We start from the raw sequence: 144,179 nt of genomic DNA on the forward strand, positions 1-144,179 counted from the left end.
GCTGTCACCCCTGCTGTATGTTTAAACACATGACTGGGCCAGTAGTCCACTCTCAGTCAATGAGGGAACGCTTGGTTACAACATGGTACGCTGTCACCCCTGCTATATGTGCTAAACACATGACTGGGCCAGGAGTGGACTCTCAGACAAAGAGGGCACGCTTGGTTACAACGCGGTACGCTGCCCACCCCGCTGTATGTGCTAAACACATGACTTTGGCTGGGAGTCCAGTCTCAGTCGATGGGGACATGCTTGGTGGGAGCCCTTTACACTGCCACCACCTCTGTATGTGCTAAACACATGACCGGGACAGGACTCCAGCCTCAGTCAATGAGGACACTCTTAGTTACAACACGGTACGCTGCCACCACAGCTGTATGTGCTAAACACATGACCGGGACAGGAGTCCTCTCTCAGTCAAAGAGGGCACGCCTGGTTACTACACAGTACGCTGCCCCCACCCCTGCTCTATGTGCTAAACACATGACCGGGACAGGAGTCCAATCTCAGTCAATGAGGGCACGCTTGGTTACAACATGGTATGCTGCCACCCCGCTGTATGTGCTAAACACATGACTGTGCCAGGAGTCCACTCACAGTCAATCAGAGTATGCTTGGTTAAAACATGGTACGCTGCCACCCCTCTGTATGTGCTAAACAAATGAGTGGGCCAGGAGTCGACTCTTAGTCAATGAGGGCATGCTTGGTTACAACACGGTACGCTGCCATCCCGCTGTATGTGCTAAACACATGACTGGTTCAGGAGTCCACTCTCAGTAAATGAGGACACGCTTAGTTACAACACGGAAAGCTGTCGCCCCTGCTGTATGAAATAAACACATGACCGGGACAGGAGTCCACTCTCAGTCAATGAGAGTATGCTTGATTAAAACATTGTACGCTGCCACCCCTTTGTATGTGCTAAACACATGACTGGGCCAGGAGTCTACTCTCAGTCAGTGAGGGTACGCTTGGTTACAACACGGTACGCTGCCATCCCCTCTGTATGTGCAAAACAAATGACTGGGCCAGGAGTCCACTCTCAGTCTATGAGGGCACACTTAGTTAAAACACGGTACGCTGTCACCCCTGCTGTATGTGCTAAACACCTGACTTGGCCAGGAGTCGACTCTCAGTCAATGAGGCCACGCTTGGTTACAACACAGTACACTGTCACCCCTGCTGTATGTGCTAAACACATGACCGGGACAGGAGTAAACTCTCAGTCAATGAGGGAATGCTTGGTTAAAACATGGTATGCTGCCACCCCTCTGTATGTGCTAAACACATGACTGGGCCAGGAGTCCACTCTATGTCAATGAGGGCACGCTGTGTTACAACACGGTACGCTGCCATCCCCAATGTATGTGCTAAACACATGACTGGGACAGGAGTCCACTCTTAGTCAATGAGGGCACGCTTGGTGAGAACCCTTTACACTACCACCACCACTGAATGTGCTAAACACACGACTGTGACAAGAGTCCACTCTCAGTCAATGAGGGCACGCTTGGTGAGAACCCTTTACGCTGCCACTACAACTGTATGTGCTAAACACATGAGCGGGACAGGAGTCCACTCTCAGTCAATGAGGGCACGCTTGGCTACAACACAGTACACTGTCATCCCTGCTGTATGTGCTAAACACATGACCGGGACAGGAGTCCACTATCAGTCAATGAGGGCACGCTTGGTTACAACACGGTACGCTGCCACCACAGCTGTATGTGCTAAACACATGAACGGGACAGGAATCCACTCTCAGTCAAAGAGGGCACGCTTGGTTTCAACACGGTACGCTGCCACCACAGCTGTATGTGCTAAACACATGACTGGGCCAGGAGTCCACTCTCAGTCAATGAGGACAGCCTTGGTTACAACACGGTACGCTGCCACCCTGCTGTATGTGCTGAACACATGACCAGGACAGGAGTCCACTCTCAGTCAATGAGGGCGCGCTTGGTTACACACAGTACGCTGCCACCCCGCTGTATGTGCTAAACACATGACCAGGACAGGAGTCCACTCTCAGTGAATGAGGGCATGCTTGGTTACAACACGGTACGCTGTCACCCCTGCTGTATGTTTAAACACATGACAGGGCCAGGAGTCCTCTCTCAGTCAATGAGGGCACGCTTGGTTACAACACGGTAAGCTACCAACCTGCTGTATGTGCTAAACACATGACCGGGACAGGAATCCACTCTCAGTCAATGAGGTCATGCTTGGTGACAACACGGTACGCTGCCACAACCACTGCATGTGCTAAACACATGACCGGGACAGGAATCCACTCTCAGTCAATGAGGGCACACTTGGTTACAACACGGTACGCTGCCACCACAGATGTATGTGCTAAACACATGACTGGGACAGGAATCCACTTTCAGTCAATGAGGGCACGCTTGAATACAACACGGTACACTGTCACCCCGATGTATGTGCTAATCACATGACCGGGACAGGAATCCACTCTCAGTGAATGAGGGTACGCATGAATACAACACGGTGCGCTGGCACCCCGCTGTATGTGCTAAACACATGACTTGTACAAGAGTCCACTCTCAGTTAATGAGGGCCCGCTTGGTTACAACACGGTACGCTGCCACCAGCTGTATGTGCTAAACACATGAGTGGGACAGCAGTTCACTCTCAGTCAATGAGGTCACGCTTGGTTACAACACGGTACGCTGTCACCCCTGATGTATGTGCTAAACACATGACTAGAGCAGGAGTAAACTCTCAGTCAATGAGGGAATGCTTGGTTCAAACATGGTACGCTGTCACCCCACTGTATGTGCTAAACACATGACTGGGCCAGGAGTCCACTCTCAGTCAATGAAGGCACGCTTGGTGAGAACCCTTTACGCTACCACCACCACTGAATGTGCTAAACAAACAACTGACAGGAGTCCACTCTCAGTCAATGAGGGCACGCTTGGTGAGAACCCTTTACGCTGCCACCACAACTGTATGTGCTAAACACATGAGCGGGACAGGAGTCCACTCTCAGTCAATGAGGGCATGCTTGGTTACAACACGGTACGCTGCCACCCCTGCTCTATGTGCTAAACACATGACTGGGACAGGAGACCACTCTTAGTCAATGAGGGCACGCTTGGTTACAACACGGTATGCTGCCTCCCGCTGTATGTGCTAAACACATGACTGGGACAGGAGACCACTCTTAGTCAATGAGGGCACGCTTGGTTACAACACGGTATGCTGCCTCCCGCTGTATGTGCTAAACACATGACTGGGATAGGAGTCCACTCTCAGTCAATGAGGGTACGCTTAAATACAACACGGTACGCTGCCACCTCGCTGTATGTGCTAAACACATGACTGGGACAGGAGTCCACTCTCAGTCAATGATGGCATGCTTGGTAATAACACGGTATGCTGCTACCTGCTGTATGTGCTAAACACATGACTGGGACAGGAATTCACTCTCAGTCAATGAGGTCACGCTTGGTTAGAACACGGTACGCTGTCACCCCTGCTGTATGTTTAAACACATGACTGGGCCAGGAGTCCACTCTCAGTCAATGAGGGCACGCTTGGTTACAACACGGTAAGCTGCCAACCTGCTGTATGTGCTAAACACATGACCGGGACAGGAATCCACTCTCAGTCAATGAGGGCATGCTTTGTGACAACACGGTACGCTGCCACCACAGCTGTATGTGCTAAACACATGACTGGGCCAGGAGTCTACTCTCAGTCAATGAGGGCACGCTTGGTTACAACACAGTACGCTGCCACTACAGAAGTATGTGCTAAACACATGACTGGGACAGGAATCCACTTTCAGTCAATAAGGGCACGCTTGAATACAACACGGTACACTGTCACCCGATGTATGTGCTAAACACATGACTGGGACAGGAGTCCACTCTCAGTCAATGAGGGCACGCTTGGTTACAACACAGTACGCTGCCACCCCGCTGTCTGTGCTAAACACATGACTGGGACAGCAGTCCACTCTCAGTCAATGAGAGCACGGTGGGTTACAACACGGTAAACTGCCAACTTGCTATATGTGCTAATCACATGACCGGGACAGGAATCCACTCTCAGTCAATGAGGGCACGCTTGGTGACAACACGGTATGCTGCCACAACCACTGCATGTGCTAAACACATGACCGGGACAGGAATCCACTCTCAGTCAATGAGGGCACGCTTGGTACCAACACGGTACGCTGCCACCTGCTGTATGTGCTAAACACATGACTGGGACAGGAGTTCACTCTCAGTCAATGAGGTCACGCTTGGTTACAACACGGTACGCTGTCACCCCTGCTGTATGTGCTAAACACATGACTAGGACAGGAGTTCACTCTCAGTCAATGAGGTCACGCTTGGTTACAACACGGTACGCTGTCACCCCTGCTGTATGTGCTAAACACATGACCGGCACAGGAATAAACTCTCAGTCAATGAGGGAATGCTTGGTTCAAACATGGTACGCTGCCACCCCTCTGTATGTGCTAAACACATGACTGGGCCAGGAGTCCACTCTTAGTCAATGAGTGTACGCTTGGTTACAACACGGTACGCTGCCATCCCCGATGTATGTGCTAAACACATGACTGGGACATGAGTCCACTCTCAGTCAATGAGGGCACGCTTGGTGAGAACCCTTTACGCTGCCACCACAACTGTATGTGCTAAACACATGACTGGGACAGGAGTACACTCTTAGTCAATGAGGGCACGGTTGGTGAGAACCCTTTACACTACCACCACCACTGAATGTGCTAAACACACGACTGTGACAGGAGTCCACTCTCAGTCAATGAGGGCACGCTTGGTGAGAACCCTTTACGCTGCCACCACAACTGTATGTACTAAACACATGAGCGGGACAGGAGTCCACTCTCAGTCAATGAGGGCACGCTTGGCTACAACACAGTACACTGCCATCCCCGCTGTATGTGCTAAACACATGACCGGGACAGGAGTCCACTATCAGTCAATGAGGGCACGCTTGGTTCAAACATGGTACGATGCCACCCCTCTGTATGTGCTAAACACATGACTGGGCCAGGAGTTCACTCTCAGTCAATGAGTGTACGCTTGGTTACAACACGGTACGCTGCCATCCCCGATGTATGTGCTAAACACATGACTGGGACATGAGTCCACTCTCAGTCAATGAGGGCACACTTGGTGAGAACCCTTTACGCTGCCACCACAACTGTATGTGCTAAACACATGAGCGGGACAGGAGTCCACTCTCAGTCAATGAGGGCACGCTTGGTGACAACCCTTTACGCTGCCACCACAACTGTATGTGCTAAACACATGACTGGGACAGGAGTCCACTCTTAGTCAATGAGGGCACGTTTGGTTACAACACGGTACGCTGCCACCACAGCTGTATGTGCTAACCACATGACTGCGCTGGGAGTCCACTCTCAGTCAATGAGGGCACGCTTGGTTACAACACGGTACGCTGCCACCCCTGCTCTATGTGCTAAACACATGACTGGGACAAAAGTCCACTCTTAGTCAATGAGGGCACGCTTGGGTACAACGCGGTATGCTGCCTCCCGCTGTATGTGCTAAACATATGACTGGGATAGGAGTCCACTCTCAGTCAATGAGGGTACGCTTAAATACAACACGGTAGGCTGCCACCCCGCTGTATGTGCTAAACACATGACTGGGACAGGAGTCCACTCTCAGTCAATGAGGGCATGCTTGGTAACAACACGGTACGCTGCCACCTGCTGTATGTGCTAAACACATGACTGGGACAGGAGTTCACTCTCAGTCAATGAGGTCACGCTTGGTTGGAACACGGTACGCTGTCACCCTGCTGTATGTGCTAAACACATGACTAGGACAGGAGTCTACTCTGTCAGTCAATGAGGGCACGCTTGGTTACAACACAGTACGCTGCCACCCCGCTGTATGTGCTAAACACATGACCAGGACAGGAGTCCACTCTCAGTGAATAAGGGCATGCTTGGTTACAACACGGTACGCTGTCACCCCTGCTGTATGTTTAAACACATGACTGGGTCAGGAGTCCTCTCTCAGTCAATGAGGGCACGCTTGGTTACAACACGGTAAGCTACCAACCTGCTGTATGTGCTAAACACATGACCGGGACAGGAGTCCACTTTCAGTCAATGAGGACACGCTTGGTTACAACACGGTACGCTGCCACCACCGCTGTATGTGCTAAACACATGACCGGGACAGGAATCCACTCTCAGTCAATGAGTGTACACTTGGTTACAACACGGTACGCTGCCATCCCCGATGAATGTGCGAAACACATGACTGGGACATGAGTCCACTCTCAGTCAATGAGGGCATGCTTGGTGAGAACCCTTTACGCTGCCACCACAACTGTATGTGCTAAACACATGAGCGGGACAGGAGTCCACTCTCAGTCAATGAGGGCACGCTTGGCTACAACACAGTACACTGCCATCCCCGCTGTATGTGCTAAACACATGACCGGGACAGGAGTCCACTCTCAGTCAATGAGGGCACGCTTGGCTACAACACAGTACACTGCCATCCCCGCTGTATGTGCTAAACACATGACTGGGACAGGAGTCCACTCTTAGTCAATGAGGGCACGCTTGGTGAGAACCCTTTACGCTGCCACCACCACTGAATGTGCTAAACACACGAGCGGGACAGGAGTCCACTCTCAGTCAATGAGGGCACGCTTGGTGAGAACCCTTTACGCTGCCACCACAACTGTATGTGCTAAAACACATGAGCGGGACAGGAGTCCACTCTCAGTCAATGAGGGCACACTTGGCTACAACACAGTACACTGCCATCCCCGCTGTATGTGCTAAACACATGACCGGGACAGGAGTCCACTCTCAGTCAATGAGGGCGCGCTTGGTTACAACACGGTACGCTGCCACCACAGCTGTATGTGCTAAACACATGACTGGGCCAGGAGTCCACTCTCAGTCAATGAGGGCACGCTTGGTTACAACACGGTACGCTACCACCACAGCTGTAAGTGCTATACACATGACCGGGACAGGAATCCTCTCTCAGTCAATGAGGGCACGGTTGGTTACAACACAGTACGCTGTCACCCCTGCTGTATGTGCTAAACACATGACTGGGACAGGAGTTCACTCTCAGTCAGTGAGGGCACGCTTGGTTACAACACGGTAAGCTGCCAACCTGCTGTATGTGCGAAACACATTACCGGGATAGGAATCCACTCTCAGTCAATGAGGGCACGTTTGGTTACAACACGGTACGCTGCCACCCCTGCCCTATGTGCTAAACACATGACTGGGACAAGAGTCCACTCTTAGTCAATGAGGGCACGCTTGGGTACAACGCGGTATGCTGCCTCCCGCTGTATGTGCTAAACATATGACTGGGATAGGAGTCCACTCTCAGTCAATGAGGGTACGCTTAAATACAACACGGTAGGCTGCCACCCCGCTGTATGTGCTAAACACATGACTGGGACAGGAGTCCACTCTCAGTCAATGAGGGCATGCTTGGTAACAACACGGTACGCTGCCACAACCACTGCATGTGCTAAACACATGACCAGGACAGGAATCCACTCTCAGTCAATGAGGGCACACTTGATTACAACACGGTATGCTGCCACCACAGATGTATGTGCTAAACACATGACTGGGACAGGAGTCCACTCTCAGTAAATGAGCTCACGCTTGGTTACAACACGGTACGCTGCCACCCCGCTGTATGTGCTAAACACATGACTGGCACAGGAGTCCACTCTCAGTGAATGAGGGTACTCATGAATACAACACGGTACGATGGCACCCCGCTGTATGTGCTAAACACATGACTTGTACAGGAGTCCACTCTCAGTTAATGAGGGCCCACTTGGTTACAACATGGTACGCTGCCACCCGCTGTATGTGCTAAACACATGACTGGGACAGGAGTTCACGCTCAGTCAATGAGGTCACGCTTGGTTACAACACAGTACGCTGTCACCCCTGATGTATGTGCTAAACACATGACTGTCAAGTCAAGTCAAAGAATTTATATAGCGCACTACATACCCGGAGGGTCTCAAGGCGCTTAGGGAGGGGAGGAGGATTACTTGTCAAATATCCACGTTTTAAGTTGCTTTCTGAATGCTAGGTGGTTCTGGGTAAGGCGAAGGTAAGTGGGGAGTGAGTTCCATGTTTTAGCAGCCAGGTATGAGAAGGATCTGCCTCCCATTGTGGTCTTGTTGATGCGAGGTACAGTGGCGAGGGCTTGGCTGGAAGAACGTAGTTGGCGGGAGGGGGTGTAGAAGGACAGTCGTGAGTTGAGGCATTCTAGTCCGATGTCGTAGAGTGATTTGTGTGCGTGGGTTAGCAGTCGGAAAGTGATCCTCTTATTGACGGGTAGCCAGTGGAGGTCTTTCAGGTGACCAGAGATGTGTTAGTTGCGCGGGATGTCTAATATGATCCTGGCTGAGGCGTTTTGGATTCGTTGGAGTTTCTTCTGGAGTTTAGCGTTAGTACCTGCGTAGAGGGTGTTTCCGTAGTCCAGTCGGCTCGTGACCAGAGCATGGGTGACTGTTTTTCTGGTTTCGGTGGGGATCCAGCGAAATGTTTTTTTGAGCATGCGAAGAATGTTGAAGCAGGATGAGGATACGGCGTTGACTTGTCTGTACATTGAGAGTGAAGAATCCAGGATAACGCCTAGGTTCAGTGCGTGGTCTGTCGGGATGGGTGCTTTTCCAAGAGCTTCCGGCCACCAGGAGTTGTCCCAAGCAGAGGGGGAAGTACCTAAGATGAGGACTTCTGTTTTATCTGAGTTCAGTTTCAGACGGCTGTGTTTCATCCATTCGGCAACTTCTTTCATTCCTTCGTGTAGGTTAGTTTTGGCGGTGCTGGGGTCATTGGTGAGAGAAAGGATCAGTTGAGTGTCATCCGCGTAGGAGATGATGTTGAGGTTGTGTTGGCGGGCGATGGTCGCGAGGGGACTCATGTATACGTTGAAGAGGGTGGGACTGAGTGAGGATCCTTGTGGTACGCCACAGATGACTTCAGTGGCCTCGGACTTGAATGGTGGAAGGCGGACTCTCTGGGTTCTACCGGTGAGGAACGAGGTGATCCATTCAAGTGCTTTTCCTTGTATTCCGATATTTCTGAGGCGTTGTAAAAGGGTGCTGTGGCAGACTGTGTCGAAGGCTGCAGAGAGGTCGAGGAGGATGAGGGCGACTGTGTCTCCATTGTCCAGTAGAGTTCGAATGTCGTCTGTTGCTGCGATGAGGGCGGTCTCAGTGCTGTGTTTTGCTCGGAAGCCGGACTGTGAGGAGTCGAGGGATTTGTTGGCTTCGAGAAAAGCGGCGAGCTGGTTGTTGACAGCTTTCTCGATTACTTTGGCCGGGAATGGAAGGAGCGAAATGGGGCGGTAATTTTTGAGTTCGGTGGGGTCCGCTGTAGGTTTTTTCAGAAGGGCGGTGAGTTCAGCGTGTTTCCATTTTTCCGGGAAGGTGGCGGAGTTGAAGGAGCAGTTGATGACGTCTCGGAGGTGTGGTGCTATGACGGAGTCTGCTTTGTTGAATATGTGGTGAGGACATGGGTCTGTGGGGGATCCTGAGTGGATGGAGTTCATCAGGCGGATGGTGTCCTCAGTGGAGATTGGGTTCCAGTCGTTAAGGGTGTTCAAGGGGGGAGAATGTTCGGCATATGGTTCGGTGGGTTGGTCTCCGGGTTGGTTGTCGAAGCTGTTGTGGATGTCTGCAATTTTGTTGTGGAAGAATGAGGCTAGGGAGTCGCAGAGGGTTTGAGAGGGGGTGATGTCGTTGGAGTTGGCCGAGGGATTGGTAAACTCCTTGACGATGTTGAAAAGTTCCTTGCTGTTGTGGGCGCTGTTGTCAAGTCGATCCTTGAATGCTGTTTTCTTGGCCTTTCGGATTAATTGGTGGTGTGTGCGGGTGGCGTTTTTGAAGGCGTCCTTGGTGCTAGTGGTTGGGTCTTTTTTCCAGGCCTTTTCGAGGGAGCTGCAGAGTTTCTTGGATTTCTTAAGATCATCGTTGAACCATGAGGCCTTCTTGCTGCCAAGTTTGATTTGTCGTTTTTTCAGTGGTGCTAAGGTGTCGGCGGTGTTGGATAACCAAAGGGTGAAGTTGGCGGCGGCTTGGTTTGGGTTAGAAGAGTGGGCTGGGGTGTTTAGAAGGAGCGATGAGGAGATCTGGTCGATGGTGATTTTGTTCCAGTTTCTTTGCAGAGTTGGTTGGAGGTGGTTGGTGGGTTTTGGCTTGTTGTAGGTGAAGTGAACGCAGCTGTGGTCAGTCCAGAGGAGATCCGTAGTGTGGCTGAAGGAGACATGGTTGCTGGAGGTGAAGATGGGGTCGAGTGTGTGCCCTGCGATGTGGGTGGGGGAAGTGACTAGTTGTTTAAGTCCGAGGTTGGCGAGGTTGTCCAGCAGGGTGGTGGAGTTGCGGTCGTTGGTGAAAGTTGAGGTCTCCCAGAAGGATGTAGTCTTTGGAGGGGAGCGCGTGTGGAGTGATGAAGTCCGTGATGTCTTCACTGAATTTTGCGCGGGGTCCTGGTGGTCTGTAGAGGAGGGTGCCTCTGAGTGTGGTCTTGGGGTCGATGTGGATCTGGAAGTGAAGGTGTTCGGAGTTGGCGAGGTTGGCGTCAGAGCTGGTTGAGATGCGGATAGATTTCTTGTGGACGATGGCGATTCCTCCTCCTGTGTGGCTGGTACGGTCCTTGCGTGTGATCTTATATTCTTCAGGGATGGCAATGGTGATGTCTGGTGCGGAGGAAGCGTTCATCCATGTTTCTGTTAGGAAGGCGACGTCCGGAGAGATGGTGTCTAGTAGATTCCAAAGGTCAATGGCGTGCCTGTGGATCGATCGGGTGTTGAGAAGGATGCATTGTAGGTGGTTGGGGTCGGGAATTTGTGGTGTGGTCGTAGCGGAGATGTTGTCGGTGCCGCTGAATTTGCAGGAGTAGCAGGAGAAAGGTCCATGAGTGTGTCCAGGAGCGGCTTGGACGCAGTTGGGGGCGCGACCGGGGTTAAGGGCTAGGAGGGAGGCGGCATCGTAAGTGATGCGGGAGGGGTGGGGGGTACAAGGGCCAGGGGGTCTGGTGCTGGGCGCGGTCCAGGCGCGGACGGGCGTAGACGGGCTTACCTTTGGCGCACCTTCGGTGCGGATTGGGCGCGGTCGCTGCGCGTGAACGCTGCGCGCGGGAACGGTTGTCATATAAGGAGGGTGGGGGGAGGGGCGAGGGCGGCTCAGCTGGGAGGCGGGGCGGGCTAAGTAGGAGGACAACAACAACAAAATGGAGGGCGCTTGGGGGAATACACTAAAAGAGCAGGAAAGTCGCGCTGGCAATCTTAATAATGAAATATGCAAAGCGGCATACAAAGCGCACAGCAGGCAATTAATTTCACACAGTTTCCAGCAAGAAGCGTTACACAACGATACCGGAGCCAAAGGGAGCGACCACTCAGCTGGGAAGCGTCGAGTGAGTCTGGGATAGGAGTCCACTCTCAGTCAATGAGGGTACGCTTAAATACAACACGGTACGCTGCCACCCCACGGTATGTGCTAAACACATGACTGGGATAGGAGTGCACTCTCAGTCAATGAGGGCACGCTTGGATACAACACGGTACGCTGCCACCACAGCTGTATGTGCTAAACACATGAGCGGGACAGGAGTCCACTTTCAGTCAATGAGGGCACGCTTGGTGACAACACGGTACGCTGCCACAACCACTGCACGTGCTAAACACATGACCGGGACAGGAATCCACTCTCAGTCAATGAGGGCACACTTGATTACAACACGGTATGCTGCCACCCTGCTGTATGTGCTAAACACATTACCGGGACAGGAATCCACACTCAGTCAATGAGGGCACGCTTAGTGCACTGCACCAGGTCTCAGTACAAATCCAGCGCCTGCTCATTTCAGAAACATGCACAGGCGTGCGCACACACACTAAATTAGCCGGATGCCAGGTCCAAAAATCAAAGGTCAGGATAGGGATGCCAGGTGCACTGGTCCAGACACTTAGTGAAGGGTGGCACGCCTGCATGCCATGCATAAAAATAAAACAAAGGTTCAAATGAAGTTGTGGTCGGACTTTATCACGTTTACAAAAACTTTAAAAAGCTCTGAGTGACGCACAGTTAAGGAGAAGCCATAGTTACAAAACAAAACCTGGAAAGCGCTGAAATGCTGTGATTTTGGTAAGGTTAAACTAACCATAACGTGTGTCCCCGTCATGCCCGTCATATGACCTCACATATGGCGTCAGTCGTGATATGTTAAATGACGTCACTGATGTCGTCTCAAATGGAGTGCTGATTCCTGGAAGGCTGCTTCAGGTCTGATCTTGTGCGGACACTGAGTATGTAATAGAGGAGAACCTGATCCTGGTAAAAATTAACCCCCTTTGTAGACAAACCGCCGTTTTCCCGTATTTACCACAATATTGTTAAAGTCCTGTCATAAACTGGTAAATTATTCACAGCTGAAATGTGCATCAGGCATGTTTCACGCTGGCTTTGCAGTTTCATTACTTTCACTCACACGACATTTGGACAGATAACTTAGGTCGGCACTGAAAGGTCCTTCCGAAAGTGAAAGTGAAAGTAAGCGAGGCGTCCTCGTGAGCGGGTATATAAGGAGCTCTGTCAGCATCACATCAGGCAGACCCTTCGGAGAGGCAGCTGGTAAGCCTTCTACGACTTCCCTTTTTCTCTCTGTATCTCATTTATTGCGCAGCTTCTTGTTAGTGTTATCTTGACGCGTTGGGCCGAGTGCGCGTGATCGGTTTGTTTTATCAGGTTTGTTTCTGCTTCTAATGTTACACATTTGCCCCCCGAGTGGGCAGAGCTGGCCGTGCTGGTGGGACCGTCTGCTCCACAGTCTGATTTGCAAACTCAGAGGAGCCACAGATGCCGCTCTGCTGGGGAGGGACATTCATAACCAGAAAACTGGGATCATCTTGGCTTCTTTAGATGCAGAGGTTTCCGCCCGACAGACATGTCCTGTTATCAGAGGGTTTCCTTCTCCAGCTCCTGCTTTCACTCAGGAGGAAGAGGCAGAACAGGGACTCGTCTCTTCCAGTTTTTGACATTGTGTCCAGAGATGTTTTAAGGGAGACTACAGCTGGCAATTGGCCCGGCCCCCCCCCCCCTCCCCCTCTTCCAAAGGGCCCTGGGAAAATAATTGGGAAATCCCAAATTCCTGCTATAATAAGGCGACCATAAAAAGTGTTTTTTTTAAAGACAGCGGGACACGCGTAAAAGAAACATAGCGCGCGAACCTCGTCTGCCCCACCTTCCCCCTCACACTCTCAGGCAGCGGCGGGAAATGAGTCATTTCACTCTCGTCTGCCCCACCTTCACCCTCACACTCTCAGGCAGCGGCGGGAAATGAGTCATTTCACTCTCGTCTGCCCCACCTTCACCCTCACACTCTCAGGCAGCGGCGGGAAATGAGCCATTTCACTCTGGTCTGCCCCACCTTCACCCTCACACTCTCAGGCAGCGGCGGGAAATGAGTCATTTCACTCTCGTCTGCCCAACCTTCACCCTCACACTCTCAGGCAGCGGCAGGAAATGAGTCATTTCACTCTCGTCTGCCCCACCTTCCCCCTCACACTCTCAGGCAGCGGCGGGAAATGAGTCATTTCACTCTCGTCTGCCCCACCTTCACCCTCACACTCTCAGGCAGCGGCGGGAAATGAGTCATTTCACTCTCGTCTGCCCCACCTTCACCCTCACACTCTCCGGCAGCGGCGGGAAATGAGTCATTTCACTCTCGTCTGCCCCACCTTCCCCCTCACTCTCAGGCAGCGGCGGGAAATGAGTCATTTCACTCTCGTCTGCCCCACCTTCACCCTCACACTCTCAGGCAGCGGCGGGAAATGAGTCATTTCACTCTCTTCTGCCTCACCCCCTCATTTACCCATCTCTATATGTTCATGGCCCTAGACCCCTCTCTTTCTGAGAACTCTTCTTTCTCAATATACCTCTCTCTACCTCCTTCATGACTTCACCTCGCTCTCTACTACTCTACTCTACTCTCTGTCTGCTGCTACATATGTCCCTCTAAACCCCCTCCCTGCACCTCACTGCTCTCTTCATCTGACTTTCCTCTGTCTCTCCACCTGCTTCACCTTTATCTCACCCTCATCTTTCTCTTTGCCTCACCTCTCTGGCTCTCCTTCTCTTCACTACCTCAGCTCTCTCTCTCTAACCACCTCACCTATCTGTCTCACTTCCCTCTCTAGTTATCTCCCTCACATATGAGCACAGACGTCTTGGTAAAATGATTGCTACAAGAAGTGGTCCTCTAATCAACATAATATACAAAGTTAATACAAACAAGCATTAAAAATGCAATAGGTCTCGCCTTTCAGTAAGTTAAAGCCATTTGCTTTGCTATACAATACCATTAGCAAAGCAAATGGCTTTAACTTAATGAAAGGCGAGACCTATTGCATTTTCAATGCTGGTCTTCATTGTCACATATAAGAGGACCCTGAAATACATGACTTTAGGATGCATGCTGTACAAAACCATCTCCTGTGCTTGGATGTAATCACTAATAGCATTGTTGTCAAGGTGGGGGGGGGGGGCTGCTGCTGCCCACATGGGCGCTTGTAAAGGTCAGGAGGGCCGCATGCACCCCCGCATGCCGTACTTTCAGTGTTAGACTAACAATCATGGCCAGGCTGGCCTGTAGGGCAATCAGGCAGCGCCCAATGGGCAGGTCCTACAGATCATTGTGTCAGCTGGTTTTTGCTGCTTGTGTGTTTTATGGTTTTTACTGTTGAATTTCATGATATTCACATTGATACCAGCAAGTTCAAATCCATGCAGTCTTCCATATATTGCAAAACACTTACACAGTGTGTCCTCACAAGCTCAAACTGGCCCAATTTGCAAACATGGATCACTTTTTTAGACGTTTAATTCACGAAATAGGGGACACCTTTATGTTGGTGCCTTGGCCTATTTTCTGTCCCAGTCCAACCCTGCCATCATTGGCATTTTCTGCCCCCCACCTTCACCCCTCCCCATGTGAAAGTCTCTGCCTATTGTCACCAGCATTTGAGACACTGGCAGTTCACTCTATTTATTGATTTTCTACAGAGCTACACTGGTCGTTGTGCTTTTTTTTTTTACTGCTACACGAGACGCCACTAACTAAAAATATCTTCAATTCCAACATTGGAAGACTAAAAGGAGATTTCCCAGTGCTTAATGTGTAAAAGAATAAGTGTTGGTGCCCAAGTCATCGCTAAGAAGTCCATGGCGGCAAAAAGTAAATGTTGGCGCGCTGAATACCAAGGCTATGTAGTTTTGAATCCACCTCATACCTCTTTATTCCACCCCCAAACAGTTCAAAAAGAAAGTTGGAAGGTGCACTCGTTCCGAAGTCAATACAGGCAACGTAAAAAATTATTCCAGTAAGGTATGGTTGCTGCCGGTTATCATGCCATGCAGATCCTGCCACGCATCGGCTAACATATCGATTCGCCACTGTACTGCTGATTGGTGAATACAGATTTTTTTCTGATGCTACTCAACATATAGGAAGTTCTCACGTCCGCTAATTTGGAGCCGTGAGAAATTCTGTGCATCAAACCGAAAGGGAGGTGCATCGTATTGCTATACAGAGCATATGACTAACATTCAATATTGTGAGATACCTTACTGTACTCACCACAAATTGAGGCTTACCTTACGCCCTATGTGATTGGATTTTCGTAATATATACATTCCTATGGGTATTTTCCTAACAGAACAAATAGGAGCCCTGACAAAGTTCCCTCTGGCAAAGAATCGGGAACGAAACGCGTTGGCTGTGTGCCAGTTTTAAAAAACCTATTGAATAAAAGGAAATAATCATGGAATCATTTTTTACGTTGCCTGTATTGACTTCGGAACGAGTGCACCTTTCAATTTTCTTTTTGAACTTGGCTTTCATTCAACACCCCTGTGGACGGCGGGCGTGGGAAGAGACTGCACCACCCCACGAATTAGTAGTACACATGGACTGGATGTGCTTGGCCTTGGTCTGCCGTTTGTTCTTCCACCCCCAAACAGTACCTGCCTCTCCATGTCACGCTTGCAGGTTCCTGTTTTCTCTGTTTGTGACGAGTTTTCCGTCCATCTCTTTCTCCTTCTTTCTCTTTGTGTCCCCTCCCCCCATTGCTCTCGAGAATGTCCGATGAGGTAAAATAAGTGCCCGCCGCAAATGACGAAGCTCAAATCAAGCACTGGTTGCCCCTCCGGGAATCTAAACGCGATTCTATGGTGAAACAGCAGACCCTGTATGTACTATACATTAATTTAGAAACACAAATCTCTTAAATGTCTTCATGCCCACAAGCCTTAAGAATAACTACTACCCAGTTCATTATACTTAGTTTATCGCCTTGGGAAGGAAAAAGTGCCAGGGAAGCCCTGCTGGGATTTCAAACGAAGTATTTGACAGCATAATGTTTGCCGACATTTCTTATAAAATGTCGGCCTTGTGCTTGTATTTTCACAGGTTCTCGCTGAACCAGAAGGCGCTGCAGTCAATCTGTGCTCGTCGCCTCAGAATGTCAGCGAATATAGGTCGTTACTACGCATTCCGTTGCAACGCATGCGTTTACCACGCATGCGTTATAACGGAATGTGTTTTCCACGCTTTGCCCTTACCTCGATTTTACCTTTACTCCGCTTTTTCTTTTTTGGGGGGGGGGAGACCCCCCCCAAGCCCCCTTTCTTCTTTTTTTTTCCTTTTTCGCAGGTCTCCGCCGACACTGAAAATGGACTGATGCATTTTTTCGGATTAGGATGACGTTGTTCCGTGATGACGTTGCTTGCGTGGTAAAGATGGTCGTTGAAGCATTACGCGTTGTGAAGACGTTTACGAGGTAAGTGTATCGTTGTAAACGTAATGCGTAGAAAATGCTTCGTGGTAAAGGCTGTTTCCCTACGATGCACTGTCACCGTGATACTCCACTATTTTACTGTCTCAAAATGTGGGACCCTATCCTATACAGGTTAAAACAAGTGATACTCACTTTCACCGATACCAAAGCAAAAGCGAGAGCGCGCAAAAGAAGCTAATTAAAGTAAACAAAGATGTCGTCGGGCTGTCCACATGCGCGTGCATTTTTTTGTCGCTCCGTGCGTGTGCACATCTTGAATCGATTACAAAAGACCCTCGCATGGTGAGGGCAGCGCTTCGTGCTGCTAACACGAGGTGACACCTAAAATGCAGTAATTTATAGCAGTCAGGGAGGCGGTCAGAGTGGAGACACATTCTGTAGACAGTGCATGGTTTGTGTTTCATCCAGATCAACGGCTGGGCCCAGACTCAGTGGACCTCTGGGTGAACGTGCTCCCCTGATTCTTTGGCTGCCTCTGCAACGCTGATATTTTTGCCCGTGGCCCTGCCGCATCATCTGGTAATCTACTGCCACATAATTTCAGTGGCCCAGATTATTATTCTGTGGGGAAGTGCATAAAGGAGGTCCACAGCTGTTGAAATGTTGGCACCACCAAAGGAAAATAAGACACTGCTTTTCAGATGTATATGTGGGTGTGCTTAATTTATGGTGGTGGACACATTAGGGCAACTGCTTAATTTAAGCCAGTGATTTCCGGTGTTGGGCACCAATGCATAATTGTCAGCACCTGCACTTATGACAGTCTGCCACATGGCGGCACTGTGTACCTAAATTAGAAATGAGCAGAACAACATCTGGTCATAAATTCAATATACGTTAAGAATGACTAATAACTGCCACACAAGCCATTCTTAGATCTTTGGGGACCTGGAATAGTCTGAATAGCACACTTGTAAGAGTGTGAGGGTTAGCAGTTGTGTTGGTACTGTCATTGGCAGCAGCAATGGACAGGGGCGGTTCTTACGCTATGGTGGAGGGGCTTCACCCCCCTGCCCGCAGCTGCAAAACTGAAAAATAAAATGATAATAAACCATGTTGTTTAATTTTTCTCCTACCTTGTAGTCTTGGGGGTGGTGCCACAGGATGACAGGCAGTGAGGGGGGAGTGTTGGGCACTGCCTTCAATGCACAAGATGGTTTGGCCGGCCTCAAACTCCACGCGCACTGAAGCTCTCTCCAACCCAACTGCATTGCTGCGTTGGAGAGAGCAGGTACAGGCTGCCAGTCTCCCAGGGAGAGGGCTCCCAGGCCAATCCTAACGCTGCTCTCATGCTGTGAGAACATTGTCAGGCTGGAAGCCTGTGCCTGCAGTGGAGCCAGAAGAGGGACGATGCGGCGTTGCAACGCAATTCAGGTAAAGTTTTTTAGTTTATTTGTTTGTTGTCCCCCCTGCCCTGCCATTTTTCCCCAGACACCAACCACGACTTGCAATGGATAGTGTAAGCTGCAGTGGCCTCCTGGCGAGGGCCCTGGCACTTAATGTTTTACAAATTAAGCACTGAATAGGGCTGGCTTGTTTTAGGTGTATAAGTTATTTGTTGCTATTGCTGTATGTTGTGTGATCCTCAGCGCATCCTGTGCCCATCTCAACCTGCCCATTGTGGTCACACTCTGGTGTCAAGAGCTGTTTCGGCTTATGCCTAGTTCCCATTGTCCACATCCAGTTTCCCGGCGCGTCCTGCTTCGTTGGGCCCACCAGCTCAGCACAAGATGCTGGCATCCCACATCCCTCTGAGGAGCACGTCTTAAGTCTTAGAAGCCAAGGTGTCTTCTAAACATTCCCCCACACTTTAAAGGCACTACATAACACTGGCCCAGCATATGTCAACAATCGCATCAGCTTTCACAATCCTTTCTGACACATCTGCTTGTTCGGACTTTACTTGCAAAAATCCCACGCATATGGAAAACCAAATCCGGAGGTCGACCCTTCTCCTATATTGCTCCTAAAGCATGGACAGACCTGCAGCTGCAAAGAAGAACCTTTCCCTTACTACTTGTGGAAGACCTGCCTTTTCGAGTAGTCCCACTAGGCCGTAGGTATGCCTCAATTCACACCTGCTTAAGGCTAAAATCGGCATAGCATAGTATTACATTTGGGATGGTAAATAATTTGCATATGTGAAAAGGACCCTTTCCCCCTTAGGAATCATGGTGCCAGTCTCAGGGGGGAGAAGTTTTCCAAAACCGAAAAACTTTTTTTTTTTTTAAACCAGCACTGGTTCCTTTAAGGGGGAAAGGCTACTTTGGAAAGAAATGTTTTCCATTTTGGAATGCAGTAATAGAGATGATGGTGTTCCATCCCTTGCAAGTCACCATCTCTGCGACTACAGCCGATCGCAAAAGGTCACACATTGACACCTGTCTTACAAATATTAATTAGGCAGGTCAGTTCTGCAACTTACTGCAATTCAGTATTTTATGAAATGACCAAACATGACATATGTATGTTTGCTAAATACTATTCCATTCATAAAAAAGTATGTGCAGAATTTGTGACCTTTTCCTGCAAATTAATTAATAATACACCAGCTTCTGAATATTCATAAGGAGACGGATGCCAATTGTGTGCACTCCTTGAGTGCAGTTCTACCTGGTGTAAGTACCTACTGAAATCTGCATCTGGTATAATAACACAAAATTTAAGCTGTTTAGACTGCAGCCGGGTAAATAGTGCAGTTTCTCTGCTATTTGCATGGCTACTGGCCTGGTTGTGCACTCTGTCTAGTATTTAGCTAGTCACCAGGTAAATAAGGAAGTTTCTTTTGTAGTTATTTACAAGACCACCAGCCGTACAGTGCATCATTCTGCTATTTAGCCAGCTGCCAGGTAAATACTGAAATATTTGTGTTACTTGCCAGGTCAAATAATAAACAATTTCTTCTATTTAACCATCAGCCACATAAATAATTGAGTTTATTTGCAATTTGCATGGCTGCTCGCCTAATTGTACGTCTACTGTTTTGCCAGCAGATTGGTAAAGAGTAAAGTTTTTTTGTTTGCTTCATTGATGGCCAAATAGTAAAAAAACCTTTTCTATTTAACCAGCAGCCAGGTAAATAGTGAGGTTTCCTTGGTATTTTCATGGCTGCCGGTCAAACAGTGCAGAATCTCTACTATTTATCCAGAGGCCGGACAACAGTGAAGTTTTTCTGCTAGTTACACGGCCGCCGGCCGATCAGTGCAGAATATCTGCTAGTTAGCCCGCGGGCAAGTAAATTGCAGAGAAAATGTACTATGTACCTGTTGGAAGCGGGAGTCCCTGTCCTGCACCGCTGTCACTAAATGCAAGACCCGGGACCCCTCACTCAACGTTAGGCCAAGTAAGGACACCGTTTGAGATAGCCCTGCTCACCCCCTTAGTAGCTTGGCAAGAGCAGCCAGGTTTATCTCCAAGGCACGAGTGTACAGTATGTGCAACCACGCTCACAGCAACCCAATGATGACACTGTCTGTCTCAAAACTTTATTCGGTTCAAATAATGAATCATAAAAGTATACATTCTTACATTAAAAAGAACATAATTACAAAACATGCATTCAACAGATAATTTGTCAGTATAATAGGACATAATTAGGATCCTAAACCAGAGAGTATAAGTAGATGCACAAAGCAATTTAGTGGCCATCATACAACAACGATTTCTAGAATGGTACAGGCCTAAGACCAGACTAACTATACCGTTTCCTGATCTGGAGTGAGAGTCGTATAAAATTTATCATAGCACAACATACTCCAGGAGATGATAGTGATAATAAGTAGTCATAACCTTCTTTATAGTTACATGGTTGCCGCCCCTTAAGGATGGGCTTGATAAACCTAATCCTAGGCTCCTGATATAAAGAGCAAAAGAGGACAACATGAATGGTACTCTAACTAACCTTATTATTACAAGGGCAAGGGGGCAGCCTATACCCCCTTGTTTTGGAAAGGCAAAAAGAAAATGAAGAATATTTAGTCTGAACCTTGTAAGATAAAACCGCCATTGTACATGGATTGTAAAAGTTAAGTAAAACTGGTGCTGCAGTTTATCCATACAGCTTCTTGACCTAACCGTGCACAGTGTGTTTAAATATTTCCGGTAACTCGTTTTAAATTAGAGTTTTAGTATCTCCCCGGGTATTTTCAGGTTTATCATAAAGATGACCCAAACCTATTTTATATAACGTATCACTGACATATGACAACCAAGGAATCTGCATTGCATGGTCAAGACTTTTACAATCTTGAAGAATTTCTTTGGAAAACTTAAGATCTTCAGATAACCATATTTTACCCCAAAGTAATAAAGGAGAGATGCGAATGGCATCAGTCACATAGTCCATTCCCATCTCAACATGGCAAAAACTGTTTGACGAACCCGAAGGGATTGATAATAAGCGTTTTAAAAATGTATTTTCCATGACCTGTATCGCGGCCGGGTTTTCAATTCCCCATACCCCCGCCCCATAGGTGGCCACAGATAAGCATTTTGATCTGTACAAAGTTTTTAGGTGTGCGACCGGTTTTTGACCCAGCTTACTGCAAAAACGGAACAGGCCCTCTATGGATCGGCTAGCACTCTGCCCTTCATTAAAGGGGCCCAGCTCAATTTATTATTAAAAAGGTTTCCCAGGTAATTAAAATTATCCACCTTTTCGATGGTAAAGTTTTTTACCATAAGCTTCCTAGATTTTGACCCTTTTGGGCCACAGACCATCGCAAAAGATTTTGCAAAATTTACCTTCAGGTCCAGGTCCAGCATGAAGGTATTGAAAGCATCAAGGCAAATCTGCATGCTATTTCCTGTAAGGGTCATTAATACCGTGTCGTCGGCATAAGAAAGCATGCGGATATTTCTGCCATTTACCTTTGGGAAATCGCAGCAGTGATCCAGCAAATACTTCTCCAGGCCATTTGTATATACTAAAAACAGAAAAGACGCTAAAATGCAACCTTGTCGCACACCCTCAGTTGAGGGAATAGATTTTGTTTTTTCCCCCCCCTGGTCCAAATCTTATAGCCACGGTTGTTGCTGCGTGCAATCTGCGCAGCAACGTAACCAAGGGTTCCTCGAAACCCATGTCATCCATCATTTGCCACAACTTGTCTCTACAAACAGTGTCAAAAGCACTTGACAAGTCCATGAAGGCAAGGTGGATAGAGGAATTCCTTGCCCTCATGTACTTGCCTATAATTAATGCCAAGTTCAGACACTGTTCGATCGTTCCCTTTCCTCTTCTAAAACCATATTGGGAATTTATAATAAGACCTACAGAGTCTGCCCATGTTTCCAACCTGGCAAGGATTATTCTTCCCAGCAATTTGCATGATGCATCGATTAAAGATATAGGGCGATAGCATCGGGGATTGCCCCTGTCACCCTTCTTGAAGATCGGCACCACCACTGCCTCCTTCCATGATACAGGGATACGGCCAATAATAACCGCCTTAAATACATTCAGAAGCAAAGGTGCCCATACATTGATGTTATGCCGAAAAAAATCCAATGGCACAGCGTCAGGACCAGGAGCCTTAAGTTGTATACCTTTCCTCAAGGCCTCTTCCACCTCTTGCAACGTAATCGAGGAGCTAAGAGACGAGGCTGTAAGTGGAGCCTCCAGATTCTTAGTGTCATCCAGCAAACCGGAGGGTATTTTTGCTTTTGGGTTAAACATTTTTCCAAAATGGACTTCCCATGATTCGCCCGTAATCTGCATCACTATGTTATCTCTGCCATCGTTCGTAAAGAGGGGACGATTTACTACTTCCCAAAAAAGCCTACTGTCTTTTAACTCTGAGGCCTTCTCTAGATCTTCCCAAGCAAGTTTTTTTAAATCCTGCTTCCTTTTTCTAATGGCCTCCTTATAGGCGATTCTGGTAGTTTTTACCAACTCCTTATTCCTTGTTTTTTGTTGCAAAGCCACTTTTAGAGTTTTGTGGGATGCAGAGCAGACAGAATCAAACCATCTAAAACCCTTGGATTTATTTTTCCCAATTGGTTTTTTAACCCCTTCAGTGCCCCGCCCTTTCCCCGCCCTGTGCCGGCCCTTTCATTAGCGGGCGGGGTTCATGACGAGATAGTCTCGTCATGGGCACAGCGCAACCGCGCTCCATGACGAGACCATCTCGTCATGGGCACTGAAGGAGTTAAGATGCTTGGCCACATGCCCACACAAAATTTCAAAGTTCCTAATGACCTTTTCAGGATCCGATGTTGGCAATGAACATGACTCAACTTCAGAGCTATGAACGCTTAAAATCTCTGCCTCTAAACCAGCAGCATCTATTTTGCCCCACTTCAAGGTAACGCCTTGATTCCTGGTATGTTTTATGGGTTGCTCCCAAATTGGGTGTTTTATACTAGCAGGAGGACACAAAGTTAACATTAAAGGGTTGTGATCACTTGCTGCATTTGCGTGTATCTCAAGCTTATCTACATAGTGGGAGTAGCTATTAGACACAATGGCAAAATCAATGACACTCATCGAGCCTCTACTTCCCTGAAAAGTTGGTATTGGTAATAAATTTGGGGCAACCCAAGGCTCCACTATGCATAAATCATTTAAAACAATGATATTATTTAATGCGTCCCCCTTAAGTGTGTGCTTGAAATGTGTCAAAGGTTGATCGTTTATATCCTCCAGACCACACACATTTGATCCACCAAATTTACACAGTGAACAATTGAAATCACCAACCCAAATGATAAATAATAGAGGCCGGTTACTACGTGCCTTACATATTGCTTCCTGCAAACTCATGATTACAGCTGTGTCATTGTCAGAAAAAACATTATGGTACCAATTAATCAATAACAGTGGCACAGGAAACAAAAACTCCAGCAAAAGCAGTTGGTACCATGAGGTATCCACTATCTTGGAGGTTACTAAATTATTCAACTTAAGGGAGATTGCAGTCATTATCCCACCCTTTGCCCTTCCTGCTAATGATGGCACAGCTGGAACATTAAACGGCTAAAAGCCATCAATCTCCTTATCAGTTTGACTCCATGTCTCCTGAAAACACAGGATGTCATGACCACCCACAAAATCCAACCATATCTCATCTTCTAATCTGGTGGAAAGTCCTGCAATGTTCCATGAGATTAGGCGGAGCTTTGATTCCCCCAAATTATCACCTACAAGGTCCAAACAATTTGGTGAGTCTAACCGAGAAGCAGACAAATTCAATTCACGGCCTATGTTAACATGAGACTCTAAGTTTAAAGGATTAACAATATGTACATCACTAACTGTAACATCCTCCACAGAGCTAATGTTTAGTCTTTTACCCTTATTCTCACACAAAGTTGGCTGTACTGTCGAAGGTGCATTTTCCAGTCTGCTAGTTGATGGTCAATCTAACTCCTCCATTCCCACTAATGGATAAAAGCGATTTCTTAGGGGAATATTATTGTTATTATTCGGTGACCACCCTAAATATTCCTCTCCTTGGAATCTCATTCTTGGATAATTATAGGGTGGTTGCATAGGATTGTTACTCATAGGCCCCCTAAGGAAACCATCACCCCGGTGGTTCATACCGGGGTTATTATGGGGCAGTCGTACAGCAGCATTACTCTTTATCCACCTAGGACGTGTTTCACTCTGTAATCTAACCCTTGGGTAATTATAGCACAGATTAGGGGAAACATATTTCAAATTTGGGTAAAAGTATTCCAAACCTATGCATTGAATATCCCCCGATCTGCCAAATCTTGGTTCACGGCAAATCAAATGTTTAACCCAACTATCCATAAAGTTTATAAGGATACACTCCCCCTCTAGATCTGTCACACTTGGCCCCACCCAAGGGACCCTTTGCACACTTAGTATTTTTGTTTTAGCAGCTGGGGGGAGTGGCCTGTTTTTATTAAGCCAAAAGGTTACTTTATTTTCAAGATCCTGATTTGATTCCAAGCGATTTGGCGCTAATACTGGGACACCTGTCAAGATTGCCATAAATGGGGCAGAATCAGGGGGTAAATTTACACAAACATGTTTATTTAAAGGAACTTTTTCTTTAGGAGTAAATGACTTGGATGTTGATGCTATAGCTGCTACAGTCTTTAACTGAGAACCCACAGTAACCGCCAATGTAGGCTCAGTCAAAGCTGTTTGTGAGAGGACTTCCTGGGGGTCCGCAACTACAGATGTTTGTGGCGCTTTAGTTTGATTTTTCTGACCCACCTTCTTAGTTGTAATACAATTATCCAAGATCTCAGGAGATTTGCTGTTCTTTACTAATGTTTCAAGAGAGTGGGTGTTAGCTGATATGAGATATTCTAATTGATCGAGTTTTAAATTGACAATTTGCGTTCTCTCTAGGAGGGGCATCAAAAGGCTTTTTATTCGCTTTTCAATGATTACCAAAAATTCATCATTATTATGTAAGCAGCAAGAAGTAACATCCCCAAGAGGGATACCCCTTTGTTTAACTGGATTCACTACATCTTTTACGGTGTTTGTCATTGCTGATTTAATTCTGCTTCCCTTTTTCAGACCCCCTCCTCTTTTCCGTTTACTAGTATTTTCTACTACCGGGTCAGAATCCAGGACCTGGGGTTGCATTAAAATGGGCCCTGTATTAGTCAGATTGCAATGTTGGATACTATCACCAGTAGTATTTAGCGGTATGCGGCCATCATTTGGGCAGTCCACCATATCAATCATCGAAATTGGTTGGGAATCAGGAATTTCTACGAGGATTGGGCTAACTTCCAAATTATTAGCCACACTTTTTTCAGGAGAGATTACAGAACCAATCCGGCCCAAAGAAGAGCGTTTCCCAGTTACTAAATCTAGTGACAAGCGCTTTTCAGTAAGGGCAATTTTTTTTTCCAATATCCCTGTTGCCCGTATAATAAAATCATCTAAAGTTCCAGTTGCTTTGATGCTACTCGATTTTAACGTTACCTGCCTATCCTTCCCAGAACGTAGGGCCATCATACAAACAGTTAAGAAAATAATTAAAAAGAAAAGAAAATGTTGATAAAACCAAAACCTAATCAAAACCAACCAGTAAATAAAAACCTACTAACAATACTTAATATAATTTACAAAATACTTTGAGTCCATGAAGAAAGATAGTGAGCCCGGCCCGTCCTCTTACGTCCTTGGACGGCCTTAGACGGCCCGCCCTTTGCCCGGGCTTCACCCCGGTCTGCGCCCCGCTCGCGTCCCGCTCGCACGATAGTGGGCGTGGGTTATATAGCGGGAGGAGGAGTGGCCAGGAAGAGGGACCAGGTGCGGTGAACCAATTGCGAGGAAAGGCACCCTGGGCCTCGCAGTCCCAGCAACAGCAGCAACCTCCTGGGATGTCAGCGCTATACAAGATTCCCCAAGTGCTCCTCAAAGAAATGGCAGGTAAAATGAGTTAAAAAACAAAGTCCGCCCCTACGAGCGGCACCCCAAATGGACTCCACACGAGTTTTATAAAACAAGTATAAACTTTATATAGAAAGATATGCGACATGACCACACAATACACAAACCGACATATAAGAATGGAAAAACAGAGTAGGTCGCACACTGCTCGTCATACTAGCAAATAGCCCCATAGAACTCTGGATACTGTAGTGGCAGCGGAGAGTACGCCTATGCCACGAGTGTAAAAAATAATGCCATCCCTGGACACGTGTTTCGAGGTAATTGCCTCTCGTCAGCAGGGAGCAGGTAGGTGTGAGGGGTGCCAAGTAGACTGCCAAAATATTAAAGGTAAAATACCTCTCACGGCGCGCAGGTGCGGTACCAAGGCTCGTCAGCCCAACGCGCTCAAGGGAGCTTAAATACAAAAACAGAGTAGGTCGCACACTGCTCGTCATACTAGCAAATAGCCCCATAGAACTCTGGATACTGTAGTGGCAGCGGAGAGTACGCCTATGCCACGAGTGTAAAAAATAATGCCATCCCTGGACACGTGTTTCGAGGTAATTGCCTCTCGTCAGCAGGGAGCAGGTAGGTGTGAGGGGTGCCAAGTAGACTGCCAAAATATTAAAGGTAAAATACCTCTCACGGCGCGCAGGTGCGGTACCAAGGCTCGTCAGCCCAACGCGCTCAACTTGCTGGTGTGACGAGCAGTGTGCGACCAACTTTTGCACAATTTATGACGGCTCCCTTGAGCTAACGGGCTGACGAGCCTTGGATCTGCACCTGCGCGCCATGAGAGGTACTTGACCTGTTTTTAATTACATTTTGGCAGTCCACACGGCACCCCTTTACACTGACCTGCTCCCTGCTGACGAGAGGCAACTACCTCGAAACACGTGTCCAGGGATGGCTAACGCAACACATACTGTTCTTTTTACACATCGTGGCATAGGCGTACCCGCCGTCGCCACTACATTTACCACAGTCCTTTGGGGCAACTTGCTGGTGTGACGAGCAGTGTGCGACCAACTTTTGCACAATTTATGACGGCTCCCTTGAGCTAACGGGCTGACGAGCCTTGGATCTGCACCTGCGCGCCATGAGAGGTACTTGACCTGTTTTTAATTACATTTTGGCAGTCCACACGGCACCCCTTTACACTGACCTGCTCCCTGCTGACGAGAGGCAACTACCTCGAAACACGTGTCCAGGGATGGCTAACGCAACACATACTGTTCTTTTTACACATCGTGGCATAGGCGTACCCGCCGTCGCCACTACATTTACCACAGTCCTTTGGGGCAACTTGCTGGTGTGACGAGCAGTGTGCGACCAACTTTTGCACAATTTATGACGGCTCCCTTGAGCTAACGGGCTGACGAGCCTTGGATCTGCACCTGCGCGCCATGAGAGGTACTTGACCTGTTTTTAATTACATTTTGGCAGTCCACACGGCACCCCTTTACACTGACCTGCTCCCTGCTGACGAGAGGCAACTACCTCGAAACACGTGTCCAGGGATGGCTAACGCAACACATACTGTTCTTTTTACACATCGTGGCATAGGCGTACCCGCCGTCGCCACTACATTTACCACAGTCCTTTGGGGCAACTTGCTGGTGTGACGAGCAGTGTGCGACCAACTTTTGCACAATTTATGACGGCTCCCTTGAGCTAACGGGCTGACGAGCCTTGGATCTGCACCTGCGCGCCATGAGAGGTACTTGACCTGTTTTTAATTACATTTTGGCAGTCCACACGGCACCCCTTTACACTGACCTGCTCCCTGCTGACGAGAGGCAACTACCTCGAAACACGTGTCCAGGGATGGCTAACGCAACACATACTGTTCTTTTTACACATCGTGGCATAGGCGTACCCGCCGTCGCCACTACATTTACCACAGTCCTTTGGGGCAACTTGCTGGTGTGACGAGCAGTGTGCGACCAACTTTTGCACAATTTATGACGGCTCCCTTGAGCTAACGGGCTGACGAGCCTTGGATCTGCACCTGCGCGCCATGAGAGGTACTTGACCTGTTTTTAATTACATTTTGGCAGTCCACACGGCACCCCTTTACACTGACCTGCTCCCTGCTGACGAGAGGCAACTACCTCGAAACACGTGTCCAGGGATGGCTAACGCAACACATACTGTTCTTTTTACACATCGTGGCATAGGCGTACCCGCCGTCGCCACTACATTTACCACAGTCCTTTGGGGCAACTTTCTGGTGTGACGAGCAGTGTGCGACCAACTTTTGCACAATTTATGACGGCTCCCTTGAGCTAACGGGCTGACGAGCCTTGGATCTGCACCTGCGCGCCATGAGAGGTACTTGACCTGTTTTTAATTACATTTTGGCAGTCCACACGGCACCCCTTTACACTGACCTGCTCCCTGCTGACGAGAGGCAACTACCTCGAAACACGTGTCCAGGGATGGCTAACGCAACACATACTGTTCTTTTTACACATCGTGGCATAGGCGTACCCGCCGTCGCCACTACATTTACCACAGTCCTTTGGGGCAACTTGCTGGTGTGACGAGCAGTGTGCGACCAACTTTTGCACAATTTATGACGGCTCCCTTGAGCTAACGGGCTGACGAGCCTTGGATCTGCACCTGCGCGCCATGAGAGGTACTTGACCTGTTTTTAATTACATTTTGGCAGTCCACACGGCACCCCTTTACACTGACCTGCTCCCTGCTGACGAGAGGCAACTACCTCGAAACACGTGTCCAGGGATGGCTAACGCAACACATACTGTTCTTTTTACACATCGTGGCATAGGCGTACCCGCCGTCGCCACTACATTTACCACAGTCCTTTGGGGCAACTTGCTGGTGTGACGAGCAGTGTGCGACCAACTTTTGCACGACATATAAGAATGGGTTGTATTCTTTTCGGTGGGTTGGTAGGTTCCAATTCCAACCACCACCTTCACAATGTTATACTGGTCGTAATGCTAAAATCACACACGTTGCAAAGGAAAAATAATAGTGCAATGCGTAACGATACAATCCTGTGCTGGGCAAAGGAGAAATAATATAATGTGTAACGATACGCCCCTGTACCTTGCAATGGGAGAAATAATGCAATGCGTACCGCTACAATCATGTACTTTGCAATTAAATAATAATGCAATGCGCACCGCTAAAATCATGTACTTTGCAATGAAGGAATAATGCAATATAGCACGCTACAATCATGTACTTTGCAATGAAGAAATAATGCAATGCGAGCCGCTACACCCAGGTACTTGTCAATGTGGAAATAACGCAATTCGTAGCGCTACAAGCTTGTACTTCGATATGCAGAAATAATGTCGGGCATCATAAGACAGTCCAGCAGTTCGTTAGCAGCAATATTGGCAATGTGTATTACAACAGTCAGCTTCTTCGATAAGAGTTGCTCTCCCACACGTATCCACAATGACACCAAGCACCGCTTCTCACTCTGGCCGCAGTACTACGGGCCCCGTTCCGAGCCGAAGCAAAGGCTCACGTCGCCAGAAGGAACGAGAGACCGAGAGAGTGTCCCTCAGAGCCCGCACCCCGCCCAGGTGTCGATCCACATTACCTGGGGGCGCGACCCCACTCTCCTCTCCTTCTTCAGCGAACTGGGCCTTCAATGTGGGACTTCCTGAATGGGCCTCAGCATCTCGGCCTGGCAGCTCAACTCCTCCGGAGCTGCCGGTCTGGGCCACGAGTGTTAGGAAGATCTCAGGCGGCCGCATGGCACACGTAACCCACGCCTCTGAGATTTACGTTTCTCCGGGCGCGTAGGCAACAGCACCCTTCGGGTCTCTTCTGGTACGAAGCCACACACACAACGCTGATGGGACCTCACATCGACACTGAGTGCACCCTCACCAGGCACTCCTTCCTGCGATCCTATTCAGCACCAAGACACGCACACAGCACGGTAGAGACTCACTTTCTTCCGGTTCACACAATAATCAGCCGAACACCTCCACAGTCTCAGGCTGCACCAAAGCACGCACACTGCTTCACTGAGACTTACTCTTATTCCAGTGCCCCGATCTCCAGGCGCTATTCTCCAACGCCTCGGGCTGCACCATGACACGCTCACCATGTCCGAGCCTCACTTCTCCTCCGGTGGACAAGTTGACCAGGAGCTCCTCACCAGCACCTCCGTTGCACCACGACATGCACCCAGCACGTCCGAGACTCACTTCACCACTGATGCACAAGTTGACCAGCGTGCCTCACCAGCACCTCCGGTGCACCACGACACACTCCCAGCGCGTCTGAGACTCACTTCACCACCGATGCACATGCCGACCAGGCGCTCTTCCTCCGGTGCACCACGACACACTCCCTGCGTGTTTGAGTCTCACTTCACCTCCAATGCACAAGTTGACCAGGCGCTCCTCACCAGCACCTCCGGTGCACCACGACACACTCCCAGCGTGTCCGAGACTCACTTCACCACTGATGCACACGCCAACCAGGTGCTCTTCCTCCGGTGCACAACGACACGCTCCCAGCGCGTCCGAGTTTTGCTTCATCTTCGTGTGCCCAAGATCACAGGGCACACCTTCCGAGGGTCTCAGGCTGCCACAGCACGCACTCACCGCGTCGCTTGAAACTTCTCCAGAAACTTTTCTGTTCCTGTGTTTCCAAACTAGGAGTCAGCTCACCTTGGGCCCTTGGGGTTATAAGACACAGCACGAAGCACAGTCTTCTTCAAGCAGGGGGACCCACAGAACAAAGCATAGTCCCTACAACCTCTTCCTTGGTTCCAACGGCAAACTGCAGACTAGCCCCAGATCACGAAGCAAGGGTTAGTCCTTTCCAGCAGTCTCTTCAGTTGCTTTTCCCTTAGTGGAGGTTCCTCTTGACCACGAAATGGGTTTAAGCCTTTTCAGTCTCAATCCATTTCTATTCCATTCCAAAATGTAGGGGTTTTAGCTCTCCTAGTTATACCCCTCAGTGTCTTTGAAGTTCGTTGTGCTCAGGGGTCCCTGACCCTTGCCTAAATCAGTTCTGGGTGTCTCCCTCCCAGTGTCACCTTTCTCCCTTTGATACTGGGGGTCTGGATCCTTAATCACTCGGCAGTAGATGGGTCAATTGTTTAATAGCAGCAACCCAGGCCTCTTCACCTCGTAGGCTTCTCCTCCCCTTACACTCCAGATGCAGGTCAGCCTGGTGCCATCTCAACCCCTCCCTGGGTCAAGACCTCCCTCAGCTCCTCTCACCTCTCAGATCCAGACAGTCAATCCACATTCAGCAGAGACACACAGAAATGCTTAAAGCACAAAACTCAGCCACTTTCTAAAAGAGTGGCTTCTGAATACACAGTGACAAAACCTCTTTCATAGAAAGATGTGTTCTGACACAGTGAGTTCATACATACTAAACTTCACCTCTCCATTTTAAACCTATGGGAAACTAGGCTAACAAACACAACACCAAGCCTCCCCATTCTGTCCTATGGGCAGGATGGCCTTTCACCAGTGAAAAAACGAAATGGAGTGTTTTCCACTGTCAGGACATAGCACACACCTCAGTATATATCCTGCCTTTCACCTACGCTGCACCCTGCCCAAGGGTAACCCGGGACCTACCATAGGGGTGCCTAATGTGCACGCAAAAGGGAAAGTAGGGCCTGACAAGTGGTTACACTTGTCAGGACAACATGCTAACTTAGCAAACTGCGCGCAGCCCCACACTATAGGCCTAAGTTCCCTCTCCGCGCACCTATGCCTTACTAGCCCTGGAACACACAGTGCACATCACTTTACTAGTAAGGCAAACATACCAATCATGGACAACCAATTACCATTACACTTTACACAGGAAACACTTGTACTTTGACACTGATCAGCAGTGGCAAAGTACCCACAGCATCTAAATTGGCAGCTCTATGTCAGGAAAATGGTCTAGGGGGAAACCAAAAAGTTTAGGGAACTTTAGCCAAAAGGCCAAGCCCCACAGTACCCATAGGCCAAATAAGTAGCCTCTTCCCCTTACAAATTGTTGTATCTGGGCAGCCAAGCACCTACAACATTGCTGCCACAGCAACCACATGAAGAAAGACAGGGAGGGACCCACTGCAGGTCCAATCAACCATGCAACAATAATCCTGCCACTCCCTCACAATCCTCACCAGGACAGCCGTGCATATTGTGCAAATGAAGATGCTGCTGGGAAAGAGTAGGTAAGAAGCTGCACAATGCTGCCTAACTGGGATCATCCCCTTGCAGATGGGTACCTGGCACCCGGGAATTAGTGAGAACTCGAATGGTTCGTCAAGGGTTCATGTATCTACAATGTACAATGTACCGTTCCAGTACTGGTGCACTGGTATGGTGAAGTCATTGCCTCCACCTGCATGGCAGGTCACAAGTGCACCGCCTAGAAGCGTGTGTGCTCCCCCGATGAGCTGATAAAAAAATGTGAATGATTTTTCAAAGAAGCTATGACCGAAGGAATCTGGGCCAAATTGGCCAGTGGCCAGGGCACAAGTCGGGGGTCCACGTGGGTCCACGCGGGTTCACTGCGTCCACCCACTCTTTTCACAGGGTCGTCCACCCTGCAAGAAGCTGGGCCCAAATGAAAAATGACGAACTTGTCCCAGTGTAATTTCCATGCACCGGGATGCACTCTCTACTTTCTTTCAGAACAGCAACGTGCAGGCAGTGAGGGGGCTTTCGTATTTCAGACTCCAGCTGGTCCCAAAACAAAAGCCGAATTTAAGGGCCATGAGGCCTCCTTGTGTTCCTCTATCCTGGCTGGGAGCTATCTGATCAGTGGTCACACCTAGATACAAGGGAGGGGAAACAAAGGCTCACAGCTTGTTATCGCTTCACAAATACTCAAGAGAGGAGTGCTTTTTACTTACTTTAATCCCTGTATATAAGGGATCTGCATACACTGTAAGAATGTCAAATGTGTTAGCGTGTTCTAGTATGTACACAAATAACATTTTAAACACCATTATTTTATTTTTTTATACCCTTAAGATATTTAAAAATGTGGACTTTGCAACCAGTTAAGCAGAACAGGTTTACTGCCACATTTCACCTTGTTTCCAATTTTTTTGTGGAAGAGGTTTTACTAAATAAATGTATAAATTGAGGCTCACATTTTGCGTCAGGGATTCGTCACTTTTTTGGCACAACCCCGAAGCAAAATTTCATTTGTTAAATCTTGTAATGAGCTGAAATGTACTCATGATAGACCTGCGAAACATATGTGTGAGATGTTAAGATCTGATGTTGCGCTGTGATTTCATGCACCATAAATGTCACTTGCATACTGCCTAACTTGGTTAGTCCTCCCACTTCTTTTTTTAGGACTTGTGCCCTGCCAGTGGTCAAATGGGGCTGGCCCAAAGCCCTGTCCCTATCAATAATTGTTGGCAAAAACTGCTGGTTAGCGGCAGACCTAAAAAAAGGTTTGTCACCTACCGGACACGTCCGGATTAATGAGCTTAATTTCTTGCATTAATTTTATGTGTGTAAAATGAGGTAAGTAGATTTGTGTTCATGTCTAGCATTTTATTCATGAGTGTGCCATAGAGAAGACAAATGCACTCCTTTTCATTCACAGAGATGGTTAAAGTCCTCTAGACTTATCTTCAGTCCTTTCTTGTTCTCGCCTTAGAAATGTCTCAGTAGCCTTGGAGGACCAGCCCCTTCGTGTCCACTCCACACATAAAGGACAAAGTAAGTAGCCGTGGGATATATTGATGGGTTTCTTTATTTGAATATCCAGTTTCACTTTTGCATCGCTCATTCAGTAGCTTGTTACAGGGCAGGTTAATATTTCACGCCACTTAATTCAGTTCTACGTGTAACCACTAGGGTTAACTCACTGTTAATTAAGGACCTTTAGTATATTAGCACCGCCTTCTTAGTTGCTTCATGCATGCAACATCTTCTCATCATCCCAGGACAGCCTGTCATCATGCTGCCATGTGCTCACATGCCAAACCAGACTCCTGTACTCTTCTCACGCTCGACTGCCTCTTTTTGGCCCTGTGTTGCTAGAGTTACAGTAAAATGGCAACTCGTTCCTCAATAGAACCTTGAAGCAAAACAGGCGAAAAGGTATAAAAAAGAAAATACTCGCCTCCCCCAAAGGCCGCCATATTTAGAAGTTGTGCCAGGTTCACTGGAGAGGCCGTCCTCCCGGTACCTGACCTCATTGGAGATTCATGCATGGCAAGTCTTTGGTTCTCAGGGTATCTCCATTTCCTCATCCATGGCATTATACTTCTTTGGAGTGCCAGTGTCAGCAGAGGGTGGTCCCCTCTCTTCTCTCAGGCCCTGGTTGTGCCTCTAGGGTTTCTCTGGAAGGGTTCCCAGCATTGCCTCTGGTTTTTCTGCTGCCAGACGGAGTTGGGTTCGTACTGAGGCTCCACCGGCATTGCGACATTCAGGCGACTCGGGAGGACCTTTGGCTGTTCCATCTTTACCTTGTTTTCCTCCCTTCAGCACCTTCACAGGATCCTACAAAATGATCTCACTTCTTGATTCTTTTCCTGCTGAACGTTAGTCACCCTTTGAATGGTTTGCCCGGACCTTTCCTCTTTCAGACCCCTTTATACCTACTTCTTGGGTTTGTCTTTTCAGGGGAGACCTTTATCTTTGTGCATCCCGGCAAGTCCCACCTCTCTCTAAGTGTCCACAGCGCCCTCTCCCAGTCATTGCCTATGAGTAAAGATATGTGGTCAGGACTAGTTTGGTGTACTCCCGGCCAGCAGTTTGTACTATAGCAGGAAAAATGTCTGCACAATTTACAATAGTAAATTATCCCTTTCTATCACACCAAACATCTTTGCTCCCCTTGACCAACATCCATGACATTTGCAAGTAAGAATCTGAGTTGCTGCCAAATTTCAAGCAGATTCATCTAATGCGGCTTCATTTATTATCTGGAACAAAGAGGACATTTCCTATGGAAACATCACAGCAACTCAAAGCACACAGTTGTGGTTACTGTCATACATGCATAGGACATGGCTGTTTTTTTTTAACAACAAATTTTATTTGGTCGTTCTGGTGAGAATTTGGCCGTAGCCCTACAAGTAACTGCAAGAAGCAAAATAAATAAGGAATACCGACATTTTTAAACAGTTGCAATACCTGCGAAACATGCAGGTGACGTAACATAAACAAAATGCAGACCTTGCCAGATCCCAGTAATTGTGCAAGTGGTACATTCACAGAATGGTCGGCTGTGGCATGATATGGAACAAATTGGCCAGTGGATGTGTGCATAGGTAGTGGTTCCTGTCAGGGGTCAGAGGATGGTAAGGGGGAAGATCAATCCGACGATACGTCGCCCATCGGGTCTAAATTTTTCTATGTTTTTTGGGGCAGCCACAGGCCAGAAACACCGCAATCTCAGCACCCATACATCTGTCAAGTTTGGTCTTCCATTTGCCTATAGTCGTGGGAGCGATTCCCTTACACATCTGCGCAATATCGCGCTTGGACATGGTGAGGGCTAGGAAGAGTAGATGTTGCTTGTATTTATTTCCCCCACTGTCGTCAGTACTGTGCAATAGGAAGAGTCGTGGGTCAAGGGGGAGTTCCCATGATAACACCTCACTTAAACATGATGATACCCTGCACCAAAAGGGCTGCAATGCACTGCAGCTCCAGACCGTATGCAAAAATGTACCATCCTCCCTCTCACAACGCAAACATGTAGGGGACTGGATAACGCCCATCTTCCAGAGCCTAGCCTGTGTATAGTACATGCGGTGTAATTACTTGAACTGTATAAGGCAGTATCATGTGGACACAGCAGCCCCCCAGGGGATACCAATGGCCTCGGCCTAGTCGTCGTCTGTCATGTCAGGGATATCTTCTTGCCGTGCTCTTCTAGTCTTATCAAGTGTCGTCTGTGTGTGAGTCATCAAGATTTGATATATTTGCCTGATTTTATGTAGGCCCAAGTCCCCCATCAATAGGCGGCCCTCAAGAAGGTAAAACTCCGGTAGCGTCTCCAAGGCATGAACCAAGGGGGTCAAGGCATGACGGAATTTGAGGTATTTGTAGAATTGTGTCCTATGTAACTGGAATTCTACTTGTAATTGTTGAAAAGATTTCAATGTGGTGCCTCGCATCACATCGCCCAGGGTCGATATCCCTACTAGGTCTCACCCGCAAAATCCCCTCAGCGCCGTCACCAGGCGGAGGTACGTGCCTTGCCACAATGGGGTTGTTTGACTAAGGGTCCCGCGCCATCCCATCTGTCGGACCATAGTCCGCCAGACCTGTGTCACCACTCTATTAGCTGGGGGCAGAGCGTTTCCAGTACTATTGAGGAACTGGAGAAGGGGGGGTCCCCTCCATTGCCACGTGCTCTATCACAAGAGCTGGGTCAGTTAAGAAGTTATACCACCATTCATTTATTATCAGTAAATGAGAGGCTACATGATATGCATAGATATCGGCTGCTGCTATACCCCCACAGTACGTAGACTGTGTTCAGGTGTGAAGTGTGACCTGAATCGCTCCTCCGTTCCAGAGAAATTTATTCTGTATGGCATTGGCTTGTGCAAACCAGGATCGTGGAATTTTATAGGGGAATGTTTGTAATCTGTATAATACTCTAGGTAAATAAACCATCTTAAAAATGGCAGAACGCTCATATAGTGACAATAGGAGGGAGGACCAAATTCTCATTTCACAAGTGAGGCTTGTAATCAATGGATTAATGTTATTTGCCCATGAGATCTTAGGGCATGGGGACATGAAGATGCCCAAATATTTAAAACCTCCCATTGCTTGCGACAGCTGTGTCACCCAGGTTTCCCGCCCCTGGTTGCCAAACACTGGGAAGAGCATGGATTTGGCAGGGTTGGTGTGTAGCCCAGTAGTTTCCCCAAACACTCTAAGGATTTGTAAAATGCGGGCCCCGAAAACCACGGGTCCATCATAAAGCAAAGGACGTCATCCGCATATAACGCGATGCGGTCCGATCTCAACTGGGACCATTCAAATCCACAGAGCACCGGGTCGCTCCGGACCCATGCCGCCAAAGGTTCCATTGCTAGGGCAAACAAAAGTGGGGACAGGGGGCATCCCTGTCTGGTGCTCCTTCGGATTGGGAAGGGGTCTGAGTGGTGTCCGTCTATATGGACTGACGCTGTTAAGTCAGTATACAATAGACGGACATATGCTATAAAGCGAGGACCAAAATTTACAGTCTCAAGCAATTGAAATAGGTAGACCCAGCTGAGAGAATCAAATGCCTTATCTATGTCCGCTAACGCTGGGGCCGCCGTCCTGGTATTATGTACCCTTTGTATATTGTGGCGGGTAGCCCGATGGGGCATGAAGCCCGATTGGGCTGGGTGTATTAAGTCGGATACGCATGTCCGTAGGCGATCCGCCAGGACCTTCACTTGTAATTTAGGCTTGAAATTAATGAGTGAGATAGGACGGTATGAAGAGGGGTCTTCCAGAGGGTGACCCCGCTTAAGGAATAGGACTATCTCCGCATGTCGCCAATCTCGGGTTAAGATATTTTGTTCCTGGGCATCCTGTATGGCAGCCAATAGGTGGGGGCCTAACAGGTGCATATTCGGCCTCAGGAACTCCATAGGGAATCCATTGGGTCCAGGGCCCCACCCTGGACGTAGAGCATGCAGGGCCCCGCTCATCTCGACTATTGTAATAGGGGCTTCTAATTGGTCACGCATGTGGTCCATGAGCTTCCGAGGTGGAATATTTACTAGGAATTCCACTATTTGGGCTTCTGAGATCTGTTTGCGACACTTGTAGAGGGAGGAAAAGTGCCTTGCGAAATCACAGGCCACCTGTTTCGGTGATGAGCATAGAATCCCCTCAGTATCATGGATGGTAGGGACCACAGCGGGGGATTTGTCGACATGGCACAGCCTGTGGATCATTTTGCTCGACTTATCTGCCCATTGGTATATCCAATGTTGCGATGCCTCCCATATCTCTTTCGTTTCTCCCATCAGATATTGCAGTATGGTTTGTTGCACTTGCAACAAGTTGTGTTGGAGAGTAGGGCTGGGGTCCCTACTAAGTTGTGCTGCCAGGGTCGAGCAGTAGCAGCATTCCCCACCGCCCAGCGCCTTGAGACCCTCACGGGTAAGTAGTGCACTTTACAAATCATATGATTGGTTGATTGATAGGGTTGCATGCCTTGACTCTAGGTCTGTCAGCTGCTTTTGTTGCTCACGTTTCTCTTTGGTGCGGTAGCTAATTTCGGCTCCACGTATGGTGGGTTTTAGGGCCTCCTATAGGATGCCCCGAGATGGGGCGGAAGCAACATTAACGTCCAAGTATTCTGATGTTGCCACATGTAGCATGCCCTGCTAGTCCGGGCTTCGAAGGTGCCAAGGGGACATCCGCCACCTAAAGTGGGGTCTATGAGAGCAAGTGTGAAGTTTAAGGGAGATAGGGGAATGGTCTGAGAGCCCTCGGGGAGGTGGGCTACTTGAGTAAACCTATGGAGATATATGCAAGGTGTGAAGAAGTAATTCAATCGGGATTGCGAACCGTGGACCGCAGACATGAGCTATCACTTTCCTCAGAGATAAAAACTCAGCAGAATCCAGGTACATCAATAAGGGGTCCACCTCCTGACATCCCCAACTCTGAATATGTGCACAGAGTGTTAGAGCGATCAGGCGAAGGAAGGATAGGAAAGGAACAGCAGGGAAAAGGAACCTGCAATACTAAGAATACCATCAAAACATGAAAGGCTACTCTCATAGAGTCTCACTAGTCTTTATCTAAACCTTGCTCAGCTGAAGAACTTCTTTAACATTTGCAAGCAACTGGAACTCTCTCATTCTTGTCCTATACCATGCTTACAATACAGAAGTTAACATACAGAAGTTAATATATTACTTTGCATCAGAAACAAACATACCTCCCCAACCAGTATGTCTACAGGCAGACCACATACGTACCGGTTATCACACTTTAGGAATGAGAAGATGTCCAATGGAAAACAAAATAAAATAAACAAGAGATGCTGGTGTAGGTGCAGAGTCTGACATAAAGGAGAGCTTTTCCAAAAGACCAATATATTGTTTTCCAGCTCCAAGTTAGAAGCCACCGCTGTTCCTCAAAAGAAAGTTGGGGACTTGGGTAATGGAATAATTAGAAAATGATACCAATAAATTATGCCACACGGAATCGGTAATGCATGGTTAAGACTCACCACTGCATTCCGCTATGGCCATCCAAGTAATTCCACAATCCAGTTTTATCGTGCCGAATCGGTAGTAATGTGTGGTTCAGATTCACCACTGCATTCCGCTCTTGCCTTCCAAATAATACCGCAATACAGAGTTTAATATGCCGAATCGGTAATGCGTGGTTCAGACTCACCACCGCATTCCGCTCTGGCCATATACTTGTTCCACATCTACCCATATGCAAATGCCCAAGCTTCATCAACGGCATGACAACGGGAACCTTCGCCGCTGAACGCCACGCTGTGATTAAACCAACAAGGATCCCGTGGACAAACCGTGTCCTGGTTCACTCACCCAGACTACTCTTTCTAGAAACCAATCCTCGGGAAATATCAGTGGAATGCACGCTTCTCCAAGCACGAGCAGTAAATCTAACGGTGCGGCTTTCAAACAGCCGAGACTCTCTCAACACCGAGAGGACCCAACAGGAAACAAGAATTATGCACAACGCGTGCGTGCGTCAGCCATCATTAAAAGCCACTCCGATGCCCAAAGGTCTCCTGGGAAGTGTAGTTCCGATTTAGGTCGATGTGGTATGCGCAACCACGACCTACTTCCTGACTGTAGGCCCACCTGCCAAGCGTCTCCTAGGACCAGGCTTGGAAGGGTTCATCTGATGGAAAGACCGAAAGGCTGTGGGAGCATGCACATTGTGACAGGGCTCCCAAGAGTCATCCTCCGCAGAGTACCCCTTCCAGGAAACCAGATACCATAGCCGACCAATTCGTGTCTGGAGTCCAATATACTGCTGACTTCGTACTCAAGACCCCCATCACAGGAAACCGGAGGAGGCACACACCGTCTTGCCTTTGAAGCGGGTTGCAGAAGGTGTCAATGAAATACTGGGTGTATTTGAAGACTGCCAGGCAACTTCAATTTGAATGCAACCAGGTTAATCGCTTTAACAATGACATACGGTCCAATGTATCTGGGATGGAACACACTGCGTAGTTTAAACTGAAAGTTCTTGTTAACAACCAAACCCGATCACCAACTTGATACTGAATGCCTTTCATTCTGTGCAAGTCCTCCCATTTCTTGTAGACTTGTTTACAGTGTATCAAATGCACCCTGGCTCTCTGATGGTTTGCAACTTCTTCACATGGTCTCTAACCGTAGGTTGATTCGCTATGTCCTCTGGAACGGTGATGGGCAGTGTTCGGGCATCATACCCAAAGGTAGCCAGGAAAGGTGATACTCCTGTTGAGCAATGGCAGGTGTTATTGTAAGCCAGTTTGGACATCCACAGCAAGGATACCCAGGAGTCCTGAGCCTCTTTTGCATAACACTGAAGATATTTCTTAAGAGTCTGTGTAGGAGAGTAGTATCTGCCTCTTATGTTGCACCCACTTTTTTTCTGATGTTTACACTGGTTTCTGGCTATAGTCTGGCTGGGACCCTGCTAATCAGGCCCCCAGCCTCTCTGTTCTCTCTAAACAACTTTGAGTGCATATTAGGTGCACTAGTGATTGGATACTGTGGTGCCTTGTGAGCCCCTAGTATATGGTACCTTATGTACCAAGGGCATAGGTACTTCACAGGCCTACCAGGGTTTAAAGCATGTATTATGCCACCCCTGGGAAGCAGACTAAATCTGACACCACAGGCTTGCTACTGCAGCCTGGGTGAGGTAGTATTAGCACTCCTCACTGAGATATAGGTTCACTATATCTCTCCCTACACACACATATAAACCTATCAGTCACCCCTAAGGCAGGCCCTATCAATCCTGAGTGCAGGGTGCTTGGTTTCCTTGTGAGGGGGTGCCTCTGCCTGAGCAGGGCCCCTCTGCAGCTCTCTGAGACAATTCTCTGGGGCTGTTTGTGAATGCAGTCAAACCATATACTCTTAAGTGCATTATAACCACGCTGTAAATGCTAACATTGGAATGACTGCATCAAAACATTTCGTGTTTGGTGTCAAACGCTTTGGAATCATACTCCCACACCAGTAACTGGTATGGGAGTATGATCCCACCCTTCTAGAGGGATAGACATGTACCCACTGTGGAAACACGGTAGAATCCTGAAGAGCCCTGGCATCACAAAATGGATGCCACCAGCACAGACACTGAGCTGCCCTCCTGCTGCTGACCGAAACTCGCAGTGGGGGAGGCCCAACAATAGGCATCCTGTCACGGGGAGGTGTGACCACCTCCAAGACGGGGTTTAGTGTATTGGGGCTGGGTGGGTGCACTCCTAGAGTGCTTTGAAGTCCTGCACTGGGAGAGCAGTAGGCTCCTCTGTGCATATGCCAGCTCAAACCGGTTCAGGGGCTACCTGCCCCTGCTCTGGCATGAAACTGGACAAAGGGAAGTGGGTGTACCCACCCACTCCCCTGACCCTCCCATAGGTGAGGTCATAGAGCTAGTCTCTCCCTTCCTTTCAGTATAAGTTAGGGAACCCTTGCCATTGCAAACTAGATATCCCTGGACGACGCCCTGAAGAAGAATCCTGGACCTTCGACGTACCACTGCCTCTGGAAGACGGAAGAATCTCCCTTGGAGTCAAGGAGTGACTCCCCTGCTTGGCAGGCACCCAATTTTGCAATCAACGGTCGCAAACTTTCCTGCTCCTGCCGGAGTCCGAAGTCCCTGCAGCCCAGAAAGAGGATTTCCTGACTTCTCCAAGGCCATCGTGAGGCCCCAGCGACGCTGAGGCAAGTGGACCGCACGAGTGACTAGGAACCGCAATACCTAGGTACCAAGCACTCTTTTCGAGTGCAACCCCTTCACGACATTCTACGAACTTGTGCATTGGACCACGTGTGATCCAAGCCTCCAGCAGGATTCCCACTGAAGATCAGAGGCCTACCCCATCCTGAGTGAACGTGGGCCCCTGTTGAGTGAATCCTCCTGAGGCGTCTTTGCGATCCCTTGCCGGTTGGCTTGTGGGTCCCCAGAAGACTTTTCTACAGTTTCAAAGGGATCCCCTAGTTGCTCCAGGCCTGCCCTGACTTACCCTTGCTGGGTGAGTCCCTCAGATCTTGCTGGTCTGCACCGCTGACTTTTTAGCTTTTCCACAAGACTTGCTGTTACCAAGGCTTCTTAGCTCCAATCTGGTCACCGACACCGCAGTAAGCTGCAGACTTTGTGGGACACGCAGAATCCAGCTCCTGGTCATCGTCGACGCCTCCTGGACCTCGTGGCTGAAGAGTCAAGACACCCATGGATCACCTGAAATCACCCGACGACGGTGGGCATCCATCTCCCTTTCCCCGGGTCACTGCCAAGTGACTTTGAAAACTGTCCCCTCTGCTTTCAGGTCTTTCTTCTTCTGAATCCAGCCTTGGATTCCACCGGACACTTCTCCTGTCTTCACAAGCAGCAAGTCTCCTTTGGCTCCCATTGAAAACAACTCTGCGACCAGACACCAAAAGACACCTATGCACCCGGCTTCCCTGGGTGAGGTAACTCCAGCACTACGGTGCTCCTGTGGGTGTTGGCTCTAGAACTACTTACCCTGTAAGTGACTTGCTTGTAGACTCTCCCGAAGTATCCTTAAACTCTAAATTTTCAATCGCGACTTGCTCAATTGAAGTCAACTGGGATCCGCGGCTATGTTCTCACACTGCATGCGTCTCCCGTGGGTCCTTTACTTACCTGCCTTGGGTGGTTTAGTGAGGCCCCAGCACTTCTGAAGGCCCTAGGCCTTGTCCCCTCGCAAGTCGTTATTCTTAAGTCTCTTTTTTAGTATATGGTCTGGTACGCCCCTAGGGCCCCAGCCATATTTGTGCTTAACTTATTGTGAAATGTGGATTTGTGCATATGTTCCTGACTTCTAATCTCATAAAGACGTTAGTAGTGTGTGTCTAGTAATAAATACATATATATTTGATATATATACCTGTGTGATGTCCTTTCATTTAGTAATTCAAGAGATTATAAGGTAAAACAAGCTGCTTTACATTCCTCTAAAGACTTAGCCTGAAGGCTGCTCTCCACAGCTACCACTAGGATAGCTTTCTTTAAAAGGTTGTCTTAAACCTATCTACCATAAGAGTCGAATTGCACTGGTGCAAGGTGTCCACTTTAACTAGTGAACAGCATATACCAGGCCAACTTCTCACATTGGTGGGCAGCGTGGGGGATTCCAGCTTGCCATTGTTTCACCAGAAAATCTTTATTTGAATTACTAACTGAAAACCACTATAGGTACTCAAGGTACATATAAAGTCAAACGTAGTATCAATAAGTTCTACTGAACTTAAAGCTGTGTGTCAAGGGATAGCACACCCTTTCTACAGCTCAAGCTAGGATCAGTAGGCCACAAACTAATGTAGGTAGTACATCACTGCACAACACTAGAATGTCCTTAAGGGTTGGAACCAGTGGGTCCACCCAGCCTCAGTATAAGGACATGACTTTCTCTGAATTGAAAGCAATGTGTGCTGAAAGGCACCTAAAGCTAGGACAGAGTCCCTCCACACTACACCTGATAGATCTGCTGACAGCAGATGAAATTAGATTAGCTCTAGGAGCTAATAGGTCTGAATCAGGGGGTGGGTCAATTACAGTGTCTGGGTCAGATGATGAAAATCAAGATGACCAGGACTCTGTGGTTGAAGGGCCAGATCCATAAGGGTCTGAAAAGGAGTGGAGGAAAGGCCTAGGTCTCTTTCTAGGGAATCTGACCACTCCTATCACCCTGGCAGAGAATCTGTCCAGCAGAGGAACTCATACCTTCCTAGAAGGGAGACCTCCTCTGACAGAATGTACAAACTGTTGCACTATGAGTAAGCAAGATTTGCCCTAAAAACCAAGCAGTTGGCATTAGATAGAGAAGACTTTGAGCTCCAGAGAGCTTCTAGAAGAGAGGGGTTAGAACCCCCTGGTGGCAGCAACAGTGTCCCTAGAGGTAGAGAATACATTCCAGACCATAGGAACCTGTCCAAGGTTGTTCTTCCCTACCAGGGTGGGGATGATATCTATAAGTGAATAACTGCTATGGAAAGGGCCTGTAGAGTACAACAGGTCCCCCAAAAGCAGTGGGCAGCAATCTTGTGGCTCTCCTTTTCAGATAAAGGTAGAGACACGCTCCTCACTGTTAGAGAAGAGGATGCTGATGAGTATGAAGTCCTGAAGAGTGCACTGATAGATGGGTTTGGCTTAACCACTGAGCAGTACAGGTTGAAGTTCAGAGACGCCCAGAAAGCACAGACTCAGGACTGGACTGACATTGTAGATTGTGCAACCAAGGCTCTGGAGGGTTGGCTGGTTGGCAGTAGGGTTACTGATTTCAAGGGATTGTATAATCTAATGATGAGAGAACAGATCCTTAATAATTGCCAAAACCAGTTGTTGCATCAATACCTGGTGGACTCTGATCTGACTTCTCTTGGGGAGAATTGGGAAAGGAGGCAGACAAATGGGTCAGAACCAGGGTGAGGCAGAAACCCAGAACCAAGGGGGTGACACTAAGAAGCAGGATGATTCTAAGGGCTCTGAGAAAGGTGGGGATAAGTCAAAAGACCAGAAGTCTTCACAAGGGCCCCAAAATCTGCATCTGGTGGGGATTCACAGTCCATCAAGGGAAAAGGCCAAAAGAAGCCCTGGTGCAAATTCTGTAAACAGAAAGGGCACTGGACTTCTTATTGTAACAAGGCCAAAGACCAAACCACCACCACTCCTGCCCCTAAGGCAACTGTTCCCCCCAGTGCAGCTACTGGTGGAGGTGGTACTCAGAATAAGGGTAGTAGGGTTGACCCTGGGTTCTGAAGTGGACTCTGGACTAGTCAGAGTACCCACTCAGGCATTGCTGATTTGTGATGGAGACATTGATATGTCCTTCCTAGTGAGCCCTAGTAATCTGGGCAAATACAAACAGCAGCCTGTAATAAATGGCTAACAGGCTTTGGCATTTAGGGACACAGGTGCTAGTGTCACCATGGTGGCAGAAGATCTTGTGGACCCTGGACAGATAATCCTGGGCGAAATGTACCAGGTTACCAATGCAAGCAATGTCAGGACCAACCATAGTCAGGCAGTTGTGAATTTCTCCTGGGGAGGGGTAACTGGAATCAAAAAGGTAGTAGTCAGTGCAGACCTCCCTGTCGAATGTCTATTTGGCAATGATCTGGAGACTTCAGCCTGGTCTGAAGTAGACTTTTGGACTCATGCTGAGATGTTAGGAATACATGCAGAGGTACTTGCTGTGACCAGGTCACGGGCCAAAATGCATAACACTGAACCAGCTCTGGATCCTGAAACTATGGACCAGATGCTACCCAAGAGGAGGAGCAGTAGGGTTAAGGCTGTGCCTTCCCCTCTGTCTCAGATCTCAGATTCCCCTCCTGAGGGAGGAGAAGCAGAGCCTGAAGAAGGAACTGCCCCAGAGGAACTTGAGCCTGGTCAGGTTGAGTTCTTGGGGGCAGGGGGACCTTCCAGGGAAGATCTGAGCAAGGAGCAGCAGTGCTGCTCCACTCTTGAACCCCTCAGACAGCAAGCTGCTGCTGAGGCTGCTGGGAGTGCTAGTGGGTCCCATAAGGTTTATTGGGATGAGGGACTCCTATATTCTGAGGCTAGAGATCCTACCCCTGGAGCCACCAGGAGGTTGGTAATACCTCAGATGTTTAGGGGTTTCCTCTTGACCCTAGCACATGATATCCCATTGGCAGGACACTTGGGCCAAAACAAGACCTGGGCCAGGCTTGTTCCACATTTTCATTAGCCACACGTGTCAGAGGACACCAAGGAGTTTTGTCGCTCCTGTGTCACTTGCCAAGCCAGTGGTAAGTCAGGTGGCACAACAAAGGCCCCCCTAATACCACTACCTATGGTGGGGGTTCCCTTTGAAAGGGTAGGGATTGACATTGTTTGTCCCCTTGACCCTCCAACAGCATCTGGGCACAGGTTTATCCTGGTGGTAGTGGATCATGCCACCAGGTACCCAGAAGCAATTCCCCTCAGGAATTGCTCAGGAATTGCCACTACAGGGGCTCTTGCCCCTGTAGTGGCAAGAGCCCTCATTGGAGTCTTCTCCAGAGTGGGTTTCTCTAAGGAGGTTATATCTGACAGAGCAACCAACTTCATGTCAGAGTATCTAACTGCATTGTGGAAGGAGTGTGGTGTAAATTACAAGTTTTTATCACACATTTGTATCCAAATCCAGAATGGCTCAACAAGCCTCTAACTCTCCTATTTACAATTACATTTGACCGTATGCCCATAATCTCTTCCCTTGAGACACGCGGGTTCCCCCAAGTTGGGTGGAATTTTTTATGAAACAGAAGGAGGAGGATAAGTATTCTCCTAACTGTGATGCATGTCTTTAAAAGAAAGATTCTTGTGATTAACATCGATATTTTTGGTGTTTTGGAAGGGAACAGCTACCTGTACCTTCAAATGTTTGAATTATAGGTCAACGTCCCAACTCTTAAAAACCAGGGAGGGAACACTCTTTTTTGAGCCCTGACGAAAGCCCCTGACCATTTTTTGGCAATTTCAAGTGGGCTGAAAAATGTTGGCAAACTCCTTAGGGTCTTAGGACCATCAATTCCGAAGAGACACGTTTTTTTCATTTTTTAATATCCATTGCATCCCCGTGAATAAAAGGGATACCTGGGGAAGCAATATTATTTGTAATCTTTAGAACCCCCCTAGCCTCTATCTTCTAAGAGCTCCCTGAAAGACGGTTGAGCCCACCCTGACCTTTAGGAGTCTGGTGAACCCAACGATGAAGCATGACACCAATAGGGTGTGTGAGGGTTAATTAACAAAAGGAAATTTTTCCTTCCCGCGACAGCGGTGTGTACCAAACAATAGGAGAGTTAGAGGCTTGTTGAGCCATTCTGGATTTGGATACAAATGTGTGATAAGTGTTTACTAGGGAGGAAGTATCCATACATCAACCTTTCTCACCCCTTGTGGTACCAGTGGATTTTTCCATCGGTTACCTAGTGGTTACAGTAAACTACAAGTTCACTACTCCCTATCACCCACAATGCAATGGGTTAGTTGAAAGGTTCAACAAAACCCTAAAGGGAATGATTAAAGGCCTCCCAGAAAAGCTTAGGCGAAAATGGGACCTTTTACTTCCCTGCCTTCTGTTTGCATACAGGGAGTTACCTCCCAAACCTCCCAAACAGGATGTGATTGACTATGTACTTGGTATCCGCTCCCGGATGGCAGAGTACATGAAGAAGGCAACTACAAACCTTGAGGCTAGCCAAGAATTACAAAAAGCTTGGCATGACCAAAAGGCTGTCCTGACTGTTTATCAGCCAGGCCAGAAAGTGTGGGTGTTGGAGCCTGTGGCCCCAGCAGCTCTCCAGGACAAATGGAGTGGCCCCCATACAATTGTTGAGAAAAAGGGAGAAGTCACCTACCTGGTGGATTTGGGAACTCCCAGGAGCCCTCTTCGGGTGCTCCATGTCAACAGATTAAAGCCATATGTGGACAGGGCTGACATGGGCTTGCTCATGGCAACTGATGAGGACCAGGAGGAGGAGAGTGACCCTCTCCCTGACCTGCTCTCACAGAACCCTGATGATGGCTCAGTTGATGATGTTGTTTTGGCAAGCAGCCTCACTGATCATCAGCAAACTGAGTGCAGACAAGTTCTGCAACAGTTCAGACATATGTTTAGCCTGACCCCAAGTCAGACTTCCTGGTGCACCCATGAGGTGGACACTGGAGACAGTCTGCCTGTCAAGAGTAAAATCTACAGGCAACCTGACCATGTCAGGGATTGTATCAAGACTGAAGTCCAGAAAATGTTGGAACTATGTGTTATTGAGCCTTCAGATAGCCCTTGGGCTAGTCCAGCACTTACCGTGGTGAGACGCAAGAAGACCAGAGCGTGCTAGAGCCCGCCTGAGGCTGCCGTGAGGGGAACGGTCAGCACGGGGGGATAGAGCTTGTACCTCAGTTTCCTCATACCATTAGCGCCGCCGTGAGGGGAACGGCTAGCGGGGCAGGACTACACTTCCCAGCAGTCCCTGACCCAGGCGCTTGCCGCTGCTGTCATCAGGCAGCGCCTGGGAGCTATTTCTTCACTGCTGGTGCCCCGCAGCGCGGGACGCACTTACCGTGGTGAGACGCACGAAGACCAGAGCTTGCTAGAGCCCGCCTGAGGCTGCCGTGAGGGGAACGGCCAGCGCGGGGGGATAGAGCTTGTACCTCAGTTTCCTCGTACCATTAGCGCCGCCGTGAGGGGAATGGCTAGCGGGGCAGGACTACACTTCCCAGCAGTCCCTGACCCAGGCGCTTGCCGCTGCTGTCATCAGGCAGCGCCTGGGAGCTATTTCTTCACTGCTGGTGCCCCGCAGCGCGGGACGTGCGCGGGCGGGCCCGTCCGTGCTCGTCAGAGGCCGAAGGAGGCCGGGTCGGGCCACCCCCCTAACGCTCCACAATGGGTAAGCGCAAACAAGCAGCGTCATTGGAGGGGAGCGGGAAGAAAGCAAAGGTTCCAAGAAAATCGGACTGTATAATGTCATATTTGTCTTCTGCTGTGGGGGTGTTATCGAAAGAAATCGCTAACGCTGAACTGGAACTTGGTCTGGTACCTCCTATCTTGCCTTGTGTCCCGAGTGATTGTGTGGTTGTATCTAGTATCCCTTTGGATCCCGTAGTGGTTGTTTCTAATCCACCCGTTGCAAGGGACCCTGTTACCCTAAACCAGGGTGTAGTTGATCAACTGGAGCAACAGGCCCATGGAACTATGGGAGTCGCAAGGAACTGTAAGAAGAAATGTCCGAAACAGGCCAAACCCCAAAAAGCTGTGTTGTCCTCTGAGGGGCATTTAGGGACCCCTACGGCGGACCTATTAGAACACTTAATTGCCTCACGTTTGGAACCTTTATTGGTCGGCATCGCCAAAGACATCGTGGAGACTCTCAATGCCTGTGTGGCCGATTTGCTAAAAAAATGTTCTAGTTTGGTAGCCTCCATCAAAGAGATTAGCTTACAGCAAGGGGGGGGCAGTCAGGATGTGGATTGCCAACCTAGGTCAGAAAGGGGTACGGGAGTTTTGTCTGGGCCATTGTTACAATCATGCCCCCCCAGGGCGGGAAATACCCCTCGTAGGTAGCTGAGCTTGAACCCCCCCCTCCTATCTTACAACCGCTATTAACCACCAATTTGAATAGTAGCATGTTGTGTGTGGCTAGCAATGGTGTTCCTCAGCCCACAGGCAGGAGTACGACACAGGATAGGGGTAGTCAGGCTATACTTGACCTTCCCCCGGAATCGGCTCCCTTGGTGGCTGTTTTTGTTGGGGTTCCTCCGCTCCGAGAGGGCGTAATGGAACCTACGCATGACCTAATGAGGTTAACTAGATCTTGGTGTACAGCCCTTAGCTGCGGCGGTTTGGATATCTCCCCAAACATCATTATGGCTAGAAGGGTGGGGTGGGTTGGGCGGCGACCGAAGTGACTGGTGGGTGATTGTGTAATCGTTAATTTCAATAGACCAAATATTGTTGACAGTCTGTTTTGGGACGGGTCTGTGATTAGGCAAGGGGAAATGAGAGCAGTCCCCCTAGGGTTCTTTTATCAACCCACCCACCAACCTTTTGCTGGGTTACATAAATTTCGGGTTGAAGCCCGTAATGTTAAATATACTCCCCCCCCCCCACCCTTGAAGCACCACCCTCTGTTAAGACTGCCTCATTCGGCGGGTAGCCAAAACCTTGGAGCACCGCAAATGCCTGAAGATCGTCAGCCTTGTAAGAATGCTTTGCTGCCACATCCCTCTAATTTGATTCTGAAAAATTATTATTCCCCACTGTCAGATTTGGCAGCTAATGATTGACTGCCAGATTCGGCCCAGATAGCTGATCCTTGTACTGACAACTCCGTCAATGGGGCTAGAAGTAAACTACTTAGTTGGAATGTGGCTAGGACCAGCTCTAAAAGAGCGGACCCATCCTGGCTGGATTTTTTAGGCAAATATGATATCATTGCCATGGGACCCTTCTAGTAACTTTAGTCTGGATGGTTATTCTAGTTTTGTTGTTCCGGCAGTCATGGGAGGGGCTGGTCGTGCCAAAGGGGGCTTATTGTTTCTTTTTTCACTGCATTTGGTGGGCACTTTCACTCGTTTGGCCACTGGGTCTAATAATTTCCTTTGTGTTGAATGGCTCGTTTCCCACACTCTGAAATTTTTATTAATTAATTTTTATAATGCAAGAGACGGCGTTGATCTTACACAACATGTGGTCGCCTTGCAATCTTTTATGCTAGTCTATAGTCAAAAACAAAACACTAGTTTCGAGATCGTCCTCATGGGCGATTTTAATATTCATCCTTGTGTTGGCGAGTGTTACTTGAGGCCCCTTGAAGTCCACGAGGGGCCTGTAGGTGCTGTGGCCCCTCATTTTGAGCACACTAAGCAGGGGGAGGTCCTTGAGGTCTTCCTTGCCACCACCAACCTCTTTGAGTCCAATCTTATAGAGGCTGGGGGTAGGGCTATCACGTTTAAAGGTTCTACCTTGGGCTCTGTAATTGACTACTTTTTTTGTCCTCCGGCGTTTTAGTTAGGGTTTTAGCTCACACAGTTGTTTCATCTGCTCATAGCGACCATAATCCGGTATTTATGGAGATGGTTATGCTGAAGAGCCAGGGTGGTGCGAGCCACGCTTGTCAAAGAGATCTGCCCCTGAATGTGAAAGATCAGGGTCGTAGGGTCAAATGGGCCAAGGTGACCCCTGCATCCTTTTTGGAGGAGCTTTGCGCCAAGATGGATGGGCCGTGGGCCACCTGTTTGAACGATCACTCGACACCAGAGGAGGTGGTAGGGGCCTTTGAGGCCATTTGTGCTCAGATCTCTAGGGATCTGACTTGTACCAATACCCGTCGAAGCAGTAGTAACCCCCCTAGATGGTTTGATGGGAGTTGCACTAGGGCCTATAGGTTTCTGTATGAGGCGCTAAAAAAGACCCCTAGGGATAGGGGGGCAATTTCATATGCAAGAAAGGCCTATAAAGAGGCAATTGCCAAGAGGAAAAAGGCAATAAAATTAGAAGCCTGGGATAACCTTTTATCTATCGATGTCCTTCGGGACAGTGGTAAATTCTGGGCTATAATTAATAATCCTTTTTTCTCGAATATTGAGGGGACCACCCAGGATTGTGTAATTCAGGACGAGTTATGGTATGACCACTTTAGTAAAATATATGGGGCATGTGGTTCTAGTTCTACTAGTAGCACCATCCCTTTAGCACCATGCCCTCTTTATTCTTTGAGCAGCTGGATGTGGAGAGAGCCATTAAGGATTCTGCTAGTAATAAGGCGCCGGGGCCTGACGGAGTACCAGCAGACCTTTTTGGCTTCTCGCCTAGTTTGTGGGCAAGGATTTTAGTTAATGTTTTTAACGCTGTTTCGAGCTACAGGTTTCCTGCCTCGTGGGCTACCGCACAAATTATACCAATTTTTTAAAAGGGCCAACGCGATGATCCCTCTTGCTATAGACCCATCTCCCTGTTAGACTCTGCGGTTAAGATCCTGGGCAGGGTCTTACTTGTTAAACTCAGGGATGCTCTAGACAGTCGGGGCATTCTATCGAATCTCCAATATGGGTTTAGAGCAAATAGGGGGACTCTGGATCAATGTCTAAATCTCCAGCTTTTAATCAGTAAATATACGGTGGCGAAGGACGGGTCCCTTTTTATGGCTTTTATGGACCTATCCTCCGCCTTCGATCTAGTTAATCGGTCTAAGCTATGGTCCATCATGCTGGACTTAGGTATTGACCCTCCTTTAGTAAGTTTCCTTGCAGCACTCCATCAGGATCTTGCTGCATCAGTGAGGGTCACTCAGGATGGGAAATGCACTAAGCACTTTAAGTCAGAGAGAGGGGTGAGGCAGGGGTGTATCCTTGCCCCACTCCTCTTTACTATTTACATTAACGGCCTGGAGGGGGCTCTGGGGATCCCGAGAGCGGATGCGCCGCGTGTGGGGGAACTGGTTGTACCGGTTCTTCTGTACGCGGACGACGCTGTCCTGTTGGCCTGCACTGCGGTGGGGCTCCAGAGACTGTTTGGTGCCTTTATGGCCGATCTAGATCTTAAAGTGAATATTAAGAAATCCCATTTTATGGTGGTGGGGAAGCAGAGCAAAAAGTCTAATTCTCGATCCCTATTTTGTAATGGTGAAGAGATTACCAGGGTAAAGGTTTTTTGCTACCTGGGTGTTCTTTTTGATGAGAATGGCTCCTGGGGCCCGCAAATTAAGCTCAAACGTAACTCCGTTGCCAGGTCTACCTCAGCACTGATGAGTTTTGCTAAGAAATTGGGGGCAAGGCCAATGGAGGCTTTGTTGAAAGTCTATACCTCAAAAAGCCTGGCTATCGCCACTTATGGCGCGGCTCTGTGGGGTTACGCTACGCAGGATTTGATCCAAGTAGTAGAAAATAGATTCCTGCGTCACTTGCTTTCAGTGCCCCAATCAACCCCTGTTTTTTCTATTCATGCGGAGGTTGGTTTGGGCTATGTTTTCGATAAACTGAAGTTGGCCCCATTGTTATTCTGGGCAAAAACCTGGTTAAACCAGGAAATTTCTCTTAACCATCGGATCTTGAATGATGTCTTAGCCTTAGACCATGCTGGTTAGAGTACATCCGAGCGGCGTTCTCTCGTATGGGGCGCCCTGAGCTCTTTTCAGCTCCATCACTTATAACCAAGGCAGATGTTGCGTGGATTAGGCAGTCTTTTTTAGATAGGGCCACAATGGATCGCGAGGAGAGCGAACTTTTAAAACCTAGTGTAAGAGCGCATTTTTTGCTTCTCTTGTCTCCCTCGTTGGAACCCTATTTAAGTATTGTTTCCAATCCATTTCATAGATTTTTATTGCTGAGGTTCAGATTTAATTTGATCCACTACTCACTTGGTGTTTATCCGACGTGGGGCAGGCCCGAGTGTTGCACGCCATGCCTATGCGACGATTTGTCATCCCAAGATTCTCTGCATTTTATTATGTTTTGCGAGTTCTACACTGTAAGTCGTAAAAAATATCTGCTCCCAATTTTAAAGGAAGCTGGCTTTCTACAAGTTAGGTACAAAAAAAGAGAGTTTCCCAGGTATAACCAAAAGGGACAGGGTATATAAAGTATTCAAAAAGAGCTTCCCTTTTGTATTTATTAGAGTTATCCAATCATGGAGTCGCATACACTATGGTGCCGATTACGATCCGGTAAAAAAAAGGCCCGTCCGACTCGTATCCGGTCTTTTTACCGTACGAATCGTACAAGTGCCGTACAAACTGGCAATCACGATTCGCATGGTAAAAAGTCCATACGAACCGCCTTGGGAATTATTCCTCACACGTCTTCGGGTCGGAAAATGTGTCCGACACGTCCTCGGACGATTTACCGTACAAATGTGAAATGTGAAGTCCGACCGAGCAATCACGATCCAACCCGTGCATCCGATCTTACAACCGTATGGTAAAAACACCGTCCGCACCGAACTCCCATAGCAACCATGGTGACATGTGCCCGCATACGCACCCAACACTCCCCCCAGCACCCATACGTTTGAGTCGTACTCCCCGTGTATGTACACCCCCCCTGTATGTACACCTGTGTACGTGTCGAACCCCCACCCGTGTATGTACACCCGTGTACGTTCGAGTCGTACCCCCACCCCTGTACGTGTCGTACCACCGTGTATGTACACCCCAGTACGTTCGAGTCCTACCCCCACCCCTGTACGTGTCGTACCACCGTGTATGTACACCCCTGTACGTTCGAGTCCTACCCCCACCCCTGTACGTGTCGTACCACCGTGTATGTACACCCCTGTACGTTCGAGTCCTACCCCCACCCGTGTACGTGTCGTACCACCGTGTATGTACACCCCTGTACGTTCGAGTCGTACCCCCACCCCTGTACGTGTCGTACCACCGTGTATGTACACCCCTGTACGTTCAAGTCCTACCCCCACCCCTGTACGTGTCGTACCACCGTGTATGTACACCCCTGTACGTTCGAGTTGTACCCCCACCCGTGTACGTGTCGTACCACCGTGTATGTACACCTCTGTACGTTGGAGTCCTACCCCCACCCGTGTACGTGTCGTACCACCGTGTATGTACACCCCTGTACGTTCGAGTAGTACCCCCACCCGTGTACATGTCGTACCACCGTGTATGTACACCCCTGTACGTTCGAGTCATACCCCCACCCCTGTACGTGTCGTACCACCGTGTATGTACACCCCTGTACGTTCGAGTCGTACCCCCACCCCTGTACGTGTCATACCACCGTGTATGTACACCCCTGTACGTTCGAGTCGTACCCCCACCCGTGTACGTGTCGTACCACCGTGTATGTACACCCCTGTACGTTCGAGTCGTACCCCCACCCGTGTACGTGTCGTACCACCGTGTATGTACACCCCTGTACGTCCGAGTTGTACCCCCACCCCTGTACGTGTCGTACCACCGTGTATGTACACCCCTGTACGTTCGAGTCCTACCCCCACCCCTGTACGTGTCGTACCACCGTGTATGTACACCCCTGTACGTTCGAGTCCTACCCCCACCCCTGTACGTGTCGTACCACCGTGTATGTACACCCCTGTACGTTCGAGTCCTACCCCCACCCGTGTACATGTTGTACCCCCGTGTATCTACACCCGTGTACGTCAGAGTCGTACCCCCACCCGCACATGCATGGAGCGAACCCCCACCACAACATCCTAAGGACGGAGCACACCCCAGGCCCCAACATCACAACCGAATGTACGACTCGTACCAAGCCACACACAAGGACAGCACTGTACAACAAAATGGGCCATGTACACACCGTATACACGCCAAAAAACGCACGTACACAACCAGGACAAACCAAAATGACACAAGAATACACCATTCGAATGGCACAAAGCCACAAAACATGTTCAACAACTACCAAAACAACACATTCACTGACCTGCAACTGCCAAAAACAAACAGAGGCCCAAAACACCACCACTCCTTATAACACACCCACCCAAAGTTCAAACACAGCCACACCCACCAATGGACCAATAAAAAGGGACCACACACACAAACCATGAGCCTTTGCAACAGACTCACTGCTGCCAGACCCCACAGACAACCTACAGCACCATACTAGAAGCTTCACCACACCTCACACTTGCACACCTTCACACACACACCATCACAAACACCCTCACATCACATTCACACACACACCCAAACAACCACACCCACACACCCACAACCATCCACACCCCCCCCCAACATCCACACCCACACCCCTCACCATGCCCACTAAGAAGTATCCAAAGTTCAGTAACAGAGAGTTGGAGGTCCTTGTCGATGAAATCCTCAGAGTCGAGCCACACCTCTTTGGAACATTGGTCAGACAGACCAGCATTTCTGAAAAAACAGCCATGTGGCAGACCATCGTCGATGCTGTGAATGCTGTTGCGGACACCAGAAGGATCTGCGGAGGAGGGTCAGAGCCAAGATGACGGATGAACACAACCAGGCCAACGTCACTGGAGGAGGGCCGTCCCGCAGACCCGTACACTACCATCCCTGGGAGGAGAGGGTGATGGCCATACTGCCGGTGGAGGCAGTCGCAGGATTAGGAGGACTCCGAGACCCGGGTGAGTACACAAACAACGCACCTCACATGGGGGAACGTCATCCACAACCAAACTCACAAACAGGCACGCAACCACCCCAAGCTATCGTATGACTCAACCACACTCCATGAACACGCACATGCCACTGGCACCACCATGCCCCATGCACCCAGCTGGACAATGTCAAGTCACAGGCCACAGAAGACACCAACACATGACACGGTAACCCGGATGGCGGGAGGGTGGGCCCAAAAAATCACATAGTGCAACTCAGAAGCAGACAACAATGCCCTCTGCCCATATGGCCTAGGTCACAGCCAGACAAACAGTGTGTCCCCACACAGGAAAGACTCGCCAGCAAATGGCGGACGCCTTGCATTAACACATGGGGGTGAAGGCACTGTTTTGCACATGACAGCAGCTAATGAACAGCCAACATTGTGAAAGAGTGGCAGCACACACCACCACAGCAGCAGCGCACACACAGACACTACACCCAATGGGTGCCTGGAGATCACAAACAAACTCACATCAACAAGCCAAGGGCCATTCAAAGATCTGCTAACAGTGTGTGCCCAGGAAGCTGGGCTGAGGTGACAGAGGGTGACACACAGAGGGAGGGAGAGGGGGACAGAGAGGGAGGGAGACACAGGGAGAGCAAATCAGCCATGTGGTGTGTGGGAATGTCTGCTCGTCAGCAGGTGGACTGCGTGCATGTAGACAAGGGTGGCCAGTGCCAGCACCCCCCCTCTCCTCCATGGCAAGACACAGGGCCATGTCACAACCTGTGCACGAGCACAACGACAGCTACCTGCATCATATAAGTGTGTGGAACTACTGCATGTGCCCACGTACAGTGCAACACGGAAGGCGCCAATGCACGGCTCGCCACACCTGCCCACTCCACTGCTGACTGCAGTCACACTTGACGCAGCAAGTAAGACTGTGCCACACATAGTTAAAGGCGCCAAAGCTGTGCCCAAGGGACACACCCATGCACAAGTGCACTGTGAGTGGAATGCAAGACAGATCCAAATTCCCAGAGGAAATGTTCCAACTTTGAAACTGATGAAACATGAATGTTGCATGGACCAAAATTAACATTGTCTCTCTCACACACAGATCAACCTCGTGGTTCACCCCCCAACACTGGGGGGGAAGACTCACAGGACCCGGCTCTGCGGGAGGCCGATCCCACCGGCAGCGACGACTCTCACCACTCTGTGGACGACCCCGACCAACCTGGCCCCTCTGGTGTCCAACGACCTGCAGCACCTGCGTCAGGTACAACGGGGCCAACCACCACCCCCACTCCTGCCACATCCCAGGAGACACCCAGGATCCCTGCCCCACCACCACAAAGCAGCCAGGTTGGCCAGGAGGGACACGGTGTCCCGGGCACCCAGGAGGAGGCAGGCGACAACGCCAATGCCACCCCTCAGGGGTCCCGGAGACCCGATGTGCCCACAAGGACAGGCCAGGTGCAAGTGGGCAGGGGTGGTGGGAGTGGAGGACGGCGGAGGCGCCAGCCTGACCAGTTGGCTGCGGAACCGGTATATTCCCATGTCCGAAACATCCTGGACACATACCGGCAGGACACCACGGGCCTGGCCCTCGAGGGGATCAAGACCCAGCAGGCCCAGCAACATGCGGAGCTACATGCCTGTCTACTGCAACACCAACGGAGGATGGAGGACGGACAGGCTGAGCTCGTGACGGTGTACACGGGAATTCAAGATATACTCCGTCGGATGGCCGACAACATGGGCAACCCTCCCTGTGCCAGAAGGCCTAGAACATCACCACCCACAGGGAGGGATCAGGAGGAGGAGGAGGAAACATCCGATGGAGCATCCCAAACATCGTCACGGCCTGCTTCTGAGGGTCCCCGCAGGAGGGCGGGTCGTCCACGGAAAAGACCGTGAGGGTTGGCGCTACAGCACCATCTCCCAGGACACCTGGCCTGGCACCTGGCCCACTGGAGCAACAGCAGCACAGCATCAAAAGACATTCTCTGCCACATGGCCTTGCTGGTCACTGTCTGACCAATGTTGACAAAGACTGCGGCATGGACTCTGAGGATTTACAATGGCAAGGACACCAACTCCCCTACTGAACTTTGGATTCCAAACACCCGGAAAGCCCCTCATGTCAAACCCCCCCCCCCCACTAAAATAAAAAGTCACACCATGAAGAGAAGATGGCTGCTGGTTGCATTATTACCTTACATGTGTCTTGTAAAGTCTAAACATGCCTGAGTTCTCTTTTGACTTCAACCATCCACACCCTGGGGCCTGAGTCTGGCACAGGACACACGGGTCACAGTGTATTAGGCAAGACAGACATGGAGCACCATACACACCCATGATGGGCCCAACCAGCTGAGGGAGTGGCCGCACAACCGTGCTGACAGACATATTGAGTACAGCAACAGTCATGCGCAGAGGTCAGGGATCATGTCCAGTGTCCTGGGGGGCACCCAGGTATGTGTAGACAGGTGGCAGAACCATGTCCTGCAAGCTTGAGTCCGGTGGATGCAGATAATGGGGGCCTGCCCAACGTTGGATGCATGGGGATGGCACATGTCACAATACCCACACACTCATGGACATCATGCACAATACACAGTCTCATCCCACACACACAGCTTGCATCTTGCTACTCGAGACATAGACACATAGCCACTATCAGTGAAAACCATGCCAGACATGCTGGATGCACCGTGGAAACACACCAGCATTGACTGAGAAGAGTCACCTTGGAGGCATAGGGACACCTTTATTAGTCATGTTTTCGGGATTGCAGAGGCAACTTGAAGTACACATGAACACTTCATGTGGAGTAACATGTGGGTCCAACACTGGCACCCCCCTTCTGCAGCACAAATGCGTGATAGCCATGGAACTGGCACACAAGTGTCGGCTAACAGCGAAACACCCACAGCTGCTGACGGAGAGCCTGCCACACACCATAGATCCGCTGATGTGGAAGTCCCACAGCATGTCAAGCCAATGCAAACCGTATGTGTCCGAGGGCAGTGTTACACACATTGATGCCATCATCACAATCCACTATCCCATCACTGATGACTGTCAACTAGTCTGACCATCTATTCAGGTGTACCCAGCTGCATGTCATGTGTACCATGGTGATGCAACATGGCTGCAGAGGAACCAAATTTCGACAGGGGCAGTGTGCATACATCGTGAACAACTGCCACACCCATTACACCCCTGATGCATCCCTTACCCTAAGGAGACTTCCAAACGTGTCCGTGCCTGTAACGCTGAGTCAGCACACGATGACGTGTCCATGAGGAATAGCAGTGCCACAACAATGCAAGCAGCAGACGGCATGCGCAAGTACCTGGGGAAGAGAGACACACAAGAAGTCAGCCACAAAAAGCACAGCCACTTGCATGTGCATTTACTCGACACATGTATGGATGACAACATGCTAGGTCACAATTATGACTGGGGAAATACAACCATCACTGGCACCATCACTCCAGTGACACATCCACACACACCTCTGACTCACGTGCCATACATGCAGGTGGAGACACACATCGCAACACATGCCACACGGGGACCAATGCGTGCACACTCAGACACTGGTACTCACCACTAAGCAAAGAAGTCGCGTATGAGCCGAGTCCGAATGTCCTCTTGCGGCTCCACATCCTCCACATCACTAGCCCCATTGCCAAGCCCTTCGTCCTCCACGGGTGGATGGTCCTGGTCATCTTGATCCAGGATGAGTGGCACAGCTTTCTCAACTGCCATGTTGTGCAGCATGCAGCAGACCATGAAGATTTTGCAGACCTTCGCCGGGGCATATGGGAGGGCGCCGCCGGTCTTGTGAAGGCACCTGAATCGGCTCTTCAGCAGGCCAAACGTCCTCTCTATCACTCGCCTTGTCCAGCCATGGGCGGTGTTGTAGCGGAGCTGGGCCGGCGTGATGGGGTTGCGGAGAGGTGTGATCAGCCATGGCATGTTGGGATAGCCAGCGTCCCCTACATGGGAAGCACATGGACATCGTTAGAAAAGGAGAAGCGGTCGTGCTGGAAGTCTACGCAAAATACAGGACAGACAGACTGTACCCACCAACAACACATGCTCGTTCGTTGCGCAGCTGCGTCATCATTTCAGGCATCCTGCTACGCCTCATGATGTAGGCATCGTGTGCTGATCCTGGGAAACGAGCACAGACATGTGAAATCACCATGTTGGACAGACACACCACAAGGGCATTGATGGAGTGGTAGTGCTTGCGATTCCGGTACGCTACCTCCTGTGCGTGTGGTGGTACCAAAGCAACATGTGTCCCATCTATGGACCCAATGACATGGGGCATCCCTCCCAGGGCATAGAATCCACGCTTGACCCCAGTCAACATTTCAGGGGTAGGAAAATGTATGAAGTCATCCAGGTGAATCAACATGGCCTCTAAGAAATCATGCAGCACACGGCAGAACATGCTCTGGGACATGCCACCAACATGAGCTGTGGTATTTTGAAAGGTACCCGTGGCTAGAAAATGTAGGGCTGCCATTACCTTCAGCTTGGGTGTCAGTGCCGTAGGATACCTGTGCAGCGGTTGCAGGTGTGGTGCCAGTCTCGCCGTCAACTCCAGAATCAACGGTTGGGGGAAGCGGTAGCACCGGATACTGTCATTCTCCCGCATGGCAGCCAAGTCCAGAATTGGTCGGGCAAGAGGTGGCGCTCTGCAGTAATTTGGAAGTGACAAGGAAGAGTGAGTGCACCACAACAACAATTGATTTGTACTGAGCACATGTTAATCTGTCAATACACATATGCCACATACAGAGTCAGGTATGTGCTACATGCCCTGGATACATATGGCTGCCAGGTGACACTCCTACCAAGACCCAGCTACACACGGAGATTGTGAACCTTCACATGCCATGGCATGGGAATAGCTGTGTCCCAGTGCTAGTGAACACCCAGACGCAAGACAGGAGTGACAGACATCCACACATCAGCAGAAGTAGGATGTCGATTGCAGAGACTGGTAGCAGAATACTAGAGACACAGGTCACATGACATTACACTAGGACAGCCCACACACCTTGCCATGAAGGTGTACATGTCATGACTCACCACACATTCATAGAGAGGATGCAGACATGTCCTTGTTACGCTACTCCGTGTCCCATGCATACATACGCACCTCACATCCGATACCACATGTGGCATGGTGTGCGGAACAGTGTGCCATGGCCATCTACACACGGACACATGTTGGTTGCTGCAACGGCTGCAGCTTTTGAGGGAGCTCAAACATCTACCTAATGTGAACCCCCCACACATACATGACATAGTCACATCGTGCACCGTGGGTAGTGACATGTCAGGTGTGGTAACCCCTGTACCGGGCCTCAGGGGACACTTCCGTGTGTTGGTGTCCGTGCCATGCCCGTGACGCTCATGCCAAGTGTGCAGTACGACATGCACACATGTCAAAGGAGTCAAGGGCATGCCTGGCACACATTGCACCGTCACACATTACATATGTACACATCTCATCATACATCTGGTGCCTTCTCCACTCAGGAGTATTGTGCCACATCACAGCCATTCACACCTGTGCCCCACACATGTAGTACTGCCCAGACAATGCCTTGATGCCCATCCATGGACAAGTATGTCAGCCCTATTCCTTCCTGTGTGCTGCCTGTCACCACTGTGATGTGTGAGAAACAGCGTACTTCTGCTAAGAGGGCCTGTGTACGTTCCCGTATCACTATGGGAGTGCTGCCGTATGTGTACCCATCGTGATGGTGAGCGTACAGGCAAGTGTACGGTTCGTACCACTACGAGTACGCATACGCAAGAACACCCATAGTGGTACGGCCCGTACACGCGTGCGTACGTTCACTATCACTTTGGGTGTCCTCGCGTATGCGTACTCGTAGTGGTACGGACCGTACACACGGCTGTACGCTCCCTATCACTATGGGTGTCCTCGCGTATGCGTACACGTAGTGGTACGGGCCGTACACACGGCTGTACGCTCCCTATCACTATGGGTGTCCTCGCGTATGCGTACACATAGTGGTACGGGCCGTACACACGGCTGTACGCTCCCTATCACTATGGGTGTCCTCGCGTATGCGTACACGTAGTGGTACGGGCCGTACACACGGCTGTACGCTCCCTATCACTATGGGTGTCCTCGCGTATGCGTACACGTAGTGGTACGGGCCGTACACACGCCTGTACGCTCACTATCACTACGTGTACGCATACGTGAGGACACCCATAGTGAGAGGGAGCGTACAGGCGCGTGTACGGCCCGTACCACTACGTGTACGCATACGCGAGGACACCCATAGTGAGAGGGAGCGTACAGGCGCGTGTACGGCCCGTACCACTACGAGTACGCATACGCGAGGACACCCATAGTGATAGTGAACGTAGGCACGCGTGCCCTAGGGCCCCGGAACGCACCGTACCTGTGTGTGAAGCTCCAAATTACATAGGGGACACATGAGGGACAAGTATTGAGGCCTACATGCATGCTGGTTGTCATGGAGACCAAGTTCAAATTTTGAATTTGTTCTGGAAGGTGCACAGCAGAAGTCAGTTGGAATAAATCTACTTTGTTGCAATGTGTTTGTGGGGCTGACATCATGCAGGAGAAAAAAACAGATTAAGAACCCACAGACTGCTAGGTTTGAAGGGATTGGAGGAAACATAGGATGCAAATGTGAGTGACCAATCACTCTGTACTCCTGTGCATGAAATGGGCCAGCAAGGCAGATATAAGGCAGCCAGGTCCCATGAGGGAGCACTTGCCTGCACACCTCTGTATTCCACGAGCCAGCTGCTGCTACTGATTCCCTGGAACCATGTCAAGGGCTGTGGAGAGGTCACAGCCATTCACCCTGGAGGAGAACATGGATTTGGTGGATGTGATCCTCCCACGGTACCCCATGCTGTATGGGCGACCAGGTTATCAGGTGAGTGCAGTGTCCACTGGCACAGACTGTGTCCCTTTTTTGTGACTGTGACTTCTGCCATTGTGTCCAGGTGTGACACACATGCTATGTACTGTAGGGGGGGTCCCAGGGGGGGGAATGCCTGATGTCTCCCAGCAGTGCCCAGAGACAGGAGGGGTGGGTGCCTATCACTCCCAGCAGTGCCCAGAGACAGGAGGGGTGGGTGCCTATCACTCCCAGCAGTGCCCAGAGACAGGAGGGGTGGGTGCAGAGTCCTCCCAGCAGTGCCCAGAGACAGGAGGGGTGGGTGCAGAGTCCTCCCAGCAGTGCCCAGAGACAGGAGGGGTGGGTGCAGAGTCCTCCCAGCAGTGCCCAGAGACAGGAGGGGTGGGTGTGATGCACAGTGTGAGCCTGGATCATTGATTGTGTAGTTGCCCTCATTCCACCTGTGTCCTTTCAATGGCACGTACTGCTTTTGGCCTTCCCCAGAGGATCATGTCTCTATGAGAAAGGTGCAATGCGTTGGATGCATACTATGCCTTGTTGTAAACAGCAAATGTGTTCTAATCTGTGTCTCTGTGACATGTGCCAGGTGTATTGATGTAGTGTCACTTGTTCATCCTCACAGGTAGACGCCTCTGCCAAGGAGCAGATATGGCTGGACGCCGTCAGCGCCGTGAGGAGTGCGGATAGTCGGAAGCGGCGCCTGTCCCAGGTGAGGAAACGCTGGCAGGATATCCGGTGCTGGACGCGGAGGATCGCACGGGTCCTGCTGGGGGACTCACCTGAGAGCCATAAGAACCGCGGGCGCCGCCGTCTCTCCCACATCCAGAAACGTGTGCTGGCGGTGGTCTTTCCAGACTTGGACAGGCACCTACAGGAGATGCAGCAGCCTGAAGGGGGTAGGTACATGTGTGTTTGTTGTGTTTCACCAGCATTTGTAAGTGCACTGTTCCATGGATACACTGGCAGGGTTTATGGTGCTGTGCAGATCCTGTTACCCACAGTATTGCAGTGCTCTCCTGCCTCCCTTCCCCTCCTTGCAATGTGTTCCCTGGTCTGTGTGTAGTCACTCCATCACAAGGTTATGTAGCCTGACACCTTCTCCAAGTGTACTATGCCTGCAGCATCATGTGTGGGGGTGGTGTGTAACAGGTTTTGTGACCTTGCCTGTGCCCTGTCCAGTCCTGGACTTGTGGGTTCCATTTCAGTTGGCACTAATGCTGAGTCCAGACATGGGAGTTAATCTCTCAAGTGCGAGGCCTTCCAGCAGGCATGTCCCATGTGGTGGCCTGTGACATGATGTGCATGAGTGTGCGTTACGCATAGTGCAGGGATGTTAGTGTGTGTTGCAGTCATTCCCATTCAGGAGCATGGAGTTGTGTGGCCACTACTGTCCCCAGGGGCATCTTTTCCTAGGTATCATGTGTGTAATCCGAGAATGTCGACAATCTCTGTGTCTACAGCATAGGTTGTGCTCTGTGCCATTGTCCCCTGGCACCATGTATATTGACGTGAGATGTATTACAAGTGTCCACTGTCCAGCCTGACCTGATTTTCCAAGTACATACTCACCGTGGCCATTGCCTGTGTGTCTTGTTACAATCATCTGATGATGCCCATTTGTACATGATTATTTGGACAGGCGCACCTTGGGTATTTTGTGTGCAATATTGAAGTTTTGCATCCCATGTGTATTTCACCCAGACTAAGAGATGTAAGTGCTTCCTGTGTCTCCACAGATTTGTCTCATGTAGGGGGTGGGTGGTGCGGGCATGGCCTACATGTCAAGACCTGAAATCTCCTTGCTAGGACTGGCCAGTGTGTGATGTTTGTCTGGACATACACTCAAGGTGCAGTGTGCCAGTCAGGGTGGGCATGTTATCAGTATTACCTATGCTGCATGTGCCTCTAGTTCCTGGATATGGTCCCTGCTCATCCCTATTTCCTGCCACGCTGTGTGGTGCAGATGCAGTGCTGGATTGTCCCCAGGGCCTTGCTCCTCAGTCAAAATTCCATGTCATCTCGTTTGCTATTGTGTCATGCTCTCCATAGTTTTTCCATGGCATGGTGGGTCAAACAACTGTGTCTTGCAGGGCCTACATATGTACCTTGTTTTGTAGTTGTAACTCTTCTTTTGTTTCAGGCTATGCATTGTAACCTAAGTAGATTGGACTCATGTGACATATGTATACAGGTGTATGATTAATTTCTGTCTCTTCACCCTGCCCACAGCATCGTCGGGGGACACGGAGGGAGACATGGACACAGACGGCGCGGAGGGACCGAGCACCAGTGCCAGCGGTGACATCGTGGCTGGCACATCAAGTGGGACAGAGGCGGAGGAGAGTGAAGCCGGGGACCTGTCGACTGGCACTACAGAGTATGAAGCTGACGGGTCCGAGGATGATCTCTCCGAGTGGGCGGTGGCTGCACCACCATCTGGCAGCAGCCCTACATCTCACACCGCCCCCTCCATTGGCATCAGCCGCCTCCCACGTGCTCGTGTCCCTTCCCAGCGTGCCCAGTCACCGCATGTCTCCTTCCTGCCAGGCACCGCACCCCCTGCCCCTGTCTCCACTGCTGCCGCCAATGCCGAGTCTGTGGACATCCAGCGGCAGTTGCAGGTTGGTCAGACTGCGATCCTTAATGTCCTCCATGCCCACAGCCAGGTCCTCAACAACATGGAGGCATACTTGGAGGGCATTCATTCATCGCAGGCTGACCAACGCAACTTGCTGAGGTCCATAGACTCCACACTGACTGCAGCAGTGGGTCTCCTGCAGCGCTACGTCACACCCCCTACCCCTGCCCCTTCCACACTTCCCACTCCCATGCCTGTCCCACATACACCCAGACGTCAGCATGCACCCACCACAACAGACTCAGGCACCACACCAGCAGGGAAGGTCCGCCGCACACCTCCTGACACGCACACACAGGGTGAAGTAGGCACACCCACTGGGTCGGGGGGCAAACGTGTGATACGCAGCCAGAGTGGGAGTCCGCATTCCACCCAATCCACTCCCTCCAAATCCCCTCCCCTCAGCTCTCCTGGCCACATCTCCCCCAAAGACTCCTTCATGGCCGCTCTGTCCCTGAGCCCCACAGTGACACCACCCCGCAAGCGGTCAAGGAAGTCCACGGTCAGGGTGCTTGAGTCCCCCCCCCCTGTCCACACCCTCCCCCAGTGGCGCTGCGACCCATCCCTCTGACCCCCCCCCCTCCATGGGGCCTGTGGTTCCTTCGGGTGCAGGGGAGTCCCTGGAGGACCTTGCTAAGGTGTGCAGCGCGCTCCTAGAATCCACCTTTGGCCCTGCCCCCCCCCTTGTGGTGGGGTCCTCCATCCCTGCACCCACGTCGCCTACCCTTCACCCTCCTGTCCCTGCGGTGCCTGTTCCTTCCCCCCCACATGATGCCCTCACCCCTGTGGAAGACGACGGAATGTAACTGTGCAGGCAAGCTAGGGGACACGCAACCCACTGTGTCCCCCATCCAGCTGTGACTCCTGGACTGCCCTATGGGCTTTGTAAATATTGAACTTCCTACATACCAGTTTTTGGATCATGCTGAATAAAGCTATTTATTTTTTGCCCTTGGAACACTACCGCTTTGCTGGTATTGCTGTTGGTGGGGCTGCTACATGGTTGTGGGTGGTGTTCATGTGTTGGGTGTGTGGGAAATGTAGTAGTGTGCTGCTCATAGGGGGGACCCTGGGATCTGTGTGCCATCACACGGTGTTAGCTAGCTTTCTCCATTCATGTAAGCAGTTGCTGCATGGTGCAATTGTCCCAATGTGTATTCCTTCCTCTGTGTACCCTGACTTCTTCCCTGCAGGGTGTCCCCAGACTTTAGCGCAGAGCTGTGTGTACATTAGCTGGGTGTGTGACGGAGTCCTTCAACTTTGCACATGCATGCTGAGCGATGTCTCCACCTGCATCATTCGTGCCATCCTTGGTAGTCATTGTACTTGTGTATGTGGACTATTGACATGACTTCATGTGGACATGTTTTCTTTTTGGCCCTATGCATGCGTATACTCCCAGCATCGCACACATGTGGTACATGTACTGCAGGGTCTTTGTGCACCTGACTGACATTTGTGGGCATGGTATCTGTGGCTACTCCACCCTTTGCGTTCCATGGGCACTGCTGGGAGTGTTAGGCACCCACCCCTCCTGCGTCTGGGCACTGCTGGGAGGACTCTGCACCCACCCCTCCTGTCTCTGGGCACTGCTGGGAGGACTTTGCACACACCCCTCATGTGTCTGGGCACTGCTGGGAGGACTCTGCACCCACCCCTCCTGTCTCTGGGCACTGCTGGGAGTGTTAGGCACCCACCCCTCCTGTGTCTGGGCACTGCTGGGAGGACTCTGCACACACCCCTCTCATGTCTGGGCACTACTGGGAGGACTCTGCACACATCCCTCCTGTCTCTGGGCACTGCTGGGAGTGTTAGGCACCCACCCCTCCTGTCTCTGGGCACTGCTGGGAGGACTCTGCACCCACCCCTCCTGTGTCTGGGCACTGCTGGGAGGACTCTGCACCCACCCCTCCTGTTTCTGGGCACTGCTGGGAGTGTTAGGCACCCACCCCTCCTGTGTCTGGGCACTGCTGGGAGGACTCTGCACCCACCCCTCCTGTCTCTGGGCACTGCTGGGAGTGTTAGGCACCCACCCCTCCTGTGTCTGGGCACTGCTGGGAGGACTCTGCACACACCCCTCTCATGTCTGGGCACTGCTGGGAGGACTCTGCACACATCCCTCCTGTCTCTGGGCACTGCTGGGAGTGTTAGGCACCCACCCCTCCTGTCTCTGGGCACTGCTGGGAGGACTCTGCACCCACCACTCCTGTGTCTGGGCACTGCTGGGAGGACTCTGCACCCACCTCTCCTATTTCACAATATGTACACTCATAACATACACGGGTGTGGGTTCGCTCCATGCATACGCGGGTGAGGGTACGTGTCGTACTTACACTGTTGGCATGGGGGGTACGCTCCATACGTACACGGGTGGGGGTACGTGTCGCACTTACACTGTTGCCATGGGGGTACGCTCCATACGTACACGTGTGAGGGTACGTGTCGTACTTACACTGTTGCCATGGGGGGTACGCTCCATACATACGCGGGTGGGGGTACGTGTCCTACTTACACTGTTAAGGTGGGGGGTACGCTCCATGCATTCGAGGTGGGGGTACGTGTCGTACTTACTCTGTTGGCATGGGGGGTACGCTCCATACGTACGCGGGTGGGGGTACGTGTCGTACTTACACTGTTGGGGTGGTGGGTACGCTCCATGCATACGCGGGTGGGGGTACGTGTCATACTTACACTGTTGCCATGGGGGGTACGCTCCATATGTACGCGGGTGGGGGTACGTGTCGTACTTACACTGTTGGGGTGGGGGGTACGCTCCATGCATTCGAGGTGGGGGTACGTGTCGTACTTACTCTGTTGGCATGGGGGGTACGCTCCATACGCGGGTGGGGGTACATGTCGTACTTACACTGTTGGGGTGGGGGGTACGCTCCATGCATTCGAGGTGGGGGTATGTGTCGTACTTACTCTGTTGGCATGGGGGGTACGCTCCATGCATACGCGGGTGGGGGTACGTGTCGTACTTACACTGTTGGGGTGGGGGGTACGCTCCATGCATTCGAGGTGGGGGTACGTGTCGTACTTACTCTGTTGGCATGGGGGTACGCTCCATGCATACGCGGGTGGGGGTACGTGTCGTACTTACACTGTTGGCATGGGGGTACGCTCCATGCATACGCGGGTGGGGGTACGTGTCGTACTTACACTGTTGGGGTGGGGGGTACGCTCCATGCATTCGAGGTGGGGGTATGTGTCGTACTTACTCTGTTGGCATGGGGGGTACGCTCCATGCATACGCGGGTGGGGGTACGTGTCGTACTTACACTGTTGGGGTGGGGGGTACGCTCCATGCATTCGAGGTGGGGGTACATGTCGTACTTACTCTGTTGGCATGGGGGTACGCTCCATGCATACGCGGGTGGGGGTACATGTCATACTTACACTGTTGGGGTGGGGGGTACGCTCCATGCATTCGAGGTGGGGGTACGTGTTGTACTTACTCTGTTGGCATGGGGGTACGCTCCATGCATGCGCGGGTGGGGGTACCGTCCGTACATATCCGTACCCACGCTATGGACTGCTTGTGCGGGCCGTGCCCAGGCCTTTGCCACGTGGGTACAGCCGTCCCGCCATTGTTGGGGTGACGTAGGTGTGGGCGTGGTACGACTCGTACCCACGCTCTTAAGGCGTGGGTACGGCACGTACCTGTATGGTTGTGTTGCCGGTTCGCGTCGTGAAGGACTTCCGTTGCGGCGGTCGCTGGCTTGGCTGGACACGCCCCCACCCCCTCGTAGTGACCAGGGCCTGAGGGTCAGGTATGTCCAGGGCATGTGTGCTGTGTGACTTGGGTGGGGGCTATGTGTCCTGCCCCTGCCCCCCCCCCTTTGCCCATGGGTGTTGTTCTGACCTTCTGCGGCGTCTGCGTCGTAACCTGTAGAGGAGGTCGACTGCTATGAGGGCCGGGATGACACGTAGGTTCGGGTCCATGTCTGTCCGTCGCGTACAGGTCCTCCTTGTTCGCGTCGTCCTGTCTGTCCGTCGCGTACGGGTCCTCCTTGTTCGCGTCGTCCTGATTTCCCGGCAGTTTTTGGCAGCCGGAAAATATTCCCCGTGCGGGATGACGTCGGTGCGAATCGTAATTCCTGGTTCGTGAATGGCAGGCTGCGTGCGTCCGGACGTCACGTCGGCGCTTTCCCGGATCGCATTTGTACGTTTATTTTGTTCGGTCGGGGTTTTGTACGATTCGTACGGAAAAGGTGTTTCCGTGCGAATCGTAATTCCATGTTTGTATATTTACACGACCGGGTACGCGTCGGACGGAGAATATGCTCCGTCCCACGGTTCTTACCCGGTTTTTACCGGATTGTGATCAGCATCTATATTGTGAACCCGAGATAAGAAATCTACAGACTATCGCACCACAGAAATAGGATATGATATTTTTTATTAAAATTCTTATATCACAAATTTATTTTACAATATTACATCCAGGACTGCTTAGAGTTTTGTAGTCTCCATCAATAAATGAAATTCATACAATCAAAAACCATAAAAATACACATATTTAACATTTCTAATCAATGATTGCACATAATTAAATTTAACATATAATAAAACACTTAAATGAAATAGACAATACAAAAAAAACTTTTTGAAATATAAAAACAGCAAATATGATTTTGTCCTCTTGTCGACGCGTTTCTGTGTAATATCTAATATGTAACACCTTCTTCAGGACCAACACTTTAAAACAGCCCTCACTATCGATTAAAAACAATCTATAAAAAAGGAGGATACATACAATTAATTTACATATTAGTGCTTATAGTACTGTTTCTTTATTTTCGGTTCACAATATTAGATTATGGATATCACAACCCACCAATGCATTGCATTATGTTGCATGCAGTGCTTAGTAAAAAGGTACAGGGAACCCGTACTTTATGCTTATCTCAATTGTGAAGGCTGGGTATAGGGATATGTACAATTGCCCGCCCACATAATTCTATTGAAGGTCGTGGTAGAATCTCAGAGCTAATATCAAAAGGTCTCCTGGAGTAAATTTACTCAGTTATTTGTAAAAGAGACACACAAAACATACTAATTATGCTGGTAAACACACTCCTACCTGTATGTCAGGGGTGTATTAGTCAAATTACCCTGTGTTCAATTCATATCTAGTGATTATACTTACACTAGAGTGGGGCTTCAATTTCGTTATCATAGATAGCCGATGGAGAGTGTCTCAATTCACTGCATCCTAGTTTTCCAAAACAAATACAAATACTCTAAATATTTTTATTGTAATTAAATTTCTCATATTTATGTCAATACTTCCTATTTGATTATTGAGAAATGATTATATTTTTGAAGACACCGCTTACCCTAGTTATTACGCTAATGTCTTCTACTGATGAATCCTCAATTCTTGTTCATATTTGTACGTGTACTCTGATTAATAGTTCATAAAGCCCTATTGGGATACAATATATATATAGGTAAATATTAGTGTCCATTATTGTTATGGGAACTAACTATTTTAGAGTTTTATTAAAAAATATTCTTAAAATAAAAATTGTAAATTCAACTCACCGTTTAGACATTAATAAAGGTTTATTTGATTCTTGGCTCTTTCAGTCATATTCCATATGATGCGTTTCTTTCAAATTACTTCTCGCAATCTCTATGGTTCTCTTGCTGTTAATTAAATTCAAGCAGAGGCCAGTACCTAGGATTTGAAGCGAGATATCCTTAGCTCTTACGTTTTCTTAGGTTCAGCGCCTTAAGGGCTCCTAGTGTTCACAATAAGGTTCTTTTGTCAATGCCACATTTCAAAAGATCGAGTTCTGCAATTTACTAGACCTTTGATAAATCGGATCGCTAATCGCGCTGGGGGTCCTCTTCCTAACTCGCATATTGTCTACCTAGCCCATTTGTAATTTAATTAGAGGGCCTTCTCTTTTTACCATCCCCCCCCCCATTTCCAGACAGCATGATTACCCTTTTGCTAAATACACTTTGCCGTCCATACCAATGGGGATCGCTTAACCTTTGGAAGCCCATAAAGGGCTGGTATAAGTTGTAAGGAGACTACACTAGTGTTTGAACTACAGTTGGCTGCGCAACCGCTAAGTGTAGTTTGTGTATTGATGAGGGCAGGAGGTTTATATTTGTACTGACATGAATATAATACTATCCTGCCTAGCCAAGTGACTTCATATCGGTTGTAACACTTTCAGACAGTTCAGGCTTTTTAGGTAAAGTTTTGCATGGCGACATTTAGCGCCCAAAATTCCAATCCAAAAAGCACATACACAAGGCCCACAATGCAATGTTCTATTGCGCAGAAAGCCAATATTGATTGAGAGCTGCATGTGACGTGTCCACTGGCATCTCTGGAAATGGAAGATGGACATTTATTTTTATGAAGACACATTTACACGTTGCTCTTCCAGCCTTTGTATTAGTGTGCTACTTAAATTACATTTGTGATTCAAAACTTTCCTAATTTAAAATAAAGTATCCCTCTTCAAAACTGTTTTGTGCATTATCACACTTGGCCATCTACCCTCACTGCAGAGAATGGGCACGTTTTTGCATGATGTGCATTGTACACCCTGTCAGCACACACACTTGGTACATAATGGATGCAGAGAGAACACCCACCGGCATCAAGAACACTTGGTACATAATGGATCATGATGCAACTTCCCTCCACGTGATGGACACTTTTTGACGTTCTTACAAGCATCGCATCACCAAATTATCTGCCATGAGACGGAATGTCAACACGGCAGCAAGCATGCCTAATGTTTTATTTAAGTGAGCCTTAGAAAGTGACACTCATAAGAAACACTGTTTTATAACATTTCAGGTAAACCTGGTAATTTGGTCACGTATCCTCTTTTATGCAATTGAAGTATTTCTCTGCAAATTAAGAATTGTATGTATATGATTTTAATGATTTGCATTTAACATTGTTAAGCTCTTGAAGCGGAAAACAAAACTGTTTTCAGTTTCATTGCAGTGTGCAAACATGAAGCTCAATTCAAACACGAGAAAGATCATAAATAGGATCTATATTACAAGGCAGCGTTTTAATCAGTTTTTTTATGGTTTCATGTGCCCTGGACAGCAAGGAGTATCCAAGGGGGCACGCATCTGCGCCCTTCTGTAGCACTGCTAGATCAGAACATTTCCTTAATCTTTTAACACATTCTTCTTTTCTTTATGCAATCATCCTTACATAATCCTAAAATGCAAAAACTAATCCCATCCCTCCAGCTTAATCTCGCATGTGCTTAAATTAAAAGGAAACCCCAAAACTGTTTTCTCAGCTATTACTGCGTCCCGCTTTCAACCAGCTACTAAATCACTCTTTTGCAGATAAGTCACTTTTCTTGCCTCCTAATCTCTGAACAAATGGATAAACACATAAATCACTTACAAAGCCGCAACCGGCAACCTCATCATCATGTGCACTTCCATTCCCTGCTGCCAGCATTACGTCTTGTTCAAACCACTACCGTGCGTTATTTTAAAGCACGTACACGCCAAAAAAACAGGTGTAATTCTAACCCCGTGACCTGAAGTTTAAACATTTAAGAGACAGCTTTGAAAATTATTTACGTGCACCGCAAACACTTCAAGAAACAACTTCATAATCATTACATGAAAACGAAAAAGTAATCATCCCCAGTTTTCACCCGTAATTCACATGAGCAATAAGCGCACACTCCTTTCCTCCCAAATCATACCATCCTACAAATGCGACAAACTATGACATTAAATAACAAAATAATGCTGCCTAAATTAAGTAAAATAAAAACAAAAAACTCTAAATTTTAGCGAGCGAGCGCAGTCCAGCTAGGAGGACGCTCGGTGTTCGTTATCTGTGATGCCGGACTCTGGTACCCACGGGGTGTGGCCAGCCTCACAAAACTGGAAACAAATGCGAAAAAGAGTCATCCGCACCCCAGCCGTCTCAAGTTGATGTGTGGTTGATAGGACTGAGGGAGCAGCAGAAGGGGACTGAGCGGGTGGGTTGGGGGTTCTGCTGAGACTGACAGATGGGCAGGAGTTCCCCTACAATGCAGTTGGTAATTAGCCCGGTCTGCTTCGGCAGCATCCCAGTTCCCCCCTCCAGGCACCTGCTGGGGAATAGAGCCCCCTCCCCTGTCTGCGATTACAACAGTGAAACGCATTTCAGATGCACCAGAGGGCGGGTGGGGGGCAGCATCAGTGGGCAGCATCAGAGACACGACTGGCCTCGGGCACAGGCGGGATGGATTGGCAGATTACTATTTACGAGGTTTTGTCTGTGTCTCCCTTTCTGCAGCTGGCCAGGGCACCGCCGTGCTTTACTATCTCACGTATTATGTATAATATTTATAACACTTCTTTCAATGTAGCGCCACCAGAGCATTGACTTTCTTCTCTGCGCTCCTATGTGCTCTCAGATAACTACAGAGTAAGTTTGACAGGTGCTGGTGGAACTCGCAGGAATCTGTTGCCAAAGGTCACAAAGCCAGCACCAGGTCAAACAGCGCCAGGACTTGTGTGTAGAATGTATTGAACCAACCATGTTGGTTGGTGTTCGAGTTAGATGACCACATCTCGATTCCATGCCACCAAGAACACAATAGCCCAGACCTGCCCTTTGCTCTCACAACCGCCCTGTAGTTGTTTTAATAATCTCTATTAATAGGAAAAGAGGATACGGGCAAATCACGTAATCTCCCCGTGCCTGGATGTGTAATGTAAATACGGTGCTATGTAAAGCGCTCCAATACCTTCGGGTCGAGTTCGCGCTCGGCTATATAAATATGCAACAAAAAATAACAGGCCAGGGTAGGGGCTCGCTACGGGTGTGGAGCTGATCAGGCCTGCACAGGGCTCATTAAGCTTACCTGTTGCTCCGGTCGACCTGGTGGCAGGCTGAACAAGGCAGGCGCCACAGGGCCCAGTAGCAGTTTAATACTGCCTGCGCCACCTGCACGCTTTCCAGCACCGGCCGCTCCGCTCTGCCATACCTGCTGCTGTGCGTCGGCACTCGACGCGCAGGAAGAAAAACGCGCCTCCAGGGTTTGAAAGGCAGGTGGCGGCTGCGCAGAGACTAATGGAGGAACAACCAATCCTTTTTGGCCCGCCCCTCCCAGCTAAATTCAATTTGAGCAGCTGGTTTGGGTGAGGGCGGGTAACGTCGCCATAAAAAAAGGCCGAAATGTTACAACGATGTAAATAGGCTACTAAATTGTGACGCTACCAGCGCGAGCTACTTACGGGGCCTTGGCGAGCTACCACCCCTGCTCTAATAAATACAAAAGGGAAGCTCTTTTTGAATACTTTCTACAAGTTAGACCTGCTCTGTTTTTTCTTCAACAGTTGAGTAGTACTCGTATTATGTTTAGTGTGGCAAATTTCTTGGTGGCAGCTATGCGCTGCAAAGCAAAAAAATCCTTCCAACCTGTGCAATTATCGAGCAATTCTTAATGTATGCCTTTTTAATTATGTTTGTATGTCGTTTTTATTATGTGGACTTTTTGTAATTATATTTGTACTGTATATGCCCTGGATTGTTTTTCTTTGATGAATTTTGTACTTTTATGATTTTAATTAATCGAATAAAGTGTTTTGACTGACTGACTGACTGACTAGTCCAGTAGTCAACAACAACAACAAATGACTTTATTCGGTTGTAAACCTTACAATCATAAAAGCGCAATTCATAAACATACAGTTAAAATCAAACCATCCATTTCATTTATGAGACAAAAATTTACATAAACAATATAAAACAAGAGTAACAGGCAGAATAAACATGTTAAGAATATAAATAATTATAACAAGGTAAAAAAGTTAAAAATACCTAACGGCAATAGCAGCATAATTTTCCCTCCATACTTTTCCTGAAAGTAATTGCTAATTTCAGAAAACTGCATACAAATAAGGTGCAGTCACATTTCAGGAGTTGAAGGTAGTAAAGTGCTGGTTTGATCTGTGTAAATTTCAGTTCTTTCAGGCATGGTTTTAAATATAGCCTCCGAGGTACTATGTAATAAGGACAAATAAATAAAAAGTGTGCCAGATCTTGCGGAGACTTCCCGTCGCAGCCGCAAGCTGGCAACACTTGACCTCGATGGGCCCCACTCGGTACCGCCAGTAAGAGATTAAACAGGTCAAAACGGAACCTTGTTAATAGGTAACGTTCGTAGCCAGTCATAGGCCATGGTAGATATGGTTCCATTTGTAGACAGGTTTTAAGTAGAACATGTTTCCTGACACTGTCTTTCTGGAGCTCAACCTCCTCCCGGGCAAAATACCTGGTTGTCATGAATGTATTTTTCACAAAAGTGACATCTGATTTAGTAATGAAATTTGGGGTTAAAAACAGGTCAGGCCGTCCTATTTCAATAAAACGATCGTTAATATACTTCAGCCACGGGACCTTGAACCTACCATCCCATGTTAAAGCTTCTTTTAGTATATCATGGGTAAGAGGTATGTCGTTATTTAGCCAACAGTTCATCCAACACAATAGGGGATTTGCTGCTATTCTAGCACTAAGGTAGGGCACACCTAGCTCCTCGTGTACCGAGAAGTTTCCGGTTCCCCTTGGCAGCCTCAGTATCTTCTTCAGAAAGTTATTTTCTACAACCTCCAGGTCCCGCGTCTGGCTGTAGCCCCAGAGCTCGCTTCCGTAGCAAGCAACGGCAACGCTCTTGGCCTGGTATAATTTAAGCAAGGCAGCCACCGGGCTATTGCCCATTTTTCTCGCGAAGCCAAGTATGGCTGCGTTAACGCGGGTTGCCTCGCCCTTCTTCTTAAGAACAGCGGGGCCCCAAGATAATTGATGATCAAGAAGGACCCCGAGGTATGAAAAGGTTTTGGTGGTTGGAATTTTTTCCCCATTTATGTTAAAAAGATTAGATTTTCGTGACCCTAGGCCTGTCTTCATAACATAGGACTTAGAGTTGTTAATACTTAGGCCTCGAGACTCCATGAAATCAAAGAAGGAGTTTAAAAGTGTCTGAAGGCCAATTGCTGTCCTTGAAATAAGGACAGCGTCGTCCGCGTAGAGCAGGACTGGAACGCCTTTTCGGCCTACATAGGGGTAATCCGCTCCAGTTCTTAGCAAGTATTCCTCCAACTCGTTGATATACAAGTTGAAGAGGAATGGAGCCAGGATACACCCCTGTTGAACACCCCGGTTAATTCTGATATCCCCCGTCACTTTCAGGTCTTGGGTATATCGAACGTTAGCTCTTGTATCGGAGTGCAGGTCAGCCAGTAGGTTAATTAAATTCTGCTCAACGCCCATCTTTAACATGGTGTCCCATAATTTGCCTCTGTCCACACAATCAAATGCGGACGATAAGTCCATAAAAGCCATGTGGATGGTTCCCTGCCGGGCCAAGGTGTATTTACCTATAATCAGATATAGGTTCAGACACTGAGTTACTGTCGAGTGGCCAGGTCTGAAGCCGTATTGTATTGGGGATAAAACATTATTCTCATTTGCCCATGCAGTTAACCTGTTCAGGATTACACCCCCTACCACTTTGGCTACAGAATTGATTAAAGATATTGGCCTGTAGCATAACGGGCTACTGCGATCGCCCTTTTTAAACACGGGCACTATAGTCGATAGCCCCCACGACTTTGGACATCCAAAGGCCGCAGCTGCATTTACTACAGCAGTAAGGACAGGGGCCCAAAATGAGATACAAGATTTAAAAAGGTCCGGAGGCAAGCCATCCGGGCCTGGAGCCTTGTTACTAGTTAGCCCTTGAATGCCCTTTTCTACTTCATTAACTGAAAAGCACAAAAGATTCTCCATAGGAGTTAAAAAGTCATTTTCTGCCTGTTACTCATTGCTTTTAAAGATTGCACTAAAGTGAGTGACCCAGTCCTCCTCTGGGATATTAGTACCAAGTACAGTATCACTGGGATTGTCAAACAGGGGTTTATTAATAATTTCCCAGAATTTGCTGCTATTGCCCAGGACTGATGGATCAAGCAGAGACTCCCAGGTACAAGCCTTAATTTCTTTTTTCCGTTTAGCAAGTGATTTCTTGTAAATCAGTCGCAGGTTTTTAATTTGACCTGAATCTCTGGGTTTGGTTTTTAGCGCCTTTCTCAGGTCTCTGCTTGCCTTAGAGCATGTATGGTCAAACCATTTAGGATTGTTTCTAACTTGTCCCTTCACTGGAACTGTTAACATAGATCCTACTGATAACGCCACAACCTCAAAAATGGCTAAGGTTTGCTCTGGGGACATAGATGGTAACACACAAGCCGCAAGTTCCTCACCACATGACTTATTGATTTCAGTGTACAGGTTTTCATGATTTACCAAATACCATTTCAATCAACGTTTACCATTTATACATTTTAAAGTTCCCCGGCCTTCACAGTTCATTCGCTGTTCAAATACTCCCCCACCCAATCTGATGGTTAAGGGATTATGGTCACTGTAAATGTTCGTTTGAATGGTGAATCTGGAGGCCTGATTGGCAAGGTCAGCAGATAGTAATATATTGTAGGAGAGTAGGGTCTGCTATCCTATGGTCACCCCAAATTTTTTGCTTTTTGCTTCACTGGTTTTTGACATATTGAGGCTGTGGGCCTGCCAATCAGACCCCCAGCCTGCTGTTCTCTCTACTAAAATCACACTATGCACTTTAGGTGCATAACCAATTGGAACTAGATCACCCTGTGAGCCCCTTGTACCGGTGTGCACTAGGTACCCAGGGCATTGGTGTATCTAAGGCCTACCAGGGGCTGAAGCATGTATTATGCCACCCCTGGCCTGGCCTAACAATTTGACACAACTGGCTGATCACTCAGCTGGGGTAAGTTGGTGTAATCACCTCTTACTTAGGTGTAGTATACCTATACCTAACCTTAAATGGAACACATAGTAACCTATAAGTCACTCCTATGGCAGGCCTTAACAATCCTGAAGGCAGAGTGCTTGGTTTCATGTGAGATGGTGCTCTGGCATGAGCTGAGCCTGTCTGCAGTGATCGGAACCACTTCCTTTTACTGTTTCCAGATATCGCCATACCATATACTCTTAAGTGCATTATGAACCTCGCGGTTAAATGCTATCTTTGGTTTGGCTTTATCAAAACATGTCGAGTAAGGTGTCATACGAATTGGAATACTAACCCCTCGCCAATTCTGGCGACGGGGTTAGCATTCCACCCTTCTAGAGGGATACGACATGTACAGTACCTGAAACCCGGGTAAAATCAGACATAGCCTCAGCTCCACAAAATGGATGCTGCCACCACAGACACAAGTCTGCCCTCCTGCTGCTGGAAGTCCTTCCAGCTTGGGAGACGTGGACAAAGGGTTTCCTGCCAGGGGAGGTGCGAGCACCACCCCAGACAGGATTTTGTGTATTGGTCAGGTAGGGCTTCAATAGAATCAGACATGCCTGAGGCTCACAAGGAGCCTCGGTGCATATGCCAGTTCAAACCGGTCCTGGGGCACACCAGCCCCGGACCTGGGGCGAGCTGGACAAAGGATTGGGGGTGTAACCACCCCCCTTCCTGGTCCCACCCATAGGGAGGGACCTAGCAGGTAGTCCGGCCCCTAGAATCCGCTTAAAGGTAGGAGCTGTGTCCTAAGACTTCAGACATCCTGGAATCAACTTGAAACTAAGAAGAAGACGGGAACTTCGACATTCTGCTGCACAGAAGACTGAAGGAAATCTCCCCTATGGTCAGGGAGTGACCATCTTCCTAACGCAAGCACCAACCAGCTATCCAACGTCTGCTTTGCCGCCGCCTCCTGCCGGAGCCCGAGCCCAGAGCCCGACAAGAACTGGACCTCCAGACCTCTCACCGCCCGATCCACAGTCCTTGCAAAGAAGGAACCCGTGGAGGCACCGAGACACGTGGAGCCAGCCATCTTGGAAGACCGACGACAAGCTGCAAGCGCAACGACAGAGGCTCCCTTCAAGTTGTGCTTTGGGTCCTGAGAAGCCCAACACCCGAGCAGCATCTGCACCAAAGGTGAGCCCTCCAGCATCTCCACGATCTGCGTGGGGCCCCTCTGCACTTTGCATCTCGACGCGCCTGCCCGGTCCCTGGCCCGTTGGCTAGTGGCCATTTTGGCAACGAACTACAAAAACTACGATGCTGGTCTGGTTGCTCCAGACTGGCCCCTGCTTCCCTCCAAAGGAGCAGCCCCTCTGACCTTGCTGGTCAGAGTTAGAAGCTTTCTTCACTTTCCACGACTCCTGCCTTTGCCAAGGCTTGTTTGCTTCTTTCGAGTCGCCGACACCGCCAACAGCGAGAGCCTGCATGGGACAGCTCGTGACTCGACTCCTGGACGTCGTCGACCTTCAGGGACCACGTGGCTGCGGAGACAAGCTACCCCTCATCACCTGTTTGCACCCGACATCGCCTGGTACCTACCTGGTGCCACGCTGGTCACTGGCTAGTGACTGTGAACACTGTCCCCTCTGCTTTCAGGTCTTCTACAACTCCGATCCACCCTTGGATCCAACGCATCTCTTCTGGACCGACCGCCTGCATCATCTTTGTCATCAGGCTCCATTGAATCGATAGAAGAAACCCGACGCACTTCGAGACCTATGCACCCGCTTCCTGTGGGTGAGGTAACCCTGGCACTCCGGTGCCCAAGTGTAGAGAAACATCTCTAGTGTCTGTGTTTTGAATCTTGAGATCGTAGTCCAACCAGAAGATCCTTTCTGCAGTAACTTTTAAACTTTTACGCACCCATTGAAAACCTATGGGAGCCCGCGTGTAACTTTACTCACTGCACACGCGACCCGTGGACCTCCTGGTCACTAACTAAAGTTAGCTCCTTGTAGGCCCAGCGATTCTAGAGGCACTAGGCCTTTTCCCTTTCCTGTTCGTGGCACTTATACCACTATTTTAGTATATGGTTTGAGTGGCCACCAGGGCCCATCCATATAAAGTGCAACTTCTGTATATTATAACATTGTCTTGTTTAACGATTTGTGCTCCTGTGCTCATAAAGAGTCTAGGGGATACTTTGAGAAATAAATACATATATATTTTGAATATATATCTGTGTGGTGTCCTTTCATTGGTATAAAAGGGGGTTACATTTGGTAAAACAGCCTGCTTAACACGCTTTAACGAGTTTAGCCTCAAAGACTGCTTAGCCTACGCTACCACTAGGGCAGCTAGTCCGAAAAGGTTGACTTACAACCACACCATAAGGGTTGCTTGGCATGGTACAAGGTGGTCACTTTAACTAGTGAACATCATATACCAGGCCAACTTCTCACATTGGTGAGCAGCGGTTGGATTTGAGCTTGCTGTGTTTTACCATTGTAATCTCTTGGTTACCAATTGAAAGATCACATAGGTACCTGTAGGTACATATAAAACAAGATAGATATACTTAAGTTCTACTGAACTTAGTTGTTGTAGAGCAAAGGGAGTAGCACACCCTGACTACAACTACTAGATAGGTTTAGTAGGTAAACCCAAGTGTAGGTAGATTGCAACACATCCGCCCACACTTAAGAGCAATGGAGGGGGCAGAGGGGTCCAAGGTACCCATCTCTGTCGAGAGTGACCCCCAGAGGGCACCAACTCTCTTTGCTACCCTAAATCAAAATGAGCTCAGGCAGTTGGCAAATATCAGGGGCCTTAAACAGTCCAAGAACCCTACTTCTGCTGAACTCAGAGAGCTTTTGCAAGCTGATGAAGATCAGAAAGCTCTCAAGAAAGCCTCCCAGTTAGGCCCCTTAGGGACTGGAACAGGAGGCCCCCCTTCTGAAGATGCCACCGAGGTACCCCTTTCCAATAGTCACCCCTTAGATGAGATTCATACTACAGAGGATGAAAGTGATAGGGATACAGATGGTAGTGAGGATGAAGGGAGAAATAGCCCAGTGCCAAGTGTTATACTTGGCCCAGCTAAACTAAGGCTATTGGGGACTGACAATGGGATCATCCCATTGGATCTCCCCAGTGGACTTAACCAGGGGCTTGGGAGGCAAAGGAATCACTCAGGTGACTCTAATGCTTCTCATGCCTCTAGAGGCTCTCAAGGTCACTCCAGGAGAAGGATGACCACCCCTCAGAGGAGGGAGCATGAGGCCAGAATGCAGGAAGCTCAGCTGAGAATCAGGAAACAGGAGCTAGAAGTAGCTCTCATGGAGGAGAAACTGAGTTAGGCTAGGCAACCTAAAGAGAGTGGGTCTATACCCACTGGTGGCAGCATTGTCCCTAAGGACAAGGATAGGGTCTTTGACAATAGGAACCTGTCCAAGGTTGTGCCCCCCTACAAAAGTGGGGATGACATCCACAAATGGATGACTGCTCTTGAGAGAGCCTGCAAAGTGCAGCAGGTTCCTGAAGACCAGTGGGCAGCAATCCTCTGGCTCTCCTTTGAAGGAAGAGGCAGAGACAGACTCCTCACTGTTAGGGAGGAGGATGTCAGAAACTACAGAGTCCTGAAGAGTGTCCTAGTTGATGGGTTAGGCTTAACCACTGAACAGTACAGGTTAATGTTCAGAGACACCCAGAATACACAGACTCAGGACTGGTCTGAATACATTGAATGTGCCACTAAGGCTTTGGAGGGTTGGTTGCTGGGAAGTAAGGTATCTGATTATACAGGATTGTACAATTTGATGATGAGAGAACAGATTTTAAATAACTGTCAGAACCAGCAACTGCATCAACACTTGGTTGACTCAGATCTGACCTCTCCCCAAGAATTGGGAAAGAAGGCAGACAAATGGGTCAGAACCAGGGTTAAGCAAAAGAACCAGAACCAGGGCCAAGGGGGTGATCAGAAGAAAACAGACCAAAAGGGTGGAGATCAGAAACCTAAAGACCAGAAGTCTTCAACAGGGCCCCAAACTAGTACTAACGAGGGTGGGTCCCAACCTAAAGGGAAGAAGAAAGAAGGTCCAAAGAAACCCTGGTGCAAACATTGCAAGAATACAACTCACTGGACTAGTGATTGTAGGAAGGGTGGAGCCCCCAACACTGTTGCCCCTAAGGCACCTGCTCCCAGTACTACTGTTAGCAGTGTTGGTCCCCAAACAAAGAGTGTAGTGGGAATCACTGTGGGGACTGAAGGAGATTCTGACTTAGACAGAGCCCTGACACAGGCAGTCTTGATCTGTGATGGGGACATGGATTTGTCCCTGACTGTGAGCCCCAGTAACCTGGGCAAGTACAGACAGACTCCTTTAATAAATGAAAAAGTGGCTCAAGCCTACAGGGACACATGTGCCAGTGTCACTATGGTGACACCAGGCTTTGTGGACCCTGGACAGTACATACCAGGTGAGAATTACCTGGTGACCAATGCCAGCAATGCCACTACTTCACATAGTGTGGCAGTTGTTAACTTCTCATGGGGAGGGGTAACTGGCCTCAAAAGGGTTGTGGTTAGTGCAGACCTCCCAGTAGAATGTTTGTTGGGCAATGACCTAGAGAGTTCTCTATGGTCAGAAGTGGAGTACAGGACACATGCAGAGATGTTAGGTATATCACCACATGTCCTTGCTGTGACCAGGTCACAGGCCAAAAAGTGCCTCACTGAACCTCAGGTCTTGGATCCTGGAACAATGGACCAAGCACCTACCAAGAAGAAGAACAGGAGGGTTAAGGCTGTGCCTTCCCCCCTGCCTCCAAGTGATGATCAGCCTTCCCAGGAAGATGATCTAGAGAACCCTGAAGGAACTGTCCCTGAAGAGCTTGAACCTGATCAGGCTGAGTTTCTGGGGACAGGGGGACCTTCCAGGGCTGACTTGGGGCAGGCTCAGTTAACCTGTCCATCTCTTGAACCCCTCAGACAGCTGGCTGCTGCTGAGGCTGCTGGGAATGCTCAAGGTACCCATAAAGTGTATTGGGATGAAGGGCTCCTTTATTCAGAGGCTAGAGACCCCAAGCCTGGTGCAACCAGGAGGTTGGTTATACCTCTGCAATTTAGGGGCTTCCTTCTTACCTTGGGCCATGATATTCCTCTAGCAGGACACCTAGGCCAGAACAAGACTTGGGACAGGCTTGTCCCTCACTTTCACTGGCCTCACATGAATGAAGATACCAAGGAGTTTTGTCGCTCCTGTGTAACCTGCCAAGCCAGTGGCAAATCAGGTGGCACAACAAAGGCCCCCCTAATACCACTACCTGTGGTGGGGGTTCCCTTTGAAAGAGTGGGAATAGATATAGTGGGTCCCATGGATCCTCCCACTGCATCTGGGCACAGATTTATACTGGTGGTAGTGGATCATGCCACCAGGTATCCAGAGGCAATTCCCCTTAGGACCACTACAGCTCCTGTTGTGGCCAGGGCCCTGCTGGGAGTATTCTGCAGAGTGGGGTTTCCTAAGGAGGTGGTTTCTGACAGAGGTACCAACTTCATGTCAGGATACTTGACAGCTATGTGGAAGGAATGTGGTGTCAACTACAAGTTCACCACTCCTTATCACCCACAATGCAATGGGCTTGTTGAGAGATTCAACAAGACCCTAAAGGGTATGATCAAAGGATTACCTGAAAAGCTCAGGCGAAGATGGGACATCCTTCTACCCTGCCTTCTGTTTGCTTACAGAGAGGTCCCACAAAAAGGAGTTGGCTACAGCCCCTTTGAATTGTTGTTTGGGCACCCTGTAAGAGGCCCACTGTGTTTAGTGAAGGAAGGATGGGAGTTACCTCTCAAAAAGCCTAAACAAGACATAGTGGACTATGTACTTGGTCTCCGCTCCAGGATGGCTGACTATATGGAGAAGGCATCCAAAAACCTTGAGGCAAGCCAGGCCTTACAGAAAGCTTGGCATGACCAAAAGGCTGTCTTGGTTGAGTTTCAGCCAGGACAGAAGGTATGGGTGTTGGAGCCAGTGGCCCCAGCAGCACTCCAAGACAAATGGTCTGGACCCCATACAATCCTGGAAAAGAAGGGAGAGGTCACCTACTTGGTGGACCTAGGAACTCCCAGGAGTCCCCACAGGGTACTCCATGTTAACAGGTTAAAAGCATATGTTGACAGGGCAGACATTGGCTTGCTCATGGCTACAGATGAGGGACAGGAGGAAGAGAGTGACCCTCTCCCAGACCTGTTGTCTCAGAACCCTGAGGATGGTTCAGTTGAAGGAGTGACCCTTGGAGGCAACCTCACTGAGCATCAGCAGATTGAATGCAGACAGGTTCTGCAATCATTTCAACATATGTTCTCCTTGATACCTAGTCAAACTGACTGGTGCACCCATGTGGTGGACACTGGTGACAGTCTGCCTGTAAAGAACAAACTTTACAGACAACCTGACCACGTCAGGGACTGTATAAAGGCTGAGGTACACAAAATGCTGGAACTGGGTGTCATTGAACCCTCAGAGAGCCCCTGGGCTAGCCCAGTGGTTCTGGTCCCCAAACCTCACACCAAAGATGGAAAGAGAGAGATGAGGTTCTGTGTGGATTACAGAGGACTCAATGCTGTCACTAGGACAGATGCACATCCTATTCCAAGGGCAGATGAGCTCATAGATAAACTAGCTTCTGCTAAGTTTTTGAGCACATTTGACTTGACAGCTGGTTATTGGCAAATCAGATTATCTGAGGAGTCTAAGGCCAAAACAGCATTCTCAACCCCAGGTGGGCACTATCAATTTTTGGTGATGCCCTTTGGTCTGAAGAATGCACCTGCCACCTTCCAAAGGTTGGTGAATCAAGTCCTTACTGGGCTGGATGACTTTTGTGCAGCATATCTTGATGACATTGCTGTCTTTAGCTCCACCTGGGAGGATCACCTGATCCACCTGAAGAAGGTACTTGAGGCTCTGCAAAAGGCAGGCCTCACTATCAAGGCTACTAAGTGCCAGATAGGGCAGAGTAAGGTTGTGTATTTGGGCCACCTTGTAGGTGGAGGCCAAGTTCAACCACTGGAGAGTAAGATACAATCCATCAAGGACTGGTCTCCTCCAACCACCCAGACTCAAGTTCGAGCTTTCTTGGGCTTGACTGGGTACTACAGGAAGTTTGTTAAGAACTATGGGTCCATTGTGACTCCTCTTAATGATCTGGCATCCAAGAAGATGCCCAAAAAGGTTCAGTGGACAGTAAGCTGTCAAAAGGCATTTGATGACCTGAAGGAGGCCATGTGCTCTGCACCTATCCTGAAAAGTCCTGACTACTCCAAAGAGTTTATTGTCCAAACAGATGCTTCTGAGTTGGGTGTGGGAGCTGTGCTGTCACAACTTAATGTAGATGGTCAAGACCAACCCATTGCTTTTATTAGCAGAAGGTTGACCCCCAGAGAGAATTGGTCAGCTATTGAGAGGGAGGCCTTTGCTGTGGTGTGGGCCCTGAAGAAGCTGAGGCCATACTTGTTTGGCACTCACTTCAAGATTCAGACCGACCATAAGCCCCTCTTGTGGCTAAATCAGATGAAGGGTGAAAACCCCAAACTGCTTAGGTGGTCCATTTCCCTACAGGGGATGGACTTTACAGTGGAGCACCGGCCAGGTACAGACCATGGGAATGCAGATGGTCTCTCCAGGTACTTCCACTTAGGACATGAAGACGAGACTGGTCAAGGCTAGTTTAATGTCCCTGCGTTTGGGGGGGGGGGGTGTAGGAGAGTAGGGTCTGCTATCCTATGGTCACCCCAAATTTTTTGCTTTTTGCTTCACTGGTTTTTGGCATATTGAGGCTGTGGGCCTTCTAATCAGACCCCCAGCCTGCTGTTCTCTCTACTAAAATCACACTATGCACTTTAGGTGCATAACCAATTGGAACTAGATCACCCTGTGAGCCCCTTGTACCGGTGTGCACTAGGTACCCAGGGCATTGGTGTATCTAAGGCCTACCAGGGGCTGAAGCATGTATTATGCCACCCCTGGCCTGGCCTAACAATTTGACACAACTGGCTGATCACTCAGCTGGGGTAAGTTGGTGTAATCACCTCTTACTTAGGTGTAGTATACCTATACCTAACCTTAAATGGAACACATAGTAACCTATAAGTCACTCCTATGGCAGGCCTTAACAATCCTGAAGGCAGAGTGCTTGGTTTCATGTGAGATGGTGCTCTGGCATGAGCTGAGCCTGTCTGCAGTGATCGGAACCACTTCCTTTTACTGTTTCCAGATATCGCCATACCATATACTCTTAAGTGCATTATGAACCTCGCGGTTAAATGCTATCTTTGGTTTGGCTTTATCAAAACATGTCGAGTAAGGTGTCATACGAATTGGAATACTAACCCCTCGCCAATTCTGGCGACGGGGTTAGCATTCCACCCTTCTAGAGGGATACGACATGTACAGTACCTGAAACCCGGGTAAAATCAGACATAGCCTCAGCTCCACAAAATGGATGCTGCCACCACAGACACAAGTCTGCCCTCCTGCTGCTGGAAGTCCTTCCAGCTTGTGAGACGTGGACAAAGGGTTTCCTGCCAGGGGAGGTGCGAGCACCACCCCAGACAGGATTTTGTGTATTGGTCAGGTAGGGCTTCAATAGAATCAGACATGCCTGAGGCTCACAAGGAGCCTCGGTGCATATGCCAGTTCAAACCGGTCCTGGGGCACACCAGCCCCGGACCTGGGGCGAGCTGGACAAAGGATTGGGGGTGTAACCACCCCCCTTCCTGGTCCCACCCATAGGGAGGGACCTAGCAGGTAGTCCGGCCCCTAGAATCCGCTTAAAGGTAGGAGCTGTGTCCTAAGACTTCAGACATCCTGGAATCAACTTGAAACTAAGAAGAAGACGGGAACTTCGACATTCTGCTGCACAGAAGACTGAAGGAAATCTCCGCTATGGTCAGGGAGTGACCATCTTGCTAACGCAAGCACCAACCAGCTATCCAATGTCTGCTTTGCCGCCGCCTCCTGCCGGAGCCCGAGCCCAGAGCCCAACAAGAACTGGACCTCCAGACCTCTCACCGCCCGATCCACAGTCCCTGCAAAGAAGGAACCCGTGGAGGCACCGAGACACGTGGAGCCAGCCATCTTGGAAGACCGACGACAAGCTGCAAGCGCAACGACAGAGGCTCCCTCCAAGTTGTGCTTTGGGTCCTGAGAAGCCCAACACCCGAGCAGCATCTGCACCAAAGGTGAGCCCTCCAGCATCTCCACGATCTGCGTGGGGCCCCTCTGCACTTTGCATCTCGATGCGCCTGCCCGGTCCCTGGCCCGTTGGCTAGTGGCCATTGTGGCAACGAACTACGAAAACTACGATGCTGATCTGGTTGCTCCAGACTGGCCCCTGCTTCCCTCCAAAGGAGCAGCCCCTCTGACCTTGCTGGTCAGAGTTAGAAGCTTTCTTCACTTTCCACGACTCCTGCCTTTGCCAAGGCTTGTTTGCTTCTTTCGAGTCGCCGACACCGCCGACAGCGAGAGCCTGCGTGGGACAGCTCGTGACTCGACTCCTGGACGTCGTCGACCTTCGGGGACCACGTGTCTGCAGAGACAAGCTACCCTTCATCACCTGTTTGCACCCGACATCGCCTGGTACCTACCTGGTGCCACGCTGGTCACTGGCTAGTGACTGTGAACACTGTCCCCTCTGCTTTCAGGTCTTCTACAACTCCGATCCACCCTTGGATCCAACGCATCTCTTCTGGACCGACCGCCTGCAGCATCTTTGTCATCACTCTCCATTGAATCGATAGAAGAAACCGGACGCACTTCGAGACCTATGCACCCGCTTCCTGTGGGTGAGGTAACGCTGGCACTCCGGTGCCCAAGTGTAGAGAAACATCTCTAGTGTCTGTGTTTTGAATCTTGAGATCGTAGTCCAACCAGAAAATCCTTTCTGCAGTAACTTTTAAACTTTTACGCACCCATTGAAAACCTATGGGAGCCCGCGTGTAACTTTACTCACTGCACACGCGACCCGTGGACCTCCTGGTCACTAACTAAAGTTAGCTCCTTGTAGGCCCAGCGATTCTAGAGGCCCTAGGCCTTTTCCCTTTCCTGTTCGTGGTACTTATACCACTATTTTAGTATATGGTTTGAGTGGCCACCAGGGCCCATCCATATAAAGTGCAACTTCTGTATATTATAACATTGTCTTGTTTAACGATTTGTGCTCCTGTGCTCATAAAGAGTCTAGGGGATACTTTGAGAAATAAATACATATATATTTTGAATATATATCTGTGTGGTGTGCTTTCATTGGTATAAAAGGGGGTTACATTTGGTAAAACAGCTGGCTTAACACGCTTTAACGTGTTTAGCCTCAAAGACTGCTTAGCCTACGCTACCACTAGGGCAGCTAGTCCGAAAAGGTTGACTTACAACCACACCATAAGGGTTGCTTGGCATGGTACAAGGTGGTCACTTTAACTAGTGAACATCATATACCAGGCCAACTTCTCACATATATGATCTATAAAAGACCCCTGACCTGGGCCTTTAAATGTTGGGGCATCAAAGACCTTGGACTCAGGCACCATGGACATAGCTACAGATAGGTTATTTTCATTCAACAGATCGTTGAGACAAGTTCCGCGCCTGGAGTGGTCAAAATGAAAACCATTCACACTATTACACCCCAGAGATCCCATAGGGGTGACTCCTGGGTTACCACATGGGTGTACATTAAAATCACCTGCGATCAGTAAGTTACGTGACAGTGTACCTGCTCCCTCTCTCAGCATCTCTTTCAGAAGCAGTATATTACATTCCCCTTGGCTGTTTATAGCATTGTAAAAATTAATTAAAGTCAGAGCATGTTTGCCTCTCTTCAATTCGAGCACTTGGATATTCCGATTTGCATGATACCGGTTACTTATTTGGCAGGAAAGTGCCAGATTAATGAAAATAGCCAGGCCCCCCTTTGCTCTTCCACTAATTGAGGGGGCTGCTGGCCTAAGAAAGCTTTGGTAGCCCTCAATGAAGGCATTATTATCTTCCATCCTTGTCTCTTGGAGGCATATAACTGCGTATTTCTTAACAAATGCCAACCAGGCAGAGTCACATATTTTATCAGCCAAACCTGCTATATTCCAGGAGACTAAACTCGCATTACAAGCATCACCAGACTCTATTCCAGTGGCGACTTCTGTGGTTATAGGTTCTAATAACCGATTAAGTTGTTCTACGTGTGTGTCTCCCATAGTTTCTATTGTAGAAGAGTTTGGTTCTACATGGGTTGGAGGAAAATTAAAAGCCTCGGGCAGATCATGCAGTGTACGAATGTGCTCATGTAATACGGAGCTGTCCGTTAGAGAGTCTACATCTAGCTCTACCTCATTGTTGGTATCTAATTCAGCGGTTGGAAAGGGAACAATTGCTGCTTGTGTAGCCCTAATTTGTGTGTGACCGGTATGCGTTGGTATGGCTGGGGCAACATGTAGTCAGTCGACCCCCTCCAAGCCATTCTGCTCATAAAAAACATCAAACCTGTTTGAAGTAGGTACATTGTAATAGGTGTTAGGGTATATTAGTTGAGAGTGGTCGCGGTGATGATACAACCCATGTGAGGCCTCCCATCTCTCATGATAAGTTACTGGATGGTTGACCTGTCTGGTCTCCCAGAGTATGTCTCTCCTATACTGTCTTTGATCTCCTGCAGTGTAATGTCCATGGTTCCTTGGAGTTACTCCATTGTGATATAAGTTACAATTGTCATAGGTTTTCTCCTGCTCTAAAATGGGGTATGGATACACTTTATTTAAACTGTGATCACTTGAGGGATAGAAATAACTTAGATCCATAGTACCGATCAAACTGCTAATCGGGCCATCCTTCCAGCTAGTAATGTGCCTTGCTGCACGATTATCCTTAAAGTTGACAACAATACAGTCGCCCTCAGTGGATTTAAATCTGTGACCCACCCAGTCGACCCTCCTAACATTTGTTATTTTACCACTAATGTGGGGAGGGATCGGTCTATGGGCGGTTAACCAGTGACTCACTTTGTTTTTCAAATCCCCATAGCTCTCTACCTTGCCTACTTCTAATTGCGGTACACCTATCATTACTATGGTGTATAAGTGGGATTCAGGAGGAAGATTAATGTGAATGGGTTTTTTTAGTTGTGTCAGCTTAGGTGTTTGCGCTGGTCGTGTATTTATGCCTGTATTTTCTGTTGATATAGGCCTTTCAGGCTCAGCCTGATCATCAAGTGAGGCAGGGGGTAAACCTTCCGCAGCCCATTCACTCTCATCACTACCAGTTGTGGAACCATTTGAGATAGTGGGCAGAGTCGACGCTACTGCCGTTTCGTTATTTACACATATAGGCGGATTTGGAACGTTATGATCTATAACACCCAGGGAGGGGGTAGATGCCGAATTAGAACTATCATTTTCAGTATTTTTCTTAGATCGTGTCTTTTTAGTGTTAGTTTGCTTATGGTTGCCGTTGGCCGGTAAAAGGCTGTCCTTCTGTGTGGGTGCAGTAAGAATTTTTAACATGCTCGTAGTGTCCTTTTTTTGGGACTTCTCAAACTTCACTAAGGTTTGCTCTATACTAATAATTCTTTCGCTTATAGGCTGCAAAAGAGATCTGACTAGATGTTCCAGTTCTGTCAGGTATAGTTTATCTGACGTACTCGCCCTTTCGGTCTGGCTTGTCTGGTCTGTATAGGTTTTAGTATACTCTGGCTGTGTTTCGTTGGGCAATAATACGCCCTGATTAGAAGATGTTGTAATCAAATTGGGTGTTCTAGTAATTGGTTTAGCCAGTCTAAAATTTAACCAAACATCCTTTGCTGAGGGCTTATGATTGCCTAGAGGTCTATATGTTTTCCTCACAATAGATTTAGTTTTTTTCCCATAACGCCGTTTCGTCTTTTTTGGGGAAAGCGGTTTGTCTGCTGCTATTATATTTACAAGAGGTGAGCTTTCAGCAAGTACTTCCCCTGGGGGGTTTAGTGGCATAATTCCTGATTGAGACAGGCACAAATTGTCCCCGGAATTAGAAGTAAACAAAGGGCTTCCTTCTATGCTATTTATTGGTATAGGTGAGGCTAATGATGCATTTTTCCTACTACTTTGGCCACTGGGTAACCCTGTAAAGGATTGCAGCAAAAGTGATTCCTCCAAATTAATAGAGGACTCCGCAGTGTTGTTAATGGCAGTAGTATGCAATGAAAGATTAGGAAAGCACATATTTGGGGTCATTGAAAGACGCCTCTCCGTATTTTGTATAGCATCTGCAACTACACCTATAGTCTTTTGTAACATCAAGTCAATGGCTGTAAGAGACGGTAATGGTGTAGATGGAACAGTCTTATTTCTAGTCGAAGATCTTGTAGCCACAGGAGTCTTTCTTACTATAGTCATCATGTAGGAGAAGTCCGGGGGGACAAATAGAACACTGGGCACTTATGAAGGGCTAAGCTTAGCAGCTATAACAGGCAACACATGCAATAATATGAAAACACTGACACTGTCACCTTGTGCTGTGTCCCAGGATGATGGCGATGAAAGGGGGGTGGCCCGTCCCGTCACCTTCTGTCCCCTGAGGGCCACAGAGGACCCGCCCTTTGCCCGGGCTTAACCCCGCGCGCTCCCGCGACGCGGGTGATGACGTTATTTTAAAGCGCCTCCTGGCGCGTCCCTGGCGTGTCCTGCGCTCTGCCTGCTGGGAAAGGTATTCCCCCACTCGGCGGCCGCTTGGTTGTACTTGCGGCGGCGGGGGGACTACAGGGCAGGGTCAGTAGCGGCAAGGCAGCATTTCTGCAACGATCCTGGAGGGCAGGTAACAAGGATAATTAACAGCAAGCGTCCACTCCGACGCTCGGGGTCAGCAAATATCGGAATAGCGTCAGACTGCACAAGCACTGTCCCCGCTCAGAGTAGAGAGAGAGTTTGGATGTAGGCGCCCTCCCTGCGTAGCGCCTTCTTAAGTACACACAGCGTCGCTTTGGGAGCGCTTTGTGAGGGGTCAGTCGTGGCCTGCAGGAGGGTAGCTGGAGTCCCGCCGAACATCCAGTCACACGGCAGAGATGCTGATAAACGGCGTCTGCTGTCTTAATAAGATCCCGTATTAAAGTAATAAAGGGGACGGGATGGGACCCTTCCTGACTCGCTCTTCTCTGACAAGTAGTCCTTGTACCTAAACCTCATACCCAGGGTGGTAAGAAAGAAATGAGGTTTTGTGTTGACTACAGAGGCCTCAATACAGTCACCAGGACTGATGCCTATCCAATTCCCAGGGCAGATGAACTAATAGATACTTTGGCCTCAGCCAAGTACCTCAGTACATTTGACCTAACAGCTGGCTACTGGCAAATCAAGTTAGCTGATGATGCCAAGGTCAAAACAGCATTTGCAACCCCTGGTGGGCACTATCACTTTGTGGTAATGCCCTTTGGTTTGAAAAATGCACCTGCCACTTTTCAGAGGTTGGTTAATAAAGTTCTGACTGGTATGGAAACTTATTGCTCAGCTTATCTAGATTATATTGCTGTCTTCAGTTCCACCTGGCAGGATCACCTGGTCCACCTCACTATCAAGGCCACTAAGTGCCAGATAGGGCAGAGTCAGGTTGTGTACATGGGCCACCTTGTAGGTGAAGGCCTAGTTCAACCATTGCGGAGCAAAATCCAAACCATCATGGAATGGGTTGCTCCAACCACCCAGACACAGGTGAGAGCCTTTTTAGGCCTAACTGGGTACTATAGGAGGTTTGTTAAGGGATATGTATCTATAGTGACCCCCGTAAACGATCTTACCTCTATGAAAATGACAATAAAGGTTCAGTGGACAGCTAGCTGTCAAAAGGCATTTGATGACCTCAAGCAGGCAATGTGCCCTGCCGCCATGTTGCAGAGTCCAGACTACAAAAAGAAGTTCATTGTCCAAACAGATGCTTCAGAGCTGGGTGTGGGAGCTGTACTGTCTCAACTTAATGATGAAGGTCAATACCAGCCAGTAGCTTTCATAAGCAGAAAGCTGACCCCTAGAGAGAAACGTTGGTCAGCTATAGAGAGGGAGGCCTTTGCTGTGGTGTGGGCCCTGAAGAAGCTGAGGCCATACTTGTTTGGCACTCACTTCATAGTTCAGACTGACCATACGCCCCTCCTATGGCTCAAACAGATGAAAGGTGAAAATCCATTTCCCTACAGGGGATGGACTATACAGTGGAACATAGACCTGGGACCCAACATTCCAATGCAGATGGACTCTCAAGGTATTTCCACTTAGAACATGAAGACTCAACTGATCAAGGTTAGTTTAGTGTCCCTGCGTTTGGGGGGGGGGGGGGGTTGTGTAGGAGAGTAGGATCTGCACTTATGATGCCCCCACTTTTTTTCTGATGTATACACTGGTTTTTGGCTATAGTCTGGCTGGGTCCCTGCTAATCAGGGCCCCAGTCTCTCTGTTCTCTCTAAACGACTTGGTGTGCATAGTAGATGCACTAGTGATTGGATACTGTGGTACCTTATGAGCCCCTAGTATATGGTACCTTAGGTACCTGTGGCATAGGCACTTCACAGGCCTACCAGGGGCTGCAGCATGTATTATGCCACCCCTGGGAAGCAGACTCAATCTGACACCACAGGCCTGCTACTGCAGCCTGGGTAAGGTAGTGTTAGCACTCCTCACAGAGATATAGGTTCCTATATCTCACCATACACACACATATAAGCCTATCAACCACCCCTGTGGCAGGCCCTATCAATCCTGAGGGCAGGGTGCTTGGTTTCCATGTGAGGGGGTGCCTCTGCATGAGCAGGGTCCCTCTGCAGCTGGCAGAGTCTATTCTCTGTGCCTGTTTGTGAATGCAGTTAAACCATATACTCTTAAGTGCATTATAACCCAACGGTAAATGTTAACTTTGGAATGACTGCATCAAAACATGTTGTGTTTGGTGTCAAACAACTTTACATCATACCCCCACACCAGTAACTGGTGTGGGGGTATGATTCCACCTTTCTAGCGGGGACGACATGTACCTACTGTGGTAACACAGTAGAAATCTGAAAGAGCCCTGGCATCACAAAATGGATGCCACCAGCACAGACACTGGGCTGCCCTCCTGCTGCTGACTGAAACTCGCAGTGGAGGAGGCCCAACAATAGGCATCCTGTCACAGGGAGGTGTCACCACCTCCCAGGCAGGATTTAGTGTATTGGAGCTGGGTGGGTGCACTCTTAGAGTGCTTTGAAGTCCTGCACTGGGGGAGCAGTAGGCTCCTCTGTGCATATGCCAGCTGAAGCCGGTTCAGGGGCTACCTGTTCCTGCTCTGGCGTGAAACTGGACAAAGGAAAGTGGGTGTAACCACCCCCTACCCTGACCCTCCCAGAGGAGTGGTCATAGAGCTAGTCCCTCCCCTATCTTCAGTATAAGATAGCAAACCTTGCCATTGCAAAGCAGATAACCCTGGGCGACGCTCTACAAAGGGGAATCCTGGCCCTTCGACGTTCCACTACCTTTGGAAGACAGAAGAATCTCCCTTGGAGTCAAGGAGTGACTCCCCTGCTTGGCAGGCACCAAAAACCTTAATCAACGGTCGCAAACTTTCCCGCTCCCGCCGGAGTTCGAAGTCCCTGCAGCCCCGGAAGTAGATTTCCTGACTTCTCGACAGCCATTGTGAGTCCCCAGCAGAGCTGTGGCGAGTGGACCCCACGAGTGATGGGGAACAGCAATACCCGTGTACCGTGCACTGTTGTCAAGTACAACCCCTTCACGACGTTCTACAAACTTGTGCATTGGACCACTTGCGTACCAAGCCTCCAGCAGGTTTTGCAGCGAAAATCAGAGGCCTACCCCGTCCCGAGTGACTGTGGGCTCCTGTGAAGCATTTCCTCAAGAGGCGTCTTTGCGATCCCTTGCCCATTGGCTTGTTGGTCCCCCAAAGACTTTCTTATCGACTAAAAGGGCTCCCCTGGTTGCTCCAGGCCTGCCCTCACTCACCCTTGCTGGGTGAGTCCCTCAGACCTTGCTGGTCTGCAACGCTGACCTTCTTTGATTTCCACGAGACTTGCTGTTGCCAAGGCTTGTTGGCTCCAATCCGGTTGTCGACACCCCAGTCAGCTGCAGACGTCGTGGGACACTCCAAATCCAGCTGCTGGTCATCGTCGATCTCTCCTGGACCTCGTGAGCGAAGAGTCAAAACACCATTGACAACCTGAAATCACCCGACATCCGTGGTCAGCCATCTTCCTGGCCACCGGTCACTAGCAAGTGACTTTGAACACTGTCCCTTCAATTTTCAGGTCATCTCCATCTTGAATCCACCCTTGGATTCCACCGGACACTTCTTCATTCGACAAAAGCAGCAAGTCTTCTTTGGTCTCCATAGAAAACAGCGACGAGACCCGACACCAAAAGACACCTATGCACCCGGCTTCCCTGGGTGAGGTAACTTGTGCACGCCAGTGCCCTAGTGTGTGTTGGCCCTCAAATTACTTACCTTGTAAGTGGCTTGCTTGTAGACTTCCTCGAAGTACCCTAAAACTTTAAAAATCAAACCGCAACTTGCTCCATTGTAATCAATAGGGAACCCGCTGCTGTGTTCACACACTGCACGCGTCTCCCATGGGCCTGCTACTTACCTGCTTTCACTGCAGTGGTGAAGCCCCAGCGATTCTACAGGCCCTAGGCCTTGTCATTTTGCAAGTCGATTTTCTTAACCCATTTTTTTAGTATATGGTCTGGTACGCCCCTAGGGCCCCAGCCATATTTGTGCTTAACTTATTGAGAAACGTTGATATTTGAATGTGTTCCTGGCTTCTAATCCCATAAAGCGATTAGTAGAGTATGTCTAGAAATAAATACATATATATTTGATATATATACCTGCGTGGTGTTCTTTCATTTGGTAATTCAAGAGATTATAAGGTAAAATAAGCTGCTTTACATTCCTCAGAGACTTAGCCTGAAGGCTGCTCTCCACAGCTACCACTAGGATAGCTTTCTTTAAAGGTTGTCTTAAACCTATCTACCATAAGAGTTGAATTGGACTGGTGCAAGGTGGCCACTATAACTAGTGACCAGCATATGCCAGGCCAACTTCTCACAAATAGTAATTCAAATAGAGATTTTCTGGTAAAACAATGGCAAGCTGTAATCTCTCTCTCTCTAGTTCTCTCTCTCTCTCTCTCTTGTTCTCTCTCTCTCTTGTTCTCGCTCTCTCTCTCTCTCTTGTTCTCTCTCTCTAGTTCTCTCTCTCATTCTCTCTTTCTCTTGTTCTCTCTCCCTCTCGTTTTCTCTCTCTCTCTCTCTTGTTCTCTCTCTCTCTCTCTAGTTCTCTCTCTCTCTCGTTCTCTCTCTCTATCTCTCTCTTGTTCTCTCTCTCTTGTTCTCTCTCTTTGTCTTGTTCTCTCTCTCTAGTGATCTCTCTCTTGTTTTCTCTCTTCTTGTTCTCTCTCTCTCTTGTTCTCTCTCTCTCTATCTCTCTCTCTCTTGTTTTCTCTCTTTCTTGTTTTCTCTCTCTTGTTTTCTCTCTCTCTCTCTAGTTCTCTCTCTCTCTCTCTTGTTCTCTCTCTCTCTTGTTCTCGCTCTCTCTCTCTCTCTTGTTCTCTCTCTCTCTAGTTCTCTCTCTCATTCTCTCTTTCTCTTGTTCTCTCTCCCTCTCTTGTTTTCTCTCTCTCTCTTGTTCTCTCTCTCTCTCTCTAGTTCTCTCTCTCTCTCGTTCTCTCTCTATCTCTCTCGTGTTCTCTCTCTTTGTCTTGTTCTCTCTCTCTCTAGTGATCTCTCTCTTGTTTTCTCTCTCTCTCTCTTGTTCTCTCTCTCTCTCTTGTTCTCTCTCCCTCTTTCTCTCTCTCTTTGTCTCTCTCTCGTTCTCTCTCTTCTAGTTCTCTCTCTCTCTTGTTCTCTCTCTCTCTATCTCTCTCTCTCTTGTTCTCTCTCTTTCTTGTTTTCTCTCTCTTGTTTTCTCTCTCTCTCTTTCTCTCTCTTTCTCTTGTTGTCTCTCTCTTTTGTTTTCTCTCTCTAGTTCTCTCCCTCTCTCTTGTTCTGTCTCTCTCTTTTTCTCTCTCTCTTGTTGTTTCTCTCTCTCAAGTTCTCTCTCTCTTTCTCTTGTTCGCTCTCTTTCTCTTGTTCTCTCTCTCTCTTGTTCTCTCTGTCTCTCTCTTGTTTTCTCTCTCTATGTCTCTCCCTCTCTCTTGTTCTCTCTCTCTCCTGTTCTCTCTCTCCCCCTCTTCCTGGCTCCTTCTTTCCCTCCCTCTCTCCCTCTTTCTCTTTATCTCTCTCTATCTCTTGTTCTCTCCGGTTTTCTCTCCCTCTCTCTATCTTGTTCTCTCTCTCTCTCTCTCTCTAGTTCTCTCTCTCTTGTTCTGTCTCTCTCTCTCTTTCTCTGTCTCTCTTGTTATCTCTCTCTTTTTTTTCTCTCTCTCGCTAGTTCTCTCTTCTTCTCCCTCTCTCCCTTCCTCTATCCCTCTTTCTCTCTTTCTTTTTCTCTCTCTTTTTCTCTTTCTCTTGTTTTCGCTCTTTCTCTATCTCTGTTGTTCTCTCTCTCTCTCTCTCTAGTTCTCTCTCTCTCTCTCTAGTTCTCTCTCTCTCTCTCTTGTTTTCTCTCTCTCTTGTTCTCTCTCTCTCTTGTTCTCTCTCTCTTGTTCTCTCTCTCTCCCCCTTCTCGTGGCTCTCTCTCTCCCTCCCTCTCTCCCTCTTTCTTTCTCTCGCTCTCTCTTTCTTTCTCTTTCTTGTTCTCTCTCTCACCTCTCTCTCTGTCTCTCTCATGTTTAACTTGTGTTTTTATTTCCAGGCGCTGCTGAGACCCAGACATCAAGGGGAGGAGCTAAGAATAATTCTTGTGTTAAAAGAACAGCTAGAAAGGGCCCAGAAACCAACATCTCGCTGGAGAGGCAGGTGCGGAGGACGCGATGTCACAGTTGGAAGCGACAAGTATAGTTGACGGTATTTTAGAAGAAGCACCGTCTCAGGATTGTTCGCATGAGTTGTCTGCCTACTCAGAAACTTCGTCATGGGAACCGATGGTTAGTTATCAGCCTGTTTATGTCGCCAATCCTCAGGGCACAGACCCGACAGCAGAATTGGCCGCTCCGCTGGGGGGAGCGGCCGGGGTGGCTACGGATGATGGGGAGCGCATGACAATAAACTGGAGGCGCAGGAGCCTCGCGACAGGCTTGCTTTCCATTATATCTATGGTTTTGATTCTCATAAAGCGGTTTCGTGGTCCGATCCCTGCACCGACAGCAGACACCTCCATGCCCCACCTGCAGGAGACAGCAGAAGGGGCCTCCGCGCTTCCAGGAGCGGCCCGGGTGGCTCCCGATGATGGGGTGGGCATGAGAAGAAACCGCGAGCAAGACTTGCATTCCAATGCAGCTGCACTGGCCGAGGCTCCGGGTTTGGAAGAGCGGGCAGATAAGGTCGAGGCACCGACAGCACCGTCCTCCGGGACCCGCCTGCAGGGGGCACCAGAAGGAGCCGCTGAGCTTGCAGAAGTGGCAGAAACGGCTAAGGATTATGTGATGGGCATTATAAGAGACGGAGTGCCTGCGAACTGCGAGAAAGTCTTGAATGCAAAAGAGCTGGAGAATCTCAGAAACCTGGTGGCAGAAACAGCTAAAGAATTAGCAGAGCTGCAGACCGAAGTAAGACGTAGGAAGGAAAAGAAAAACAAGAAGAAAGGGGGAATAACAAAGGAGGAGGAGGAGGAGATTGAACAATACCGACAAAAGCAGATGAAAATAATCCAACAGCGCTATGAAGAAAAGCTGAAGAATGACGTCATATCAACAGAGCGCAAGATCATAGAAGGCCTGGGCGTCGCCGCGTCGTGCGCTGCAGGGGCGTCCACCGGGGGCATGTGCGGAGTCATCCTGGGGGTACCGGGGGTTATAGTGGGAGCAGCGCTGGGCGCAGCAGCGGGAGCCCTAACGGGCCTCATCACTATCAACAAACAAAGAAAGAAGAGACAGGCTGCGCTCGGCGCTCCGAGGCCTCCATCCGAAAGATTATCAATGGGCAGCAGAAAATAACGGGAGTCTCTATGATACAAGATTGAAGCTCAACTTCTTTATCCCTCCCTCTCTCTCTTCTCTCCATCTCCTCTCTCTCTCTCCTCTCTCTCTCTCCTCTCCTTTCTCTTCTCTCTTCTCTCCTCTCTCTTCTCTCTTCTCTCCTCTCTCTCTTCTCTCCTCTCTCTCTTTCCTCTCTCTCTCCTCTCTCTCTCTCTCCCCTCTCTCTTCTCTCCTCTCTCTTCTCTCCTATCTCTCTCTCTTTCCTCTCTCTCTCTTCTCCCCTCTCTCTTCTCCCCTCTCTCTCTTCTCTCCCCTCTCTCTTCTCTACGCTCTCTCTCCTCTCTCTCTCTCTCCTCCCCTCTCTCTTCTCTCCTCTCTCTCTTCTCCCGCCCTCTCTCTCCTCTACTCTCTCTCTCCTCTCTCTATTCTCCCCCTCCTATCCTCTCTCTCTTTCGTCTCTCTCTCTCTCTCTTCTCCCCTCTCTCTCCGCTCTTCTCTTCTCTCCTCTTTCTTCCCTTCTCTCTCTCTTTCTCCTCTCCCCTATCTCTCCTTCCTCTCTTCTCTTCTCTCCCTCTTCTCCCCTCTCTTCTCTTCTCTCTTTTCTCTCTTCTCCCCTCCCTCTCTTCTCTCCTCTCTTTCTCTCCTCTCTCTCTCCCTCCCTCCCTCCCTCTCTCTCTCTCTCTCTCTCTCTCTATCACTCACAGAGATTGAAGTACATTAAAAACAGTATAGAACTGATTTCAGAATACAAGGGGGGTCAGATACAGTGGCCTTTCACTTTGGGGTAACTAAATTTAAAATAAAACGTAGTAAACAAAGCATAAATGCAAATTGAGCTAATTGATGGGAAAAGCGCACGTTATCAAAGTGAATTTGCTTAATGTGTAAAAAGGTTCACCGGAACAATGATGTCATAGGATGTAGAAACCATTGTGTTTTCATAGGACATCCCGACTTTGAGTTTTTGTTCGTAATAGGGGTAACTATTCAATAAACTACTTCCAGGGTATACCCACAGGCGATTGTACTTGAACTGGATCCCTGCATTTGTCTAGAATATCGTTCCATACCAGCTCTCATATCTGGTTGAACCCATCCAGGTGGCACTGACCTACTCGGTGAGGAGACAGCCACCATTGGGTTGAGTGGGGTGTCTTCCTTCAATACTTTAATAACCTCATAAAACAGGTATCAGATGAAGAACAGGAGCTCATGGTCCCAGGGCCTTTGCGTTCAATCAATCAATTCATGGATTTATATGGCGCAGCTAATCACCCTTGTGGGCAAAAAAGGGGGGTTATCCAGGTGCTGGGGTGTCGAGTGGTTTTTAATGCTCCCCAGAGTTCCAGGAGAGAGGACGAGGTCCGTAGCTGCAGGGGGGTCGTTCCAAGTCTTGGCCGTGAGGTTGAAGGAGCTTCCTCCACTTCCACTGCGGTGGACGAGGGGGCTGCGGGTGAGGGAGAGGGACGCGGAGGATAGCTGTCCGGAAGGATGGTGGAAGCTCAGGCAGTGGTTGATGTAAGTGTTCCTTGGTTGTGTAGAGCTTTGTATGCGTGGGTCAACAGATTGAACTCACCCTACTTCTCGTCCATCAGTCCTCCTGGTCCTGCTCCCCTGGTTTATCTAGTCCCCTGGTCCTGCTCCTGGTCTTCCTGGTCCATGTAGTCCTGGTCTTAGTTCTGGTACTTTTTTGTCTGGTCTTGATGTATCTGGCCTTCTGGTGATTGTCCCACTGGCCTTCATTTCCCTTGCCCTCCCACTCCCCCGGTCTTCCTCCCCTATCCTAATCCTTCTGCTTCTCCTTGTTTACCTGTTCATGTCCATCTGACCTTGGTCCCCTGTATCATGGTCCTTCCAAAAATGGTCTACCTGGGACCTCATCTCTCTGGCACTGGTCCTCATAGCTTCCATGTTGCATGGCATTCTGTTTCAGGTAGTCCTTGTAACCCTTGCTCAGGACCCTGATGAGTCTGACCCTCATAGACCTTCTGATCCCATTGGACCTGGACTTTCTGGTCCGTTATGTCCATACAGGTCATTCTGATCCAGGGGATTCTGGTCCTGCTCGCCATAGCCCTTTCCAGCTGTGGTCTCCCAATCCTGGGCCATTCCCTTCTGGCCTGTCATCCTCCTTGATCTGATCTCTGTGGTTTTGGCCCTTCTGTGTCTGATCCTTCTTTCCATTGTCTCCTGGTACTCGTCCTCTTTGGTCCTTCATCGGACCCCTGCCCTGGAAGACAAACTCCTTGGTTCATGATGAACTGCATCGGACCCTGCCTCGGTTTCATTCATCAGAAAAATCCACACCATGGCCCCTGGTCGAAGTGGGCGGGATCTGAGGGGCACAATGTGCCCACATTTCTTTAATTTAACAAAAACAGTTCTTCTACTTTTTGTGAAAAGACAACCGCCCCGGTGTGTTTAACTGAGAAAATTCGAATGCTGGAGCTAAAGTGTTCGGGAGGAGTCTCCTGCACTGTGAAACCGGCGGAGGGCAGACAGCTAAACAAGCCATCTTGCCAGGATGCCTGCTTCCCTGAAATACATATCAATGAGCACAACTGGTTAATCTCAAATGTATAGGGTGCTTGGATGCCGGTTTTTACTTTAGTTGGTGTAGGCACTTGAAGCTTCCTGATGACACAGATTTATTCATTTTTAATGTTATTACAAAGGAGTTACCAAGCTGGTGAACCCCAATGAAGTGGTCAGATTGGAAGGATCACTTTATGAACTATATAGCTACTATTGAGGAATAGAATGGCAAAGACTTTACTTCTACAAGGAAGATAAAAATATTTGTTAGATAGTTTAGCTCCAGAGTACCTACCAGTTTACAGCCAGATGGAAAAAAAAACATAAGACTAATGCTGACAGAGACGAATTTAAGAATGCACTTAAAGACGTAGACAGTCACTACCTACAAGCGGTATGTGCAGCCATAGACAGATATCAAATTTTCCTACAGAAACAGTCTAAAATGGAGTCTGTTAAAGATTATGTAGCTGCACTCAAATAAATTGCAATATCGTGCACATTCGGGCCTTGCATGATGAACTTATAAGAGACCAAATTGTCATGCATTTAAATAATTCTGGTAATCAAGAGAAGTAGTGGGTGTGTGGTGATGCACTGCACAATGGGATTATAGCAATTGCCAAGAAAGCTGAGATGTCAAAAGATGTGCTAAAGCTGCATAAACCAATTAATGAGGTAGATGGTGAATTAGTGTGTAATCACAAGTAACAGAGTGAGTGAAAAGAAGTATAGGAAGCAAGGTATGAAGAATTTTGTTCGGAAACAGAATGAAAAAATGAATTCTGATAAAGAAAATAAACACCAGTGTGGTTCAGGTGTGGGAATAGGGGATACATAGCCAGAGACAACAGTTGTCCTTCTACACAGTCAAAGTGTTCATATTGTAGTATTACCGGACATTTTGCCAAAGTTTGGAGGAAAAAAAGTGGCAAGAATAAAGACTTAGAAAATGCATTATGGAGAATAATGAAAAAAGCAGGATGCAGAGAATGAGTCAATGTGTGATGATAACATCCTTACTATTGAGGATGCAGTTCTGAAAGCCTTTATGCAATATGGCTATTGTTGGGGTAGACATACTGATTGTGGCAGATTCTGGCTTACCCTACACTATACTGCAGCGTTCTGTGTGGGAAGACAAGTTCACAAGTGTATTAGGTGACCATTTGACCCCAACTGATAGGCAACCAGTTACTTTCACAGGTAAAGAAATCCATGTTGTTGGCTATATAGATCTGTCACATTTGAATTCAATGGAAGGCAATCTCAAGGAAAGCTATATGTAGCAGAAAAGGGGCCTTCTGTCCTTGGATGGATAGATCAAGGAGCCTTAGGTATTACGTTAGATCCCAACACCAAATACCAGGATTTGTTGCTGGGAGAACCAGCAGCTTCTATGGAGGATGAACTGATAAATCAGTTTCCTAGTGTGTTTTCAGGAAATGTTGGAAGATTTAGAGGTTTTGTACACAAAATTATGATTAAGAAAGGTGCTGCGCCTGCTTATCATAAAGGCGGGAACATACCTGTAACTGTGAAAAGAAATGTAATGGAAGATTTGGACAATCTGGAGAAAAATTGAATTATTGAGCCTATGTAGGGTGCATAATTGTTACCACCTTTTGTGGTGGCCCGTAAGTCAAATGGTCATATAAGATTATGTGTTGATCTGAGAGACTTTAACAAAAAATACTTCTCAGGATTGACAAACATTTGGCTCAAACCAGGCAAGTTAAATGGTTCTCTACAATTGATCTGTCCACTACCTATCATCAGGTTCCATTACATCCATCCAATAAGAGTTTGACATTGTTCATATTGCCATTTGAATGTCATATGTTCATAAGCGTGTTCTGTGACCTAGTTTCATAAGCAGTAGAATTTCAGCATTTAAATCACAAGTTATTCAGAGATACATACAGAAGGGGTGACATATTTCCAGGACGACATACTGGTGATGGGTAGAGACAGACAAGAGCATGATTACAGACTGAAATTTGTTTTAGGTAGATTAGCCACTAAATGACTTACTGCTTAATTGAAGAAGTGCAAGTTTGCCTTAAGGTCAATAACATACCTGTGGTATGAAGTAGGCATAGGGGATAGTTCTCTGTAGAAAGACATTATTGAGTTTATGATCAAGGCGTTTGCACCATCATCTAAGAATGAAGTCAGATCATTCCTTGGTCTGGTAGAATTTTACTCTAAATTCCTAAAGAATTTTGGCATGAAAACATATGGGTTGAGGCAGATGTTGAAAGAAAGGCAAGAATTTAAATGGAGTGCAGAACTACTTTTGAAACCATTAAACAAATTTGTACAACAGTTCCATTGAAAGGTTTTGAAGTTGGTGCTCTCAGTATAGTGAAAACTGATGCCACTGGCAAGGATCTTGGCGCTGTGCTAACACAGATTTCTGAAGCTGGGGCAAAGTGTACAGTAACAAATGCTTCTCACTCCTTGTCTCTGGCAGGGGACAAATTCTCAGTAATCGAGAAGGAGATGCTGGCGGCAGTGTGGGCCATGAAAAAATACAAACAATATTTATGGGTTTCCAGGTTTACATTGTGCACAGATCCTAAACCACTTGTGAATTTTTTAACATTGGTTTGCAGTGATAAAGCCTACATCTCGCATTGCGAGGATGATGCTCAGATTGTTAGATTTCATGTGGAATATCTACCTGGCAGTAAGAATAATGTACCTGATTATTTGAGTCGTTCCCCATTACCATTGACTGAGCATGTCTGTAGTAACTGGGATGAATACAGTGTTGCAATATTCGATGAGAACAATCTGGAAATTTTGGAGGAAGATTAGTGGGCTGGTTATGAGGAGGTTAACATTTTGAAAATGGTAAAACAATTCATCACATAAAGTTGGACAGATAAGAATAAACTACATGAAGAGTGCAAGAAGATGTGTGAAATAAAACATGAGCTGTCCAGGTTGTATGACGAAACAACGTAATCCCAAACCCCGCATGCCTAAACAACGCAATCTGAATAACAACTGCATCTTAACCACGCATTGCTTTACCACGCATGCCTTTGCCACAAATGTTTGTGTTAAAGGCATGCATGGTAAAGGGGAATTCATGGCTAAGGTCACCACTCCCCTCCACACCGCCCTAGGGCACAAACTCCCCTGCCCTGAAGTGCAAATACCCCTACACTCTCCCAAACCCCACGCTGTGCACTCCGGCTCCCTTAATGCCTAAAACCCTGTCCCTTAACTCTGTCTCTTAACCTGACCCTTGCCAGCCCTGACCCAGCCTTAAGAACTGCCTGCCCTCCCCTAAACCCTAAAAACGACCCTGTTTAGTGGAGAAGTGTGGCTCAATGGTTAGAGCGGCAGACCCTGATGCAGAGGTCTGGCCCAGACCAGGGTTCAATTCCCGCCTCGGCGGGTCTTGGGCTCAATTTCCCCGGACCCGATAATTCTTGCCTCGGTGCCTATTCTAATCATGGGTCCCACTCTGCAAATCTGGGCAATAGCTTGCTTAATCTCCACAATGGCCCCAAAAGCGCTAGGATGCCTGGCTTTCACCTTGGGGGTGCCCAGGAGTGGGCACTTCACAGGGAAAGGCCAGGAAGGGTTCCACAGCGGTATGTGCACAGCGCCTGAGAGACCCTTTCGGGGGTGTGCGGAGAACTATATAAATGCACTACATTTACATTTACATTTTTACCCATTCCCCTCCCCTGCTGTGAGGCCTAATACCCTAACCCTTAATTTAAATCTACCCCAACACTCCCCCAGCCCTAAATACTACTCTGACCCCCCAGCCCTGAAAACGACCCCAGACCCCCAGACATGAAAACGTGCCCCACCCCCATCCCTGAGAACTAGCCCCACCCCAGCCCTGAAAACATGCCCCACCCCAGCCCTGAAAACTACCTCCAACCCCCTAGCCCTGAAGACTAGCCCCAAACCCCCAGCCTAGAAAACTACCCCCAACCCACCCCACAGCTCAGAAAACTACCCCGACCAACCCCCAGCCCAGCAACTACCCCGACCACAACCTCCCACAAAACTACCCCTGATTAACCCCCCAGCCCACCAAACGACCCCAACCAACCCCCAGCCCACAAAACTACCCTGACCCACCCCCCAGCTCCAATTAAAACAACCCCGACTCACCCTCAGCCCCGCAGTCCACAAAACTACCCCGACACACCCCCTGCCCCACTTACCTCACCGTGGATCTCTCCCTGCTTCCTGCTTCTGTCCATCTGAAGATAGACTGCCCCTGACCCACCCCCAGCCCACAAATCTACCCCGAACCACCCCAAGCCACAAAACATTCCCGACACCCCCCCCCGCCCACAAAACATTCCCGACTCCCCACCCAGCCCACAAAATAATCACCAACCCCCACCCACAAAAGTACCCCGACTCACCCCCAGCCCCACTAAAAACAACCCCAAAACAACTCCAAACCCCATACCACAAAAGTACCCCAACCCACCCCCCAGGCCCACTTACCTCACCGTGGATCTCTCCCTTCTTTCCTTAAGGTGTATGCGTGGCTAAGGCATACGTGGTAGGGCTTGCAGAGTCGGATCACTTGTGGTTTAGACCGCGGTGTTCTGACTGTAAGTCGCTGTCCCTGAATGATACAGGGTCATTCTTAGATGGGATAAAATTGTACCTCCAAAGGACCTGAGAAAGAAAATTCTAGAAATAAATTGTGGGGGCTATCTAGGAATAGTAAAATTGAAGAGGAGAGTGAAGTCCTCGTATTGATGTCCAGGCATTGATGTTGATACGCAGAAGTTTGTCAATGCACAATCAGTTTTCAGACCCCTCCCCTGAAGATAAGAAATGCCTGGAAACCCATGCAAGATTTCAGTGCTGATATCTTAGGACCTACTCTAGATGGATGGGGGTACTTAAACATGTGATTGTCCTCATGGACCATTACTCTAAATGTCCAGCGTATGAAGTGTGTGACAATGTAGATGCCAATGCTCTTGTTCGCTTCCTAGAGAAGATATTTTTGAGAGAAAGAATCCTTAAATCTGTGTTAAGCGATAATGGGCCACAGTTTCTGTCCAGGAATGGAATCAATGGAAAGTGTACACCAGTTTTAGCAGGCTATGCAACCATTGAATGGTGTAATTGAGTGACAATGGGTAGCGTGCAAGCTTCCATCAATGGGGATTGAAACTGGGAGGAGGAATTGAAAAGCACAATATGGGCCCACAGAATCACACCAACCGGGACTGGTCAAAGTCCCTTCAGGATTCTACGGGGTAGGGAACCCTTTACTAAGGACAACACCGCCTGGATGGGCATGCAATTGTGTAGTAAATGGTCCAACTCTGTGGTTAAAAGTAATTTGCTAAAAGCACAAGGGTACACAAAGAATATTTTAACAGGAAACATGGAGTAAAAGAGATGTATTTGGTGCAGGGGGACTAGGTGAGAGTAGAGTTGGGATCCAAAACTAAGGCAGGTTGCAGTAAATGTTCAGAACATCTTCTAGTGTTCTAGTGAAGAAGGTTTATTCAGAATCAGCTTAGTTAAGTGGTAAAAAGATTTGGTATTTAAACAGGATGTCAAGATGGAACAAAGTATTGAATTGGGAACATAACAGAGGAAACCTGGGAAGTGTACCACAGTATAAGTGGTTGTTGGCTAACGATGTTGACGCTTCAAGTAGTCTCAGAGGGTGAGGAAGAGTAAACAGTGGAGAGTTAGGTACTACTGAAGTGGAGCTTGATTTAAGTAACGCTGATTGATTCTTGTAAGGCTGAACCTAGTATTACCAATGTTTCTACTCAGGTTGGTAGATCAATCACCCTAAACAATTTCAAGATTTTGAAATAGGATAGAACAACCTGCTCTGATGTTACATTCATCCCACAAATGATTATTGCATTGCCAATTCTGCTGTAATATTATATTATTTCACTGATGTTTCCGCAATTTATTTTCTATTTAGTTGTGTACTATCACCAAGGGGATTGTGAGCATCTGCTGTAATGGTATATTATTAACTAATATTTACCATATTGAATTTTTTAATTAGTTAAGAGTTTCTTACTGTTTAGTATTGTGTTAATTGTGGGGGTGCTATCTAGGTTACCTATTTCTAGGTAACCAGGTATTAACAGAAGTTCTGGAATGTTGGGGGTGATGGCAATTGGAGTCTACTGGTGGAGTTAGGGTGCCACACGCTTGCTCTCCAATAAATCTGGCAGTAACCTACTTATGGTGTGCTCTCATCCCTACAGTCACCACCCTGAACAGTGACTTCACACTAGGTCAGATTCCAGGAGTTTTATAAATCATTGGTAGTTTGGCTCATCCTTGATTTAGTGATCTAGCTTGTGTTCCAGTGGTCAGGCCCTTGCACTCCCGAGGACTATCTGCCATGTTTCTGAAGTTGTGGGGCATTGTGCCATGAAATGCAGGGATGCTGATAATAGGTCCCTTGCGAACTTCATATGGTGACATCTTTCATAACTATGCCAGGTTCTTAATTCTGTAGGCCTTATCACAGCTCAAAGTGATATGAATTTGATCCTAGTAGTCAGTCGAGTGCAATTACAGTTGGTTTGGCACAGTAAACTTTTCATATTTTCAGGTGTTGACCCCATTCTTGTGGTTATGGTGCAGTCAGGAGCCTCCGGCCCACAACCATGTAGGTTGGGGCCTCTCTCACTTTATTCTACAGTAAGACCCGATACTACCCACTGCACAATAATGTCTTAGATAAGATATATAGGTGAGTACAATATGCTTCAAGGTTCGGCCTCTCTCTTTACCTACTCCCTCTACTCCAATGGTCTGGGGCTCAGTGGCGCAGCTTCCAGGACAGGTGTAGCACTTCTCCCTCTCTCTTAGCACACAATCTCTCTGGGCTGGGAAGCCCAAATTGTCTTTCACCCATCTCTTCGGGCATTGGGGGGCAATCACAGCATGTGGCTCAACCACCCCGGCTGGGCGGGCTGTGCGATGTGCATCTGAGGCTAATGGCAGGGGCTCTAGCATTGGCTCTCTTCTGGGCTCCAACAGTCCTTGCCGGCAGATGGGCCTTACTGTCTCTGAAGAAATCAAAACCTTCTCAGGGGTTTCACTGATAAACCTGGTCCTTTTAAACCAACAGCAAAGAAGAGATTGGCTCAGAAGCTGTAATATAAAAGACATCTTTTTATTAACCTCAGAGGGAGATTGCGTCACAACAGTAATCTCAAGTCACTGTAGGAGACATTCTAAGGAGTACAGAGAACAGGGGACTTATATACCCACACAGGAGCTCAAAAGAAGGCGGTACAGGTACACACGAGAAGAGTTACACGCATAGATGGTCATACAGAAAATGCACAGTCAACAAGTAGGAGTAATAAGTTGCTGACATCAGTTAGAACAGCCTGACAGTTCTATACTAGGAGCAGGTGCATTCTACTAGCTAGGCCCTTCTGAGCATGTGCAAGGCTCTGAATGAAGGAAACAGCAAATGGCCAGCACATAGCTAACTAAAATGGCTGCCAAGTACAAAATGGCTTTCAGCTCATGCTAACAAATCCCCGCAATCTTTAACATCTCTGCAGGCCCGATGCCCCCACTCTGGTGAGACACGCTGATGGTTGTGATGGGGCTATACTAGGTTGCAACGTTCTCACAGTCCTCTTCTCCAGGTACGTGTCCTGGCAGCGACTTCAGCTTCTGGGCTCTTCTCATAGCAGAACGTCAAAAGTCAGATCGGGCGTATGGACCTTCAGCGCCCCATTTGCCAGATGATACTTCCACATGGAATGCCTCAAGGCGACGGCTCGTTCTTCAGAGCAGTGTAGTCCATTCGATACCCTTGGGGTCAGTGCTGGTCAAGCTACTCTGGTCGGGTGATGGTATTACCCTGGCTAGGGTACCATAGCTTTGTAGGTTTCTTCTTTGGGATGGCAGGGACCGCAGGGGCACAGGATCAAAGGTGCCACGGTAACGCCAGCCTTGATCACAGGCCCAAAGTGGATGCCATTGAATAATGTAAATCCCGACATCAGTTGGGCAAGCCCATTGGGCACACATTTGGGCAAGTACCACAGCTGCGACAACATGCATGACACAGAGACTGCTTTGCATGCGTCAGGTGTGCAATGCGCCTGCAGAGGAGTTCAACGACTGGCCTCCAGTCTCTAGCACATCAGTCACACGAGTCTCTGGTGGATGGACCGCAGCACCGGGGGTCACCACTCCACTCCTTGTCTACAGCAACGGTCAGACCCTCTTGCAGAATTGGCATATTCTTTACCTCTTGTTTAGGCAGGACTCTTTGGGTTCACAGGACAAGTCAGGCAGTTCTTTTTCCAGATCAGACTCCAGGTGATGTCGCCCTCACCTCTGAGGGCTGTCAGCAAGAGACCAGTTCTGCCGTCACAGTAGTCCTGTGGGTACTTTGCAGAGTACCCTGAAAGAGAATTTGGAATGGGAACAACAGGTGCGTCAGCAGCTCCCACTCCCATACAGAGTTGGCTGACAGAGAATGTGGATTCTCTGTCTCCCTTTTCATAGCCGGTTTGGGTCATTTCCTTTTCATGTGTCCTTCTCAGGCGGTCTTCAGACTCAGCCTCTGTCATGAGAGATGCTCTTCACAACAGTCATTTCCAGGCTGAAGCGACCACAACAGAGACACAAAGGTGAAACCAGATTGGTCGCACACTGCTACACCTACCAGGCGTGTTCCCCCAATGAAAATGGTCCCTGAAGGTCAGCGTCGGCGGATACACCTATGCTCGAGTGTGAATGCAAGTATGCGTGGCGTGTGCCATCCCTGGACACGTGTTTCGAGGTAGTTGCCTCTCGTCAGCAGGGAGTAGGAAAATGTGTGGGGTTGCTGTGTAAGCTGCTAAAATCGTTATCAGGTCTAGTACCTCTCGTAGCGCGCAGGTGCGTAACCATGAGTCCGTCGACTCCACCGGCTCAAGGGAGCCTGAATATAAAGTTAAACCAGATTGGTCGCACACTGCTACACCTACCAGGCGTGTTCCCCCAATGAAAATGGTCCCTGAAGGTCAGCGTCGGCGGATACACCTATGCTCGAGTGTGAATGCAAGTATGCGTGTCATTTCCTTTTCATGTGTCCTTCTCAGGCGGTCTTCAGACTCAGCCTCTGTCATGAGAGATGCTCTTCACAACAGTCATTTCCAGGCTGAAGCGACCACAACAGAGACACAAAGGTGTGTGAGCAGTTTGCACCTTAACTATCCACAGCCACAACCGACAGTGATCAGGAACAGAGACATCAAGCTGCTCCCCATCTAGAGGACCCTTCACACCCTTTCCCCCTATGAGCCATCAAGCGGCAGTTAGAGGAAGACCAATCAGCAGCCCTCTATATAAAAAAGGACGAATTGGATTTCTAAGGGGAAGCCGGTCTCTTCTTTCCCCACTTCATGGCCTGGGTTTCCTCTTTCCAATCTCATGAATGTCAGCAGGATATCTCCACTGTCTCTAAAAGCAGCCTGACCTCCATCTAGTGCACATGAACAGACCAGGGGATGCCAAAATGGAACCCACAGACCTGTGTGTGCTTCTTTCGCTCAGCAAGTCATGCAGTGTATAGTTCACTCCAGTAGCATCTTAATGATAGGGCTCCAGGTTTACTGTTAGCAATGGAAATTTGCATAAATGGGCCTGTAGGATCCCGTTCTCCTGACCCAGGTAAAAAGACCTGGTCATGTTATCATCACTATAAAACACCTTATGCTGCCACTGCTGCAGCGTGGAACGCTCAAATACTCCCTTCTACAACAGGCCAAATATCACACGGACACATTCACTCTAATACATTCGCTGGTGGGGCCCATAACACCAACTTACACACCTTTTGGCCTGTTCACACCGGAGAGATAGATGTTCCAAACGCTGACATGGAAGGAATATCTTTTGACCTAAAATAACTATACACATGGAGTTTACCAAAAAACCCTTTTCAACTACACCGATACTCCTTCCATTTTTATTTCAGTTGGTCAAAGGATCAATTTACTTGAGTTGGGTGAGGTCGATTATTACCATTAATTAAACATCAACTTGATATAAAACCACATTCAAAGAATAACCCAACACATCTGGTTGAAATCAAATAAAATTTTATCTAATCAATCTGTAAGTTCAAAAGATCAAGTAAATCACATCACAAAACATCATATTTACCTAATCTGTCTATCTGTCGTCCTCTACGTCAGCAAAGTCATACGCAAAAGCCCCAAAGATTGAGCCAGGACCATAAGCGCATGCAATTTGGCAAAATACGAAAGTCTCTAGTCCATCGATAATCGGGCAGCAATTCAGTTCGTCAAAGATTCAGGAAAACAGCTGTCCTGCAGCGTCACCGTCCTCTCCTTCAGCATACCGTCAGGAAACAAGTAGATCAGATCAGCATCGACAAGTATTACCGTCCATCCCTATTCTACTGTTTTTATACTAAAACCAATGTATCATTTGTAACAAATACACTTTTTCCCCTCATTCTATTGGTGGACTTGGGGTCGTCCGGTGAAGTTCTCACATAGTTCATTCTGAAATCAATGTATCAATTGTAGCAAATCAACTTTTTCCCCACATCCTTTTGGGGTCGTTCGGTGAAGTTCTCACATAGTCCATTCTATTAGGTCATTGCACTTGCTTATACCGGTTTAATGTTAGTCCTTTTGTATTCGGGTTGGATGTTTTCCAGTTGTCCTTGAGATGGTACACTTCGGCTAGGTCAGGACGAGGCCAAATGTTGCTTTTGTTTGCGCAGGGGCATTCCACCCGAGCTTTCATGAGATTCATCTAGTCACGTCAATCTTGTAAAGGCGGTCATCTTTGTTAGGCCCAGTCGGTAAACTTAAGTAAAACAAACACAAAAAGTAATTAAAACATGGAAATAACGAATAAAATGTTTAACCCTCACTAATACCCTTATGTGTATGTATTTATCTAGCATAATAGCGACATTTAAAGCATTAATACTCACTTAAAGTAGTTATTTTAGTGCGACATACACAATAAACGTCACAAGCAACACATATCATGCGGTTTTCTATTTCCTAATTATTAGTATGCGTACGTATATTAATTAACTAATTAATGTTGCCATGCAGAGCAATCCCACGTATAGTAGATTCATTAATAATGTTGGTTAATTATTCATTCACAGCAAACTGTTAGTAATATTATGATTAATACATTATTCCTTTTAGTACAAACATGAAAAATGGGGGGGTATACAAAATTTAGTTTTACCCGCTCCATCACCACCACCACATAACACGTATGAACCCGTGACAGTCCTTCTTTCCCTACTGAGCTCTCATGTGGTGCATCCCACTTGGTCCAGGACAGATCTGGGACCAATCGCAAGTCAAGGGCAGGCTTAAGTCTTCACAAACACCTGATTAGAGTGAGGCTGGGGTCAAAATCTAAAAAGCAGGTGACCGTATACACTCAGTTGGGCTATTAGGGCAAGGCACACGACTGTACACCATTCTGGGGAAATCTCCACCCCAACAGATGCTCCGCACAGATTAGAAGACCCAGAAATGTACTCCATTGTTGGAGAACTTCGGTTATTGGATCAGCAACACCAGTGGGAGAGTTCTTTTGCATTCCTGTGGTTTATTCCAGCCTTAAGCTCCACTCAGCAACTTGGTATTCTCATCCTTCATTGCCATCAACCACTTGAGTGGTTTGTGATCTGCCTGAACCACAAACTTAGAGCCTCATGTAGAGTATGGCGGTGGTCTGTCATCCGCCGGGTAGAGGAGGTCATCACTTCCACCACCCTGACTCGCCTACTGCCCACCATATTTGGAGATCACCACCAGCCGTGTGCTCTCAGAGAAGCTGCTGCAACGGTGGCTCCTCAGAGGCACTGCCAGTTTGGGGATGGCTGATGTATTTCGGGTTGCCGGTCACAAACTTTTGTGTTTTTTAAAAGCAAATTCAGAAAGTGGGAGTTTGTTTTTGAAAATACAAATAATGACCTGCACAGCCTGGAAGCATGTGGTAGTTATTATAATCATTTTTTTTCTGTCAGGACTGCAAGGTATTCCTCATCTGGAGAAGCAACCTCATCTTTGCTACCTCAAGAGAGGATTGCGGTCCAGCACAAATCCTCCCTCATAAACTAATCACAAAAGTGTGCCTGCAGTTCTGAAGTAGCGGTCCAATTCATCTAGGAAAGGTCATCAGAGGCAGCAAAATGGAGGAGCACAAACCCTCACCCACCTACTGGTGGCCTTCGTCATCATCTTGAAAAATGTATATTTGACATTATGTGACCTGGGGGTCTCGCAAAGCTGTTATTGACCATCAGGGGCTTGATTTGCCTGCAGAAAAGATGGCTGCCTGATAACTAATCTCCCAAAGGAGAGGCATAAATGATGACGTTGCATCCATTAAAGCTTGCTGAATGTGCTGTGGCCACCAAGATATTAGGTAAGTGACTGTTGCAAAAGAGAAAATGTTCCATGGGCAAGTCACGTGTTGCAGCACAAACACGGAGAACAAGAGCCCGCTTTCAGCTCATGACGGGGCTGGAGCATGGTTTGGTCACTGGGTGGTGCTAGGAACTCAAGGAATGAAATGGATCACAGTAGCTGCGGCTCAGAAGGGCAGGGTGAACTTGGAGGTTAGGATAATGATGGAACAGCGAGAGTCAGCCTGAGAGGAGAACTGACAAGAGGCCCTGCTGTAGCGTAAAAGGATGCAAGAGACAGCACTGACAATTCTACGGTTTCACCACTGCCTACTGGGAGCTTTAGGGAGAGTACTGCCCTGGATTGGGGTGTTAGACCGGGCATCCTCGACATGGTTTCCCCTGGCATTTTGCCTTCTGACCTCCTGTTTTGCTGACTTCACTTTTGCTGGCTTGAAGACTCTGGCCACTTTATCACTGCTGACCAGTGCTAAAGTACTTGTGCTCTTTCCCAAAAATATGGTAATATTTGAATTACCTCATTATATTTTATAAGTGTACTTTTCAATCGGGAAAATATAGATATTTTGCGTTGGTATCTCTGGGCTCACAATTCAAATCACAACTAATAGTAAAGTCGGATTTTAAGTTGTGAGTCTGAAAATGCAACTTTCAGAAAGTTGCCATTTTTTAACTTTAATCATTCTATGCTGTTGCCTGTCTCTGAATACACGTCTGGGGTCGGTGACAGTTGGGCTGTGTGCATTCCCTCTACACAGCCAAACACAAAGGAAGCTTAGGTGTGCCTGATGGGCCAGTCACATCCTGAGGGGCCATCACCAGGCTGATGGTCAACCTGGGCAGGATGGGAGGGAGGAGCTGACACTTGCACCTGAATAGGGTTGTGCCTGTCCCCACACAATGAGCTGTATACCCCCCTGTAGTGATTCAGCAGCCAGGATAGGAAGGGCAGGTACCTTGTGCACTTCAAAGGCCTCTCTTTGAAGTCTCCCCACTTCAAAGGCACAACTGGGTATAAGTACTGGGTCCCTGGACTGGACCTGAATCTCTATATCCCCACAACCAAGGATTTGCTGGCTTGCCTCCTGTTCTGAACTCTCAGGGACATCAAAGACTTCCAACAACTCTTCCACAGCCTTTGGACTCTGTCAGCTGTGTGTCCTGCCCTGCCAAGTGGTGCCAATCCAGTCCTGGGCCCTTGGAAGTGGGTTTTCTGGCTGTCCCTGCTAAACTCTACACATCACCAACTTTGCGCAGGTCAGAACTGACGCATTCCCTTCGACGCCGACGCATCGCCACTTTGAGGACAACAACGCTGGTGGCACTGCTTGATGTAGACGCATTACCTGTCTCAAAAGGGGTTCCGGTGCAGTTCGGGTTCCTCAATTTCCCTTTATTACCACGGACAGAGTGATTTCGCAGTCACACACACACATACACATCACACGCTGGTGGGGCCCATAACACCAACATTCATTCTAATCAATCTATCCGTACCTTTTATTCAGAAAAGGGGATAAAACATTTGGTTCCGAACTACACTGCTTCCCTTGATGGGAACTCGCTAACATCACTTAACAGAATCCCTCTACTCCTCCTCCCATCAAGGACAAACACAAACTTGATCGATGAATCATTTAGTTGGAATTAGCTTAATGACTCCTTAATTCTCTGAATCAATCAATAATGCATTTCAATGAAAGAACAACGCAACACATGAATTTAATTAATCTTTCTTTATCTAAATCAAATGCAGGTTAAACCTAATTAGTAAATTTTACCTTTTGTCATATTTACCTATTCTGGTTATTTGTCGTTTTCTAAGTCAGAATCTGGTCCTCAGTTAAATCGTCAAAGTTCTGTTCTATCATGCAGAGTCACCGTCCTCTCCGTCAGCATAACATCAGGATACTGGATATGATGAAGTGCGTTCAGAACGATCCTCTCTATTCTACTATTATTTATACTGAAAATTACATTCAAAAAATTACAATCGTCATTTTCAGAGCTTCTTATTGGACAATCAAAGTACATCCTAATTCATCAGGAAACATTCAATGTCGTTCCCACATACTAAAAGTTCCAAAATGAATGTATGGGAACGTTGGCAATCCATAGTTTAGGTTGCAACAATTTGTATTGAAGGGTTGGCCTTTCGCCTGGTGTAGCCTTGATGGGCACAGCGATGACAGTTCACCGGCAGGTCGCAGCTGCTGAGGTTTGCGCAGGCGCGTTTCTCCTTTCCCTTAATTGATTTACTTCGTGAAGATCTGATTCAGTCGTCGGCCATTTTATAGCAGGCCCAAATGGTCAACTTAAGCAAAGAAACACAAAAAACGTCATTAATACATTAAAATGGTTAAACAGTGTTATTTCCCTTGCTAATACCCATATGTGTGTGCATTTATCTAGCCATATGCCACGTCCAAAGCCATTAATACTAGTTTATTTAAGCATAATTCACGATAACATCACATAAGCAATGTTTATCCTATTAATATGCATACAGACTTAGTTTACATATTATTTTTAGCCATGCAAAGCAATCCCACGTATATTCTCTCGGTTACTAAGGTTGATTAGTTTCTTAAACAACACTCTATTAATTATTATGATTAATCATTAGTCATTTTAATACAAACATATATAAATGGATTGGGTATGTAAAAAGAAAACATTTTACCCGCTCCACCAATCCCCCCTTTGGTGATTTTATCACCATAAACAAAACCCACAAAAATCAATTTATTTTTCCCTTTTATGGATATTTGAAATCTTTTCTTGCTCAATTATAATTCTGTTTCTCCTTCATCTTCTCTTTTTGTTTTGTCATACATACTCTCCTTCCATTCTTCCAATTCTATCTCTTCAAAATCCCTTTCTTGTTTCTTTTCCTTCTCTTTGATAATTTCTCGTCTAACTTTCTTTTTATTTCTTTTATGTCTGCAACACATACATCCTAATCTAAGTATTAGTAATATGAAAATTACACACGTTAATGGAAATAATATTTTTCCTAATATAGTACTACCTAACTTACCCAAGAAAGTCTTAATAGCAGCCATCTTATTACTAATTTTAGTCTAGATACTTTCAACCTCCAATGGTACTATTTCATCATGCAGTTCAGTAATATTTGTGATATATACTTTTAGATCTTTGCTTTCATCAGGAATGTGAGTACAACAATGTTGAACTTTCAGCATTCCACAGACTCCACCCTCTTTTGCCAATAAGATATCAAGGGCAAGTCGATTTGCATAATCATAGCACGCATAGCAACTATTTCAGTGTTTACCAAAAGAAATCCTCCAGCGGTGCTTGTTGACAAGCGATCCACTATGGTTGACAATTTCCGAATATTATTTGCATTCAAAGATATTCCCACTGCTGGTATCAAGGCTCCAAAAATATCACCTACAATTTCTAACTAGGTTTCTCTTCTGCTACGCATTAATAGGTTATGTGGTCCACTATTTTCTACTCTATCCATGTGAAAGATCTTTGGAAAGACCATGCTAACATAACATGTGCCATACCAATGGTCGGGCAACCTGTAATAAACCTTGTTCCCACAAATGTAGTACAATCCAGGGAAAACATGATCTTCTCCGCCTCTAAATCCCCATCCGGATGCAATAAAATAGGTATCATGACACTCACTTGTCCCTATATAATAATAATCATATTGGGATCTTTCCCTCATAATACATAATTTGCCTTTCTGTGGTGAATCTATAGCTATTGTTGGTCTAGCTTCACCCTTTGTCTTCCTTTTCCCATCTCTGTCCCAAACATTTTCCCCTACTTCATGTCCTTCTGCCTTTTTATGCATCTTCAATCTCCTTTTCTTCGACCATATCTAGAAATGTTTTCTCTTCTGTCTTCAAACTGCAAGTTAAATTGTTTCTAAAAATATATTCTAGGGTTAGTTCTTTAGTCTCTATAAAAATCTCACCTAGTACATTAGCAGTTTTAGCTGGATTCAATTCATTATTCATGGGTAATTGTCCAAGAATGTTATCTATATTTGACAGATTATATTCTAATTTCCCTACTTGATAAAATATACTTGTTAAAACGCTACATGTTATTCCATAAGTTGCTGGGAGGTGATGATAAGTCACTCCTTCTGAAACAGAGGCAGGCAACTGCATACATACGTAGCAATCCCTTACGTCCATTGTTTTTACATATTCATACAACAATTTTGAAAATACATTGCTAGAAAAATCAGTTATAGACCTATCCTTGGGTAAATGTTCAGTGCTTGTTTAAAATGGAACTACCTTTTGTGAATTCTTCACTACATTGGTCATATTCTCTGTATGCCCTTCTAGTGTATCTAAAGTTACTTTGAAAGAGATCAAAAGAGCGAGTACGCTCCAAAGAAGCATTAATAGTCCTGTACAACAACAACACATTTTACACCATCTTCTCATAAAGGTACATCTACTCTTGTTATGATCTATGTTAGCCATCTTGTTAAATTGACCGTGTCTTTTGACTTAGCCTCTTCTACTCCACTTCTTGTATTTCACCTGAAAGAGCTAGGCCCTTATCAGGTTATCCTAATCCTTCAATTTCTTATTCAATCCTTTATATTTTCTACAAGGACCTTCTTGAAATCACTCAGTTTGGCATCTCATCGTTTTTCACTTCCTTCTCAGCATCCACATACAGAATTTCCTGATCTTCCGCTTCTTCTTCGATATCGGATAGGATAACTCTCAGGATTTCCGCTGTTTCTTCTTCCTCCACCACTTTCAGTAAAGTCTCCTCTGGATTTCCTTGACTATCTACCTCTTCTCCTTGTTCAGGCAGTGCCACATACGTCCATTCAGGTGACTTATACTTCTGGTTTGGTTTTCTCGATCGTTTGTTTTCTTCAGACACTTCTGTCTCTCCCTCTTTTTCTTTGTGCTGACTTGTTACTTCGTTCACTTGTTCAGCTTTTGAGGGTTTGATTCGTGTCAATCGATATCTCAGTCTCTTTATTTTGTTTGGCCAAAGGTCTCCTTTAGCATTCCTTCTGGGTTTGCCTTCTTTACTGTTTCTTTCCTCGATCCAAGTTCTCTTCCTCAGAACTCGACCTTTTGGTTCACTGTCTTCAGATTCTGTCTCATTTGGCTTTTCTTTTCCACTAGCTACTTTCTCTACCTCTTGTGTTGGCCCTACTTCTGTCCCTCCTCGGGTCTCCGACACGCAATCTTTCTGCTTGCTGTTTGTCCCTTCACCTAACTCAGTGTTGGATGTCCCTACACCTCCTCGGGGGTCTTCCGCAGAACTCTGTCCCTCTGTCTCTATTTCTGTCCCTTCTTCTCCTTCAAGAATTTTCTCAGGTGGAACTTCTCCTACTCTTTCATCTGGTGTGAATGTTACTTCTGTCGAGACATTCTTTTCTTTTCTCTTCTTCTTTCTGTGCTCGCCACTGGCGTTTTGCTCGTCTCCAGAATCTGAACTATCTGAAATCTGCAATCTCTTTCTCAGGACTTCTTCTCTTGGAGTTGGAACTAGTCTTGCGTCCTTTTCCCCCCTTTCGGGATTTTCTTTTGTCTTTGAATTCTCATTGTCTGAATCAGCACTTGATTCCGAATCATCAAAATATTATTTTCCAATGCTATCTGCTGGATTTGGAACTCTCAAAGTGTGACTTGCATGTATCCAATTTTTCAGTCCAGCACACTTCACAGCAGTTGTTGTGGTCAGGATAACTTGCCTTGGCCTTCCCCACCTTGGAACCAAGCAATTCCTTCTTCTGTGGACTTTTATTCTCGCCCAGTCACCTGGGCTCAGGTCATGGGCTGGTTTTCTCTCAAGGGTGGTGGCGTCCGCTCCAACCTGGTGAAACACAGAATGGACTGCGTCAGCCAGGCCTTTACAGTAATCCAAAATCATGTCATCAGTTATTGTCATCAATTTGTTGACTGGAACAAATACGTGTCTCATGGCTCGTCCCATGATAATTTTGTGGGGACTCAAACCTGTAGTTCTGTCTGGAGTAGATCTGATTGTCATCAAGACTAGAGGCAAGACATCAGGCCATTTCATTCCTAAGGCTAAACACATTTTCCCTATTCTGTTTTTGATCGTACCATTCATTTGTTCAACCACACCAGAAGCCTCTGGTTGATAGGCACAATGTAGTTTTTGTTGTACACCCAATGCTTCACAACTCAATCTCATGATCTCATTGTAAAAGTGTCCTCCTCTGTCCGATTCAATGGTCACTGGGAACCCGAATCTCGGGATGAATTCCCTTAACAATAGCTTGGCCACTGTGATTCCATCATTTCTTCTAGTTGGGAATGCCTCCACCCACCTGGAGAACAGACAAACTACCACCAGAACATACCTCAACTTGTTATAAGGGGGCATTTCAATGAAATCTATTTGCATTCTGGTGAAAGGTCCTCCCTCTCGGCCTATTGTGCCTAGGCTCACTACTGTTTTCCTTCCAGGATTGTACTGCTGACATATTAGGCATCTTTGACAGAGACTCTCTGCTATCAACCTGAATTTTGCATTGTACCAGGTCTGCTTAAAGGCCCTTATCATAGCATCTCTACCTAGATGTCCTTGGCCATGATACATCCGTGCCATGGTTGACATCATGCTATCAGGCATTACTGGTCTTCCATCCCGATAGACCCACACGTGGTCTTTCTCCCTTGGTGCACAACCTGCTTTTACCCACGGTTTCATTTCTGCATCTCCTGCTTCATCCTGAAACTGCCTCACTTCTTCCCATGTTCCCACAACGTTAGTAAACGTTATGGAGCAAGAAAACATTTCCTTCTCCTTGGCCCTATTGATTGAATACTGGTTTCGGGCACAGTACTGAGCCATGTCATTGGCATAGCGATTCCCAGTAGTGATATAATCACTACCTTGACTATGAGCAGCACATTTTACCACCGCCAGTTCTTTACGCAACTGTATTGCTTTAAGCAACTTTCCCACCACTTCTGCATTCTTTATAGGAGTTCCACTTGAGGTCAGGAAACCTCTCTGCAGCCAAAGTTGGCCAAAATCGTGGACAACTCCAAAGCCATACTGGCTGTCAGTTATCACAGTCACTCTCACATTCTTCCCAATTTTGCATGCCCTTGTCAATGCCACCAGTTCTGCTACTTGAGCGGATTTAACTCCTTTCAAGTGTGATGCTTCTATGACTGCTGCAACTGTGCATATAGCATAGGCCGCACTCAACAATCCTTCATCTGTTCTCAAGCACGATCCATCCACAAACAACACATAATCACTTTCTGGCAATGGTAAATCTTTTATGTCTGGTCTGGGTTTCGTGCAAAAATCAAGCACATCCAAGCAATCATGATCAACATCATCTCTTACCTCCACTCTCTCTGCATCTGGCAATAGTGTAGCTGGATTCACATTCACACATCTCTCAAGACTCACATTAGATGCACCTAGAATTACTTTCTCATACTTAGTCAGCCGACTATGTGACATGAACTGTGTTCGGCTCCTTGTTAAAAGGATCGCCACATCATGAGGTACAAACACTCTTACTGGATATCCCATCACAATTCCCTCACTCTGCTCTAGGCTTCGGCAAGTAGCAGCTACTGCTTTCAGACATCCTGGCAAACCTACTGCCACTGGATCTAACATTGACGAGATATATGCAACTGGTCTTCTCAATCTTTCATGTTTCTGTATTAACACTGAGAGTGCACATCCGTTTCCCTCACTGCAGTACAATTCAAATTCTTTCTCATAGTCTGGCATCCCCAGAGCTGGGGCTTCACAAAGGCTGTCTTTTAATTGTCTGAATGCTGCCAATTCTTCTTTGTTCAACTCAAGGGGGTCTTTAGCCTCACTTTTTGTCAATTTTACTAATGGTTTGGCAATCAGGGAAAAGTTACTTATCCACTGACGACAGTAGCCAACCATCCCTAGGAACATTCTCACTTCTCTTTGAGTCATTGGGGCTCTCATTCCTCTAATGATTCTGATTCTGTCTACGGTTACTTTTCTCAACCCTTTTTCAATGTTTTGTCCTAAGTATTGTACTTCTTTTTTGCAGAATTGCAATTTTGTCGGAGATACTTTCAGTCCTCCATCTGCCAAATGATTCAGCAAAGCTATCGTGTCCGTTTCACAAGCTTCGCGTGTTTTCGACGCCACCAATAGGTCATCGATATACTGGACCAGAACTGAATTTTCAGGCATTGTTAGACTTTCCAGAGATTTCTTCAGCAACTGATTGAAAATTGAGGGGCTCTCTGTATACCCCTGTGGGATTCGGCACCATGCCAAAATACGATCTCCAAACAGAAATGTAAAAATCGGCTGGCTGTCATGATGCAACGGAATGGAAAAGAAAGCATGACACAAATCAATTACTGTGTACCATTCTGCATCATGGGGAATCTGATACAAAATTACTGATGGATTTGGAACAATGGGACAGCGTGACACAACAATTTTGTTAATCTTTCTCAAATCCTGCACAATCCTGAACTTCCCATTGGGCTTCTTCAGTCCCATTATAGGTGAGTTACATGGACTGCTCATTATTTCCCTCAACACTCCTTGTTGAATCATTTTCTCAATTAAAGGTGTCACTCCTTCAATTATTTCAGGTGTCAGTCTATATTGTGGAATGTTTGGATAAATTACTCCTTCTTTTAGTGTAATTTTTACGGGATCTATATTTCTCATAAGGCCTACATCTTCTCCAGTAAAATCCCAGACTCCTGCTTTCACTGACTGCTTCAATTCTTTAGGTAATTCATCTGGGTTAAATACTGCATAAATTCCTGTAATTTCAATTTCTTGATTAGCTATCGTCATTTTATACAGTACATCCTCATCTGGTGTCTCAAATGCTATTCCATGTGGAGTACAGAATATAGTGCAATTCATCTTGCACAGAAGATCCCTTCCTAGCAAATTCACAGGACTGGTATCGCACACCACAAATCGGTGCATGTCTATGAATTTCCCTATTTTAACCTTTACTGGTTCGGTAAGGTAGGTCCTAATTGGGTGTTTGACACACCAACTACTTGGATTGTTTCATCCGAGAGAGGAAGATTCTTCACATCTGCTGACCTGACAGTAGATCGCGTAGCTCCAGTGTCTACTAGAAAAGTAATGTTTTCATCATTAACTTTCCCATCCACAAATGGTCCTGTCTGATCTATTTCTAGAGTTGCGCCAAGTACGCACTCTTCTTCCTCTCTTCGGCACCGTCAATAATTCTCCTCTGAATCACTCTTGTCATTTCGCAGCCAATATTGTGAAACAGCGCTCGCGCGTTGCGGTTTGTTTACCTGTTCTTCATTGTAGAATCCCACTTCTTTGCTATATTTCTGCTTTGCGGTAATGGTGGTTTTGGCACCTGATTCTGTGGATTAACAGCCTTCTGCTGTTGCTGCGGTGGGCCACTCACCTCACACTGCACCTTTGGATTCAATGATGGATTTTCATTATTAGTACTTGGTGGATATTTACACTCGGATTTCCAATGCCCTAACCTTCCGCAATTGTGGCATGGAAACTTCTTTTTAGCTTCTTCTATATTACCTTTTCCCTTTCCTGGGCAAAATCTCGGTTTGATTCCTGGGTAATTGGCTTGTTCGACTAGCTGAGCTTCCTGTCTTTCTGCGACTTTCACTTGAGCCCACATTGCCTTTTCTTTTAGTTTTCGCTACTTTGCCTCAATCTCATCACTAAAATATTTGGCATGTCTCAGGATTTCATAAATTTTCTTGCTTTGCCAATCAACAGTGTGCTGCTTAATCATTTCACTAATTTCGGGACGTAAACCATACACAAATCTGTACACAAAATGACTCAGATCCTTTTCTCCCAGATTTTCATCTCCTCTAAACTGTTTGAAAGCTAGTATTAGCCTTTCATAGTAAGCATGAACTGATTCTTTCACTTCCTGATGCGTTCGATCTATTTTAACCCAGTCTGTTTCTTTGGGAGGCACTTTGTTTTTCAAAAATACCATAACTTGTTCGTATTTCTTCATTACCAAGGGGTCTGGTGCTCCTGTTTTGGGATCTGTCGGGTATTCTTTAGCTGGCCAATCTATGACTATTTTGCATTCTGCCCATAAGTCTGCTGGCACTATCATATCAAATAGGCTATTTAGATCAATCCACAGTACCTTTGACAACTTAACAAATCTGTCTACCAGTCTGTACCACTCGACGGACTTTTCTCGCAATCGAGGGAAGTCATTTGTAAATGACAAAATGTCCTGTCTTGTCCATGGGACATGCACATATCCCCCTCCTGGAATCTCTCTCATAGGAAACTCTGTCACTACCTTTTCCTTTTCTCTCACAGGAAATGCTGAGAAAGTTCTGTCTGAGGTATCATCCCGCTTTCTATACCACCTGCTTTTCCATTTGTCCACATCTCCCCATTTCCTTAACAATGTGATTATGTCCTTAATCTGCCCTATTCGTTCTGCAGTGTTCAGATTTTCAATATCCTTATCCGTGAAATCCACTCGGTAAGGCTTCTGTAAAGCTTTTACCTTGTCCATGTCAATTTCCATTTCACTTGCTATTTCTTCTAGCCTGTCATGTAAATTCTTTGCTCTCCAAGTGACACTCTTACATAAGAACAACAGCTCCTCATCCTGGTAAATTTTCAGCTTTTCTGTGGGAATTGTCCCTCCTATTAATTCTTCTAACACCATGCGTAATTTTGACACATCAATGGTTTGGGATTCTTTCTCTTTACCTTGCAAGCCCTTCAGCCATTCGCTCAATTCGTCTGTGGTTATACCTACTGATTTTTCTACATTCCCTGGTTCTGTCATTCTCTGTGGTTCTAATATTGGTCCTCCTACCATTCTGCCTCTTTCTACAGTATCAGGATTATAAAATGGGTTTGACACATGTAGTTCACCTTCACTCATGGTGTGTCTCCAAGGATTCTCCCTTGCTCTCATTAGGGGTTGTTCCGCTTGTCTATTGCTCACATACGGAACTGTTAGACCATGCTCACTTTCTTTCTGCTTCTCAAAAATGGGCATAACTGGACCTATGGTTACAGGGACTGTAACTGCTTCTAGATTTTTAGTCAATTCTCTTATTTTCTCTGTCAGTTCTAACGTGGTTTTTGCTAATTCCCTTGAATTTTCACTTTCAGCCTTATTTTCCATCTCTCTTTCCCTAAGGGAATTTCTTCTCTTTACCTCTGGAGTCGTAACCTCTGTCTTGATGATTCGCAGGGTTTCCCTCACTGGAGTACCTGATGTCAGTGTCTCTGATTCCTGTCTGTACGGAGGTGGGCTTTTGTAAAACATATCATCTAAGACATCATCCTCTATTTCATTTGCTCCACACCTTCTAGGTTCTACATTATGCCTTTTCTCTATACATTTCCTTGTTTTTTTTTCCCCTGCAGTTCTTACAGGAACCAGTCCTACAGTCATACTTGCGTCTCGCCACCTTCTCATTCGATCCCAGTGAGTTTCGCGATCATTTGGCTGTCCGAACATATATCTATATCTACTGCCATTTCTCTGTTTTTCTCGCTCATGCATTTCGTCTTCCCACTCAGTCAAAGCCATAAACTGTGTCGGTCTAGGCCGCGGATCTAAGCTCATCATTCTCTCCCGCAAGTTTCTTAAAATTGCCAAATTAAATGAACCATTTTCTGGGAACGCTAAAACTCCATCTTCCTTGGTGTACTTTGCCCAATTGTCTAACCAAATGCAAGTAGGGTATCCATATTTCGCAACCATAAAGGATGCGGGTGTTTTCGTCGGAGGAAGTAACTGTCCTTCCCTAGTCACAATTTCTTTGTCTTTCACAAACCACCCTTTTATTTTACTAAACAAGGATTTTTTCTTTTTCTCGGGTGAATGATAATACATCTTCCTTTCTCTTGTGAACCCTTTAGTCTTTTCTTCAACTGTACGATCTTTAGTCCAATAGCAACGCACCAATCCTGGCGCGTCTACGTCACTGTCACAATCTCAAATCCCTGCGCGACTCACACTAACGCACCAATCCTGGAGCGTCTACGTCACCCTGCACTTCTCCAATCCTAGCGCGGCTTTACACTGACGTACCAATTCAGAGCGTTTTATACATCTGACTAGCTGTCCAATCCCAGCGCAGTCTTTCTGACGTCAGCAGTTGCTGCAGCAGCTCCTGCTCCTGACTCCTGTCTCCAGTCTACCCCTCCTTTACAAAACTACTCGGTAGACTTTGTTTCAATTTTACAACACCATTAGTTACAAAATATAAACATCTCCATTGTCTGCTTCGCTATCCATAGAATAGCAATAGACCTTTCCCACGAGAATCCTGTTTTCCCCCAGAGCAGCGCTTACCTCTGCCCTACAAACAGAATCGTTACTTCTGTTGATTAAGTAGCACATCCCTCTACTTCACCCTTCTATCAAGCATCAATTAACTGTTTCTCCAGATTTAAGACACATATTTGGAAACGCAATGCTCCTGAGAAATAAAACCAGAGTTCCACAATTAACCTGAATGCTATTTCATTCATGCACTTTCACACAAGAAAATGAAGTTCATTCACACAGAATCCTGTCTTTTCCGAGAACAGCGAACAGTCTGTCCTACTACAGAATTATGAAATACGTTAACAAAGCAGCACTTACCTCTACTTTGTCCTTCTAACAAGCTCAGAGAACACCTGCTACCTTTTCAGTGATAAGCGTTATCGGTATGCCAATTGGTTACCTGGTACTTAAAGACCAAAATTTCACAGGTACCCTTCGCTATCATTCACACTTCTCTCACACAGAAAATATCACTAATGGTAACACTCGGCGATGCTACCGAATCAAACCCAGACAATGCGCCGTGCAACTTCAATTGTCACACGGTTTTCCCGTGTACTTACGGGCAACCACAATCCCGTCTTTCCCGAGAACAGCGCTTACCTCTGCTCTGCTACGGAACTGTTACCAATTCCCAACTTCCTACATCCCAGAAGCCGTACAGACAACATAAAACTCAATACGACTTCAACATATAGTGTTAGTACATATATCAATACCAATCAATAATTGATAAGCTATATACATGCAAAAATCATTAAACCAAAACAATAAAAACCATCTCTAGCTACCAGAAAAACTGGTGCAGTTCGGGTTCCTCAATTTCCCTTTACTACCACGGACAGAGTGATTTCGCAGTCACACACACACATACACATCACACGCTGGTGGGGCCTATAACACCAACATTCATTCTAATCAATCTATCCGTACCTTTTATTCAGAAAAGGGGATAAAACATTTGGTACCGAACTACACTGCTTCCCTTGATGGGAACTCGCTAACATCACTTAATAGAATCCCTCTACTCCTCCTCCCATCAAGGAGAAACACAAACTTGATCGATGAATCATTTAGTTGGAATTAGCTTAATGACTCCTTAATTCTCTGAATCAATCAATAATACATTTCAATGAAAGAAAAACGCAACACATGAATTTAATTAATCTTTCTTTATCTAAATCAAATGCAGGTTAAACCTAATTAGTAAATTTGATCTTTTGTCATATTTACCTATTCTGGCTATTTGTCGTTTTCTAAGTCAGAATCTGGTCCTCAGTTAAATCGTCAAAGTTCTGTTCTATCATGCAGAGTCACCGTCCTCTCCGTCAGCATAACATCAGGATACTGGATATGATGAAGTGCGGTCAGAACGACCCTCTCTATTCTACTATTATTTATACTAAAAATTACATTCAAAAAGTTACAATCGTCATTTTCAGAGCTTCTTATTGGACAATCAAAGTACATCCTAATTCATCAGGAAACATTCAATGTCATTCCCACATACTAAAAGTTCCAAAACGAATGTATGGGAACGTTGGCAATCCATAGTTTAGGTTGCAACAATTTGTATTGAAGGGTTGGCCTTTCGCCTGGTGTAGCCTTGATGAGCACAGCGATTACAGTTCACCGGCAGGTCGCAGCTGCTGAGGTTTGCGCAGGCGCGTTTCTCCTTTCCCTTCATTGATTTACTTCGTAAAGATCTGATTCAGTCGGCGGCCATTTTATAGCAGGCCCAAATGGTCAACTTAAGCAAAGAAACACAAAAAACATCATTAATACATTAAAATGGTTAAACAGTGTTTTTTCCCTTGCTAATACCCATATGTGTATGCATTTATCTAGCCATATGCCACGTCCAAAGCCATTAATACTCGTTTATTTAAGCATAATTCACGATAACATCACATAAGCAACGTTTATCCTATTAATATGCATACAGACTTAGTTTACATATTATTTTTAGCCATACAAAGCAATCCCACGTATATTCTCTCGGTTACTAAGGTTGATTAGTTTCTTAAACAACACTCTATTAATTATTATGATTAATCATTAGTCATTTTAATACAAACATATATAAATGGATTGGGTATGTAAAAAGAAAACATTTTACCCCCTCCATCAGTTCGACGATGACGCATCTCCCAACTACGCGACTCGGTACTGATGCATCGCCTACAATCCTATGGATCAACGCTGGCGCATTGCCTCGCCGTCTCCTTGCATCTTGCTCCTCGCCGTCGACACTTCCTCCATGAAGGTACTGATTGCAGTGGAGCCTATTTGGCTCCTGCATCCAACCCACGCTCCATCACGGCCAGCCTGATTTTCAGATTTGATCCAGTCCAGCACGACCAGATATCCCAAGTTGGGGCTTTGTGTTTCTAAGCACTATATTTCAAGATATTCTTAAAAAATCATAACTCCGGTCCTACTTATTGGAATTTTGATGTTTTGATCGTGTTTTATTCATTAAATTACGCTCTATTGTTTTAACCTGGTTTGGATTTTTTTGTGTGGTCTTTTCACTGTTTTACTGTATTAAGTGTTGCACAAATACTTTGCACATTGCCTGTTAAGTTAAGCCTGACTGCTCTGTGACAAGCTACCAGAGGGTGAGCACAGGCTAATTAAGGGTGTGCATCTGGCTTACTATGACTAGGAATGTGGCCCCTACTTGGACTGGGTTCATACCTCTGGCAACGAGAGACCCAATTTCCAACATGGTGAATGATCTGTGGAGGTAGTATGTGTAGACGGAATTGGTAATCCAAAACAGAAAGTTTATTCCAGAACAGAGAAACTCAAGCTACAGCAAAGCAGCCCTCAGGGATCCCCCAGCAACTGCTTCTTAATTAAACATCAACATTCTACCATAGCATATCACTATAAGTAGCAAAGGGAGGCAGACAATGAGAAACCATAATAACGTTACAATACAGCAAATCCCCTCCTACAAAAGGATTAATACTAGATCATAACTCAACAACAAAAACATATTTCCCCCTCCCCAAAGGAAACAATAACAACAAACTCTCAATTACTGATCCCAAATCTGTTAATGTTCCAAGTTCTGCCATCTTCCAGTTTCACAGCTCATTTGAACACTTTCACCACATGGTAAAGGTCACTAAATTTAGAACATGTTTTTGGTACTCTTGCTAATTTGACTTTCATCATATCTCCAACTTTTACATCTAAAGGTTTCACTGCTTTGTGAATGTCAAATTGTTTTTTCCTTTTCACTTGCAAAAGGAGTTCTCTTGACCTACCCATTATAGCCAGCTCTATTACATTGGTGTCACTTGAGCTGTACAACCTAACCCACAGGGAACACACCATAGTACATGGCCTACGCTTCCTGAACAATTAAAAAGGATTGAATCCTGTCATACTATGAGGTGTGAACCTATACTCCTCCAGTCTTTTCACCACTTTGATCCAACCGCTCCCATTAAGCCATGCAATCTGTATTGCTTCCTTTAAAGTTCTACTGAACCTCTCGACCATCCCATTTGTCTCGGGATAGTACAATGATAACTTCTTGTGCTGAATGTCTCTTTCACTCAAAAACCTTTCCATCTCTTTTGAAGTTAATTGCACCCTGTTATCAGGAAGGACACATTTGGGATTTTGTTTCCTACAAAATACCTCAGTCAAAAACTTGAAAAAATGTTGATATAGTACCCTCATCCTGCGATACACAACCTCCAGAGACCTTAACTTCCTCTTCACTTCCACTAAGTATCTTTATCTTCCTCCACAATGAGGAATCAGTGATTAATCTTGAGAAACAGTCTGCTACCTTATTGACAATACCTGGAATGTATGACACTACAAATTGATAATCCTGCAAAGCCATTTACAGATCTGGAAAGAAATGCTGCCCAATCCCTTTTTGCCACAAGCCTCTTGGAGAGGTGTGTGATTTGTGTGAATTGCAAATCCCACACCACTTAGAAATTGCTTGAATTTTTTAAAGTCCCAGTATACAGCCAAAGCCTCCTTCTCAACGGTTGAATAGCACGCCTCTGCTCCTGGGAATGACTAAAACACAAACGCAATTGTTACTTCTTCACCGTTCTGCCTTTGCTTCAAAACTGCCACTAATCCCTTATCACCGGCATCTCTGATCACAAAACAAGGAAATCCTGCAACAAACCTTTTCAAACATTGAGCTGAGCCCAGACTAGACCTAACTTTTGAAACTCTTGTTGGACACCAGCCTCAAGTAATTTGCAATTGATACTTGTCAGTGTGGCAACATTAGGATGAATCTGCTATAAAATTCAGCCATACCTAAAAATACCTGAACCTCCTCCTTACAGAAGGGCTATGGCAAATGAACAAACATTCTGACCAAGTCATCATTTATTATTTGGGCTAACACCTTCAAAACGAATAATGTGCCCCAAGCAGTTGATTTCAGGCTGATAAAATGCAGGCGTTTTTGGCCTTTAAACTGATACCTGTAGAAACGAGATGAAACGTTTCTGTAAGTTGAAGCTTTATTCAATACAGCCCCACAGAGGTGCGGGAAGGGCGTCTCTCCGTCAGAAGGAAAAACCGTTGACCGTTGGGGACAAGAACACCAAGGCATTAGGAACGTTGTGGCAACCAATGGGGAGAAAGAGAACTGGGAAGCTCTCGCGCAGGAGAGCTCGAGCGCGTTCGCTATCACGCGCTAGTAACATCATAACACATCTTCCTCTCTTGAATGCTTGAACAACATAACATGTCCTATGCAATATAGAGTATAACTGTACAGTGTTAATCACAAACAAAATCATCATAACGTTTTGGCTTGTTGATAGTTCTGCCAAACCTGCCCTTAACTCTATGAGGGTCACACACACATTCTGAGTCTGAGTGAGCATCATTACGAGTTCTATCATCCCTTCCACTGTGACACTGACCGTCAGATGTAACTTCAGAGTCAGAATGTGAATCGCCTCCGCAACTCCGATTGAGCGTCGGTGTGCGAGGACACACATCCACAAACTGGTCCGACGTGCGACAATCTGAGAAGTCAGTGCCCGATGTGTGATCTTGTGCCAACCCGTTACTTGACATAGGTACATGGTCATTCGTGTCTTCACCATAATCAACCCACAAATCTTTACTCATTCTATCTCTATGAAATCCATTCGTTTGTTTGGCTTCGTGATGACATCTGGCTAACCTATTCATATGCCAGACTTTGCCATCACTGAGTCTTGCAGCATTGTTGTAAAGTTTGCAGATTCTAAGGGGGGCAGTGAATCGGCTTTCTCCCTTCCTGACTTTCCTTTCAAGGCGAACTTTAACAAGATCACCTATCTTAAACGAGTGTCCTTTCACTCCATGTTTCGAATCATACCAATCTTTATAACACTTTTGCGCCTTGACAATGTTTCTTCTTATAGTTTCTGGCGACCATTCCAATTGTTTTGAAGCTGGCATCCAACCCAAGTCTTTGCTCAATGGTTGTCTGCTTCTCATGAGGACAAAGGGCGCTGCCCCGGTACTGGCGCATGGGGAAATCCTGAAGGCCCAAATGAGTTTGAATATTTCTTCTTCCCAATTGAGATTAGCATTCCTCGATAATTGGATATGTCCTTTCAAGACACGATTGAAGCGTTCGATGAGACCATTGCCCTCGGGATGGTAGAGTGAGGTGGTGTGGTGGCTGATGCAGTTCCTTTCAAGAAAGGATTTGAAGGCTTCGGAGGTGAATTGGGGACCATTGTCGGTGAGCACACATTTGGGTAATCCTTCGCTCACGAACAGCTTGTCCAGAAAAGAAATGACTGTAGAGCTGTCCACGCCGGAGACAATTTCTATATCGGGCCACTTTGAGAAATGGTCCATGGCCACGGATGTATGACGTTACAACGCACACTTTTACAACGCATGCACTTACAACGCATTTTTTACAACGCATAATCCATTACAACGCATGACTTTACAACGCAGGACACTACAACGCATTTTTAAAAAATACCTTTACAACGCATTACCATTACAACGCATACTACCTTTACAACGCATACCATTACAACGCATAATATTAAATTACATTTAAGGTAAGTATTAGATAGTATAGGGGTAAAAATTACTATTCTAACTCCAGGGGGTGCAACAGTAAGGTAAGTGTTGGATAGTGTAGGGGTAAAAATTACTATTCTAACTCCAGGGGGTGCAACAGTAGGGTAAGTGTTGGATAGTGTAGGGGTAAAAATTACTATTCTAACTCCAGGGGGTGCAACAGTAGGGTAAGTGTTGGATAGTGTAGGGGTAAAAATTACTATTCTAACTCCAGGGGGTGCATCAGTAAGGTAAGTGTTGGATAGTATAGGGGTAAAAATTACTATTCTAACTCCAGGGGGTGCATCAGTAGGGTAAGTGTTGGATAGTATAGGGGTAAAAATTACTATTCTAACTCCAGGGGGTGCATCAGTAGGGTAAGTGTTGGATAGTATAGGGGTAAAAATTACTATTCTAACTCCAGGGGGTGCATCAGTAGGGTAAGTGTTGGATAGTATAGGGGTAAAAATTACTATTCTAACTCCAGGGGGTGCATCAGTAGGGTAAGTGTTGGATAGTATAGGGGTAAAAATTACTATTCTAACTCCAGGGGGTGCATCAGTAGGGTAAGTGTTGGATAGTATAGGGGTAAAAATTACTATTCTAACTCCAGGGGGTGCATCAGTAGGGTAAGTGTTGGATAGTATAGGGGTAAAAATTACTATTCTAACTCCAGGGGGTGCATCAGTAGGGTAAGTGTTGGATAGTGTAGGGGTAAAAATTACTATTCTAACTCCAGGGGGTGCATCAGTAGGGTAAGTGTTGGATAGTATAGTGTAATATTATGCGTTGTAATGGTATGCGTTGTAATGGTAGTATGCGTTGTAATGGAATGCGTTGTAAAGGTAGTTTTTAAAAATGCGTTGTAGTGTCATGCGTTGTAATGTCATGCGTTGTAATGGATTATGCGTTGTAAAAAATGCGTTGTAATGGTAGTGCGTTGTAAAAGTTGCGTTGTAAAGGTTGTTCCCCATGGCCACCAGCAAGTACTTGGTTTCACCATCATGTCCTTCAATGGGTCCGGCAATGTCTAATCCTATTCTTTCCCATCCCATCCTCGTCGCCACTTGTAGAAACGAGATTAAACGTTTCTGTAAGTTGAAGCTTTATTCAATACAGCCCCACAGAGGTGCGGGAAGGGCGTCTCTCCGTCAGAAGGAAAAACCGTTGACCGTTGGGGACAAGAACACCAAGGCATTAGGAACGTTGTGGCAACCAATGGGGGGAAAGAGAACTGGGAAGCTCTCGCGCAGGAGAGCTCGAGCGCGTTCGCTATCACGCGCTAGCAACATCATAACAATACCCTTGAGTCTTACAATTCTTTGTACCGCCCTGACCTTGTCTAATTGTGATTTTTTACATAGGCTGGACTGGTGGTTGAAGAGGTTAAGTCCAAGGTGGTGAAGAATTTATCGTTTTCGCTGTGTGTTTCCACATGTAAACTTGCATCGCAACGCTGACGATGGGATTAAAGAATTCATGCCAGTGAAAGATTTGTGGCGCAATATCTGTTTGGCTCTCAATCTGACTCTGCTTTATGCCATTGGCATCTGGTATGGTACTCCTACCCCAGCAGATATTTTCTTTTCTTGAATTCTTACCCTGTCGATGAGGTTGTGGTCCCCGGTTGTTTTTTGAGATGTATCTTATTTTTTGGCCCTGTTGGGTTTCTATGGCAGTGACTGCGAGGTGTTCTTTTGCTTTTCTCTCATTGGGGTATTTTCTTGATATTGTGCGGATGCACTCTTGCCTTGCTCCCTCCCTACAGGGTACTTCATCTGTATGCCTTACAGCTATTCCTCCATCTGTTTCTGACATGATACTACCCCTTATGGGGACTCCACATGCTGGAATTTGGTGCATGGGTGCAAGTCGGAAGATGGTGAACGGGGGTTCTTATTTCTACTGCCCCCCGTTCTTGCCTGTTCTCCACACTAGTCAGGGGGTTCTCTCCTTCCTCTCTATCTGGTGACCTTCTTTCCTAGCAGATGCACAGGAAGGGGCATGGCTCTTGGCTTAAGGTGCATTATCTGGTTCTTATCTAGATGGTGTTCTTTCTTTTCTCTCTTCAGGTGTTAGCCCTTCTTGTGTGAGCTCTTCTAGTGTGAGCTCTTGCTATGCATGGGCAAGACGGGCTCCTGCCTTTCCTCTTGTCTCTTAGGTCCCTTGTGGACATGCCTTGTCTGTGTCTTGGCAGGGATGGCCTACTCTGCCAATCCTTTCTCTTCTATGCCTCTGCAAGGCCTGTTTTAATCTGCTTCTGTGAGAAGTTGGCCTGGCATATGCTGGTCACTAGTTATAGTGGCCACCTTGCACCAGTCCAATTCGACTTTTGGTAGATAGGTTTAAGACAACCTTTTAAAGAAAGCTATCCTAGTGGTAGCTGTGGAGAGCAGCCTTCAGGCTAAGTCTCTGAGGAATGTAAAGCAGCTTGTTTTACCTTATAATCTCTTGAATCACCAAATTAAAGGACACCACGCAGGTATATATATCAAATATATATGTATTTATTTCTAGACACACTCTACTAATCTCTTTATGAGATTAGAAGCCAGGAACACATTCAAATATCAACGTTTCACAATACGTTAAGCACAAATATGGCTGGGGCCCTAGGGGCGTACCAGACCATATACTAAAAAAGAGGTTTAGGAAAGTCGACTTGCAGAATGACAAGGCCTAGGCGCTGTAGAATCGCTGGGGCTTCACTACTGCAGTGAAAGCAGGTAAGTAACAGACCCACGGGAGACGCATGCAGTGTGAGAACACTGCCGCAGGTTCCCTATTGATTACAATGGAGCAAGTCGCGGTTTGATTTTTAAAGTTTTAGGGTACTTCGAGGGAGTCTACAAGCAAGCCACTTACAAGGTAAGTAATTCGAGGGCCAACACACAATAGGGCACTGGAGTGCACAAGTTACCTCACACAAGGAAGCCGGGTGCATAGGTCTCTTTTGGTGTCGGGTCGCGTTGCTGTTTTCTATGGAGACCAAAGAAGATTTGCTGCTTGCGAAGACTGAAGAAGTGTCCGGTGGAATCCAAGGCTGGATTTAAGATGTAGACCTGAAAATTGAAGGGACAGTGTTCACAGTTACTTGCCAGTGACCCGGGGCCAGGAAGATGGATGCCCACGGATGTCGGGTGATTTCAGGCGATCAAGGGTGTTTTGACTCTTCGCTCTCGAGGTCCAGGAAAGATCGACGATGACCAGCAGCTGGATTCGGAGTGTCCCACAATGTCTGCAGCTGACTGCGGTGTCGGCAACCAGATTGGAGCCAACAAGCCGTGGCAACAGCAAGTCTTGTGGAAAGTGAATTTAGTCAATGGTGCAGACAAGCAAGGTCTGAGAGACTCACCCAGCGAAGGTAAGTGAGGGCAGGCCTAGAGAAAATAGGGGAGTCCTTTGAGTTGATAAGAAAGTCTTCAGAGGACCCACAAGCCAACAGGCAAGGGATCGCAAAGATGCCTCTTGAGGAAAAGTTCCACAGGAGCCCACGGTCACTCGGGACAGGGTAGGCCTCTGATTTTCACTGTAAAACCTGCTGGAGACTTGGGCCACAAATGGTCCAAAGCACAAGTTCGTAGAACGTCGTGAAGGGTTTGCCCTTGACAATAGTGCACAGTACCCGGGTATTGCTGTTCCTTGTCACTCGTGGGGTCCACTCGCCTCAGCTTTGCTGGGGACTCACAATGGCCATCGAGAAGTCAGGAAATCTACTTCTGGGGCTGCAGGGACTTCGGACTCTAGTAGGAGCGGGAAAGTTTGCAACCATTGATGCAAGTTTTGGTGCCTGCCAAGCAGGGCAGTCCCTTCTTGACTCCAAGGGAGATTCTTCCGTCTTCCAAAGGCAGTGGAACGTCGAAGGACCAGGATTCTTCTTGTAAAGCATCATCCAGGGTCATCTACTTTGCAATGGCAAGGTTCCCTATCTTATACTGAAGATAGGGGAGGGACTAGCTCTATGACCACTCCTCTGGGAAGCTCAGGGTAGGGGGTGGTTAAACCCACTTCCCTTTGTCCAGTTTCACGACAGAGCAGGGACAGGTAGCCTCTGAACCGGTTTGAGCTGGCATATGCACAGAGGAGCCTATTGCTCCCCCAGTGCAGGACTTAAAGCACTCTAGGAGTGCACCCACTCAGCCCCAATACACGAAATCCTGTCTGGAAGGTGGTGACACCTCCCTGTGACAGGATGCCTATTGTTGGGCCTCCTCCAGTGCGAGTTTCAGTCAGCAGCAGGAGGGCAGCCCAGGGTCTGTGCTGTTGGCATCCATTTTGTGATGCCAGGGCTCTTTAAGATTTCTACCGTGTTACTACAGTAGATACATGTCATCCCCTCTAGAAGGGTGGGATCATACTCCCACGATCCAAGTTGTTTGACACCAAACACAACATGTTTTGATGCAGTCATTCCAAAGTTAGCATTAACCGGGAGGTTATAATGTACTTAAGAGTATATGGTTTAACTGCATCCACAAACAGCCACAGAGAATAGACTCTGCCAGCTGCAGATGGGTCCTGCTCATGCAGAGGCACCCTCTCACATTGTAAAGCAAGCACCCTGCCCTCAGGATTGATAGGGCCTGCCTTAGGGGTGACTGATAGGTTTATATGTGTGTGTAGGTAGAGATGTAGTGTACCTATATCTCAGTGAGGAGTGCTAACACTACCTCACCCAGGCTGCAGTAGCAGGTCTGTGGTGTCAGATTGAGAATGCTTCCCAGGGGTGGCATAATACATGCTTAAGCCCCTGGTAGGCCTGCGAAGTGCCTATGCCCTAGGTACCTAAGGTACCATATACTAGGGGCTCATAAGGTACCACAGTATCCAATCACTAGTGCATCTAATATGCACACCAAGTCATTTAGAGAGAACAGAGAGACTGGGGCCCTGATTAGCAGGGACCCAGCCAGACTATAGCCAGAAACCAGTGTATACATCAGAAAACAAAGTGGGGGCAACACAAGTGCAGATCCTACTCTCCTACAGCTTCTGTAAACACAAATGGGGCTGCCCCTAGTTAGGATTTCTACAGATCTTTTAGAGATGCGTGTGGAGTGGGAGCATCTCACAAAAAGTGTAGGACTGGCCTCAAACACCACCTGGTGTCATGCTTCATCAAAGGCCGTCCTCGCCCTCTAAAAACTTGGTTTGATAGAGAGCGGGCATACACCTGACAACAGGGATGCACTTCTAAACTAAGTGGGGGCCTGTGAGTAGTGAAAGTGATTTAAAAACCGTTACAGTTGTCATAAAGAATAATTTTTAAGTAATTTGGCAACTGTATGGTATTAAAAGAAGTGAGCGGTGACTTGGGAACTGATTATCCGTTCACCGTGATGGTTGTGGTCAACATGTTTCTGCTAAATGTCCCCGAAGGGTACGTAGCATTCGTCAGGACTATGTATCTAAGGGGCTCCGTCTTTATATATAAAGTGAGTAAATAAAGACCAACCACTATATGGGGTGTGTATTGTCACTATCCCCGCCAGTATAGTACTCCAAAATATGCCTGAAGAAAAAAGACAAACACACACAGAATTTGTAGATTTCGGTTGATTGTGACACAAGTCACCATACATCACCACACTTTTAATCGAGCATGGTGGTATCTAAGTGCAAAACACGTGTCATTCATACGTGTTAACACTTCCTCATGAACGAGAGAGAATGTCTCTCTTGACTTACCCCAGGTGATTACCCTACCTTCTCCATGGGAGGTCAAGGGGGAAAGGCCCCAACACTGACATTCTGGAAAAAGTGGAAGAGAAACACAATATGAACGCCTGGTGATGTTAGGTCAGGTTCATGATGTAAAGTTTAATAAAAATTTTTTTTTAAAACGCAGGTAAACATTCAAATCTGTGGCAAAAGACAGGAACTCTACATAAGTGGTAGAGGGATTTAACCTACACCGGCACGTTTGTACACGCTCTAGCATCCATCCATACATCATACACACTCTTGCAGTCTTATGTGCACCTTCCGACGTGAATCCTACAGGTATCCGCTTCGCCTCCCCGTCGATGAATGGTAGTGGGAAGGGAGCGGTCTTATATAGAGCTCTTATTCATGTAATTGGTGTTAATTAGTAGTATGCTGGTAACACCTGGATGAGATCTGGTGTCCCCGCATGGTGGTGCCTGGTTGCCTGATAATGGGCGTATTTGGTCGAGGAAGTGAGGTTACTGCTATCTTCTTCAGCTGTGTGTGACCTTCGAACAATTATTCCCATTTCGTATGCGTGGTCGGAAGGGGAGACACGTTGCCGCGTCCCGCAAGAGGAGAGCGTGTGTGCTTCCAGCTCTCCTCCCCGCAATGGGTATTGATGGGGGCGGAGCAACATGCCGTGCATCTGACGTGCATGCGTCTATTGCGCATGTGCGTAAAATACACTACACGTAGTCAGGCAATTGCCTGGACTCGCGGGGTACAGGAGCGGATGCATGCACTCCCACACAGGGCAAAGACTATTGTTAATATTCCTTGTTTGGGCACTATGATTAGAATAATAAATTAAAAAATGAGCCCAACAGCGCCCTTGTTTTGGAATGATGGGATAAAACCCAACGAGTAGCACCCTGATGGGGTTATGCCGTGTTTGGTGTTTATAATCTGTCCTAATACTGTTGGAATCCTCTCCATCCTGCGGCCTTTTTTTCAAGGGATTTGCTTGTCTGGTTACATGCCGTACGTAATCAGCGCACGTTCCTAGTCTGCACATGTGCATTGTTTAGTGATGGGTATCATAAAAGAAGGTGCATGTTTAGGTATGCAGTGTCTGGAAATTCACACTGTTTTAGGTGTTTATATCTCTCTCAGCTCACCATTCTCTCAGTGATGGGTATCGTAGCCATGATTTCTCTTGATGTCACCTTATTAAGGAACGGTTGTGTCCGATTGGTCAGGTTACCGTGCTATCTGTAACCATGGAATTTCATCATTCAGGCCTGTGTCCCATGTGCGCAAGCGGTACACCCAGCGTTGTTCCCTAACATGCAGGTTTCTGGTGATGTCTGTTTTTTGTTTTTTCATCACTTCCAGCACTACCCATTGTAGATCTGATTCCTTATGGTTTAGGTCTAGGAAGTGTTTCGTTAGTCTGGTATTAGATTTGTTGCACCGGATGGTTCTTCGGTGTTCGTTGATCCGTGTCTTTACTTTCCTTGTGGTCATTCCCACGTACCTCAGGTTGCACAGGCACTTCAGGAGGTAGACTAAATTCTCGGTATTGCAGTTGTTTTTTGGACATGTTTCCATGACGCCTTCGATGCCAACCCCAATGTTTAGTACCTGGCCACGCTGTTTTTCAAATATGCCTTCTACCCCTTTGAGGTTTATGTCTATTTTTCATCTTTCATTTCTTCTGGAACATGGACTTCTTGACCACCCACTCTGGGTTGGTTTGTGAGGAGGTTGGTTATCTCTTGGGATTCTTTTCCGGGGAGGTTTTCCTCGCCTTTTGTGAGCGCAGACACAGTTCCAACCCCTTGGAGGTTCACTCTCCCTTCAACTAAGGAGCATACCAAATATGATCTTGGGTGACGTCAGGACCCTTGGGATTCTTTTCCGGGGAGGTTTTCCTCGCCTTTTGTGAGCGCAGATACAGTTCCCATCCCTTGGGGGTTCACTCTCCCTTCAACTAAGGAGCATACCAAATATGATCTTGGGTGACGTCAGGACCCTTGGGATTCTTTTCCGGGGAGGTTTTCCTCGCCTTTTGTGAGCGCAGATACAGTTCCAACCCCCGTGGGCGTTCACTCTCCCTTCAACTAAGGAGCATACCAAATATGATCTTGGGTGACGTCAGGACCCTCCCTCATGATGCCACATGGCTTGTTTTCCGGGCCCAGGTCGTCCCGTGAACCCAGAACTTTCCTTATGCTTCTAGCCTCCATGGTTGTTCGGTTGTAGGTACTGCCTCTCCATCTGTTGCTTCTGTTCTTTAAACTGGATCGTTGGTTTGAACTTTCACTTGTGGCATTGGTCTTTCCATACTATTTCCTCCGTGAAAACAAATATGACCATTTTTTTTTTCTTTTTATTAACAGTCATCGACAGCAAATACACATTACAACGTTACAATTAGTATGGTTGGGCACCTTCAAATTTGACAATAATAATGCACATTTTACACTTTCATGACAAATCAAGGAGAAAGCATGTAATCGAGGGCTAGTTATGACCATTTATTATAAAGAAGATTCTTTTTGGACACACTGTTTCCATAGCAGTTTCTATACGTGGCTCTGCGTTTTACCACTGGAAGTAGTCGTGGAAGAAACTGACGTCAGTGCATCAGGGGAGGGCTTATATGGACTCTGTCAACTTAACATCCGGTGGACGACGGCGTTATGGAGTCGCTTGACGCCCTCTACTGACATGCAGAGGTACTGCTGTAGAAAAGTTTCCGGATCCAGTCTAGCGCCTGGGGATAATTCAAAGGAAAGAAATCCGTGGCTAGATCTTATCTCTACCAGATAAGGCGTTATCGAAGGTAGGTAACTTATTCTTCAGACAGAAAGAGTGCATCTGGCTGATAGTCTGTCAGGAAATCGTAAATCTCAGTCCTATGTTTTGGGAGGGAGTGGTAATTCATAGAATAACAACATGGTATATACGGGTTGGAATCGTCTCTGTTTCGCCCAAGAGCCTCAGGAATGCTATTAGAGGAGTGGAATCACACTCGCCACAACTTACTTTATTCCTAGAAACATCCATCGAGTGCCTACATGCACCAGAGATACTTGGGGCAAATTGCAAGATCTCCTTAGCTGTGTAGGACTTGGCTTCTGGTTTTACACAAGCAGGAGTCCTGGCCTCTGGCACCATCCAGGCACGGACGGGCGCAGACAGGCTTACCCTAGGTGCACCTTCAGTGGGTCAGAGGCACATCCGCGCAGCCCACCTAGCAGAGGGCGTGGCTAAGGCATATGAGACACCGAAAACAGGGGGCTAAGGTAAAACAAACGGAGCCCAACAGCTCCACTCTAACCTGGCAGGCTCCCCTGTCTCATGGCCCAGGGGGACATTGTAGTTTTATCTAAGTTAGCATGAGCACGCTGCTGATTGTCCGCTGCTTTACAGACGTTTCTACATGATTTTATTTTTGAAAATGTCTCTTTTGCGGTTTTCACATGAGAACCTATCACTGTGTTCACACTCTGCAGTTTCCTGGGATTTCGTCTGAACATTGTGAACAAGGTCGAAACACAATGCCCCTTGTTATTCTGTTCTGGTCAGGCCCTAGCATCTAGACAAAACATACCGATGCAGCTGTTGTTTGGGACAACATACTTTGGCTTTGGTCTTATTGGAATACACAAATAGGTAGCACACACTTGGAGAGGGACCTTTCCAGCGAGAAGAGCGTGACGGCACCGATGTTGTAGATCTACCATCTATAGGCTAAGGTATGGGGTCTGCAGACAAAGCGCAGAGATCTTCTAATCTATAATAATACTGCTTCTAGGCAAGGGGAGGGAGGTTAGGCTATACTGACGTTTCATGACGACATCTTCTTTTATGATTTATGGTCTAACTGCTATGCTAACCGTATTTGTATTATGCATTTTTCTGCTTGTTGTGGCACGTGTACTGCATATTAGAGCACGTTAGTTAATATAAATATTTGAAACGTGTTTGTTTCTCTGTCAGATCTTATTGGGGACAAGTAAAAGAGTGCAAACGAAAGGGTGTGTCTTGCAACCGCAATTCCTGAAAGAGTCGGGAGTGTTGTGTTCTGGGGTGTCTACTCGCTTGTTTGTCTGTGGGCGAGTAGGAGAGCAAGTGAGACACTATAGCTAGTCGGTCCCGGGCTCGTGGGTACGAAGGTGGTAGGATGACTCTGTCCCTATGCACTAAGGTTCCATAATCCTATGCATAGTTCTGTTTTTGGGCAGAATTCCTGCAACACCACCCCCAGGTGGAATTACTGGAAAAGTACGCTGCAGTTAAAATAATAACAGACATTTAAAGTGCAAACAGAAACACATAAACAAAATTTAAAAATCGGCACAGTCTAACCTAAAAATGGCCTTTTGCAACACAAGGAAATTAAGGGCAGAGAAGAAGACGTGTCAGTAGCCTTAGCAGAATGCGATCCACTGCATCCGTGCAGCTGCCATGCTTAAATAGCCCACCTAGAATAGGGCGTGACTAAGGCATATAGGATGCTGAAAACGGGGGGCCAAAGTAAACTAAATGGATCCCAGCAGCTCCCCTCCCAGGTGGAATTACCTGGAAAAGAACGCTACAATGAAAATAATAATAGAAGGGGGTCCTTTAGGGCTGAAGCACAAATTGTGCCACCCCCGAGACCCCTCAAACTTCAACTGCCACTGCAGGCTGTGTGTATCGTGGTGCAGAGAAAACCAAAGAGTCAACATGGCCCACATACACTGCATGAGATATAGGTAAGTCACCACAACTGCAAGCCTTGTATCCCTAAGGCAAGGTGCACTATATCACAGATGTGGACACATCTGCAATAGCAGATATGACCCTACAATATCTAGGTCCATTCTTGGATATTTTAAGTGCCCAAGGAAGCCATAGAGAGCACACGGGCTGGATACTTGTCATTACGAGTTTCCTAGCTTCATGATGGCTTCACTGCACCCTAAGATGTTTGGTACCAAACATCTCATCTTAATAAATCCTCACTGATGCTAGTGATGGATTTATTGATACATGCACACAGGATACCTTTTAGAGGGTCCTCTTAAAACCTACGAAGCACTGGTGTGGCCTCTGACTAGTCCTATACACAGGGTCAAGACTGATTTGCATAAGGCTGGGTCCAAGCTGGGGTGGCGTAGTGGGCGTAGGATGGATTTAACCCAGATCTTTGGACTGTTTGCATTGTCAGCATTCCGTCCATCATTTGTTTGCTGTAACACTTTTCACCCTCAGTGGGATGGGTATGCCCAGACGTGGGTCCCTTGCTCACTGTGCCACTGGATTCAAGCTAGCCTGGCTGAAGAAGGGTGACATACCCTGAAACCGGTCCCAGGATGCTTGTTTCCGGTCCAGGGAGGACCTTGCCTAGCAGTTCGGTCTGGACTGTTCCCATGGGGCACAGGGTCAAGACTGATTTGCATATGGCTGGGTCCAAACTGGGGTGGCGTAGTGGGCAAAAGAAGGATGGATTGAACCCAGATCTGTGGACTGGGGGAGAATTTTTGCATTGTCAGCATTCCGTCCATCATTTGTTTGCTGCAACCCCTGACTAGTCCTAGCCAGCCTGCCACCACCAGACATGTTTCTGACCTCATGGGGTGAGGGCCAACGCTCTCAGAGGCCAAGAACAAACCCTGCTCTGGACGGAGGTGCTTCACACCTTCTCCATGGCCCTGATGCTGCCTTTGAAATGCAACCCAGAC

The 144,179-nt window shown here is 47.5% G+C and overlaps 1 protein-coding gene across 2 annotated transcripts; it reads left to right on the top strand.

Moving 5' to 3' along the window:
* Window positions 1–12,552: 12,552 nt before the first annotated feature.
* Window positions 12,553–104,504, top strand: LOC146839098 (uncharacterized). 2 transcript variants are annotated; one of them, XM_085603123.1, is made up of 2 exons: window positions 12,553–12,672; window positions 98,218–104,504. In XM_085603123.1, the coding sequence occupies exon 2, from the start codon at window positions 98,336–98,338 to the stop codon at window positions 99,455–99,457; it is 1,122 nt and encodes a 373-aa protein (XP_085459249.1). In that variant the 5' UTR covers window positions 12,553–12,672; window positions 98,218–98,335; the 3' UTR covers window positions 99,458–104,504. The 2 variants fall into 2 exon arrangements, with proteins under 2 accessions (XP_085459249.1, XP_085459250.1); XM_085603124.1 differs by lacking the exon at window positions 12,553–12,672 and adding an exon at window positions 33,915–33,962.
* Window positions 104,505–144,179: the final 39,675 nt, after the last annotated feature.

Source organism: Triturus cristatus, chromosome 4_2 (assembly GCF_964204655.1).
Source record: "Triturus cristatus chromosome 4_2, aTriCri1.1, whole genome shotgun sequence".
Lineage (NCBI taxonomy): Eukaryota > Metazoa > Chordata > Amphibia > Caudata > Salamandridae > Triturus > Triturus cristatus.

Coding starts and splice junctions, on each gene's coding strand:
- LOC146839098 (XM_085603123.1), top strand. CDS start 98,336: ATGTCACAGTTGGAAGCGACAAGTATAGTTGACGGTATTTTAGAAGAA.